General features: G+C 42.7%; 2 protein-coding genes across 11 annotated transcripts; both read right to left on the bottom strand.

Moving 5' to 3' along the window:
* Positions 1-45,497: 45,497 nt before the first annotated feature.
* Positions 45,498-132,521, bottom strand: LOC134563423 (alpha-synuclein-like). 10 transcript variants are annotated; one of them, XM_063421337.1, is made up of 8 exons: positions 132,382-132,517; positions 131,417-131,516; positions 130,769-130,914; positions 122,714-122,755; positions 120,396-120,455; positions 110,273-110,418; positions 47,077-47,166; positions 45,498-46,113 (listed from the first exon to the last, which is right to left on the bottom strand). In XM_063421337.1, exons 3-8 carry the CDS (start codon positions 130,887-130,889, stop codon positions 46,081-46,083), a joined length of 492 nt encoding a protein of 163 aa, XP_063277407.1. In that variant the 5' UTR covers positions 130,890-130,914; positions 131,417-131,516; positions 132,382-132,517; the 3' UTR covers positions 45,498-46,080. The 10 variants fall into 10 exon arrangements, 9 of the variants coding, with proteins under 9 accessions (XP_063277407.1, XP_063277406.1, XP_063277405.1 ...); XM_063421336.1 differs by lacking the exon at positions 132,382-132,517 and adding an exon at positions 132,158-132,293; XM_063421335.1 differs by lacking the exon at positions 131,417-131,516 and having other exon boundaries at positions 132,382-132,521.
* A 690-nt stretch (positions 132,522-133,211) lies between these two features.
* LOC134563469 (protein NYNRIN-like) lies at positions 133,212-138,023 on the bottom strand. The gene is made up of 2 exons (XM_063421388.1): positions 135,619-138,023; positions 133,212-133,859 (listed from the first exon to the last, which is right to left on the bottom strand). The coding sequence occupies exons 1-2, from the start codon at positions 137,962-137,964 to the stop codon at positions 133,857-133,859; spliced, it is 2,349 nt and encodes a 782-aa protein (XP_063277458.1). The 5' UTR covers positions 137,965-138,023; the 3' UTR covers positions 133,212-133,856.
* Positions 138,024-144,179: the final 6,156 nt, after the last annotated feature.

Here is a 144,179-nt window from a genome sequence, read left to right as displayed (position 1 = left end):
AACCTTGAGGTTTTTCCCTGAGGGTAAAGAGGTGACTCTGCACTCCAGTGGCAGACCGCTTACCGCTCTGCCTTCTGCTAGTTGACCAGAGAGAACTCCCAGCTGTTCCTATGGGAACAAGGACTCGGCATCTACTGTTTGCAGTGGAATGATGAACTGGGACAGCACCTGCTCCTTTGGAAAACTCCAATCGGACTCTGCAATCCTGCTGATGACTTTAATAATGAGCTGATCACTTTAATAAAGAGCTGAATAATAATAAAGGCATATGCCCTGTTCTTTTCAATTGGGGCCTTGTCCGGGATAGCCACGCCCACAAAGGACCACCCCCGAAGAGGACGATCATCTGCTTCGAGGGATCCTTGGGAATCGCTGGCTACCCCAAGACCATGGGATCAGCGTGGGACCAAGAAACGCAGAAGAACGCCGGATGGGTGAGATAAATCCGTGGCGGAAGTGGGAGGCTCTGAGAGCCAACGGGTTCTGTCACGGCTAGCCCAGAGCAGTGACAGGCGCCATAGGGGGGTCAGTCTGCGAGCAACGCAGGCAGTACTGACTCCTGTGAGTTCTTCGCCTAGCAGAGGCCGTGTGAGCGATGGAGACTGGACAGGCAGTGGAAGGAAAGGAGGAAACAAATTCCAGACGAACAGAGGGTTTATTACAAACACCTCTCCAGCCCGGGACTGTTCGGGGGGAGGGGGGTGCAGGGGGTTTTTGTCCGAGGGAGTCGGAGGGGGGGGCAAAGGGGGTGGTCAGCCGCTGCCAGCCAACCAGGGCAGGTTGCTAAGGGATCCGGGGGTAGGGGAACATATTTTGGGCTAATCAGGAGAGAGTGGGAGGGATTTTACAAAGGCGGGAGAAATGACAGGCAGCTAACCGTGTGCTGCATAACAGGTGCAGGAGTCATGTGAGTTAAACAAAGGAACAATCGGGGGTGGGGTACAGAGAATCCAACGAGTACAAAATTATACAAAGCATAACTGATTAAATTAACACACTGCCACATCTCCCCATTTTCTTTTTACTAAAAGGAACGAAACTGAGGGGGGTCTGGCAGATGCTCAGAGTCTAGGTAACATTTGGCGAATCAAGGTTGTTGGGTTGGCCACTAATCGTCTGCGAGGCTTTCACCGTCACCTTCTTCCTCAAGCTCCCTCTCAAACTCCTTCAACTCGTCTTCAGGAGCCGTGGCCTTGGCGACCCGAGCAGCAGCCAGAGAGGGGGCAGATGTGGAACTTAAAACTAACTTAATTAACAATCTCCTGATTAGTCCGAAAGCAAGACAAACAATTAAAATAATAAACAAAATCAACACATATGTTTTTAAAATGGACCCGGCCCATCCAGATAAACCCCAACCTTTAAAAATGTTGCTCATCCAATCACCTGTCTCTCTTTTGATGTCACTGATCATATCTTGCATCTGTGCAATGAGTTTTCGAGTGCTCTCAGCTCGAGTCGACAGATTAAAACAACATAGACCCTCAAACTCCTCATATGTGTGATCGTGGAGAAGTATGATGTAGTCTATGGCTGCCCGATTTTGGAGGGAAGCTTGCCTCATTATTTCCTCGTCCTGCAGGAGGTTGAATAGGGTTCTGGAGGTTAAATTTGCTTGTTTCGCCACGCAACATTTTAAATGTCCCAATTCCCCCACGGCCTTAGCAATGGAGACCCATGGGGCAAAATTCGTGATTGCAACCTCTTTAGTTTTGTTCCAATGAATAATTTCCGAGTTGCAATCCGGGTCTAATTTTCTAAGGTCTCTTTTGGAAACTGCCAATCTATGTGCACCACTTTGTGTCTTTTGCTTTTCTTTCCAATCTGTAATTTGCATCTTGTTGGGTGTGAACAGCCCTACTTTCCCTAGGGTGCACGGACCTCCAGAAAGACGAGAGGGGATACCTGCCCAAGCCCGATCTCTGCAGATCAGAAGGACTCCCTCGGGTAACCTTTTGGGGTGGTTGTGAATTTGAGGGGGAAGAACTCCCTTGGCCAACTTCTTGCACCACGAGTGGGCTCTGTCTAGCACCTTAGATTGAAAAACATGCTTGGTGCAGTTGTCTAAAGCGTCAGCCGAATTGGTAAGACGAATGCAGGCGGGAGCTGTAGCTGCTCCGAGGAGCCGCAGCTCTCGGGGTTCCTCCTTCATATTTGGCAGGGAAAGCACAAAATTCCTCCAGCCAATAAAAGGATTAAACTGGGGGGTCTTACTGATGCAGTGGGCACAATGGAGAAGTCTTTCAGGCATTTCCCACTGTTTAAAGGGAATCCCCATGAGGCATGTGGACATCGGGTCTGAGGCTGATGCTTGATTGAGACAGATGTGATCCTGTCCCATAGATTCTGAGAGCAGAGCCCACACGTTGGCTCGCGGCTGTGGGACGGTCCAAGCTTGGGTGAATATTAGCAGCTTGGTCAGAAAGAGCATGGTCGGGAGGCTTAGCATCTTGGGTCCGGGTCTGAAAATCAAAACTGGGGGGCAAAAGATTATTAATTTGGGTCACAAAAATAGGTAAAGGACAGGTCATGGTCCCATTCCCACAGGATGGGAAGAGAGGGTCTGGAGGAGACTCGCCTTCGACGGCGGAATGCCGCCGAAGCCACCTGCGGGACGCTGTCGTCACGCTCCCTCTTCCTTTTAATGAATGGTTTTACCCACTTGGCAGGTATCCATTTGATCCCGGTAGGCGTGAGGACACAGGCGTACCCACGCCCCCACGTCACCAGGTCAAATGGACCCTCCACTTTCCCTGACTCAGGCGATCTCACCAGCACCGGGGGCTTGGGATCGAACTGCCACTCCTTATTGCACCCAAAGTGTGTGGTAATGGGCGAATTGGGACTTTCGAAGGAACAATTTAGAAAATTGATGACATAAAGGGCTCGGGCCAATCTGATTGCCGGCGGTTCCACCTTTAACACCTGTTGCTGTTGTTTAAGGACCCTCTTGATCTCTTGGTGGGTCCTCTCTACGATTGCTTGGCCTGTGGGGGAGTGGGGGATGCCTGTTTTGTACTCCACTCCCCATTGCTGCAGGAAGCCAGCAAATTCCTTGGACTTGTACGCCGGGCCGTTGTCTGTTTTGATCCCCTTGGGGATGCCCATGAATGAGAAGGCCTGAACAAAATGTTGGATAGCATGTTGGGCCCTCTCGCCTGCGTGCGCAGAGGCATAGACAGCGCCGGAGAAGGTATCGACGGAGACGTGAACGTACTTCAGTCTCCCAAAGGATGGAATGTGGGTGACATCCGTCTGCCAGAGTTCACAGCTCTCCAACCCTCGAGGGTTGACTCCGGCATGCAGGGCAGGCACAGCGTGGGACTGGCAGGAAGGACATGAGCCAACAATCGCCTTAGCTTGTTGACGTGTGAGGTTAAAACGTCTAACTAAGCTAGGCGCGTTCTGATGGAACAGCTGATGGCTGAGCTTGGCCTGCTCAAAAACGTCAGGCAACGGGGCTATCGCTACAGGGGCAGCAAGAGCGTCAGCCCTCCTGTTACCCTCAGCAATAAACCCCGGCAAATCGGTATGCGACCTGGTATGCATCACATAAAACGGTTGCTCTCGGTGGGAGACAAGTTTGACTAATTTCGAGAGCTGCTCATACAGAGCTGTGTTGGACACCTCTTGTAAAATTGCCTGATCTGCTCTAGATACCACTCCCGCTATGTATGCGGAGTCGGTTACAATATTGAGAGGTCCAGGGAATCTCTCAAGTGCCCTGACGACAGCGGCCAACTCGGCTATTTGAGGTGAACCCTCAACCACTTTAATATCTGCCTCCCACTGCCGAGTTTCAGGGTCCTCCCAAGTCGTTACTGACTTGTGAGAACTCCCAGACGCGTCTGTAAAAACTGTCAGCGCATCGAGAGGTCTCCTGCTCTGGACACTCCTTAAAGCAAATTTAAATGTTACGTCAGAATTAAATAATTTGTGGGCCAGCCGATGAATTGAAATTTGGCCTGTAAAGGAATCTAGAGCGAATTGAAGTGCTTCATTTTCTTGAAGCAGGTGCTCCAGCATGGGTTTGGTCATTTGGCCCATTGACAATCCAATTGGCATGTGAATACATTCAAAGTCGCATCCTGCCAAATCTTTCATCCGCGTTCTTGCTTTGCGGATGAGCTCAGCCATAAGCTCTTGTGGCCGTGTCATTCTTTTGGGCCGATGGTGGCTGAGAAAGACCCACTCTATAATAAGAAGAGGGTCCTTTCTGCCTTGGCCCTTGGTGTTCTGTGCTGATGTTTTTGCACTCGTGTCCCATTGAAAAATGATCCCATGTAGATGTGGCAGCTTACCCAGAATGATGAACCGAAAGGGAAGCCCGGGATCGCATCTGTGTGCCTGTCGCAATGTCATTGCCTGATGGACCTTCTCCAATGCTGCTTTTGCCTCTGCGGTAAGTACCCTAGGGGAACTGAGCTCCCCTCCCCCTTTCAATAAATTGAAAAGAGGGGCTAGATCCTCGGTGGTCAGACCTAGCCAGGGTCTTACCCAATTCAAGGCACCGCAAAGTTGATGGGCGTCCGCAAGGGTACAAACATTGGTCCAAATTTCCAATTTTTGAGGCACAATGGTCCTCTTACCAATCTCCAGGCCCAGGTACTTCCAGGGTGGCATCCTTTGGATCTTATCTTTTTGCAGCTCGAACCCTGCAGCAACTAACGAATTGGTTACAAGGTCAAGCGCTCGCGTAAGTTCATCTTTGGTCGGCGCGCAAACGAGGATGTCATCCATATAGTGGTGGATGACAACCCCCTCCTTGGCTGCGCGCACAGGGGACAGCAAGGAAGAGACGTACTGCTGACACATCACTGGGGAGGCCTTCATCCCTTGCAAGAGCACCTTCCAGTGGTACCTCTTCCTTGGGGCCGCTCAGTTGATGGAAGGAACCGAGAAGGCGAAACGCGGGGCATCGTCCGGGTGTAGAGGAATTTGGAAAAAGCAATCTTTTATGTCAATCACAGCCAGATTCCAATTTCGCGGCAGCATGGTTGGGGAAGGTATCCCAGGTTGGAGAGACCCCATATCTTCAATTACCTCGTTAATTTGGCAGAGGTCGTGGAGGAGGCGCCATCGTTTTTTGTCACTCTTTCAAATGACAAAGACGGGCGAGTTCCATGGAGAATTGGTCTCCACGATGTGACCTTTAGCTAATTGCTCCTCCACAAGCTCCTCAAGCGCCTGTAATTTCTCTTTTGTTAGCGGCCACTGCTCAACCCAGACTGGTTTATCTGTCCTCCAATTCAGTTTCAGGGTCGGGCGCTTCTCAGCAGCTGCTGCCTGAAAATTTTGCGAGGGGTCGGGAATTTCAATTGTGACCCCCCACTGGGCCATGAGGTCTCTTCCAAGCAGGGGTTCCTTGTAATCTAAAACAAAAGGACGGATGGCAGCCAATTGTCCTTTTGGCCCCGTAATATTTACCACGCTTATTGACTGTTTTGCGGATTGGAACCCTCCTACACCCCGGATCTGTCCGTCCACGTCCTCCAGGGCCCAATGTGACGGCCATTCCACGGTCGGAATATTCGTAACATCTGCTCCTTTGTCAAAAAGAAGATCTTTATCTACTGACTCATCTCCCACAGTGAGCGTACATCGCACCAAGTGCTTACGGGTGGAAATGTGATGTACAGCGTTTACAGTAAAGGTAAAATGTTCTGGGTCACCATATGGAATTGCTTGTGCGATGACCTGACCCTCGGGTAAAAATGTGGGCAGATGAGTACAGCGCAGCCAGAGAATGAGGGCCTTGGGGTTGTTGTGAAGTGTCCCCGGGACTACCTCAATCTCCTGCGGAGTATATTTGCAATCACCGACGACGATGAACTTACCTTCACCGTTCATTGGCCACTGATGTAACTTCCTTGGGTCTATGGTGACGAAATGAAAGTCCCTATCCGTCAGGTACAATGGTCTGGTGAGATGCAACCTGTAGGGTTGAAAAAAGGAAGACGCAGTGAGAATAGGTTTTGCTATATCATGTTCAGGTGATGTCAAGTCTGGAGTAAATTGTCCATCCAATTGACCCCCTTTGGAGTTCCCTGCCCGGTCCACCCGATTGGGGTCGTCACGCTGGGTGGACCCGCGCTCCCCTTTCAGTTTTTTTGTTGTGCCTGGGAAGGCACCGGCGTTCCCGGAGGTGTATTTTGAGTCCGCTGTAGTGAAGGTTTCTTAGGGCAGTTGGCAGTCCAGTGTCCTTCCTCTTTACAGAAGAAGCAGCGACCAGGGCGGTTGCCGAAGGAGGGTCGCCGCTGAGGCAGATGATGTCGAGGCTGTTGGGATGATTCTGCAGCATGCACAGCCTTGGGCGGAAAGGTTGCCTGGGAGGGTGGTGGTGGGTTCCTCCGGGCAAGGAAGGGCACCTTCATCTGGCACACCTGGAGCATGGACTGGAGAGTGCGGGGCGGATCTAGGGGAAGACTCAAAATTGCCTGTTTACACAGGTCGTTAGCATTAACGAAAACAAGCTCCCCTATAATACCTTCCCATGCACTCTCTGTCTTAACCTGAACTTCCGCTGCTCTGGTGAGCCGCTCTGCAAAGGCAACAAAAGATTCAGAAGGTCCCTGCCTAATGATGGTATAGGGTGGTGATGGTGCGTCTGGCTGCAAGCAAAAGAAAGCCTTGCAGGCTATATCTTTTACAATTGAAAGGACTGCCGAGGGTATTAGGGCTGCCTGGGACTCAGGGGAAACATAGGAACCTTCACCAGCAAGCAACTCAAGGGAAAGGGGATTGCCCTGTTCATCGATGGCTGGAAAGGGCAACTGAGGCATTGCTTCTCGCAGGGCCTGTTTGAATGCTGCGTCCCAGAGCATAAACTCTGTGCCATTCATTAAGCAAGAGAAAAGCTGCCGGAGGTCTGCTGGAACAACATGGACACCTGCGAGATCAGCAGTGAGGAGGCCACGGAAGTAGGGACTCTCCCTGCCATATTCCTTGTGCGCCTTGCATAAATCCCGAATGATGCTTTGGGAAAAAGCATGCCAATTGGGTTTTGGTGTGTCACCACCACGTGTCCTGCGGTAGGTGACAGGCGCAGCAGAGAGAGTGACCTCCGGTTCACCCTCGCTCATTTCTTCTGGCTCCCAACTGTGGGAACCGGAAATGAGGGCGTGGAAAAATTGCTGGCGGGGAGAGGGACTCGGCCCGGCCTCAGGGGCGTGTTGATGGGCAGGGTGAGTGGGCGGGACCTTTGGGGAGGAGGGAGGGGTCTGGGGAGGGGCTATGGGAGGGACTGGGGGAGGAGCTGAGGGAAGGAAGGGGTTGGAGGAAAGAAAAGGGTTCAGGGGATGGGGGAAGGGTGGCGGCCACGTGGAGGAGTGGGCGCCATTAAGTGGGTCACCGCCGCCATTTGGTGGCCGGTGTGACGCATATAAATTAAACTGAACCTTGGGTTTGCAATTCGGGGAAGTAGGGGGAAGGAAAGGTCCTCAATCAGCTTGGCCAGAGCTTTCCAAGGGGTCCCCAGCAGTCTGTCCCAGGCTACTGAGGCTCGGGGGCCGGGAATTTTTCGGAGAGCCTGGGCTAGCGACTCCCTGAGTCGCTGCTCTCTTCAAAATTCCCCTTCTCGGGGCAGAGGGACTGGGAGTGGGTTGAAGGGAAACGGGGGCTAGCTGGGTTTCTAGAGAGCTTTTCTGCACTCCCTTTTTCGTCACTGCCGTCTTTAATTGCAAAATTAAAAAAGCTCATTTCTGTGTGTTCTTTTCTCCGGCATTGCCTAACTGTAACAGTTTTTTTTCCACCAGCTCCCAAAACCGGGAGGTGTGTACCATCGGCGGGGATGCCGTCGGGTAGTGCAGGAAAACCCATCTGACCAGCTTTTTTAAACAATCCTTAGAGAACTTAACCTTATTAGCTTCTAACAACGCAACGCAACTGTAAAACACTCCTTTCTGGGAAGCCGACAGAGAAGCACCCATTCTGCCTGCGTAATTTCTGGAGCTAGCGAACGAAAAGCGCAACGAAAAAACCCCGCCGCCGCGCATCTTTTAAAACCGATGTACCACGGGCCCGACCGCCGCTGCAAAAAGCCAGCGCACGCGGCGAAACCGAAACTGGCTGGCCGGCGAAAAACCGCACCTGCCGGCAGCTCCGTGCGAGCCCGCGCTCGCACACAAAATAAAAAGCCTTAAATCAACCGAGGGAACGGAAAACCGCCAGGGGGGATGAACCCGGGGCAGGGGGCCGAAAAACCCGATCCCCGGGGGTCGTGCGACGTCAGCCTGGGGGGGCTGTCCCCCACAGGCTGCCACAAGGGGAACGCCGTCCCCACTAACCCGCCCCACGGTCTAGGGCGGTCTGCTTACTTATGAAACCCTGGCGTGGGTGCTCCAAAGCTGCTCCAGAAAATCCACTGCCGGAGAGGGACCGTCTTCGGGACGCGGCGGAGACGGCTGCCCCCCTCTTTCCCGGGGAGCGCTCCTTCGCGGAGGGCGCTCGAACCCGGGGCGGTGTGACGTCCACGGATTATTTCAGGTGGGCTCAGCTCCTCGCTGAGATGCACCAATCCTTCCCGTGGGGTCCGTAAAGGCGCTGAAAGCCCCCTTTTAGGGCCGCACGGTGGGCACCGCAACGCTGTCGATGTGCTCTCTGAGAGCCGACGGGCTCTGTCACGGCTAGCCCAGAGCAGCGACAGGCACCATAGGGGGGTCAGTCTGCGAGCAACGCAGGCAGTACTGACTCCTGTGAGTTCTTTGCCTTGCAGAGGCCGTGTGAGCGATGGAGATTTGACAGGCAGTGGAAGGAAAGGAGGAAACAAATTCCAGACGAACAGAGGGTTTATTACAAACACCTCTCCAGCCCGGGACTGTTCGGGGGGAGGGGGGTGCAGGGGGTTTTTGTCCGAGGGAGTCGGAGGGGGGGGCAAAGGGGGTGGTCAGCCGCTGCTAGCCAACCAGGGCAGGTTGCTAAGGGATCCGGGGGTAGGGGAACATATTTTGGGCTAATCAGGAGAGAGTGGGAGGGATTTTACAAAGGCGGGAGAAATGACAGGCAGCTAACCGTGTGCCGCATTACAGGTGCAGGAGTCATGTGAGTTAAACAAAGGAACAATCGGGAGTGGGGTACAGAGAATCCAACGAGTACAAAATTATACAAAGCATAACTGATTAAATTAACACACTGCCACAGGAGGCGAGTGAATGGGTGCTTGAGTGAGATGAGGGCCGGCAGCTCGGACCCCCAGAGCGCAAGTGGACCCCCTAGTATCACGTTTCCGGTCTCCCGAGAGGGTGCCGGCCAAAAATGGAGGAAAGCGAATGGCGTAGAAGAGTGACTGAGGCGCCTCCTTGAGGGAGGGCCCCTTTGAGAGTGCAAAGGTTCTTGAGGTGTGAGGTAAGATCCTCGGCAGGGCAGCACGCCCCAAAAAGAAGGTGAGAAGAGATCCCCAGCAGGGCAGGTGAGAGGTCCCTGGCAGGGCAGGATGCCCCGACAGTCAGGCAAGGAAGATCCCTGATAGGGCAAGTGGGAAGTCCCTGGCAGGATAGGGCATGATGTCCCAGCAGGCAGGCGGAGGTGTCCCCGAGAGAGTTTAACCATATCCCGGCAGGCAAGTCAGATATCATTAGCAAGCAGGAAAGCAGGCATGAATGTGAGCAAACAGACAAGAAAGCAGACAGGCAAGCAAGAAGGCAAGCAAGACTGATAAGCAAAAAAAGGCAGGCAAAAAGAGCATCCAGATAAACAAAAAGGGAGGCAAAGGAGGCTTGGCTGGAGTTCAGGTGTGAGGATCGGCAGGACGTTCGACCTCACCCTGACAGGGAGTTCAAGCCTCCTAAGCCTAGTGAAGTTAGAGTTCAAACAAGACTCAGCAGGGGTCCAAGCCTAGAAAGCCTAGCAAGAAGTTTAGACTTAAGTCAAAAAGTAAGAGAGAGATACCCTTAGCAGAAAACAACGGGTGTGAATCATAGTAGTAAGTGTCATAGACAAGAGAGAGTTTTAAAAGAGACAGAAGTAAACGTGTCAAGAGTGGGGTGCCAAGAAATTAGATTCTGACCATTTAAAATTCAGGGGAGAGATTCAGAATGTTTAGTTGTGAGAGATCAGACAAGCTTTAGTTATCTTACAGTTTAGATTGCCCATCAGAATATTCCAGTTCAGATTGAGGCACTGTTAGGGTACTTGGTTTTTCCTTTTATTTTAAGGCCTTATAACTGAGATGATGTTATAGTAAACACGCAGACCCCTCCAAAAAGACAGTAAAGAAGATTCTCCCTATCATCCCCCTGGAGCAATTGTCAGACCAATAAGATCCTTAAAAGACCACGAAGAGTTCAGAGAAAGTTAAGATGATACATTATAGTAAAAGAATATAACTGAGATTAAAATTACAAAGAGAGTAGCTGTTGCCCTGGTTTTTCTGAGATTTTTTAAAGCCTTCTACTTATTTATAAGATGGAGTCAGTTCTTTAGTTACTGTACAATATTAAGGGTCAATTTTTCACTTTCTCACACTTTGGAACATAAAGAACCTTTCTTGTTTTTGTTCACTGTCCTTTGCTTACATATTTATAGCCTGAAAATAATGTTGGTTGACAGCTGGTCTGGCCAGTGGGGTGAAGGGGAAGTAACCCCAGAAGCCAATCCACTACCAGACCCACAAAATTATAAAATGAAAAGAAATAAACAGGCTGGGTCCCTTTTCTGGGGAGCAGCTTTTCACTGCAGACCTCTGCCTCCGTGTTGTTGTTTTTGCGTTCCGGTCAACAACTGGTGACCCCGTCTGTGTGAGAAGATGTTTGCTGAGATCCTTCCTTTCCCTCCCTCCCTGTTGTGCGGTGTTTTTAGGTAAATTGCTTTGCACTGCGCCGGTGCCAGTGTCTACTTCTGTGCTAGTATGCAGGACTCCCTGGTGTTGGAGGTTTGGGGGGATTTGTTGGAGCGGAAACACTCGGGTGTCTCAGCAGGAGCTTCAGCGGTTGTACGAGTGGGGCAGAGGGCATGGATTCTTTCCCACGCTAGATGAGGCGCTCCGTCGGGAGGCGTGGTCCCTCCTGGGAGAATGCCTCATGGAAGTGCTCGAAAAGGAATATGATGTGGGATGTGGAAGTAGCACGCCTTTTGGTGCAATGGAAGCTGTTTGAGGGGGCTGCGTTGAGATCAACCCCTCCCAGCTCGCAGAGCTCGCGGGCTGTTTTCCCCATCCCAAAAGGGGACGGGGGGCTGGAGGAGGGCGGGGTCATTCTGTCAGACCCGGAAGTATTGTCTGAGCCCGAACTTCAGCTCCCCAGGGAGGAAACCCCCACCCCTCCCTCTCCGGTCGCTGCGCCAGGGGGTCTTTCTCCCCTGGGCTCCGGTGTGGATCTCCGGGGGGTGGGGCACGCCCCGGGCTCCTCGGAGCTGCTCGGGCAGCAGGGGGGCGGGGCCCTGGCAAGCCCGGGGCCGGTCCCGCCTGTCCCTGCGCCAGGGCGCCGCTGGAGCGTGACGGAGGAGCCCCTCCTCCATGCCTTTCTGGCGCTGGAGGGGGACGGCGACCCGGGGGCGCGGCCTCCACTGTTCTTTCACCGGGATTCAATCACAGTGTGGTGTCCATGCTGTGTGTGAAAAACGTGAAATGATTAATTCATGTTCTTATGGTAAATTGGAAAATTATGAAACTGTATAAATTTATATCAGGTAAAAGTCTATGTTTTAGGAGACCTTGCAGCAGATGGTGAAACTAACAACCCTGAAAGGCAGGCACCTCCATTCAGAAAGGAACAAAAGACTTCTCTGGGAGAGCCTGCAGCCTTCTCAAGTACCGGGGGGAGACCTATCAAGATAAGGTGGCATCAGCAACTCACACCTTGCTTGCCACCTTCACAGATCCTCAAGCAACATCATCCTTATCTCGATCATTCATCAACTATAAGGACCTATAGAAATTGGACATTAACATTTGAACTAAGAAAAGAACTCTTTTCTGCTTGGCCGGGGAAACTCCTGAATTTGTATAGCTAGTCAGGAAACAATGGGAAATATGGGGAAATATTGCCGAGGGCAGAATAAAGTGTATAAAAACCAAGCCCCGAACCGGGCAAATTTGTGAACCGTTGGGGGACATAGCAGACTGCCAGGCCCTGTATCTCGCGGTTCACCCTTGGCATTTTCCCGGGAAAACTCTGTCAAGTTTCTCTGCTGTTGGTGGGTTTTCGAAATTCTGTGATTTGATCTTTATTAATAGACCAAATTATTATTTTAATTGGAATATCGTATTGGCATTTATAACACTGTGGCACGCCCACTACGTACCCGGTGAAGCTGGCTGGAGCGGCGCAGCCCGCTCCAACGTCCGGGCTGGCCCCGGGGGGTGGTGCGTTGGCCACTTCTGCGCCCGCCCCGCCTGTTGAGGGCGCGCAGGGCGTGGACGCCACCGGAGGCGGGGTCCCGGTCGGTTTTTCGCTGGACCCCGCCTAGGCGGGCGGGCGGGCAGCCCCGCTGCGCGCAGGGACAGCTGTGCCTGCTGTGGGTGTCCGCCCTCCCGCTGGGACGCTTCTGGGGGCGGTCCCAGACCCTTCTCTCCCCGCGCCAGCCGTGGCAGCGGCCGGCTCTGCCGGGTTGCCGGCGGCAGGTGGGACCGCCCCGGCGGCGGCCGAGCTGCTGCTGCCGTCTCCGCCCGAATCGATCCCGGGCGGTCAGGCTTTGCCGGGATGCGTGCGTGCCGCGGAGCCCTTTGAGCGGTCCCCGGCGGCCGGTGCCGCGGCGTTGCAGGCGGGCTCCAGCCCCGCTGGGGCTGGGGCGGCCCCGGCGTCAGCGGCTGGACCCGCTGCCCCTCCCTTTCCCGCTGCGAGCGCCGGGGTGTTTACGTTCAGCGCTAGCGGGGACACGGCCGGGATGCGGCCGGTCTTTGACAGGAGTAAAGGGCCCCGCACTGTTGGTTCTTCCTCCACAGCCTGGTGGACACTTCCCCCCTGTCAGGTGACAATATGCCCGAGAGACCGCGAGCGGTTTGGGGGGGAAGTGAGAGCTAAGGCCGAACGAATGGGTGATTGTGCTGGTGCACAACACTCATTGGGGGTTAAAGATGTGTACTCCAGCCCTGTTGGTATTGCTGCTGATGCTGCTGCTGGACCTGCAGTGTCTGGTGTTCAGCCAGTCCCTAGCCGAGTGCCTGCCTCTAACCCTGTGGGACCCACAGGGCAGGATATGGCAGGTTCTGCTGCTTCATCCGGGGGTCTTCAGGCCTTCCCTGTCCTTCAGGGTGTTACTCATAACACCTATCAACCCTTGCCTTGGCAGGCCTTGGCAGAGCTGCGTGATGCAGTCGGGAAGTATGGTTTGGGGTTGGCCGAGGTGATGCAGATCCTCCGGTTTTTCAACTCAAATCTTTTAATACCGTTTGACTTAAGAACTCTAGCTCGGACCCTCTTTCCACCAGCTGAGTATGACTTCTTTGAGTACAAGTGGACTCAGCTGGCGGTCAGAGCGGTGGAACAGAAGACAACACTGGATCCGGCCGATCCTAGGTGTACAGTTAATACTGATATGCTACTGGGAACAGGCAATTATGCCAGGGCCGACGGGCAGGTTGGTTTTCAGCCCTTGGTCCAGGAGCAGTGCCAGGAAACAGGCATGGCAGCCCTGGTCCAGACCATACAGCTGGCTACTCCACAGGAGTCCTTTGTAACGATCATCCAGGGAGTTGATGAGCCCTTTCTCCGCTTTGTGGGAAGGCTGACTGCTGCTGTTGAAAAGCAGGTGAGTGATCCTGTGGCTAGGAAGCTCATGCTTCAGTTGCTTGCTCGAAGCAACTGCAATGCTGTTTGCAGGGGGATCATTGAAGCGCTTCCTGGAGATCCACCAGTGTCACAGATGGTTGAGGCCTGTGCGAGGGTGACTCCTCCCAGCCACAAGATGGTTGCTGTGGCTACAGCTGTACAGCCAGCTGTGCCTACCGTCGTCCAACCGACGGTAGCTACGGCGGCCCAACCAGCTGTGGCTACAGCCATGCAGCCGGCTGTGGCTGCTGCTGTACAGCCCACCTGGATCATTCCCCAGGGTGTGCAGTGGCAGCAAAGGGGTGCTCGGGCCAGGGGGAAACAAGGCAGAAAGTCCCAGAAGCCTACGGCTCTCTTGTTCTTTTGTGCACGATGTGGAAGGTTGAATCACGCTGCGGACACGTGTAAGGCAACAGTGCACGTGAATGGTCATTCGTTGATCGGTTCGCGAAACGTGACACGGAGAGTGAAGGCGGGGTGCGTGCCGACACAAATGCCTCTGCCTCAGCCCAAACTGATGGAGGTCTGCTCAGCAGGCTTGCAGCCAGCACCCGTGGTTCAGCAGGTGTTGATGTCTGCACAGCCGAATCTGTCGTGATTGATTCGGACAAAATACACAAAGTTGCCCTGCATGCCTTTGGTGCCTTGGGTGGTGGCATGAATGCCTTCCTGATGGGGAGGTCTATTGGCGATTGATGAGAGACGGGAAGACTGATTCGGTGATCAGAATTCGATTTTACTCAGGTTTCTCAAAAGCTTATATGCTATTTCAAACAGGTTAATAATTTCTACTGCAATAATCAGGTTAAAAATCACACAGAAAACTCATGCATTTTACAATAATTCTTTCCTTGCAGAAGTTGATTGAATCTTCTCTCTTCCCTTAAGCAGGTGTAATCCCATCTCCTGTAATTTTCACAGTTCTGTTTGTTCCTGCCATGGCATCTTGGTTATCAAACTAGCTATGCTAATCAAGTCTGTTTGACTCTCTGTCTTGTGTATTCCCAGACAGACCCAACAGGACCACCTGCCACCTCTTCTACGTAGACAGCAATTAAGAGACCAGGAGACCTAAAATTAACCCTCAAGAAAAGACCGAAGCAGTATCTACTAAGAGAACGCCCAGTAGGAGACTGTAAATTGATGCGGGCAGGTATTGTCCTGGTTTAGGGCAAATTTGGGAGGAAACTTTTGAATAGGGTCCCTCTGGAAAGCAAACCTAAAAGGCCCCTCCCCCCAGCAAGTCTGGGAAAAGAACTTCTTTGGAGAAAAGTGGAAAAAAACTATTTATTTAACAAAAAATTGCCCACAAGCATAAAGAATGAATAATATGAAACAATAAAACTTCTCACTGCTCTGAACAGAGATGGTAAACCTGAGAAAATCCTTGCCATGGGTGGCTCAGCTCACTCAGTTCTTTATCAGTCTCAGTCCCTCCGGAGGTTCAGGCCCGGTGGGCCGCAGGTGCGAGCTCTTGGTGCTTCTCTGGGGTTTTCAGTCTGGAGCAGATTCAAAGAGTCTTAAGAAAAAGGAAAAAAAACAGTCCAGGGAACTTCTCTGGAACAAACTTGGCGCTTCTTCGTTCCTTGCTTTGCTCTCAGAGCCAGTCTTAAAGGCACAGAACTCATTATACAGCACAAACAGAACAGACGATTGGGGATACAAGCATCATAAAGTCACCCTAGGACAGGGAGAGAGGGATTGGTAACATCACTCTCATATCAAAATGTTTACAAGAAAGAGTTAATATAATTTAAAGAAAATGAATCCAAGAAGACATTGCTTTCATTGTTAATCCCTGAGCAGGAGCTAAAAGGCTGGAATAAACAGAAGGACATAAATATTCTGCCTATGTTTTAACTTGCTTGCTAAATGTTTGCTTACCAACATCGTGGGATACAAAAGGGGTTTTAGGCTGGGGTAATTTTTCTCCCATTTCATTATTCATATTAGTTTAATTGGACATCTGGCTGTAATATAATTGTATTAATCTTAGTTAAGACATTTGCAATTTGTAATACTTTGATGTAACTTAATTGGTTAAATTCACTAGATAGTATGTGTACTTTAAGCTGAACATGGAAAGGAGGGGAAAAGAGAAAACATTGGACTTACATGGGTGAAGAGAAAAATCACCAGACAGATAATTTCTAGGGAAAATTAAGGAACCTTAATATGACACTGTTCTTGTGAACAAAGGCAAATACTGCAGACAAAGAAAATTATGAGTTTGAGAAAGCAAGCTCTTGGTTGGGAAAAAAAAGATAAGAAATTCAGTTTTCAATGGAATGAATAACACTAAACTGCTGCAAGCTTGTCGCTAGGAAAAAAAACCAGCAAGTGTGTTTAATTAAAAATGCTGCTTTTTCATGTAAGAACGTGCAGTCTGGGCTGTGTCAACATGCTTGCTGCCTGCCTAATCTGAGTATAAAAAGAGCTGGTAGAAGTGAGATAAAGTGCAAGCCAAGGCATTGGTTTGGTTATTTGGATTTTTTTCTTCTTTTCTTTTTTATTTTCTTTTTTTATTGTCATGCTACCTCATGGATTTTTTTTTTCATTCACAGGCATTAAGCAGCCTCACCCTCTTTCTGAGATCCATATTAAATTGGATCATTCAGTTGGGAACGGTAAAACACCAGAAGATGGATCTAGATGACAAAGGAAGCAAAGACATCCCTCTTGAATAGTGAGATATGTTGGACCCAAAAAGTTTTGGAGTGCTCTTGGCCAAAGACCTATGAACTTTTTCAATTTATTGAAGAATACAAAGGAGGGTTTGTGGAGGGGATATAATAACTCAGGCTCTCACATACAGCAGATACACTGAATACACTGAATGTTTTCCTGATCTGCAGAGGAAGTAAATTTCTATGTCATGTCCAAGACTTACTAACCTTTAAAACCATTTGTAGGAAAACAGAACATGACCTGAATGTCCTTGCAAATGTTGGAATGGTCTCTGATGAATGTCGGCTCAGAGTAAGAGGATTCTCACTGTGCAGAGTACACCCAGATGTTGCCCTGGTTTTTCTGAGATTTTTTAAAGCCTTCTACTTATTTATAAGATGGAGTCAGTTCTTTAGTTACTGTACAATATTAAGGGTCAGTTTTTCACTTTCTCACACTTTGGAACATAAAGAACCTTTCTTGTTTTTGTTCACTGTCCTTTGCTTACATATTTATAGCCTGAAAATAATGTTGGTTGACAGCTGGTCTGGCCAGTGGAGTGAAGGGGTAGTAATCCCAGAAGCCAATCCACTACCAGACCCACAAAAATTATAAAAGGAAAAGAAATAAACAGGCTGGGTCCCTTTTTCTGGGGAGCAGCTTTTCACTGCAGACCTCTGCCTCTGTGTTGTTGTTTTTGCGTTCCGGTCAACACCCAAACATGGTATCAGTCAGACTAGGGGAAAAAAAATGAAACAAAGGAGGATTAAATTCCAGAACCTAAACACACGCGTCTAGCATATTCTGAAAAACCTTCTCATCACTTGGGAATTATCCAAGAAACCTGAAGAGTATAAGAATCAGTCAAGCTCTATTCATTAAGTACCTTTTTAATTTCTCTAGTTGGTACATTTCCATGCCAATGAGGCTACAAACAGTTTTCAAGTTATAGTTACTGCTAGGAAATAAAGATTTTGATTGTTTGCAAATTATAGCATCCATGTTCTGAAAATTTCAGATTATAATTTTAGTACTATGATCTAGTTTGTTTTCTGCATGTACCTGTTTGTTAGGAATAAAAAAACTAAAGTAAAAAATCGTATTAATACAAGTACGAGAGACTTCAATTCTCAAATGCAATTACAGTGACTCAAAGCTGAAAACCTGGAGCAGAACAAATTAAATGGTCTAAGTACTAATGCTTTTTCACCTTCTATACAAAAAACAACAAAAAAGAGAGAAGAGTTGAGGGAATAAGTTTTGAAACCCCTGCTCAGTCTCCAATGAGCCACAGTCAGGAGCAGCCCAATTTCACCAGAGCCCAGAGACTTCCAGTGGCAGCAGAATCAATAGGCAGTGTAAAGCCATGTATACAATAATGTCAAATCTAAGAATAAGATAGTAATCTTTCTGGTGACCAAAAGACAGAGAAAACTGCTAAAATGCATATCTATTCATCTGCAAAAATATCCTCAATTTAAAACAAACAGAACCCTTTTTCCTTTCCCCCTGCAAATTAAGGCAGCTATTGCTGACCCTACAGTGTCCCTGATTTTTTTCCCTGACAATATTTTATTCCTGGCAACTTCTGCCAAAGAACTACTGAAGAAAACAATATAAAATTTTGGCCATACAAAAAAATGACAGAATCAAGTGTGTAGCTGACAAAGAGTTTAATTTCCTTTCGGCTCCTAAACAGAATGCAGTGAACTTTCTCCAGCAGATATAGTTTTAAACAAATAAACAAACATACATCTATTGTTTGACCATCAAGCAAGTGTTAATTTATATCCATTTTCAGAAGCCAGAAATCATCTGATGTCTTTAAGATTCCTGTGAGTAGTGTAAAAACTTACACCTGGGGATACCACAAAGAACAGAAACTGGAAAAAATATTTTATACATGAATTCTGACATGCAAATTTAGTGAATTTTCCCATCCCAAAATTCAAAAAGAAAAAGGAAGATGACCTAGGGAAATTAAGTTAACATCAGTCCCAAGCAAATTAATGGGGAAATTAATACAAGACTCAACTGATAGCCAGTGAAAGATATAATTAATGCCATCAACACAGTTTTATCAAAAACATCCTTAGGGATCTATGGTTTGTTTAATGGATAAAACTACAGGTATGTAATGTAGTATAGTATACATAGACCTTGCTGAAGTGCTCAGTTAATCTTTCCAGTGTGTTCTGCTAAAAACTAGCTCAAATAAATAGATTTGATAAGTTATCAGACTGGAAGGCAAATTTATTGAACAACCGTAATTGAAATCACATTGTTTCTAGAGAATTTTTTTTGCATTGAAGTAAATTAGATCTGATACATCTCAGTAGTTTTCATTAGTGATCCAGAAGTATTTTTAAAAACTTTGTTGATCTGATTTTCAGATTATAAAGACGAATAGAATGAAAATATTAAGACAGACAAGCAGCCATAGAAAATAATCTGAGAGGGATGAAATTTTCATTTTGACAGATTTCAGTGCAAAGCCCTGTATTTAAACACACAGATTACAGAACAAGGTTAGAAGATGACAATATCCATCTTGGAACAGCAACTAAAGGAAAATATTCAACAATATTGAATATGCCACAATATTCAGAAATCCCACTCTGAAGTCCCTGTGTCATGGTATAACAGAAAAGCAAGTCCTGCAGTGTTGCCATGAATTTCCCTAGTTTGCTGAGCATTCATACTAAAGCAGAAGTGTGCAGCTTCTCACACTCCTTACTATAAACACTGGCCATGTTTTGCTAACTGTCTTTTATTGTTTACATATTTCTAGGTGGGAAGAGAAAGGTGATTGACAGTTGGCTTGACCAATGTGGATTGAGAGGTGGAATTCCATCCTCCAATCCACAGGCCCCATAGGAAATGTACAAAACTGAGTTTTGTAAATAAACTCGGGCTCTCACTCTCCTGCCTGCTGCTCTGTTGAACCCAGACCTCTGTCTCTGAGTGTCCTTATCTAGCTAGGCTCACGGTGATACTGCAGCAGACTTCAAGGGACTGAACACCTTATTACATGCTGCTCCAGTGCTTCATAAACACAGAACAAAAGGCAGCATGCCTTATCCCCAGAAATTAAATAGCACAGATGCAAGAAATGCAAATTTACTGACAAGCAGAAACAAGCATTCACATATTCCTGTATCAATCACATGTATCTGCTACAGATGCCAATTAAAATAGCAAAACAGGCAATAAATCAAGCATCACATGGGGAAAAGGGTAAGCATGACAGTCTAAACCCTGCTACATTTCTCAAGGTGAGCAAGACAAGATAAACTGTGCAGACACAAAGGTCCCTGAAACAAAGCCCAGCGCTGGAGCCAGCTGAGGCTGTGTGATTCATGGCATTAATGATCCTGGCTTCTGAGAAAGTCTGGGATCATGTGCATAAGCAGCAATAGCCAGGTGGACAAGGATCAACTCTGACGGAAAGAGCAGCATGTTTCACAGATGGAAATGATGAACGCTGAGAAGAGGTTCATGGACTAAATGCATTTATATTAACCTGCACTGCACTGCTTTTTATTTCTGCACCTCCAATCCCTTGGCTAATCTCTCCTTGGCAAAGTTTCCCTGTGTTGTTCTCCAGGGGAAGGTGCAGGAGCCAGCCCTGATCCTGACTGTTGGATTATACCTTTTTCTGACCCAGAGATAGGGTAACTGAGAGGGGTTTTAAAAACTTTTATTTTATTTTCAGTCTCATGTGAAGGGTGAGAGTACAGATGTTATAATTTATGCCATCACAATCAGAAGCCAAACTATTTCCTAATTACAATACAATTATAAGCGTTTCTTGGCCTATCAGCTTTTGCCACACAATGCTGTTAATGCCTTAAAGCCAATAATCTAAAATTACCCCTCGTGGGTCCTACTACAATGCATCTTTCATAGTTCTATTTCTCTAAAGCATCTAGTCTATTTGCAAGGCCATCTGTGGGAATACACAAGACAGAGAGTCAAACAGACTCGATTAGCATAGCTGGTTTGATAACCAAGATGCCATGGCAGGAACAAACAGAACTGTGAAAATTACAGAGGATGGGATTAAACCTGCTTACGGGAAGAGAGAAGATTCAATCAACTTCTGCAAGGAAAGAATTATTGTAAAATGCATGAGTTTTCTGTGTGATTTTTAACCTGATTATTGTAGTAGAAATTATTAACCTGTCTGAAATAGTATATAAGCTTCTGGGAAACCTGAGTAAAATCGAATTCTGATCACCAAATCAGTCTTCTCATCTCTCAATCAATCGCCAATAGCCATCATTTGAAACTTGTTTCCAGTTCCATTTCTCTCAACAATATCTGTCTTATTTCATGGAATTTTTAACTCACCATTTTTTATCTCAAAGTTTGCATTGAAACATGATATTAGAAATTAGAGGATATTAATCATAGAAATTAGAAAAAGTTCATTAAAAGAGTAAGCATTCAGATGATGCATTGCTGCTCTTAGAAGTAGAAAAACAGAAGTATGTAGGAATGCAAGGATGCTTGATAAGAAGGAGAATGCTTAACCAAAGCAGGAGACAAGCATGCAAGTTAATCCAAGATACTAAGATAACAGGCACCTTGCACTCCCAGGGACAGATAGAACTGACCTTACAGCTTGAACTATGACCAGAGCATCAGTGAGCATGCACAAGGTGGCAGGGTCAAAAGTTCATCTCGAGAGGAGTTGAGAGGAAGACTTCTTCATCCCTGAGACCCCCAGAGACCACCACCAGAGACAACTACACAGGCACAAAAGACTGATGAGCTAATTAGCATACAAAGCAGAGAGGGGGGGAGCCAAAGGATGAATATGCATGAGGGTATTCTGAAACTCAATACATATGTAACATTCCAGAGGATAAAAGAAAAACGTAAAGTGAGCGAGGCACGCGTGCCTTTGAGAATTATCTCACATCGCGCCCAGAGCTGAATAAACCTCATACCTACTTTAAAACTCGCTCTGCTCCCGAGTTTTAGAGTCTTTTCTGCATGTCAGCATACAGATACATACTGTGTGAGCCTTCTGTCAGGCTTTGAGAATTCTCTACAAATCCATTTCCCACATTTTCCCCTCTTGAAGAGAAAAAAGAATTTTCTGCAAATCCATTTCCCACACCTGACTAAACAGCATCTTAGCAAAACTACAACGGGAATCTTCAAGGTGAGCTCTCAGCCACTAGCTCCAGTCCCAGCCCTGGCCATAAGTCAGAGCAATCTAGGCTTGTAACCCGTGAAATCCAATTAGGATCACCAAGGGACCACTGAGCAGCAGAGATTTAACATCTGTATGAGACACTTCCCCATCCCTCTCTTACTCATCCTCCTCTCCTTGGAGTCCTACACTAGTAAGGTGTCTTGGTTTGAAAGACAGGTATCTGCTAGGAAGGGGCAGGACCTCCCTAGAGATGGAGAATTCAAATCCCCTCCCTCCAAATTATTCTAATTTAGAAAATTAAAGGGGCTTTCAGGCAGAGGTATGGGGATAGGAATAACAGTTCTTTACTAGTATATATTGATGGTGGAGGGTTAAAAATATAATTTCTGTATAAGTTAACTACGGGGTTAAGTTGAGGTATGTGTGGGGGGAGGAAAGTAGAGAACGTACAACTGGAACTTGACGCAGCTCGGCTTTGGAACAAGCATCAGCTTCTGCAACCAGCTCCATGCTATTGTAATGACCGAATCAAGTGTGACTGCAACCCAGGGGATAATTGAGAAGCATTGTTTTAACCAAATCAAGTGTGGATCAGGGTAGAAGCGTAGGTATGATTTAAGATAGTAACTAAGGAATAGGATAATCAGTATCTAGGGGTGGAGGTTAGTTAACATGTGTATAATTTAAGCTATAAAAATCACAAATCGACTCTGTATTCTTGGGCACAAGATTTGGGCACTGTATGCCCCTGTGTCCCCGCGCGTTTGAATAAAGAACCGCATATGATCGCCTTCGTGTGGTTATATGTTTTCCTATGCTAACAGTATGACAAAACAAACAAACAACAACAACTACAGCATTAATAATAAACAGAACCAGGAACCTTGAGGGCTTTCTTTCACAAAAGCCCGGGGGCAGTTTGATCTCAGTGCCCCTGCAGGACTCCGAGAGGCCAAGCTGGAAGGGAGGAAAGTCCTGGGCCGGTGGATGAGATGAGGAGCTCTGCGCTGGTAGCTGGAGCGGCAGGGTTGTCCCAGCAGAGCTGGGCGGTGCAGGGCTACAGAGTAGCAGGAAAACCTCAAAGCTCCAAAGAAGCAGTGGAGGTGGGGGGAGAGCCAGAGAAAGCGAGCTCACGATTCCTGGGTACACAAGCAGATGACAGTAGATTTCCCAGGACGAGACAGAGTGATGGCCGTGAACTCTTCCTGCAGCAGTGAGTGGCAGCTTGACTGTCCTCCTCGATGCCGAAAGCAAGAGAGTAACTGCCCCCCCCCAGCTCTGTCTTTTACCTTCCCCAAAGCTCGAGTTATCTCTCCCCTCTGAGGGGAGCTCCTGGAGACTCAAAAACAATTGGTGTAGCCTTGTGCTGCCATGTCCTTCCACTACTCCCTTTGTTCTGGTTAAGCACTATCGTTAAGCCTTCTTAGCAACTTATGGGAAAAAAATCTAAGTGAAAAAGAGGCAAATCTAACCCCCAAAATAAGGGTATGCTGGCAGTGCTCCAAAGGCAACCTTGATGAACATAAAGGACAAGCAAAGGGATCAGGCATGAATATATTTTGCTATTTCAGGAATCCTGCCTGAGGGGTGGAAGACAGCAATGGCCTCTTCCACAGACAAACTTCACTGTGCAGATTTGCCTACAGCACAGGAAAAGATTGGGAAAGCTTCTGTTTCTGGAACACCTAGCAGAGTTTTGATCAAAAAAACTCAAATTTTGGTCCACGGTTCTTTGCTAATGCAACAATTCCTGTTGTGCCATGCATACCAGTGGGAGTTTGTAGCCTCTATATACAAGTTGGAGAACAGAAAAAAAATACTTTTGCCACCTTATTTTACTCAAAAATTCACCAAACGATAAGAGGCCAGCAAAATCTTTACCTTGGAAAGCAAGAATATTTGCAAATTTTTGTTTAATATCTATACTCTTCTGTTTCACAAAGACCCAAGTTGTTTCCTACTTCAGGCACACAGAATACATTCTGTAGACAGTAGAAGAAAGCTGCTGTATTGTAAATAGAGTGCCAAAAATTGCCTTCCAAACACCTAGCTCTAGACTTAATTGTTGTCAGTGAAGTCAGCAGGGCAGCACTGTCAGGTTTGTCTGGAATAATGTTTGAAGGTGCCTTACGCAATCTTCCCCTGTTGGTGACAGCCATTTAGAGGAGGGGTGATGCTGTCCATGCTCATTTCTTGGCACAAAAAAAGTGTTATAAATGCCAATACGATATTCCAATTAAAATAATAATTTGGTTTATTAATAACGATCGAATTACAGAATTTTGATAAACCCACCAACAGCGGAGACACTTGACAGTCTTTTCCCGGGAAAATGCCAAGGGTGAACCGTGAGATACAGAACCTGGCAGTCTGCTATGTCCCCCAACGGTTCACAAATTTGCTCGGTTCGGGGCTTGGTTTTTATACACTTTATTCTGCCCTCGGCAATATTTCCCCATATTTCCCTTTGTTTCCCGACTAGCTATACAAATTCAAGAGTTTCCCTGACCAGGCTGAAAAGAGTTCTTTTCTCAGTTCATATGTTAATGTCCAATTTCTATAGATCCTTATGGTTGATGAATGATCTAGAGTTCTTGATGGTCTGTGAGGGTGTCAACCAAAGTGTGGATCGCTGGGCCACCTTATCTTGATGAGTCTCCTCCCGGTACTCGAGAAGGCTGCCAGTTTTCCCGGAAATCCTTTGTTCCTTTCTGAATGGTGGTGCCTGCTTTTTCAGGGTTGTTAGTTTCACCATCTGCTACAAGGTCTCCTAAAAATAGACTTTTACCTAATACAAATTTATACAATTTTATAGTTTTCCAATTTACCATAAGAACATGAATTAATCATTTCATATTTTTCACACAAAGGAAGTGCAAAGGCACTGTGTCCTCCTGAAGAGAGCTGAACCCTGAGCTCTTTGGTTCCAGATCTCTGCCTCAGAACACCTCATCCCTTCTCTATACATACCATTACATATGATTCAGTGAGAGCCTCATATGTGATAAGTTAAGGACAGCAACCAGTGATATAGATACCTGTCACTTAGATCTCACAATACCTGGACTTCTAAGCAGATGACAGATAAGAAGATATTAGTACTGATGTCAGATTTTCCTCCTCCACTAGAATTAACGAGGTTCACTGACACCAGCCCAGCGCCAAATCCAGGCCTATGCCAGAGCTGAAATATCAAGTGGGTTTGAGGACTTTCCATAAATGTTGCATCACGTATTTTTCTCAGTCTGAAGTACGAGAAGCCTTAACCAGGCAACAATTACCCAGAGTGCCAGTGTCTGCTGTAGGCAGAGAGCAGGAATGCCTTTCAGCAGGCAGATGACCACCACCTCCAAGGGAGGCATCACCAAGCTCTGCAACACTTCCCTTTCCTCAGACACACTGAGCATCCAGCTTCCCAGGAGAGACATAACCTTGAGCTCCTAAAGAAAAGCTCTGCAGCTTTGTTTACACCTGACATTTAATATATTACATAAAATCTACTGATTTTATTTATTTCATTTATGTTTTCATATTTTATTTATTTCATTCAATAAATGAAACCAGGTGATCATTCAGCTTCTTGAACATTTCCCTTTACCGTGCACACAGACTGGTACAACTCATTCCTTCCTTTTCCAAGTGTTACAAGGCAACGGCACGTGGTAACACAGATTCGCCTTCAAATACTATGAAAAATAAACACCTGCCATTACCTGATCCCTGGTAGTGTAGCACCTGGCTCCTCAAAAGAGCTCTCTAAAGTAAACAAAAGCAATAAGCAAATTTAAGTATCACTCACCAGTACAATAACCCAAAGGAGCAATTACAAAGTATTTGGGGCATGAAATGTGTATTTATGACTGTACAACACCTAACACAAGAGAATTATGAAACCTGGTTAGGCTGAAACCCTTAGACACTGCCACCCAACAATTAATAACCATATTAGCACTAAGAATCAAAACACAAGCTGACCACATTGCTATGGATATATCAGAATATGGCAAATACGCCCTCCTGAAGAGCAGCCAATAACTGGGAATGGCAGAAAGGAAATGAGCCTAAAAATAATTACTAAAATAAATAGAATTTCTTTAAAAATGAAAGTAAGAAAGCCTTACTTAGTCAGGCATCAGGAAACACAGGTGCATTACTATTTGTACTGATCTTTACCTCCAATAACATTTCCAACAGCATAGTTACAAAAAGGATGGGAAGAAGAAAAATGAAGCAAACAAACAGAAGGTAGATAAATACAGTTATTCATCTAAAATCTTTTAAAAGCACAAGCTGTCTTATAAGAAGCAATGTCACATCCTTTCCTGGTTTGAAAAGGAAAGCTCTACTACAATATATCAAGATAAACAATTTAAGTGCCAGAAGACGACAAAAGTGCTATTCTTCATTGAGAATTTATACACCAGCCAATGCAGGGATACATCTAGAAGAGAAAGATCCTCTTTGGAATTCCTCTTATCTCCACATTCCCATCTGGTAACTTCTAATCAGAGCATGTATCCCTGAGCCTGAGTCTGCATTTCTCTTATCCCTAAGGGAGGGCAGCATCTTACCCCAGGTCCCAAGTTATTCCAAACTCTGTGTTTGATTCCAGCTCATGGAGGCACTCGAGGTGGTAACTGAGAGTAGTCATAGTCATAGTGCCTTTCTGGATCAGAGAAGGAGCAACTTAAACAATTTGTGGATAAACTTAATAGAAGGGCGATGAAGAGGCCTAGGAAATGACAGTGCTTGTTCAGGAAAGCAATGAGCAAGAGGGGACAGAAATGCTTTTGCTTTCCTTTCCCCATAAAGCAGTCCATCTCCTGAGAAGTTTGCTTTCATCTGCTGACAGAAACTTGCATCCACAATTTCTCATAGGATCACCTTCCTTGAGGTTCTGCTGTGCTCATACCTAAGAGATCTCTTCTGGTTTGTGTTTGTGCTATTTCATTCTCACAGCTTCTGGAAATTTCCTCACATGTACTGGGAGTTATTCCCCAGCAGACATGATTATTTTTCACACACAAAACATTCTGGAGATTTTGAAGGCATTTATTTTTTTGTGCTCCTATGTTCTTGTGCTGATTTTTCCTCAAAGTTGGGGCTGAGAATATCATTCTGTCATGTTTGTGGTGGAAAAACCTGACATAAAGGAACAAGGACATTACTCTGTTATCTAAATCCTAGGCAGTATACTGCCTTTTGAAATACTGATCTATCACTGCTTGAAGACACTCTTCTGAGCTGGATTCCCACTTCAGCATGAGGAAGCAGGGAAGACATTTCCCTGCCTTGAAGCACACATTTTCGGCACAGGTATCCCCACTCAAAGCAGTGGATTCAAAAACTCCACTCCTCCTGGATTGCCCTGGTCAACACCAGATGACACAGAACACACACAGAGCAGAGGAGCAGGCTGGTCATACAGAGATTTAAAGGGTAGGGGGCAGGAAAATACACACAAAAAGAGTATTGATATACCAACTCCTCACCTTGCCCTGGGTAGAAGACTACTGCACACAGACAAGAGCTGTGCAAGCCCTCATGTGAGCAGTTTGGTTTTAAAAACAGATGCCTAATAAATTACATACATCTCTATTCACATCCCAGTAACAATTTGTACTTTTCTTTGCCCATGGACAGTACACAAAATTAGATTAATAATAATTTAAATGCCAGAGGTTATGGAAAACTTTCAGTAGAATAAAGCCTTATATAGCACAGGAGACACAGATTTATGGGCAGAAAAGTTTTCTACAACAGGTAGGGGAAAAAAACAGATTATTAAAAGTAACTTTTCGTTTTTCGTTTAAAGACATCATCAATAAAATCAGTTCTTTGCCTTGATGCAAGTTCCCATAGAGGCAGACTCCATCACTTCACATTGGGCTTGGAGTTGTGTCTGAAGCACTAAAAGAAGATTGAAGACTTACCTGGAGTAAAATAAACAAATTGAAGTACAAAGCCCGTGGGTATCTAAGTGCTGTCAGTTCCTTTGAAAAATGTTATGCTATATTAGTAGAGTGGCAGGCAGGTCTGCTTCTCATTTCATTGCTCTGAATTGTCTAAGTTTTTAAGGGTCATTGACCAGGAATATTTTTCACCCAGGACCAAAAAAGAAGTACCCATGGGTGGTGATTATTGAGCACAGAACAAGATATCATTCTTTGGTTCACAGAAAAATTCAAGGACTTCCAAAAAACCTGAAGCTGAGCATCATGTAGAAACTGCTGATAAATGACTGGATCTTAATTAGAAAAAGCAAAAAGCCAACAGTGAAATATATATTTTTAAAAAGAAAAGAAAGGAAAAGAATGATAACCGATGCTACTGTTCTCCATATTTCAACTGATTCAAGTTTTCTCTTATGAAAAAACAACACTAGAGAAAAACAGATTTAGAAAGAAAAAATACCAGCAACCAAGACAGAACATCACATCAGCTAAAGAGGCAAGCAGAAGCACAATGCCAGTGCTTTGAACAGCAGTCTACTCCACAGAGGCTGTCTGGAAAGCTGATTTACCATTTATACTTTATAGGCAGTGTTCCAATAACTGGTCTAATCACATAATTCTTTTTTCTAATATTTTCAGGAAGCCACACAGGTTGGAAATGTAATACAGTGTCTGCTAGCTTGTGAAAGGGCTGTAAACGTGAGCAGAAAGGATAGAAGGCATTTGTTTCCAACTTTTCTAAACTGAATTCCAGCCCAGGCATTGTTGGAAATTAGACACAATACTAAGAAATCTGTATTGCATTGACAAGGCATTAACCAGAATGGAGTTCTTACACTGAACTGGAACCCAGTTTGGACCTGAGACATCAAATGCTTTATCAGCAAATTTTCAGTTGTGAAGCATTAAAAGGCAAATTTTTATTGCAACTCTCCATCCCTCTGCATCTGCTCAAGATAGAAACAAACTTGTTCACTGAAACTGGAAATAATGATAAAAATGTATAAAGGTGGACGAGAACAACAGTGCACCCATAAACAGCATCTTTCTTCAGAAGTGAGACATAAAAAGCTGGGGAAGAAATAATGGGTTTTATGGAGGCAATGAGAAAACAGATAATTAAAACCAAAACTAAAACTGTTTACCATTATGATGCCCGTATAATAGCTTCCCTAGAGGAAAATAAAGGAACTGCATCTGAATATACATGTACTGGGGAAGGAAGTTCTCTTGGCACCAGAAATAAGTGACAAATCTTTTGTGTTTGGCTGGTTTTTTATTTTAAATTCAAATGAGCACCACAGAGACTTGGCCTCAGCTTCTGTAATGCTAGAAACATTCTGGTGCCACTGGCCTCCAGCTAATGAAGGACACCCAGCAGAGGCAGGATCATTGTCACCTTGCTGCCCCAGCAGCTTCTCTCTGCCTGTGCTCCCCAATATCCAAGTAAGATGGTATGCTTGTTTCTGTAGAGAGGGACACATTTGCCCTGTTCAGCTAAGACAGTAGATGTAGCAATTAATTTCACTTGTATTAATCCTTTCCTACAAGTGCTTATAAGCAAAAACATTTCCTGGCTCATGCAGCAATGTTCTGGTCACCCTGCACTTCTCCAGCTGTCCCACCACCCAAGCTCCAATGCTCATTACCCACCACAAAACATCCCCTCCAGTCATGTAACTATGTGGTGCAGACATCAAGCTGTTTTGAAAGCTAAAAATGCAAATAACTACCAACAGTTATACCCTTCTTCCTGCCCATTAGGAATATTTCTCCTATTTCCCATTCTCACGTGTTTTTAGCTGCAGTCAAAAAACACTTTTCAGGAATAATACCACATCATAGCCAAAGTTCTGGCAGATAGAATCCATTCCCTGGTCTTGTAGGCAGTGATGGACAGAACTGTACCTGTTTCTCCATCTCTCCAGAAACTCTTCCAGTAGGAGAGATGCAGGCAACCTCACCTAACACCCTGCCACCTCCTAGTGCAAGACAGAAAGGTAGCTGAAAGCATAGACTGCACATATAGCTACTGCTGTAGGGATAGCAAAGATCCCATTTCAAGGCTAATCTAAGAACCCTTCCCTGTGCATGGAAGTCTGCCAGGGCTTTAAGAACAGGGAGCAACTGTGTGCCAAAGGCCCATTTCAGAGTACACATAACCGTGCATGCCAGGGTGTAAAGATTGCTTCCTCTTCTTTTGCACTCTGCTACTGTTAATAATGCAGCTAAATTTAAAATACTGTGCACCCAAGGTCTCTGGTGGGAAGCAAAGCCTTTGCAGATGAAACAGCTTAAGCCAAGAGCTTCCTTTCCTGCAAGCCCTGTCTGAACCACCAGCTGTGTCTGCCAGAGCAAGCCTTGCCTTCATTCTATCTCTAGACAATAAGGTCAGGCTGGCAACAAGACAGTTTTCTTGGAACAAGAATTTTTTAAAAGAAACAAACACAAAAACCAGCCCATTAATAGCTCCATGTAAGCTAGTGGGGCTTTAAAACCAAGAATTTCAGCTCTGTCTCCAAGTTGCCCACAACTTCATGCCGGGGCCCACCCCTGCTGCTTCTTCACCGCCCCTTCTCTGAACTCACTGAACACATACTGTGCAGCAGATGTGTGGAGCTTCCTTCCCTCCCACCTTCCAGCCACCAAAGCCCTTAAGTCAAGTCTCTGCTGAAAACGGTCTCAGTGACTCTGTCATGCGCTTGACCTTTTCTGTTGTGCTCATTTCTGTACCAGTTTGTACCACTGAAATGAAATGCCCCAAATATACTTTCTGTAGGATCTTTACTAGGCTCCATCTTTGCCCCTTTCCTTGCTCTCTCCATGATAAAACTGATGAGCAGATCCCTGGAGGTCCCACCTGCCTACAGCACCTTTACTGAACTGTTCTCTCACCTGGGGAAAGAAATACACCACTTTTATCCTCTGAGAAACAAGACTGACTATAATTCTGGTGCACAGTTGAGAAGTCTGTAATCCTATTTATTATTTGCAATAGAAGTCTGCAAGACAACCAAATATTTAAGCTTTTGTGTGCTAATTAGAGCAGGCTGGCAGACATTTTATGAAGTCTTCTTCACAATTTTGACCAAATGCTTAGCAAAGAATATTAAACAACAAACATCATCATCATCATCAACCACACAAACAAACAAAATCTCAAGTCCAACAAACACAAAAAAGACTGCATCAGATTCTGCAGACTCCTTAAGAAGCACTTCTTATGAATTCAGCAATGCAGGTTAAGCTACATATTCAAAACAATCTAAAGTTGATGCAAAATGCAACAAAAGCTCTTTCCCTCTGCTAAGGGCACCTATAAAACAGTTTATCTGTTTGATAAACTCAGTTTTGCACTCAGTTTTTCTGATGGCATCAGAGAAGACAACAACATCAGAGGAGCCTACCTCCTCCAGACAAACCACTAAAGCTAGCAGATGAGCACTATATTTAAGCAGAACCCATTCTTCTCTCTTGGAAGGATTTGCTTAAGTTTCTCAATATTCTGTCTACATCTGTATGCACAGAATTGAGCATTTACCACTTTCCTGGGCTGATTTTCTTTCTCTTTAAAGAATAATGCAGGGCTGAGAGAGAGTCAGAGTATTATGCAGCCCTTGTCACTGTCAGTATTATTTCACACTGTTTTCTTAGCAACTTCTGCTGAGATTCATAAACTGCCTGCACATAAGGATTACTAATGAAGTTTAGTCTCATTCTTCAGCCCCCCTGCAGCCCACAGTGCAAAATATAGCTGTACTTTTGATTTAGGAGACTAACTAAATATGCAAGATATTTATCATTTATCTATGGAGAAGGCAGTAGTTTCTACAGGAGGATTCCTGCCTTTTGCCCCTTTGCTCAGCTCTGTATCAAGACAGAGGGACTATTCTGTGGCCAGGGAGATAATCAAGGCTTCTAATCACAGAATTTCAGAATGGGAAAGGTTGGAAAGGAGCATTGGTGGGGTCTTCTGGTCCAACTTACCTGCTTAAGCAGTGTCCCCTGGAGCAAATTGCACAGGAATGCATCCAGGTAGTTCTTGAATGTCTCCAGGGATGGAGAGTCCACAACCTCCCAGGGCAATCTGTTCTAGTGCAGGGTCACCCATACAGCAAATCAGAGCCTTCAGTCCCAAGGAAAGTATTAGCAGGTTTCAATACCCTACTCTTTAGGAAGACTGCCCACCATTAAGAGGCAAAGGATGATTGATATAGTATTTATAGTATGAATCTGGGAGTAAACGTGCACCTTAAAGTGCTGCCTTCACCTAAATTTCGTATCTTGGTGCTGAGCAAATGCCCTAAAGTCCAATAAAACTGATGATGACAGATCTCTTGGAAAAACTTGGCTAACACAAATAGCCTTTCACCAATCAGGTAGTTATCCCTTCCAGGCTGTATTTTATAGTCCCAAAATACTTAGTGTTAATATTCATCCTATATTAACAATATCATAGCATCATAAGAAAAGTCATGCTACATTTTGACACATTTAACAATTTTCAGGTTAAGGATCTTTTTCAAAAGCCTTTGCAGGTAAGAAGAGACAGAAAGTTTCAAGATAGGAAATATTTGTCTGTTCATCAAATATTTGTCTGTGCAGCCTCTGTGAAGAGCACATCTGGAACAGAGAGAGGAAGAAAAGTCCTGCAGAAAAGTAAGTCTCTAATAAATTGGTTCCATGTCAGGATCTGTTAGCAGTGTGACTCATTCTGTGCTTGTTTCTACTGTAACAAATTATTGCTTTTCCAGGTTTGAATTTTCTCACTCGCTGTTTTGCTACAGCACTGCATGAAATAACCCTGCACTGAGCACCCCACTGCAGGAGTGCCACATGCAGTTTATCATTAGCAATATAATTTTGGCAAAGAATGGATAAGGGTGGTAGTGCAAGGCATGAATAAAGCAATATTAAACAAATAAACAACGTGCAGCAGCAGGTGGATTCAAAACAAATGGCAGGCCATAGTTACAGTAGGCCTATTTTACACTCAGGAATCAGCTTGAGTCCTGCCTCAGTTTGTCAATGTTACTGCCATCAAGCAGCCATTTATTTTCCTATTTCTAAACATGGTAGTGGCCACAGTTGTTCTGAGAGGGCAGATCCAGATTTTCAAACAAACAGAGCATGCCTACCAGCATGTAAGGGCAGAGAAGGCAGTCTCACTCCCTGTTCTCCCTTTCCTCACAACAGACCTTCTCTTCAGCATTTGTTATTCTTGCTCAGATTCACTACCATCCTCTCTGCATGTCTCCTCTGTTTTAGCCTTTGTATGGTTGGTGCAAAACCTAAAAAGCATTCCCTAGAAGCTCCACCAGAATATTTGAAGTATCAGTGAATTCTGGACTTTCCTCAAACACCCAAGATTGCCTTGAGCTCCAGTGTGGGTAAGAAGAGAAATTGAGAGTACACAAGCAGACATAAAAAATAAAGGAGGCTTCTGGTGGGAAAAGGACAGACTGGAAGACGTCCCTTGCTGGGCATTTCTATACTGTTTCCAGAGATTGGAGGAAAAAGGACTGGCTTCACTCCCACACCTTCCTTGAGGACTTGCCACTGGGTTTTTAAGTTGCTGAAAGAATAAATTAAAAACTCAATTAAAAATGCATATCAAAAGCATTCCCCACCAAAAAAAGCACATATCCCTCGTCTCCTGTAAAACGACTGTTGAGGTAGTCCAAGGTGCATGTGACAGGGAAGAGGTTTCTGAAAGTCAGAGTTGATGCAAGAAATACAAATTCACTAAGATGAGATGAGATATATCTGGTACACAGTTAAATGATTTGTTTTAGCACAGCTGAAACAGAACATAGCTCTTTTCTTCTATTCTAGTAGATGCTTCCCTCTGTGTTACAGACTACAAGTGACAAAAGGATAATGACTCCTAGTCAATAGTAATTTAAAAATCAAGAGCAGTCTCCATGGTGTGAGTGCCCAGAAAGTAACAGGCAGGCTGCAAAGACAAGAATCTGCTCCCAAATAAAAGGAAAATCCAAGAAAATCTTCCTAATCATGTTCATTGCACTGACTTCTGTCCTAACATCTCTGAAACTAAACACCTGTGAGGTCAGATTTTTAAAAGTGTTTAGAAAAAACTGCTATTTAAATACAGAGGTGAAGGATTTTAGGTGTTAGCAGAGTAACCCTGACTCCTGGAAAAATGCTCAAACAAAAGGTTGTATCTATCTGTATCCTGATATTTGTATTTCTGCATGTCCACCAGCACATGACCTAAAGGCTTGACCTGGAAACTCCCTAGGCTTCATCAGTCTGTTCAGCTGCACAAGACACTTCAGGCTGTATCTGCACATGTGCCAAAGGAAGGAGAAAATGGTAGAACAGGATCAGCAGTCAAGCAAAGATGAGCAGGCACTGTGATTCAGATGTATTCACTGCCTTGCCTCACTTGGAATCAATTTTACACCATTTCGTCACTAGAGTAGCTGGAATATAAACAGCATACTATCATCTGGTGAATCAATTGTTCAAAGGTCTCAGCTCTAAACAGACTGAATGCTCCTCAGCTCCTTGTCTGACAGCCTGAATGGCAAATTTCATTTTCAAAAACAAAAGAAAAAACCAGGCATGTTAGTGCTACAAATCAGATGAGAGGGTTTTGGTGGTTCTTTTCAGCCATTTTTAATAAGAATCCATTTGAAAACAGAACATAAATGATGACATATGAATAAAAGTCTTGGCAGGGCTTTTAAAGTATATTCAGATATGGCCCCAAAAGGTGATGATGGTTTTCGAGATACCCCAACAGCAAGATTAGACTCAGCATCTGGGGGGGTCATTCATCTAAAATAATAGTTGTGATAAATCTACAAATCACCAGAATTTGCTGGGGAAGGGAGATCTTGTGGTGGCATCCTAACAAAGTGAGGAGCATGCTGAGTGCTGGCTAATCTCAATACTGATGTTTTTTTACTGCCAACAGTACTCTTCAGTTTTCCCACCCTTTCATCAGCAAATGCAAGAACATTGCATTGGAGGGTCAGAATGCAACCCCCAGCAGGTCAGTCTACAAGCCAGTGTTTTCTTCCAATTGATTCTGAAAAACAATTTCCCTCACCCCCAAGCATACGTGATTGGTGGCAAATAGGGGACTGCTGCCATTTAAAACAAAAGTATTTCACAAACTTTCACTGCAATGTTGTTTATTTGCATGGCACTGGGAATGGGCCAGATGTTCTAAAAAGCCACAAAAACTCACCTCCCTTTCAGCTTTGTAAATAGCAGTTAATGCATTTACATTCTTTGTCAGGTTTGTTTCTTCAGCCTGGTATTTTAGATCCCCTTGGTCCAATCATGTCTAGGGCCTGATGGTGCTCTCCTAATGCCAGCAAAAAATAATAACTGAAGCCCCTGGGATTTCTGAAACTACTGAGAGGTGAAACAGGCTGTCAACCTGTCCAGAGTATTTACAATCTCATAAAACCCACAAAAATGACACCAGGAAGCTGGCTGATAAACTGTACATGACAGTCACAAACACTCATCTTCCTACAATCAGCATCATTAAAAATGGCACTGAAAATACAACACTAGGTGAAAGCCAACAGGAAAATGATAGGTCCCTCTGTGCTTCAGCAAGCTTTTCTCAAGTGATAGGTGAAGCCTTGCATACCCACAAAAATTGTAGCAAGTTACTTTTAAAGGTAAATCTGATAAGCATCAGCAAAGAGAGAGGCAGAAATCTGAAGCCTAAAAGCAGAAATGTGAAGCAGGAGGAGGAAATTACTTATTTTAAGATTTTTGAGTAGCAAAGTATTATACACAGTGGGATTCAAAAGCAACAGCAAGATGACTCCTCTTCTGGAAAAGGAAATCAGATTGACAAGTTTGGAAACAAACTACTTGGATTTCAATGAGCAGATTAATTAAATCTGGCCTCTGAGGTCTGGCTGACTTTTAATTGTCCCTATAGTTGAACATGGATATTGCTCCTCTGGTGCATGTTCACACTTGGTTCTCACCTGGACCATTTATTCCAAGGTTCCCTCTTGGCTCTGCAAACCCAATCTCACTACATTGTGACATGTAACTAAAATCACTGACACAGAAAAATGCCTATGGAGAAGGCATTGCAGTGCTGGTTTCCATCCTCTATATAGCTCTACTTCCCTTCAGACAGCTGTCATGGGTTGGCACTAGCCAGATGCTAATGCACCCATGAGTGTATGTTTTTCCTAATGAGCTACTGTGGGATGTGATCAAGAAAAGAGCAGAGCAGGCCTAAAACTTGAAAACAGAAAAAAAAAACTTTATTAAACTACATAAGAACAGAAATAGAAAAGAAAAGAAAAAAACCCCAAAAACCTTAAACACACAAAAAAACCACCAGAAATGAAAACTTCTCAGAACATTTCTTCTCCTCCTCCAATTTCCACCCCTTACACGTTACCCTCCATAGACCAAACCCTTGGGTTTTAAATCAAACAATCACCACTCAAAAAAACTAATCTTCAGTTCAGCAAGGGAGAGAAGAGTTTCTCGCACCACAGACTGCACCCCAGAAAACACAGGTCTACCCCTTATGTGTTTCTATGTCACCCATGGCACCACCCGGAGAAGTCTGCCATAGTGACACTCCCTTTTCTATGTCCAGTGCTCTCACCACTGTCCATAGGCTAAAGCTGCATATAGGGCTCTTTGAAAGATGCTTGCATGCTGAGCTCTCCCCATCTTTCCCCTAGGGCCGAGGGTTTCCAAGAACAGAGATTTCTTCTCTGTTTGCTCTACTCTTACAGTGTCAGTCACTGCAGCAAAGTCGAGCTGGTTGTATCCACCCAAATGCAGTTTATGTTCAAAGAGACTCAAGTTCAGTCTATGGCTAACATTATGCAAGAAAAGTCCAGCCTAAAAACTACTCCTCTTCATCACTGCCCATTTGAAGATTCTCTTCATCTTCCTTTGTCATCTCAATCCCAGGCTGTCTCTCTCTCTCTCCTTACAAACTACTAGCCATGAGAATCAATGTCTAGAAAAGTTTTCTTCTGCCAAGAAAGAGTTAACAGTTCCTGGCTCCTGGCAGGGTTGCAGACTCGGCACATCTTTACACAGCCGGGAACTTTTCTTCCCCCCCACCCCCCACCCACCCCCTCTTTCCTCACTGCCAGCTGCCGCCAATATCTAAAGCTCTGAAGCAGCAGTCTCTCTCCTGCGGGGGGGAACAAAGACAGAGGGCACCTCCACAGTCCTCCACCCTTTCATCTTGAAGAAGCCCCACATAGCCTTTCTCCTCCCCTCCCCCACCCAGCCCCATGAGCTGGGGGGGAAGGGGAGAGATGTGTGCTCACCTCGCCACCGGAAACAAAAAAAGAGACAGTCCCTCTGAAGTAATTGCTTTTAACTCCTTGTGTTCTCAGAAGCGTGTCCAAACCTCACAGTGGCCACTCCAGATGCCAGCATAAAACCTGACCACTGATTGGTTTGCCCACAACTTCTTAGAAAACTCACTCCCCTTCAACCACGACAACAGCCAAGACTCCTACTTAATATCCAGTAATGTGCCCAGAAAAATGAATATGCTCATAACCATCTAGTTTTGAAATAATATAAATGGGAAAGAAAACCAAAAGTAGAGCAGACTTCCTTTTTAAAAATCAGCACATATCCATTGTACTAACCCTGCACTTTCCGTACAATATGTCTCCAAACAGATTCCACTGGGAATCAGGGATGTGCAAGGTTGTGACCTGATAGTCAACACATCTTGGGCTCTGTAACTGAACACTATAAGATCAGCAGAAAGACAAGGATAAAAGTTAACAGAGAAAATAGACTATTCTTTGGCAAGAGTGTTCTGGAAATAGTGTGAGTGAAATTCTTCCTGAACCCTATAGGAAAAGTCTTGGAAGGATGCACTCCAACTCCTGACCCTCGGGCACAGTACCAGAGCTCAGACTGGACTATTGCTGCCCCAATCAACAAGTTCAGAGCTGAAGAGAGCAAGTCACAGCTCTCCTCTAGCCCAGGTGTCATTGGAGTACAAACCCCAGTCTTGGGGCCAGCACATAGCTGTGGCATGATCCCAAGCCAGGGAAGATAGAAAAACAATTATCTTCAGGTACCTTGGCTGCAAACTGATGTTCTGCAAATCAATGACATTCATGTGAATATTCATGTTCCAGTTTATTTAATGAAAAAAAAAAAGAGAATTGTTTGCATTTCACATCTAACAGACCCCATTCCTTGCTTTCAATTTAAATTAAGAAGTTGGAGGAAAAGACCTGCTGTTGCTCTTTTCCACCACAGAATGATAAGTGAGATAATTAAAAAAACCCCACCACTTTTTGGTAATGTTTCCTTTTAAAAAACATCAGCCATCTATAAATAGCATGGCTTGGTCATTTTAACAGAAATAGCTGCACGACAACAGGGAAACCTGCAAACTCATTATTTTACACTTTCTAGTTCAGTTGTCTTGATCTTGTCCTGTATTTCTTAAAGAGAGCCATTTGGCCCTGGTAAAAGACATAAAAAGTGTGACGGAAGAAGACAGAGGGAAAGAAACATCGAACTGTGGCAGCTAGCTACAAATTAATTTCCAGTTCCTTATCTTCTTATGCTGTATTATGTCCACATTAATAAATGAAGTTAGAGTAGCTTCAGAATTAGCATTAATAACACCTCTCAGATCTGCAAGCACTTTGCAAGAACAGCTATTTCTGATTTACAGTTGGGGTCATAAGTTCAGTTGAGGTGATTTCCCTACCACAACATCATAAGCAAATAGCAGAATTTGAATTAAAATCTGCCTCTATATCTTACATCACCGAAGGATGCCTTTGTTGTCCCAGTGTTGTGGGATCTACACTTGCCCGTTGATTTAGGTGTCTGATTGTAACCCTTCATGTCCATCCCAAACACAAAAAGCTGAAGGCACAACTCTATATTGGCTGCACTGCTTCTGCAGGTACTAAAGAAACAGCAAAGCAATACTTCCCACTTACCTCTAGAAAGCATCTGCTTTTTGCAACATTGCAGCCACACACTCGTCTTCCTTTTCTTCCCTTTTCAGTTTCTGAGATAAAGTAAATCCCACTTGAATCCCAGCATCTTCTCTGGAATTTACCTGTCAGCCAGGTGGAGGTGGAGCTGGTTCAGACACTAAGATGGAGATGGAGCTGGTAACACACAGATAAGATACATAATTTGAAACAATGCAAAATTCTTTGATGTTGGGTAAACTCAAACTTTTTTTGTGACAGTACCTGGGCTTTGTCTAATGAGAAGCCTGGCAGGAATTTAGGCACCAATTTACAAAGGGTTGAAGTAGCCCACAGGGACTGAGAGCTGAACTCTGCTCCAACACCACTCATACCATTTTTCTTAAGATTTCAAAAGGGTCTCCAGAGGCAACACACTTGACTGTTCTTCTGACCTCCAGTTTAACACTATTATCCTTTTACTTAAGTTTCCGTAATATTTGAGGTCCTGTCGAACAAGGGAATGAACAGTCATAGAAGAGGCAATGACCTTTCCAGCAACCTTGTGACATGTAAGACAAGAAAAAGTGATTAAAGAGAGAAAACAGATGGGCAATTTATCAACATATTAAATGCAGTTTCTCCCCAAAAGCTCTCCTCTCTTCACCAGTTCTTGCCTTTTGGATCCTGAGGGAGTGAGCACTTTTGCTCTCATTTCTAGACTGACTTGCATTAGTCAGCTAACATCCTCCCAGAGCTGCCTTGCCATCAAGCTGCTCCAGAGCAGAGCTGCTCTGCTAACACCCACCTGTTCCACTGTATGGCCAAACTCAGGATAATTCCCTTTATTTAAGCAGGATAGCTTATCTCCTTATGAGAGAGAGGCAGACTACCATGATTTAACATGATTGCATGATGGTCTACCCCGATAGGAAGAACTTGTTGGCAGTCACACAGGAGCCAATGTCCCACTGGCACTTGGGTTCAGAAAACCCATGCTGTTCTTAGGAGTAGAAGGTTTGCCAGAAAATTCAGTGTGTCACTAGGAAATGCCAGGGTTTCTGGGTAGGATGCTGTTATTGTCATGCTCAGTTAAGTGGAACCGGCACTGTGACATGCGCTTCAGAAAGAGCACTAAGCACAATGTGGGGGAGAAAAAATGTGAATCTCAACTGATGGAGCTGTATCATCAAGAACACCTAGTCCAGAGGTGTAGTAGCAACAGTGCATCTTCATTACATGAACAAATAATGTCAGTAGCGCTGCACTGTAGGTACGATAAGCCACATATGGATTTATAGAGTTATGTGGTTATACCTGCAAAACTCTGCTAAATCAGGTTTGGGCTGTTGGTTGTGAGGCTTGAATTTGGCAGCTTTCAAGTATGTTACCTAGTATTTATATTAAAAGCCTTAAAAATGGATTCCTTGAATTTGGGATAATCCCCCACCCTTGAAGACAATTATTAAAATAGTATCAGTTACAGTATCTAATGATAGTGCCTACATGTACTGAACAACAATTAACAGCAAGGAAAGACTCACCTGTGTGTGAAATGCAGAGTACAGGAGAGCTGTCGCTCTATTGCACAGCAACTGCCTTTGCACAGACTGTAACAGACTGGAATCATCACTGTATTTGAATTTGTTGAGCTTTCATAAAACTGAGAATGAAAATCGAAGGCTTTCAAAAGTCCATTTATTTGACACCTTAGAACACCCAGTTATTCAAATAAGAATCACTCTCTTGCTGCAAATCTGTGCCAGAAAGGAACTTGATTTTGAAATGAGGGAGCTGAATAAATAGATGGAATTTTGTTTCAAGGGTTTTGTCAGAGATGCCATCACCTTCCTCTGCCAAGAAAAGTTGACACTTATTTAGTGGACTGGGATCAGATTTAATTTCTTTTTGGCCTTATTATGTATTGCTTGTAAATCGTTGTTTATAGTCTCACCATTAACATGCTCTCCTATTTTACTCAACAGCACTGTTATGTCTTCTTGCTAAGGCTGCTCCTTTTGAGATTTTTCTGGTTTTGGGAAGTAGGCAGTGCAGCCATTTCAGCAGGATGCTATCTTAACAACTACTAACATTAGATGACCATCCTTGTTATTTCTGCAAGGATTCATGGAATTTTACAACTGAAACTCCCATGAATAAAATGCCTGGCCAAACAACTGAGAATACAATCCTAAGGTCATTGTGCAGCTTCCTCTTCTGTTCAGGAGACTGACAAAATCAGATTTCATACTTTGTTTTTTATTTATTAATCTGGTACACTCCTCGGTCAACTGCTTTTGTTTTACTGGTACAGAGGATTTCAGAAAAAGAGAAAAGGAAACAGCATAAAAAGCCATGTCTCCTCAAACAGCACAGGAATTCTGACTCGTGGAGAGTGAAGCATCCCAGTTCTGAATTTACCTGGCTCCTCGAGATGCCAGTCCCTGGAAGCGTTGTAAAGCCATAGACTATTTTCTATCATTAGCCTCTGACACCAGAAGCAGTGCCTGGGGGAGGGAGGCAGGATGAATGCCAGCCAATTCTCAGCAAGGCTCTCATGCCTGTTTTTTTTTTTCTCCAGCCTCCTCAGCTGTCCTTGAACAGCCCGTGCCTCCCCACCTCAGTGCCTTTGGGCACTGCCTTGCCATGTCTTTGGCTACAGCAGGAATGGAGCACAGCAAGGAGGAGACAAACTGTCCTCTTTTCAGAGGGAGGATCAAAGACTAAAAACCCCAGCTCTCCAGGCATGCTTACAGCCTCATCACAATGTACCAGACACAATGGCCGGAGTAAAATTTTGCAATAAAATAGACACTCAGCAATGGGTACAGGGTAATATTTGAGCCTCTGAAGATGTAGCAGATTTAATGGAGATAAAGAAACCAGTGCAACAGGGGTGAATAGAAAGGAAAAGTTGAGGTATCCCAACAGTTGCCTTTTCATAAAACATTATTCTAGTTAAAACCCACATTAATCATCAGAAGCACATTGGTGCTTTGGCTTCCTGTGAAGAGTTCTCCCATGCTGCAGCTGAAAAATGCACACTTGTAATCTCAGACATTCACCTTCTCTGCAGAAATGTACCCTGTAGATGTATCAGTTGCCAGTAGACACTGACCTATGCAGAGATGTGAATATTAGTGGAAAATTATGAAACCACACTTTAATGCATCCACTGGAGGAAGCATTTGTGAAAGCATTTATTCCAACATGGGAGAAATCTCATCTGACCTAGTTTCCTATTCTGTTTGTTACCTCCTGGCTGTCTCATCTGAGGTTCCACCTGCTGTTTCTCCATCTGCCAGTCTTTTTTATATCAGAGGAACCTTCTGAGTTACATGTTAAATGTCAGGTGGGCTGGAGAAAAGTTGTTTATGTCTGCATTTAAACAGATGATATTTCCATTAAAAGTGCCTCATGGAGACACTAAAGGCCAAGATGTCATTTGCATTTGTAACTCATGGGCAGGCCTGCTTGTGTAAAAACTCATGCTTTTCTTTCAGACCTTCATACATCCAAGCAAGAATGACCATACCCTGTGAAGTTCATTGTTAATGTCTTTTCTAGTAATATTGAAAGTCTTAAATTAGGGGTCAAAAAGTTACCAGGTAATTTAGTTGAAGTCACTGGAAACCAAAACCACTACCAGGTAATTTAGTTGAAGTCACTGGAAACCAAAACCACTAACAGGGAACTATCTGTTTTCTCTCACCTCCTAAGCCATTTCAGAGCAGAACACAAAGAGTTAGTTTGGATTAATGTGTGAATAAACATCAATTACCTTAAAGAGTAATTAAGGTTGCAATACTTAAGGGCAACTACCCCATTCAAATCCAGCATTTGAGGTATATTTTGCCAGCATATAAGACCACAGCTATGCTGAAAAAGCCTGGTAAGGACTAAACTGTGGGATTATTAAGATATCTATCTTTGCTTTTCTGCTACTTTTGCTATTCATAGATTTTTTGCAAAAAACTTCCTTTAATTTCAGCAAGTTAGGGATCAGGGAGCATCACCTCCATCACATATCATCTGCCTGACAAAAAAAGTACTGTATAGCTAGTGCCTCAGGAAACTCTAGAATCAAGGGTTTCAGCAGCTATTTTCTCCCAAAAAGCACACAGAAAAGAACTGGAAACTCACTATGCCAGTGCAGACTGCCACACGTATGAGAAGATCAAATGCAAACTGGAGCTATAGCTGTCCTAACACACCCATGTGAAGCCAGCAGGAATCTTTTCACAGATTTCAGTGAACTTTGGATCAAATCTTAGGGGCAATTAAGTAGCCCTATTTTGCATATTAAGATTTCATGAATATGTGTAGGCAGACATTCTGTACCTGTCTTTCACTGCTCCTGGAATAATTTCAGACATTAAATGGACAGCTGTGAAACTTCCAGTCTCCCAGTTCTTGGAGGCAGAGGTCTCTACTTTGAGTTTGCTGCAGCTGTTTGACCCACCGTCCATGTCTGATTCTTCCACATGAGAATCCCTGGGCCTAGACTGTCCATGCTATGAAAACCAGGATGAATAAAATCTGTGCTTCCTGTAGAGATACAGGCATGTTACTTTTCTTTGAGTTTAAAAATTGCAATTTACCTTAATTTGCCTACAACTGTCTTGAGGGAATGAAGGAAAGTCTTGGTGGGGAGAGGAAACACTTGAAATTCATTATATCAAAGTCATATAACACAAGTATTAACACTATGACTTACAGTAATAAAAACATTATTACAATGTGTTTAATTAGGAACCATTACAAGACCAATTAAAGTTGTCAAAATAGAACAAAAAAAAGCAACATGTGTTTTTCCCCTGGAGGAGTACGATATGGTGAGGCTCATCATTATTAACTCTTAATTAGACAACAGAAGATCGCTTTTGCTTTGAGTTAAAATCCAAGCTCTTAGAAAAAAAGAGCTCCGAGTTATATTCCTCTGGCAGACATTGTTTAAAAAAAAATCAGCACACCAGCAGAAGTATTTTTAATACAGAGAGTAGACACTTCAAAAAATCTGAATTCAACAGTATCTGTTTAGTTCAGCTTTAGCACTCAACACAGTTCTGACATTTGCAACCTGCATGCCAGTATACATCTCACTGCAAAATATTAGATACAATGGCATTTAGTTTACCTGGAAAGGATGGTCAGGCAGCCCTTAAAGGAATCTAATTAAAATGCAGCTTGTTACCAGAGCAGGGCATCACACTATGCTGCCATAGTAACCAGGGTCCCATGGACTTTTGGGGCCATCTAAGGGCATGCTTGCACAAGGCACACAAGAACCAAACTGATCACCTTTGGTACATTTTAAATGACCTAAAAACTCGGAATGATTTGCTGATATTACCAATGAAAGAAATTAATTAACTCTTACATGTTCAGACAACAGACCAGTCTCAGGAACAAACTTATTCTTATTACTGTTCTTTATGATATAACACTCCCCCACAGCTTATTTGCGAAGAGCATGACTTATTTGCAATATGTAAACAATCAGTTTAAATTGATTCCCTAATAAAGAAACAATAGAGAAATCAAGACCTGTGGGCTGTGGAATTAAAGATGAGCAACAGAAATACATATTCTATTTAAACTGCTGTTTCCAGTGCTATTTTCTGAAGTACCAGGCACAAGACTTATCTCAGTTGTTGCTTTTGGTGGATGATTCCCTCCTGCCATACTGAGGGGAAGAAGAAAAAAACCACACCATACCACTGGGCTTTTCTTCCCAAATCCTTCTCCTAGAACAGAAAGATCCCCAAACAACATAAAGATATATATAAAAGCAGTATCTTACATTGTACCCTGTCCAGATATAATTTTCCAGGAATGCAATCAATAGATTTGTCACTGAGTCATTCATTTTTCACAGTAAAGATGTCCAGGTCAAGAAATTCTTTTGACACATCACCTGTGAAGGAGACTGCAAACTGTTGGTGGGTTGCTACAGATTACCATGGAAGATTTCTGAAAAAAAGCACAGGACTTTGGATTCCATTAAGCAATTAAACTAATGATGAAAACACCTGAAAGTTGTTTGAAATGATCATGGGGATTTTTCATTGCTTTGAAGGAGAAAAAAAAAAAAAAAGCTCCATAGGAATTCTTCTGAAATAAATCAAAGTCCTGAGAAATATGGGAGTAGGGAAATTGGAGCACTAAGCATCATGAAACCAGCATGTTCATGTGACTTTGGCTCACAGTACTACATCATCAGCTCCCACTGTCCACAGATGGAATGTGCACACAGTTGGAAAGATCTATTTCATGTTGGGCATGATAGTACCAGGAAGGGTGCAGAAAGCCAGAAAGGAGCTCAGTTCAAGAACAAGTTGGAGAGTTCATCCTCCATGGGTCTGTGTCTCTTTTTGAGCATACCAGTAACATGCATTATGTGGTTGTGCCTACATTTCCCTACTTTCAAAACCAGACAATATTTACCTGTTACTCAGAACACTGAAAAGAGTAGCTGCAAGTCAAGTTCAAACTCCTACTCAAGACTAGAGAACCTTAAACCCAATACCACTTCAGAGTAGAGGTACACTTGATCCAAAACAACAAATAATAAAATGTGATAGAAGTAAAACTGCCTCACATTTAAACCTTTATACAATATGGAAAATATCCAGGCAGCACATGTCTAAACATAGACAGTAGCCTGTACTTCTGCCAAACGAGACTTTATACAAGACAAATACATTGCAACTAAGCCATCACTGTATATCCCAGCACTTTAACAACCTTGGAACAGTAATTCTTCAAAGGGCCTCATGATTTCCTGATAATCTGCTGCAGCCCATTATTAATGGCTTCATTCACTTTCAGGTTGTCCTTACAACAGCAAGTTTATTAGCCCTACAAACGAATCTGTCAGCAAAGCTGCACCCAGCTGCAGGAGCAGCTCTGATTTTCTCATTCTTCACCATGTTTTTTGTACAGACTGGGCTTACATTTTCTGATTTTGCTCCTCCAGTTCCTTCAAAAGAAGCAACACAGCTTGAATGCTTCAACAAGGGCTTTTGAAAGGGAAAGGTATTGTTAGAAATCATCACTAATTAAGAAATTCATTTTTAATGGGTTATGTTTTATTTGCTTCAGTTGAACACTTATTTACAGACACAAGTTAATAAAACATCACAAAACAATAAAATTTCAACAGCTAATATTTATAGGTGCATATTTCATGCTCAATTACTTTTTTATATGTATAATACATACACAGTTATATAAAACTCACAATTAGTCATCTCTGCACAGAAAGAATAGTCATAGGAAACAAATAAAAACTGTATTATAAACAATATCAAATTGCTGACAGCCTATCAATAAAACATGAACAGAATTAGAAATAAGCAGTAGACACTTGGGTGTTTTTACTTAATATTATCTTTTTTAACTTTTAAACTTGAAGCCACAATATCCACAGCACAACAATGACCCTTGCCAACCGGCTTTAATTTCAGCAGGAGGGAAATGCTGAAACAGGGTGGATGCAGTCACAGATACTCCAATCATTGCTGATGGAAGACTTCAAAATACACCGTAAAAACTGTAAAAAAATTTAACAACTGGGCACATTGGAACTCAGCACTTGTACAGGATGGGACGCCTTTAGTAGATTTCAGGTGACAGGAAGGAACGGACTCTCATGCTTCAGGTTCATAGTCTTGATACTTTTCCTATTGAAGGAGAGCAGAAATCAACACTACTGGAATTCTAGATAAAGACATCCTATTTTCTCTATTTATTCTACTCCTGGTGGATTCAATGCCCAAATATTACGGATTCTCATGTGACCAGGATATGAAATGTATTTGGATTTTGTCACATTTTCCAGATACTGTACCTTACAAGTCATGGTACTTAGAGGAGAATTAGAATTTTACAGTGATTAACACATCATTCAGCTGATGCTGCCAGGAACCCCTGAGGCCATTAATGACAATTCACTTGGAGAGGAAGGAGGACTACCTCTGGGCTGAACAGCACATCAGGTGCTGCAGATCCTCATATGAGTCAATAAATCATTTAAGGGAATGTTTAACTATGGCCACATGAGCAGCATCCATAATTTCAGTGATATTCAAGATGTTGCACTCAAGTTTTTTATTGGATCATGGCCTAAATTTTTATATCTCTCATTTTCAGTCTTATCATCTGCACTACCATAAAACCTCTAGTCCAACTACTAGTGCATCATGCCAGACATTAAAGTAATATTTTAGATAACTCATTCATAAAAACCAACAAAATAATTTACTCCCATAATTGCATTAAATTAAGATCATGCATCACAAAGCATGGTGCATCGGTGAGTGGCCAAGCTATTAGCACAGTCTATGAAGATGCAGTTTGTCCTGCATTCCCTATTAAACATACAAAAAAGGATTCCTCAAAACCCAGGCACATGCTTTGAAACACTCAAAATATTTTCCCATTTAACTTCCTTACTATCAAAAAAGCAAATTATTTTCTGATTCCCAGTACTATACCTCTGGTGGATCTTGGCCAAAGAGACCATGTTTCTGCTGTGCCCTTGCAGCTCCCAGCATCAGCTTGGGCCAGGCTCGTGTAACTCGAGCATGCAGCCTCCTCCTGTGCCCTTCTCTTATGTACATTCACAGCAAACACAACAGATTTACCTCTGGAGGCATTTCATAAGCCTCATTCTCAGGATCCACAGGAAGACCTGTATTATTCACCATTCCCTCCTGCAGGAAACCTTCTTCATTCTACATTTAAAAAAGTGAAATAAAAGTGACAGTGACTGCTTGCCTCATTTCCACCAAAGTGTGAGTTTCCCCCCATGAGTGCTAACTTCTTGGCCCGTCCTTTGGTTGTGGGATGTTGCCAGGGGTCATGGAGAGTGAGGGGACATTACAGTTGCAGAGATCTCCATGTTTCACAGGGGCATTCATGGGAATAACAACTATCATCTTTTTGAATAACTGAGACCTCATTTTTCTCTTGCCATGGGCAGGCCAAGAAGTCAATCTGAATAAAAGAACAGTCCTACCATCAACTTGCTGAATATCTTTGGAAAATATTTTAATCCCACAGAAATGCTTTGGTCCAGTCACAAAGCAAACCAAAATAAGGGTTTTCTGTGCATTAAGAAACCGATCTGGGAAACAAAGTCCCACAGAAATGGTTCAAGTATCACATTATCACATTAAGTTATCACATTAATTCACATTTTAACTGCTTTGGGGAACACAGTGACAGGTATGCAAAAGTGCCTGTAAAAACAGGCCAATACCAAGAAGCACAAATTAAACAGTAATTCAATTATTTATTTTTTAATGCTATAGACACATTCATCCTCTCATAAACCATTGTTTATTTTAAAGTTTTAGTCTTTTCACAACACATTGCAAAAAGGGGGAAACATGCTGATTTTTTTCTTCCGTTTTAGAACCTAACTGTATTGGAAAATGCTTTTTTTCCTTTAATGGGTCATACCTTTACATGCTTTCTTACTTTATGCACCAGTAGTGCACGGAGTAACATGTCAACCAGCATGTTACTCTAAGCACTACTGGTATATGATATTTGATATGGTACCTTTTACGCAGCTTCTTGCATTTTTTTCTTTATTATAGGAGCACTTCTATTTTATACAGCAATTTTAGTAAGAGACTCTTGTAATTAACAAGATGGCAATGGTGTGAGGCAAACATGTTGAATAAGATTATTAAAGGAAGATTATTATTCTCCTAGAACTACCGATACTCTGTACCATATGAAACAAACACAAAGGAAAAAACCTACAACATTTCAATTGGGCCAATCTTTTTTGTAGTAGTTACTCCAAAGTTCACAGAGAAGAAACATGAGTTCAGCCAGAGCAGAGGCTGCTGGAGATCATCCTGAACTGTAAGAAAACCAATATGAAAACAGGTAGAGCGTCTCAATGGATCTGCTGTGACCGTGCTGATTTATATATTACGGGTGTTGATCTAGACAGAAATGCACTAAAAACCAATTACAGACACTCAGGAAGACATGCATTTTAAAAATCCCACCTGCAGGCTGCTAAAGTAGACAGAAATACAAAATTAAGCAAATCATAAACGAGACTAATGAGATAATTCTTCAAAATCTACAAATTATAAGATAGTGGTGCTAAATTAAATTTAGGATTCAGACAAAATGAAGATAAGAGAAGCTAAACTTGAAATTCACCTCTGAAAGCTTAACACAAAATAAAATATAAAATGCAAAAGAGGTGGCACTAAACCCTCTTTTCCTTCACACAGTTCTTATTGTGCTTCTCCATGTGCCACATATTGGTTTCCTCTGTGGTTTAACCAGGTGACTTTAGTCATAACCCTCTGTTCCTCACTTTCTGCATCACCCCAAGCACAAACTGTGACTTCATCTACCAGATACCAATCCTGTTCTTCTTTGGATCAGTCACCTTTCTGATACACATGTAGGTACACATATTTTTCATCATCATCATCGAAATTTATGATGTGCAGAATTTACATCTATAATATAGATTCTTCTCTTCAGCTCTTATTTCAGACTTTAAAAGCTCCAGTATGAAGAGATATCTGGTCCTATTACTTCTCAGTGGGGGTAGATATGCTTTTTCCTTTGGAGGTAAGCAGCACAGCTGGTGTGGAATCTGTTCTGCCAAGTTCCCTCCATGCATGCACCTGCTCTGAGTCAACACCCTGAGCTGCTCTGTGGCATAGACAACGTGGACAAATTCCAAAAAGCCAAAGGACACCGATGAATAAGGTTGCAAGTACGTTTATTAAGTTACACAATAGGCACCTGTGTCTTCCAGAATTGCCAAAAATTTGGAATGTTCAACATGAAAGGTAATTTTGCAGGCTTGAAATTATGAGAAAAACTAGGCCAAATTACATTTCTGCCTCATCTTATTAAAACACTTGAGCTTCTCAGGTTACTTTATTTCAGTATTTAGTTACCTTAGCTTCTAAACAAATTTTTAATAGTATTTATACCTGTTTACTTGTATGAAAAGTAGCATCAATCCCTACGAGATTTGACTGAAATAGCCAAACAGAATGCGCAATGCAAATTTTACAGCTATTACCGTCCCGTTGATCTAACAGACCAGCTCTAAGGACCTAAAGCTCCTGTTGCATGCTCTCCTGCTTAATCCAAAATATAATTTAATTTCTGCTTCCCCCAATCATTAAGGAACAGCTTCAGCTAACAATCAGTTCATCAAGTAAAACTGTGCCCAAAATCAGGCTTGAGGGTGCACAAGAAAGCATGCATGCAGCTTAATGTTACCTGTAGTAGGAAAACAGATGGCAAATGAAACTGCCAGGACCATTATCAACGACAAGCAAAAACACTTCCCAGATGAATTTCAAATAAGAGCTTCAAAGTTTATATGCTTTTTTTTTTTGCCTTTTTTTTTTTTTTTTTTTTTTTTTTTGTTAGGAACCTCTGCAATGGATCTGGACTGTCCATCAGGATTACGGAGACACAAGGCCTAAAAGACTGAATTTATCATCTTTCTAAGTCCCTTCAGCAAGTTCAGGACAGAGATTTCTCTACAGCTTCAAATAAAACAATCAGCTTCAAATAAAACAATCAGCAGCACTAGAAAAATACATTAACCACAACACCACTATTTTTTTCAAAGAAAGTAAATCATAAGCCACAACAAACCTCCAAGGGAACTCCTTTCCTTGGGAAGGTTTATCACCTTTGCCCAGCTGCAAACAGCAACACAAACACTACCTCTCTCATGTTGATGTCACTGCAGTTTAGATGAAGATGACATTACTCAAGGTCATCTGTTACATAAAAATGCATAGCAAAGGTGCTCACCTCATTTTAAATGATGGCATGCTCTGCTTCTGATGTACAGTCCCCCCCAAAGTAAGGGCATCACAAAGGTAAACCACCACTCCCAGTAACACAGAGCCATCTAAGGTACACTTTAAACCATAATTTACCTTCTTTAAAACAAAGAAATGCAATTTTACATTGTCATGATCAGAAATTCCATATCCTAATTCAGTTATGGAAGAGGAAAACCACCCAAAAGACCAATTCTTGTCTTAGTATGAAAGACATATTTTTCTCTAGAAGCTGCAACCTCTCTCAACCACACTGAAGGACATTTCCAGAGGGAAAGATATTTTTATATTAGTGTCGTGGTTACGGGGGGAAGTGAATTTTTCCAGGGAGACATGGGCAGGCCAATCACTGATCAGCTTTTCTGCTGGCACCTGGATTAGTCACTCGGAAGTTTGGACATGCCTCTGAGGACACAAAGAGTTAAAAGCAGGACTCCAGGGGGGTTCAGCCTCTTTTGGGTTCCAGTTTCAGCAGCAGAAACATCTCCTCTCCCCTGCTCAGATCTGAGCTGAGTGGGGGAGGGGGAAGCCACGTGGCTGAGCTCAGGACAACCACACGGTAGAACTGAAGTAAGCTGGGGCCCCGGGGGGGGGGGGGGGGGGGGGAGAAGAGAATGGACAAGACTCTGGAACTGAGCTGCCCCATCCAGGATAGAGGAGTGGAAAACTGTGGAAGTGCCTTCCGTGTGTGCTCACCACCCCCCCCCCTCCGGGAGAAGGTGCCCAGCCATGTGGGAGTTGCTGAGCCTGGGAGTGCCTGAGCCTGCAGCCCTGCCGAAAGCTAGAGACTCTTAACCCTTGCTTGGCAGAAAGAAACTTTTCTTAGACATTGATTCTCATGACTAGTGGTTTCAGAGGAGAGAGGGAAGCGGCCTGAGACCGAGATGATAAAGCACAATTGGGAGGAACCCGATGGGCAAAGAATAAGAAGAGTAGCTTTCTGAGCTAGACTTTTCTTGCATAATGTTAGCCATAGACTGAACTTAAGTCTCTTTTGAACATAAACTGCATTTTAGAGTAGATGTAGCCAGCTCAACTTGCTGCAGTGGACTGAACAAAGAAGAAAGGGAGAGGGTATGGTAGTGCTCTCTGCCCTCAGAAAAGAAACCCTCGGCCCCAAGGAGAAAAATAGGGAGAGCTCAGCATGCAAGCATCCTTAAAAGAGCCCTGTATGCAGCTTCAGCCTATAGACAGCAGTGAGAGCGCTAGACATAGAAAAAAGAGAGTGTCACCCTAGCAAACTTCTCCAGGCGGTGCCACGGGTGACATAGAAACACATAAAGGGTAGACCCGTGTTTTTCTGAAGAACAGTCTGTAGTGCGAGAGAAACTCCTCTCTCCCTTGCTGAATTAAAGATTAGGGTTTTTTTGAGTAGTGATTGTTTGATTTAAAACCCAAAAGTTTAGTCTATAGAGAGTGATGTGTGGAAAGTAGAAACTAAGAAGAGAAAAAATGTTCTGAGAAGTTTTTATTTCTGTCTCTGTTCTTATGTAATGTAATAAAGTTTTGAGGTTTTTTTGTTTTCAAGATTTAAGCCTTCTCTGCTCTGTTCCTGATCACATCCCACAATAGTTGTTAGAAAAAAACCATATATTCATAAGTACATTAACATCTAGCCAGTGCTAACCCATGACAATTAGTGATGCCTTAGGGCTGGGTTTTCTGTTTTGTTTGATAGCATTGAGTGGTGCTGGGATCTCTTCACGGGGTGGGGGTGATGGGGGTAGGGCAGTCTTGTCCTGGTGGGGAATTCAAGGACACTGTCTCCAAACTCCAGGCCCCAGCATAAACAACGTGGAAGAGAAGGGCAAGCAGGGAGGATGGTGTTCTGTGATTTGGGGTTGTTGATTGGACAGTGGGTTGTTATATGCAAATGAATGGAATCTTGTAAAAGGGGTAAGATCTCGGGACAAGCCCCTTTTGTCTCCATCTTGGAAACATCTGGGCTAGGCCACTTCTGTGGCTCTGGAGACACCAGGGCATAGTGTTGAATAAATACTCACTTTGTTCCTTTCACTCTGTCTAGCCTCTGTTTCAGCCTGTCAAGGCATCATTAGAACATCTGAAAAGCTCAACTAAAGCTTCTCAGAGATGAAGTCAGTTTTTAACTGGGGAGCATGAACTCTTGCTGGGAAAACACTTTCAAAAGGGAAAATTACAACTCACTTAATGAACAAGGTGTTAGAAGAATGGTAAAGTGAAGACTTCTGCTTGTCCCCTAAGGATTCCCTTTGGAAAAATGAATTACCACCTATATATCAGTTTGAAGCATGGTCACTCTGGGTAAGTCTTGTATTTTGACTCCAGAGAGTCTTGTGCCCTCAGACCCCATGTTACGGGAAAAATGCTTTTGCAATATCCCAAGCAGAGTTGACTCAGCATTAACAGGAGTGTCACTTTGGGCTATCGGCACTTCTGCTTGCCTTGGTAAAGGCATGTGCCTATCAGACCTGCACAAAGCCCACGTGCTACCAGACCACCTGGCAAGACCACCCACACTTTTCCCAGGAATACATTACTCCAGAAGTTGACAGGGTTACACAGTGTATACCCTCTTTTCCATGAGGTTCTCTCATTTTGTTTTCTCTCAAGCAACTTGTGTCCTTTTATAAACAAAGAGGAGATGTGGTGTCCCATCATTGTGAAGTGACACTTTTGCATGACCCTGGGCACCAGTTCTGACTCAAAGAACAGGTATGAATATAACTGGTATACAAGAGCATGAAGCAAAACTGCTGCGATGGCTCCAAAATGTTCATTTCTCTTTTTACTATGGGAATGGGTCCTGCTTAGCTCTGTGCATAACAGTGTGAAATGACCCATTTTTGCAATAAAATAGTAATCAAACTAATTAAAAACTTGTCCTGAAGACCTGGCCCTGTTAAAATACAGAATATTTGACAACACTTCAGGACTACTCCTTTTACCACGTAAATGTCACCAAATAGGTTTTTCTTATTTCAGTGTTTTTGGTGAAAATTGCACCCCATTCTTTTCCTTTACTCTTTCCCACCTCATAACACTCTTGGTGGAAGGGAAGAGACTGTTTAAGATCCCCTTGGTGGACTGTTAATGAAAAACAGATCAAGTGTTCCACTCCTGGTACTGCTCCTATGTCAGCACCACGTAGTGAAAGGGTCACCTTTGGGAGTGTGCATTCTGTCCTCTTGGTGACGTGTTGGTGTTGTAATGCCAAGTTATTGCCATCAGAAAAAAGGTAATTTATCCCAAGTCAGAGACAAGAGCAACTTCAAAAGGAAGCATTATAATTGTAATTTAGTGGCTGATCTAAACACTATAATTTACTATCTCCCTGGTTAGTAATACATTTTTTTCTCTCCATTATGAACACTGATGGAGTCTCAGTCGTGCATAATTCTCATGATCACTGGAGACTAATTCCTTTTGGAGTGATTCCACATCCTGAGATAAATAAACCAGGCTACGAAACTCTGCTCTTAAAACATTTATACTAGCAAGAGGCAATAACCCTGGAAAGCCACAAACCACAGAGGTCCCAAGTAACATCCAGAAATTGCCCACCTTGAGCGGGTTGCTCAGGGCCACTCCTGATCGGGTTTTAACCATTCCCACAGACAGAAACTCCACAACCTCACTGCATAACCTCACCCAGTGTTCAATTAAACACACAGTGAAAAACTCTTTTTTCTGCATTTAAGTGGAGTTTCCTGCATTTCATTTAGTGCCCACTGCTTCCTGCAATTTCACTGGGCACCACTGAAGAGTCTGGTTCAATCTCCTCTACCTCCACCCCTACCAGGTGTTTATACTCATTGATAAACTCCCCCTCCCAAAACTCACACTCATGTTGTTTCATAGTTGCTGGTTTTCTGTCTGTTCTTGGGACCTCTATGGAATTTCCCACGCAGATATTGTGGGAGGACCTTTTCTCTAGTTGAAAGCCCTACTGCCCACAATAAATAAGGTGAGGCTTGCCTTAAACACCTAAAAGATTAATGTAACCTGAGAAGTCAGTTAATTTCAATAAAACAGATCATTATTAAAACTCAATGAGTACTGGTCACTCTACATCACTTGCCAGTCTGTTATTTAGTGTTTTATAATGTAAAGCTGTGAACCAATTAAATTTGATTAAATTAAATCTGTGTAAATTAATCAAAACTCTGAATCAAAAAAGCTATGAACCAAGACAAGAGGCATTATGGAAAAAGCAGTGAAGAAGAATAGGGAAAAAGCTGGTTTACAAGGTAATCTTCTGTTAAGTCCTTTGAGACCTCAACAAAATGTTCCATGCAAAGCAATTTTAACATAGTCCAATTTGTTCTACGTACACACCAGCTGGTACCTTTGGGAGCTCAAAATAAGAAAACACATGTCTAAAAGCATGATTACCTTGAAAAATTATCACATACTGATAGAGTAATGCCTGCCTGACAGCCATGGGCATGTACATCTTTTCAGGCCCAGATGTTAATTCTAGCCCAGTATTAGTGAATTATTGGATTTGGTGTTGTTACAGTCTGGATAATTGCACTAGCAATCTGTCTTTATTTATTTAGGGATAAAATTGTTTATCAAGCCCTTACAACTGGTAACTCCATGTCCCTACAGCTTAACTAAGCCCATTTCATTTTGGTATTACCCATCTTGTGAGAGCTTTTGTCAGGAGCTGTCAGTCATTATATGGTGGAGCTTAAAGTAAAATTTGGGGATACCTTTTTTGTACCCCCAGTGTAGCTGTTATTGTCCCTGTGCAAATTTGCCTCCTGCTACATGATGAATAACAATTTGCTGTGCTTATGGGCTTAAAATTCTCCTTTGAAAAGAAAATAATTTGCACTCTTTCTTCTCCAAAATATACCCTACCTCAGTACTGTACTGAAGTGAAAAAATAACTGTCTTCCACATTTGGTAACTCATTTCTTACAGATATTTTGACCTTAAAACCCAACTTATCTGGATGGGAGAGAAACTCTTGAACAAAGAATGCAACAAGAGGCAAAACAAAGATATGCTAAAATGGCCTCGATTCATTTACTTTCCTAGTCCTGAGATATTTTATTTATGGAACTGACTGAGTTATACAGTTATAACTGAGTTGCCAGGTCAACTTGGGATGCTTTAAAGCTCCTGCTCACTCATTGCAACAGCCAGTGCCTCCAAGACTCAGCGGTAAATTATAGAGATACAGAGAGATATCTTTGCACTAGCTAGAAATAAACTGTTTTAATTATCCCTAAGCTGAACACATAAGTGAAGAAAATGATGAGAAAGCATTACGTGAGAAAGAAACTAGCTGTTCCAGTGCACAACTCATTTAAAGTACCAATAATGAAATGAGATTGTCTCCCTCCTTCTCCTCAAATGGAGAGCTGAAATGAAGAAGAGACATTTAATTAAACAAATAAATATCTGCATTAGCACAATTCCAACAAAAGGCTAAAATAGTGCCTGCAAGTTCTACAGGCTGAATTCTGATTTGCATTCTTATGCCTTTCAGTTGGCAATGACAAAAGTGAAAAGGAAAACAACTGAGGCTTACAGAGGAATGAAGTCTGTGATGGACCTGTAACCACAGGTCCCATCTTGGTGTCTACAAATAGCCGGAAAAAATTTCTGTTTACAACAATTTACAAACTGCTGTAAATGCCTTGAAAAACAAATTTCAGTACAACATAGATTGTGTATATTTTTTTCTTTCCTTCCTTTAAAATTCCCCAGTATTACTTGTACAGATGAGATGCCTTCAGAGTACAACAGGAACATTTCTGTGAGAAATCAAATTTGCTGAAACTCAGATTCATGTTTGCATTAATCAGGCTGGTAAAGTTCCTAATTAGAGCTGCTGGAATGTCTCTATTTGCTGATAAATGAGGATTACGTGGAGAACCTGCTCATTGCACAGGCCAGTCCAGAAGTTTATATGAGTTTTACAGCAATGGACATGTGCATCAATTCCAGGTGACTTAAAGTAAGAGGCTGCCTAGCAGCTGAGTCAGTGTGACATCAGCAATGCATGTGAACGCATCCAGGACACACAGCCCTTTCAGCTTCATCCTTTTCTGCTTCCCAAATCCATGGTGACATTGAAGATTCCAGAGGTCGAGAAAGAAAAATCCAGAGCACATAATTTGGAAAGACTGAAGTTATTTCTAATTGCAATACAGTAGGAGTGATGCTAACTAGACGTTACATCAGAGATGTGGCCCAGATCTGCCTCTCTTTCCATTCTCCTGGACAAGGCAATAACAATATTTTAGAATAATAGATCTGCTCAAACAGTATCTGTTACTATATGCAACAAACATCCACTATCAACTTCGTGATTTACACTCTCAAAAGTGAAATTTCAGACTGCAGTTCCACAGAAATCTTCACTCAAATAATACCACTAATTCCAATAAGGATTTGGAAGAAGGGTCAAGGACTGCACTGAACTGTTTGCTCGACCTTATGCAGTAAGAAGGAACAATAAACAGCCTGAGCTTATTTCTACTGTTTTTACTACATAACTCAGACACCTTGACAAAACTGAGTAAGTGACTGAAATAAATAACATGCACCTCCATAGGAAAATGTGTGAGTGTCACCTAGGTACTCACCAAATCCAAGATGATGGGCAAACAGTGCACAGAAAAGAAGTACAAAACCAAAGAGTAACATAAGCCAAAAATGTCACCTTAGTGCAAAAAAAAAAAAAAGGAAGCCATTCTCTCATGTATTAAAAAGGCCTATCCCTGGGGGGCCTTCTCCTGAGTACAGAATTCAGTCTACACAATGCACTCATCTGGGGATGTTGAGAGATCCCAAAGAAGAACAGCAGGAATGATCACATCCTAGAACAGAGAAGAAAATGAAGGAATCTGTCAGATGCTATGTCTGTCAGGAGCTCCATGGGATTAGCTAAACCCATCTGTCCCTTTCTGTAATGGAGGATTCTCCATTCTGTGTGAACCCATTACCAAGAATGATCTCCAAGGATGATATCTGAACATTATCTTCATTAAATAAACTAGAACATAACACATGACCTTGACAGATCACATTAACTAGAAGAATGGTACATGTCAGCTTGGAGGTCAGCATAGAAATGAGCAATATTGGTCAGACTTGGCTCTACTAAGTCAGTAAAGATGTTTTTAAATAGCGTGGTCTCAGCCAGAATTGCAATGTTAATTTACCATACTTTATTTAAAACAGTTTGAATATCATAATCACATTTCAATGTTAAGTACATTTTTAGTACAGATAAACTCCAGAAGTTGTTGTATAGACTCCATGAGCCTTCTTAGTCTCTAAGAAAAAATTAAAGGAGAAAAATTAATTTCCTCTTAAAGAATTCTCCAGTTACACAAACAGTTGATTCAATGCTGTATTATCTAAAACAGCAACCTCTAAACCATAGCTATTTCTCCTACTCTTAGAACAAGTTCTCTACACAGAACTGCAGGCCCAGCCACCCTTTGGCATTATGAACAGTACGAGTTTCCACTCACATGGCCCCAGAGAGAGCACACGTTCCAGCTTTGTACCCTATGTCCTGTGACTGGAGTCACAAAGCACTGAAGTAACTCCACTCACTCCCAAGGAAGTTCTTAAAGAAAGGGGAAGATTCTCTCTTCATGTAGTAGAGAGGACAGGTTTTGCTTCCTTTCGCTTTTCCCTGGAGTATGAGCAGACAAGCTAATGCAATCAGCACTGACTCATTTGCTTGTACTCTCCAGCACACTGAGCTGTGGGCTCACAGGTGATCTAGTGGCAGGATGTCACCTTCAAAGGCTGGAATTGATTGACAGGACATGTTATGAATGGTCACCCTTCAGTTATTATCAGTGAATATCTCTCTAAAGCATTCCTTCAATTCCAACCTATTGCAGCACTTTACCTAGCTGGGGAATTTTAAAAGATATTTCTTCTACAGTGTAAACCAGCACTTGCAACAATTATTTGAACTATAAAAGGTTTCAGGAGTGTTTCCTGCAATTGTGATCTATTCAGCAGCAGAACAAACACTACAGAAGACTAGAGAGACAGCCTGCATTTTAAAATATATACTCCTGAAGTGTCACTCTTCATCTAGAAGCAAGTACACAACTATTCAGAGCTTTCACTTGAATTGGGAAAGGTTACTTCACAGTTCAGTGGCACAAAACACAAACATCACGAACATCTCTTCAGCTTATTCTTCTCCCATAGAAGAAATAACTCCTTTTAACTAAGTGCAAAGAATTTCTTAATAAAGTTTACTTAGTAAGGTGTAGTCCACAAGGAGACTCTTAAAAGACTAGTACCTAAATATACAATAACGGAGTATTTGTGTTGTCTTTCCCTCCTCCCCCAGCACTGCTATTGTTATCTTAGCTTTTCACTTTTGGCTTAGATGCAAGAAAGCAGCAGACTGAAGTCTGCTATCCTCTACACTGCATGAGAGTGGATTTCAAAGCAACAGTTTCCCAGGCCAAATTCTGCTCTATCTTTGTCAGTACAAGCCTGGTGTAGCCCTCCCGCTCACTAAGCGATTTCCATACTTACACCTGTATGTCTAAGAGCAGCCTGGGTTTATGACCCCCTTTTCAGACACCTGCTTCTATCCCAAAAGGGATGGACACCAGAAAAACCTTCACTACTACTTCACAAATAAGAAGTCAGAAAGAGTGTAAGTTTGGATGGCCTTTGAGGAGTCACCCAAGTTGCACCTCTGTTTTAAGCAGGTTCAGCTTTCCCCAAATCATTCCCAACAAGTGGGAAAAGCCACTTAAAAGCCTTAAAGTGCCTTAAACAAAGGTTTGATACTGGAAAAAACATTACCCTGACTCATTTCAGTCTTCTCTGGGCTAACCCAGCTGTTTCTGTCCATACAACACAGTGAGGAAAAACCTGTGGAGCATCCACTACCCTGTACCTGTGGTGCTCATTAATGAGAGCTGCAGACAAGTTACCTCTTGCTAGAGTTGGGATGTGGCCACTTGGTGTTTAGAACAGAGTGAAGTGGGGCAGAGATGCTGCTCACCATGTTGCAGAGAAGGAAAAGGAGGGCAAGCCCCAGTGGTGCCAAAAGTCCAAAAACTACCTGAACCAGTGTGAACTGATGATGATCTCAGCCATAGATGAAGCTTCAAAAGAGAACTGTAGCTGCACTGTTTTTACCAGAAGGAGCCTTCTATTAATAAACTCTGTTAAACCATTTGACATTAAAATGCAGAGCTGCTTTTAAAGGATCAAAGCATTGAATGTTAGTTATTAGAATTGTTAAAATGACACTGTCCCTCTGGTCCTTTCTTATTATTAATCACAGCAGCTCCCCAAACTTCACCAGGTAAGCAGGGGCTGCCCCTGGAATGCATTTAAGTCACAGTGAAGTTATCACCATAAACTGCTGAAGTTCACAGGAAGCAGTCAGTCCCATGGCCACTAGGAACAAAATGGGATTTGAGAGAGGGGATTCTACTCATACTCCAGCCCTCACTGCATTTATATTTAAGCATACCAGAGAAAAAAATGATGTATACACATCACAGAGGTAGCGCACAAAAAAAAAGTAGTTGAGGTATGTTGTTATGGATTTCAGACAGCACAGAAGTAACAACATGACTCTCCATGATGGTAAAAATGAGAGCAAACTTTATTCTTCTAAATTCTACTTTTATAGAGTAGTTTGGTACAAAGAACGTGATTGGTTATTCGGCGCCTACACCCTTTTGTAAACATTTCTTTCCAGTAAACATGCTGGAAAAACACCACCTGCAGATGGTTTCTCACTTCCCAAAGTTTGTTTGAATTCCTCCTTTAGATTTCTCAGGCTAACATGAGAAAGTTGCTCACTTGCCTTTCACACAGACACTGACAGAGCCTGAAGCCTAAATTCAGACCAATGTCAGGCCCAGAGAGGTAAAAGAATTTCTTCTGTTCACAACATCCAGAATAGCAGGTAAAGCCACAATTCTGCCACAAAGTTTTGAGTGAAATACTGCTTAGTAATTGCACTCATTACACCAACTTCTTTGGGGATAAACAGGAAAAAGCAAACCACTTCTCTTCAAATGCATGGCATAACAGTCAGCTACATGTGATTTATGGAAGCTCAGATGAAGCTGAGGAAGAATAATTTCATGTATGTCACGTCAGTGAGATTGATTACCAACAAAGCTTATTCTGTGAGAGACAAGAATGCTCAGTTAAAACACAGGAGTGAGAGAACACATGTATCAAATTAATTACAGTTGATACAGTTCTTTCTCCTACAAGCAACATTTGCAGTTCCTGAACAACAACACACTGCCTGAAGCAATACAGCATTTCCTCCATCATAGTGAGAACCTAAATGCTGCTCTTCTGTATTTTCAGAACTGAGGATGAAACAGACTTACTGAAGCATGGAGTCATCCTCCAAAGATGTGTACTTATATGACTCCCTGTAGTTTGAAAATAACACAAAAACCTATCTACTACCAGCCATAAAGATGTTTCTGTACACATGCTGCCTGATGAACATTTGGATAAGAACCAGAGTCAGATCTTGAGAATCACTCATGCAGATCTGAACACAACTGACTTGAAAGACTGCCACAGCTGGATGCCCAAGTGTTTCTAAACGCTCAAGCAGTATCAGTTAGGCACTCAGCTGGTTAGTTTACAGGCAAATGCCATTTTAGAAATGAAGCATACTAGAAAATACTTCTATGGAATACAAGGATAAGAGTAAACGTACTTTGACATGAACAAACTAAATAAAATTCAGCATTATGCTCTATCATCTTATAATAACGGCCTCCAAATAATTTTGTTTCAGTTATCGGATAGGTACATGTGCATCCCCTCAATAGAGGTATTGCAATGGCTCTCATTAAAGTATGATAATTTTTGTAGTTGTTTAGCATAAAGCCAAATGATGTGTTCACTGTTCCATAACAAGCATTGTTCAACAAGCAGATTCAATGAGGAAACATAGCAGTGCAAAAAGGAGTGATTTCTCTTACACCTGTGTAACATTTCTGATACAAGCAAACAACGAACCAATTGGTCCTTGTTCTCTGGTTTAGTTGCTCATCTGCCTGGAATTATCCAAGAAAGGCTGTAGCACTGGAAAAAGCAACAGTTCACTGCTCTAATGTTATTGACCTCTTTCCCATACCTGTAACATTTCAAACAAATATGCAAAGTGTGGATGCTTAGTAGGCTACATTTACCTAAAGTCACTTCTGCCTGGACCATCTAGCACCCTCAAAAAGCTGTTTACAGAAGAACCAGTGCCTCAAATATTCAGAAGCATTTTTCTGAATAGATTATTACAGAAAAGAAGTTCAACGCATTCTTTGCAACAACAACAAATGTAAACCATATTGTGTGGCTGCATGGCACTTATTTGCCAGCTGGACTTAAACCATGACAAATATGTAAGCAATCTGATAAGAGAAGCTTAAAATAGCATTACTACTGAAAGCTTAAAAGCTGATCTACTTCAACTTGAATTATTTTTAAACATTTAAATTAATTGTAAATTTATTAAATACATTCATTTGATTCAGCAAAAGATTTTCAAGCATGCACTTCAGCAAGCAGTTTGTTCCACAGAAGTCAAAGCTTTTACACAGGTTTAATACTAGCAGAACACTGTAGCGAATCAAGAATGACCTTCAGAAATCAAAGTGTTTCAAGTGCCAAAAATCAAACTACTTAATATGGTAAGGTAGGACGTCTTGGAAATTTGATGCAAACCACTTTCATCCAGTGAGACAGACTCAGCATGTATCTGTTGCCGGAGATCAGCCAGAGTCAAGACAGCACTCAATATGAGTTAAAGATCTTGCTCATTTATTCAGCTATTTGGCTCACATTTATACTGTGCTAAGCATATCATGCACCTAACTCTGAACATCATTGTTTAAACCATAGTGTTCACGCGACCTTGCAGTATACGTAACTGGCTTAGAAGCTCTGTCCACACGGCTGGATGCTGTAAGCCTTCCCCAACTTATGGTCAACGCATCCTGTCTAGCATCCTGTTATGGCTATTGCTCCAAACTTTACTTCATCCTTATCCCATCTAAAGAACAGTTCAAGGACGTTTCAGCTTCTACTCATCCTTTAGGCTAAAAGCAGGATTGTGCACATGTCCCTGCTTTTCCAGCCATGCATCCACATGTATCCATCTGTAATCTCCCAGATTAAATCAATGACAAGTGAGCTCTTTTACTGTACCCTCACTGCAATAGGAGCATTAGGATTCAGATCTAAAGAGACAGTATCCAAACAAAATGTGTTCGTAACACCAGTTCCAACAACCCCTTGGAAACCAAGATTTAAGTCAAAGCAAACTCAGGAGACAACATTCTCCCAATGACTCTTCACTGCAGGAACAGAATCCCTTAAGCACTTTTTTTTTTACTGCTGCTTATTATCCTGTGCAGAGGAAAAATGCTCTAGTGCTTTGTGTTGTGTGGGTGATGCTCCCATTTCCCAGCTGAGTTTGGTTCAACATTTATAGAAGGCATAAAGTAGTCTGAATTGGCTTCTATCAGTAAAATGACTCAGTGATCACTGTGCAAGTGGGAGGACTTCAAGCATTTGACATTGCTTCTCACATTCTTGCTGTTACAAATGCAAATGTTGGGGAATTTAAACTCGTTCCTATCTTGTCATTTTAAAATCCTAAGGGACCTTTGATCATTCAGTGGCCTGTTAAATATTTAGCAGTCAGGAAGAAAAGATTTTTTTTTCCTTCTGTGAAGGTGTAAGTGGTTTCAAATCTAATACTGCTTCCTTTATGTGAATACAATGTATCACCATTTGCCCACCATTTTCCTCAGAGGAGAAAAAAACCCCCTTCAATTAAAAATTGATCTGCCTACTAAACTAATGAAAAAAGAAGACAGAAGTAATATAAATAGACAGAAGATAGGGCTGTGAACTCCACAAACTATGTAATCTGCATGCACAGAGCACACGTACATCTTGGGGGCTTAAAAAATAAATTTTAATTACTCTGTCCTCCTTCAGAGCTGATTGCCTTGCAAATATTGGCTGGGGACATGCTCAACTTGCAGAAGGCAGCACTGCCACTACCCTGTTCAGAGGTGCAGGGCTTTGGTCCTGAGGGCACCAATACCCCTACTGCACTTGAACCTGTTAATCCCACTGAAGCACGTGTGATTGTTTTCATCGTAATATTCATCACACTCCATGAGGAGATGTCTCCCTAACCAGGGAGCACTGAGCTGTAACCAGCCCTGTTGCTCTGGCTCAACTCTGCCAGCAGCCTGAGGAGAGATGGCTCCTGCAGCCTCCCACACAAACGCTCTCCTGTGCTCGTTAGCATGCCTGTTATATTAATGACTCATCTTCATCGCAAAGCACCAGCTCAGACTCCTCATTAATCACCTTAAGTGTGCTGGCTTCTGCAGTTTGCTCAGAGTAACCCACTAATTTAGGCTTCAGCATTACAAATATGGAGAAGGAGTTTGTGGGTCAGGCCCCACCCTTCAGCAAGGACATTGTAACTTCACAGAAAACATCTTACGGTAAGAATCTGCTTTTTCTAACCTAGTGTTGAGTAATTCCTAGATATTTTTTATGAGCCAAAGTAACTGCTTTCAAAATGTGATCCTTAAATTGCATTGGTAGCCAGCAGGTCACTGCTAGTGCATTCCCAGTGATAGGCTCAGACAGAGAACTAGCCCTGTACCACAGCCCAGTCCACCTCTTCTGTAGAAAAAACATTGACTAGCTTGTTCATCGGTATGAAAAACCTAGAGCAAAAAACAAATGCACTGTACTGCAAATTGATTTTTTCCTCCAGAGAAAGAGAAAAAAATTCTCTCTAAATATTCTGAAAAAGTGTTATGAGAATGAGAAAGCCATTGAGAAGAGCTGCAGGTTGTGATGAGGAAACATGGACTTTTCATGGTCCATGGGCACTTTCTCTTGTATTCCAGCCATTATTAGATTACATTCACAGCTCCTTCTTTACATCTCTTTGGATTTCAATTACTGTTTCTTAATTATTTCTGTAATAAGTTCATTTTTCTCCATTTTACAGATGACCTTTTTTAACACTAACTACAAAGTAATATGGCTTCCTACTCTACCTTAAAATGGGTTTTGCACAAATAAACACCAGAGCAAAGTGCACTGTTAGCAAAAACGAACAGCCTATAACTGATGTAAATTTATGTCCACTCACCAGTTAGCCCATCAATTTCTTCTCTTATAAAATGTCAAAGCACCTGTCAATTATGCAGACAGTGTGTGAGAGAGGAGACTAAAAGAACAACTCTCCCTTCTAACTTGCCACACCATTCAATGGGTGAACCATTTGATAGAGAGGTTAGAGCATAGACACAGTAGATATGGATCAGAAACTTGACAGATATGTAAGCAATACACCAAGGTTGTACCACTCCTTGACACATCACTTTCTTAAAATACACACTAGATACCACATATGGAGTATCCATCTAGAACCATGCATTTGGCAGGTGTATATCAGAGCAGTTGCACTGACTTTAGACCCCATGATTGAGCACTTATCTATCCCAATAGACTGCTTATCTACCAAGACTATTTGTATTATTGGAGCACCAATTCCCAGATAGCTGGTTAACTTCAGTTCATGAGATGGGCTTTGTTCAAGCCAAAAGCACACATCTTCATATACAGCTCTCTCCACAAAGGAAGGGGACAGCTTTTTCCCTGACTGGGACTGCCACATTGAAACTACAAAACCCTGTAACACCACTAAGACTGAATGTAGCAGACTATGTGGATAACTCCCCAGCATTTGTATCTTGAAAACACTACTCAATTTCCTTCCACGGGACAAGTGTCTGCCGCTACCCTAAAGGAAGCATTCATTCCTTCCTTTGCCTGCCTAAAATAAATACCTTTCTGGCACAGAAAAAAATCTACTTTTAGACATGCTACATATGAGCAATACATTTTGCTGTAAGACAGACCTGAGCTCATGGCAGCAAGGGGCAGCCCACAGCTGACAACACTCATAGATCAGCTGAGCTCATGTCACAGGCAGCATTGCTTTCCTTCCTGAAATACATTTTGTTTCCCCTTCTGCTTTAGATTCTTTTTTCTTTTTGGTTTTGCACTTCAGGATTACTAACTGCAAACCCAGCAGCCACATGTTGCTGCTCCTCAAAATCCCAACTCCTCTGGTGAATGGCCCTTCAGTAAGGACCTCACCATCCTCATCTCGCTGATTTTCACCTTGGGTAAGAGCAGTCCAAGCCCAGTCAGCACTGACCTGCATAAGGAAAGGTCTCCCGTTACACAGGAAACTGTCCTGGCTCAAGGGGCCAGACTTCTGAAGTCTTCTGAAGTTAAGCTTCTCTCCTTTACATCCCCAAAGGACTACCTGCCTTGCTCCAATCCCTGCTCATTGCTGGATGGCTGTCAGTGCAATTCCAGAATGCTAACCCAGTAGCTAAAAACTGCTAAAACTGACCAAGTCTGTAACACCACTCAGCACTCCAGCTTGGGCAACACTGATGCTGTGGCTTCATCACATCGACTCTACATTTTACTTGACTCAAAGACTTGAAGTCTTAGTAAACCATCCAGTAGCTGTTAAAGTGTCCCAGCACAGTAAGAGTATTTATGAAAATACTGAAGGAGCTTTCCTGTTCAAATAAAGCAACTTTTTATTTCCTTCCATAATACATTGCTTTAGTCAGGGCAATCTGACACTGTCCAAAAGCCCATATTTAATCAAGAGCAGTTAAAAGTTGTTTTTCTACATGGGAACTAAAAGTAACTAATTTCAGCTGCTGAGCTTGTGAAGGACACTTCCCTGTCCAACACTCTTACACCACCTGAGCTGGGACTGAGGCCCCCTTCATATCTACACCCCCCACACCCACACAGAACAGTTTTCCTCACTGGCTGGACCCCAGGATTCCCACACAGCATGGTCGCAGATGTCTCAAATTTTTAAGTACCTCAATCATGGTATAATAACAAAATTACAGCTCAAGCTGGTGCCTCTGAGGAGGGACTCAGAACAAAGGAGCCCTTGGGCTTTTATACCCTCACAGTCTAAGGGCAGGAAGGTCTGGAATCACCTCCTGCTGTGTCCCTGAGTGTCTGGTCCCCTGGCTGGGCCACAGGTGCCAGAGCCCTCTGTTCTACAAAGGGTCAGCACTTCATGGCCTCTTGCTTGGGGCTCTGGCTCCTGCCCCCCGAAGCTGAACCCATAACTCAACTCTACTGCAGGCACAGCCTGAGCTACTGCACCAAATACACACCTGCCAAAATGCTGAGTGAACTTACTCTGCAGAAATTCCAGACTAAGTCTCCACTGGAAAGTTTTGCTGTACTTGTGGTACATACTGGGAGCATGAAACCAGTTCATCTTTATTGATATGTCTATACCCACACCAATTCTTGCAATGTAGTTCTTCCACCAGTATAGCATATTCTGAAAAACTTTCTCTCTTTTTTTTTTTTTTTTTTTTTTTTTTTTTTTTTTTTTTTTTTTTTACTATAAAAGCTTTGTTGACATTTGGGATGAAGTTCCTCAGAGAGCTCTACCAATATCTGCCTACCTTCTAAATATAATCTTTCTTCAGACATCTATCACATCCTCCCATGACACACACAGAATCTGTTCAAGCTTTTTGTACAGTCAGTGACAGATTTAACTCTGCATTTGCCACATTGGGAAGTAGTATAGAAACACCAGCACTTCTCTGACAACATTTCTGTCCTTTCCCATCAACTATTAGACTGTGTATCTACTTGTTGTCTCCCAATGCCACACGACTCCCAAGAAAGAGCCTATTTTGAAGTTTGTAAAGTGCATAAGCAAAAAAAAGGCCCTCTGATGCTTGTTCGTTACAAATTGCACAGCAGAAACCAGCTCCTAGTCCCTTCCCTGGATAACCTCTCTATTTCCCAGACTGCTTCTTGACACTCACTTGGAAGTGTGATGTGCTTTGCACTGCTACAAAGCAAAATCATCCCAGAGGACTGCCATGGGTTTGAAGTCCAGGGCATGCCATGTTGCCTTGTGATTTCTGTTTTCTTTGGGAAGCCTTGGAGAGAAAAGTCAGACATAAAATGCTCACTGCTGATACAAAGCAGTGCCTTCCAAGCACAAATGTCTGCTCACGTGCAGAAGCACTCTAGGTACCAGATGTGACCATAAAAGCATCTCTTGCTTTGAAAATATTATGATTATTCTCACTTTTTCTTTTTGGTAAGAGAAGGAAAAGGTTTAAATTCAGGTAATGTTCTTCAAAGGACTGCATTAGAAATGCAAAGATAAGCAAAGCACTCAAAAAAACATGAAACACCATCTGCTCTCTTTTATCTTCTAATGTCTATCAGCATCAACAGTGTTGCCAACATTACTCACCCTCCTCATGATATTGGGTGTTTTTCTTATGCTCTCATAATCAATATTATACAATAGCAGTTTATTTAAAATAAACGAAAAAAAAATCCAATACACTTGATGCCTGAGAAAACTGGTGCAAGTCAGCAGCTCAGAAAAGCAGAAAAGTTAGAACTATTTAGATAGCATTTAACTGCTAAAATTTGTTATGCTATTAAGTGTAGTCCAGGAGCTACCTTTCAGAGTATCTCAGCTTCCACAGAGGTACCAAAGGGATAGCCACACTTAAGACGCAGGGTAGCATACTGAATCTCTCAAAAATCTGCTTTTAACTATGAACACAGAATATCCAAAAAATCCTGTTGCAAACCACATTTTTACAGAGGCATAGCTCATGACAAAGAAGTCAAATAAACTCTGTGCTTTTGGAAGCCAGGCAATACTCAAACACCAAGCCCCATATTGATTACAGTTTCATTATCTCCTCATGGGAACATCCTGGAGAACAAGTGCAGCCTTTGCCTCTCTTGCCAACTTTACATTATCAGGATTACATCTTACTCAGCTGCTTCACACAGCTTTTATTTTTATATAAAGTGAAGAAAGCTTTTGCTATTCTGAAACACTAAATATGTCATTACCCACTGCCTGCTGAGACCAGGGTGCAGCTCATGACAAGTGCAGTAGGCACTGGAGAGGCACCAGCACACCTTGGCTGGTAGGTGGAGCAGAGAAGCCCGGGAAATGCTGCTCACAGGTGTTTTTCAATGACTCAGCACAGCTGAGCTAGGACCCAAATGATTTGGGTCCCTTTGTATGTAGCCAGCAGCTGGGAAACAATTATGCCCTGCTCGCTCTCTCCCCATTACATCCCTAGCACAGGTGCCAAACAAAACCTCAGCCTCATCCTTTGCATTTAGTAAGATCCAAAGTCTTTAACCTCATCGTGTTGCTCCTCCTGTTTGAACTGGAAAGTAGGGGCTGCACTATGTGAAAGCGTTTGCATGTTACAGCCTGCATCTCTGCAGGAGGCTCTGTGACTCATGTCTGACTCATGCGAGACCTGTACCACCAACAGCATCTATCACAGCCAGAAAACAGAGTACTTGCCCTCAGGTTAGGAGCTATTTTAGTGCCATGTGTGTTAAGGAAGAAATATGCACAAGCCAAGGTAGCTGGCACAAGGAGACTTGAAGGAAGATGATGCTGCCCTGATCCCTACAACCCTCACTCAGCCCAAGCACTGGGGCTTCCACGAGGAAGATGAAACTGACAACAGCCACCACCTGAGCTTAATTTAACCACAGCACCCTCCCTGGCATCCAAAGCCCTCACAGGACTTTTTGCACATACACACTTGAGTTCATATACCTACACAGAAGAATGAACCTAAGCACACACTTGGTCCTTCAAATAATCAAGACCTGGTCTTTCTGGCACTGTGATTTGTGCAACACATTTTTCAAAATTTCATGTCTTTTCCTATCTATATTTTCCAATATGAAACAGCAAAGTTAGTAATTTTCTTACTGCTACAGCTTCCCCCCTGTCTCCACCAAGAGAGGGGGGAAAACCAGGATTTCAGAACATTGGAATGTTTCTTACAAAGTCACCTCCCTCTCTCCTTTCAGCCTCAATAAAGCAAAGGCATTTCTCCCCCACATTTAAAACCACAGAGCTCATTAAATACTTAATGAGTTTTGTGCTTTCCTGCTGCACAAGCAGCAAGCCTCAGTCTATTTTACAAGTCACAACTTTTTTGTTGTCATTTCTAATACACAGTTTTGTGCACAGAGGTTTCCTGAGAGCCATGTGGACCAAGACACGTTTCTTCACAGTAAGAAACACAGAAATTGGTAGAACAGCAGCACTAAAATTAAAACATTTATTTGATATATCAAACAAAACTTACAGCACCAAACCCTTATTCCTTATTATATTACACTAGATTAAGAAAGCACAGGCAAAATGCGTAAAATATTGTGGAAACAGTAAATTTGAAATCTTATAGGATATATTATATTTAGCAATATAATTTAACTGCACAGTAAAGCAGAACTGCTTAAGCACTGGACATGTATATCATTACAGTTTATCCACTGCAAGTAACTGCCAGTAGAGACAAGAAATTCTAAGTTGCTTGTAGGCAATTCTTTTGGATGAATTATCAGAGGGTAGTTGAATATTCAAAACAAGACACATTTTAGAAACCTATTTCTCAAAGAATATCCTCTTCAGTTAGTCCTTCCAGAAAACCAGGCCAAATTTTTAATTGTGTATCTGTCAGTGCAGATCATCTAAATCAATCATTTAAATTATGCTCAGTTTTTAGATATTAGTTTTAAGAATGAGAAGATGAGAAGACAGAGGAGCAATCATGAGATGATCTGCTTGGTTGATCTCTGGCAGATACTGCCAGTAGAGCTGTTAGGGGGAAGCAGACAGACATTCACACATGCAGGAGTCCATCTTTTTAATCTACTGCAAATCAAATCAAATGACCACCTGGGCAGCATTCAACAACTGCCATCAACAGTAGTCACCAATACATGTCTAGAAGGCGTCTTTGAACTAATTAGTCAGCTTCCAAACTGCAACTTTCCAAGCTTTCCAACAAGAAAACAAACATCTCTTAAATTGTCACTTTTTAAAGTTTATATTTTACCTGATCAAAACCATTTAGAGCTAACATACTTGGCTCAGATCCAGAGTCAGTGCCATAACTGCCAAAAACTTAGTTTTGGATCGAGCTGTCATCCGTGCCATAAGCTTAACAGTCTTGGATGCTTTGAAATGATAATAAAAAGCAAAATATGATGCTGCTAGCCTTAACACAAGGTGTCTGCATCATATGAACTGCTCTAGCATTACCAGAATTCTTAACTTGAATGTTAGTGCAGGTGAAGGCAGGTAGGAAACAGTAGTGATATTGGGAAGTATCACAATTTCAGGAAGCATACAGTAGCTGAAGAAAAGGCCAGTGGCAGCATCTTTCTCCACATCCCCAATCCTTCAATTACCCTGTGCTGAACCATGGGGAAATCACAGTCTTGGTCCTAGGAGGGAGAGGATATGTGGTAGACAGTGAGGAGGAGCAGAGGAAGTGGTTTTTAAGCATAACCATGTAAGCAGAGTCAACAAATCACCAGCAAATAGCTACAGAAGTACTGCGAGAAAAAACAAGAATGAGTCCCTGCCACAGGCAAAAAAGTATGGTCTTATCTCTTTGCAGTAACTTTTCCTGATTGGAAAAGTCAAGCTAAGTGTCTTGTCTGCAAAGTGGGAATAATTAGGGTTCCTACACAGCCATTTCCTAGCAACACCATACAAAGAGGAAAAGTAGCTGCTTCTTCTATCAATTGCAAAATAATATTATTTTAGAAGAAATTTACATCCACAAATTTACAGTTTTATACTTTTTTCCTTTCTTAAAACAATGATGTACTTAAATATAGAAAATAATTCTATGCTATTTGGGATCTAATAATTTGGCATAAAATCAAAGAACACATGTAAACAAAATGCTTAAATAGCACAGGAAATGTTTATTCTCTTAAGATCTTACTGGGTTAAATCAATATGAAAAAATGAATGAAATAGCAAAAGGTATCATTACCCATCCAAGAACCATGGTATAATGAAAGGAAAAGTCTCACATTAGGTTTGCTGAAACTATTAGTCCTTGGTTTTGATTGCTTTGTTTCTCTAGAGATTCTGATGGGAAATATGTGAATGAAGTGAGGAAAGGGATCTCTCAACTACTCAAAACCATAAAGAAATATATAAAAGCAAAACCCCAAAGCTAGTAAGACAGCTTCACATCTTACATTCAATCGCTCTTCCCATCACTTCCACGTAATGCTTCAATTTTTCATTTTTTCCTAACATTACCATTATGCTACCTATGAGCCCCAGTTATTGGGGGACTCCACTTAATCACATTCTGGCCAATAGATTACTCAGCACAAAATATCCAGGCCTAACCTGTCTTGCACAGGAATGATTTTTGGGAAGAGTGGTGCTCAAGCTCTTTCATGGAGTTAAAGTGAGATCAAACAAAAGTCTATACACCTCAGTCAGTCACATCCATGAATTTCAGCCTTCTGAATGCTTTACTACACACTGTACTGATGTTCACCTCTGCAGAAATCTTCCCCTTGCTTACAATGGCATGCCAAGATCATATTTTACACAGATAAGGCAGAAACATCCTACCAGCTCTGCAGGTAGGGAAACAGACTGATTAGATTGTCAGTGACTAAATGCAAAGCTGCAGCTCATTTCTGATAGACCAGAACTGTTCCTCCTACTTCTCCAGCAGCCTCCATCCATGGATCTAAATTTCAAAGCTCAAAGTGCATCCAAGGCATTTTAAGTTCCTGAGTTAAAAATTAATTTTGCCTAGCAACATGCCCTTAAGTTATCTTAGTTTTATGGAAGTTGTTTCAGTGATGCTTTTTGTCACAGAGGCAGCTTGGGCTCAGTATCAGCCATTTCATTTACAACCAGTACTGAAAGAGCCTGGAAAAAGCTTTACTTGATCCATCCAACCTTGAATTTTCTTCCCTGCTTCCTGCACTAATCCTTAACTGAGTATCACTGTCCCCATTTCCCCCCAGAACAACAATTCAAAGAAATTGCTTGGGTTTTTTTACAGTACAACACAATATATTAATTTCTGATTTTCTCTTGACATCTGTGAGGATGCACAGAGCTTGCTATGGGGTCACCAGCTGCAAATGTCACCTCCCATATTTTTGTGGAGCTTCTCTTGACCACGTGCTTGTCTGCCATCAAGCAATTTATCCTGCATTATTCCCAGTGTCTCTGCTTATTTCCCAGGATAGAACATCTAATTGTTAATGATCACATGTCCAAAATTCACCAGCTTCATAACTACACTCCAGCTCATCTAAAGATGCTTTGACAAAGCCTTCACGTATTCTGTCTTCCCCAGTTTCACCATATGGAAAATTGTCCTTTGAACACATTATCGTCTCTGAAGAAAACCCTCCTGGCATGTGCTTTACACACACACAGCTCCCTCCCTGTCATTAGCAGAGAAAAGGGACATAAATCCTATGTAGAGAACAAAGTCTTCCTCATTTAAACAAGTTTCCAGTGGGAGCCATTTGCAACTTTGTGTACTACCCAAATAATGTGGTTCAGGATGAATATTCCTTTTTTTATTTTTTTTTTGGCCAAAACTCCTATTGTTCCTGAAGAAAAAGGAAGCCTTTAATTGTTTTTCAGCCACATTCTCTGCATTGGATACCCTGCCAGATCTTTGCTGATCAATTTATATGCTGACGCTGCTTTTATTTTATTTTTTTTTTTTTGCCTGTTAAACTAATGGGGTTTTTTACTATTTTCATGTGATGTTCTTTGGAAAATTGCAGATTGTTTTCACAGTTATGCAGCTCCCATCATCACCTTAGCCACAAGTTTTGTACCTCTGTTTTGACCACATCCCCTCATTACTAAATGTAGTTTATGAACTCTGATATTCATTCATCTCCCATGCTTTCAACCAGAGAAAAATAGCCCACTAAATGCTTGCAGGAACTACACTATCCATCATTCCTTCTGTAATCCCTGACACTTCTGTTCATTGTCCTTCGTAGAAGAAGAAAAATTAGGGTGGAGAGCATGCAGTATATCAGTGGCTTCTCTTTTGCTGAAACTACAATGTGGGTTTATTTTCTGTTCCTGCAGGATGTGGAGTTGGGTCCTCAAGGCGCAGCTAAGCATATCACCTGTGAGTTGCATGTTCCTCCTTGGGACATTTGGTGGCCATGCCACAGAAGCAAAGCTCTAGGGCCAGGCTTCACTAGGCAGCTGATGCTGAGTTCAAATTCTTCACAGTAGGATGATGCTGGCTGAACATGCAGTCCCAGGTTTTAGTGGTGCAGTGATTTCTTCATCAGTTTCCAGCAGGAGTCATAACTCATCACTAGGATGTTCACAGAAGAGATTTTTGACACACATTGTGGCCATTTTTTATTTCCCTGCTACTCCCATTCTAAATCTCAGTTTGTCTTGATTCTTTTTGAGTCAGATTCCTTAAGAGTTTCTCAGGTCATTAAAAAAAAATTACCAAGAACCCTAATAAAACTTGCAGAATTATGTATCAAATTGTATTTTAACAGGGAATAACTTAATTGAAACATAAAAGATGCTGAACTCTAAGCAATTGCAAAGGAAATTAAGTCAACATAGTGAAAAGCTCACCTCCTCAACTTCCACAATCACAATCATTCCTTTTGCCCTAGTGGCTACAGCTAGAGCCTTTAGAAAAATCTCAATTTTTCATGCTCCTTGCTTTTAGTGACTCTGTGGTGGTGAAACCATTAGTATTTAAAACTGAAGGGTTTGGCTAAGAAGTTCATCTTACCTAAAAGGACATTCCTTTTGACTAAAAGCTAACAGTACGTGATGGTTTCCAACTCTCCACTTGGGAATTTGGGTAATACCAGAGAGGGGTAGATGCCATCTCAGTGCTCTCTCACTAGGGCCACAGTAAATAAGGTTTCTGTCTGACTCACCCTCATTTGTACTTGCACTGTTACGCAATTGGAGTCCCTGGGGCCCTGACAACTCTGTACCACATTTGTTTTGAACTCAACAAAATCCCATCTTTCTCAGAGGCCCAAACAAATGAAACCAGTGACCTTATTTCATTTCCTTTTCCCCAAAGGAGCATTAATTTCAGCGCTGTGTCGTAGATGGCAGAACAGTACATCTTACAAATTAGGCAGTGAGAAACAGCATTCCCAACATCACATTGCATAACTCAAGACACTGAGATTTACTATGTTATTCATGAGCCTTAACATACTGTACCCATCTATTCACAGAGCACTGAATCCTCCTTTTTAGAAAAGGCTCCTACATGTCCCATGCTAACAAAGATGACATTTATGAGTTTTACCATCAGTCTTTTTTCTCCTCAATTAATTTTGTCATGGTAGGAGTATGTCACTTATTTATGGCATGCATTTGGGTGGAGTGTGGGGTTTTAATCACCAACTGGAGGAATTTTTGTTGTTGGACATTTTGGCCAAAGCTGTGTTCATTTAAGAGTGGTTCAGAATTAGTAACACTGACAAGTCCCACTGGAAGCACTTTAGAAATACCTATTTTAGGATAAGTAATCTCAGATTAGACACCCTGAAGTTAGAATCCTAATTATGGGTCACTCAACAATTGCCCTGGAGAGTGACCTAATTTTTAATGCTGAAATATCATATATTTTATTGCTGCTGAGAGGGAAACAAAGTAATTAGTTGGTACTTTTTAACAGGACAACCAGCAATTTAAGTTTCTTTTACTGGGAAATAGTCTAAATTGTAGTTATCTGCGATAAATGATGTGAGATAATTTGTGTTTATAAAGTATGTATAATATAAATCAAGTTATGCCTTTTGGAAAAAACAGTAAAATCATACAAGTCGGGGGGGGGGGGGGGGGGTGTAAACGGATTCGGGAACAACCTTGCCGGAACTGGGGAACGACTGGATTTACAAAAGAAAAGGAGAGAAGATCCAAGGAAGATGGGTTCTCACCAGAGATGAGATTGCAAACGACCCAACCATTACCACCAAGATGGGCCTTGCTGAGCCGGGGACACGCATCTCAATATGCGATTCCCAGAAGTCCTACCTAATATTCATCTCCCCAGGAAGGACTATTCAACGGACCAAACGGCAAAGATGAATCCCCATGAATATGAAGGAAAGCTGATTCAACCAACCAAGCGGCAAGGATGGACCCCCATGAATATGAAGGAAAACTGAAAGGACAAAGAAAGCATGAAGTAATGCTCTGTCCCGCTAAAAGAACTGTATAAAAACTGGGCTCACGGAACCGAAAACGTGAACAGGGGAAGCTGCAGTGCGATAGAGGCCGTACTTAAGGTTCACCCACTGCCGATCCCAGGACTCGACACTGATTCTTTGATTGTTAGCTTACCTGTGTGAAAAATGCATATTATATGGCTCTACGCAGATATTTATTATATGTATTATGCTAGGTTGGAAAGTTATGCTGTATTAACATTTCAATAATATAGTAAATGTAGTAGTGTAATTAAAGTCAAGCTTTAGTGGTTAAAATAGAAACTATGCAAGTGAGATATTCTTTTTTAGCTCAAGAAAAGGAGAAGATAATCAAGAAATTCTTCGCACAGAGATAACAATTACAGAGACCCCTAAATTTTCCAGTGGAGAAGAATTTATGTCTCTCCTTATCAACAGAAACGAACCTCTTCAAGCCTGACTTAGACTCAAAGGCGCCTGGGGATTAACAGAAAGTTTTTGACAAGTACCAGGCGAATTTCTTGTTTTAAATAAAATATGCATAATCATGAGGTTACTCCTCTTAAGGGGTAAATTTTCTTTTAACGGGGTTCTTTTCCCAGCTCACTATGGTCCAGAAAGAGGTACCCAGCCCGGGCTGTAATTCTTTGCTGGTATTGTCTCATTAATTGTCCTAACTCTAATTGTTTAACCTTTATTACTATATTTGTATTATTATTTTTATAACCATTTTATTTTTATTAAACTTTTATAAATTCTAAAAACAAGCGTTTGGCGTTTATTACAATATGGTAGCAGAGGATGGTTATTAATACCTCGCTGTGGGTTCTGTAGGAGAATTAGAGTGAGAAGACGCGTCCTGCCTTGATTAGGAAGTCTTGCTCTGTTCCCCTGGTGTGACCACAGAGAAGCAGATAAAGATCCGGGGACAAAAAAGAGACAATAAAGCAAAGAAAAGGGAGAGAATTCCCTAAACTGCAGTAATTAGCTCCTAAAATTAACGTGTACACGAAGAACAAAGACCCAAGGACAAAGGAGCGGTGAGTAATTGCTTGGATTGGGGGGGTTGGGGTGGACGAAGCGGGGGAAATGAGTGTGTGTGTGTAAGAGAGAGAGGCGGGCTGGTAATCCCAGACCTGCTAAGTGAGTGCGGAGTTTCCCACGCTGCGGTACCATCTTTTCGCGAGAAAAACGGCCAGTACGGAGACGAAGCGAGTGAGAACAAAAGAGTGAGAGAACCCCCCGGGGAAAAGTGGGATTGGGTCTCCGGGAAGGAGTGGGACCTCTTGGAGAGAGGAAGCCAAGGACTTTCCTGGCATAATCCATTGGGAAAAAAAAGAAGGTAAAATATGTTGAAAGGATTGATTAGAAACCTGCTGGATTGAGGAATTTAATATTCCAAGAGCACCCAGGGTTTATTACCTGCTGGATTGAGGAAATTAATATTCCAAGAGCATCCAGGGTTAAGTTAAAATCTGCAGAATTGAGGATATGCCCAAGAGAATCTGGGGTTGGGAACAATATAGGTGGACTGAGGGATATCCAAGAAAACAGGGACTGGCCAGTGACACCTAAAAGTGTAATAGATGTGTTGAAAAATAAAAGGTACCTTGTTGTTGTGGTTGTTTTGTTGTGTGTGAGATTGAGTGAAAAATAAAGTGGAGTGAATGTGGACGAATGAAAGTATAGGCAATGTAGATTGTTTTATTTTAAGCTTTATTATAGTTCCTCAGAGGAAGTGTATTGTATTGAAAGGTAGTGTGAGAAAAAGGAGGGGTTTTTTTGGAAAATATAGTCGAAGGAAAAGTGGTATTTGGGTGGTGAAAGGAAAGTGAAAAACAGAGGCAGGGGGTTAAATAGATAAAATCTTGAAAAATGGGACAGAAATCCAGTAAGGAGAATATAGGAAAGAAAAAAAGGAGTAAGAAATTATCAACAGAGATACCCCAAGATAGTCCCCTGGGAGTTATGTTAGCCAACTGGGAAAAAAAACCTTGTACAAGAAAAAAGGACAAAGTAAAGATGATACAATTTTGTATGCTTGAATGGCCAACAAAGGAAATAAGATCTGATCATGTTTATTGGCCTAGATATGGTTCCTTTGAAAGATGGATTTGTCAGGCTCTAAATATGTTTGCAAACTCAAAGGAACTGTTTAATCCAGAAGAAAGAGAATATGTCACATGTTGGACAGCGGATTTTAGGAAAATAAAAATCTTTAAGGTATCAGAAATCCCTGAAACAAAACAAGAAAAGAAAAAAGGCAAAGAGAAGGAAGGGGAGCAAGAGAAAAAGAGAGCAAAAGAAAAAGAATGGGATCCTTTGCAAGTTTTACCCCCCCCCCCTTTCAAGACACGCCTGCATTGCCGGTAGCCCCAACGCCAGTTCTGGGTCCTGGCGAGCTGCTTCCTTCAGCCCCACTGGCCCCGGTGTCAGTGCCTGTCCCAGTCCCAGCGCTTACCGCGGGTCCTGGCTTGTCGTTTGTTCCTGCCCCGGTTTCCGTCCCAGGCGCAAGTCCGTTGTTCGTGGCGGCAGCCCCGTCGGTTCCCCCCCCATTGTCCGCGGCGGCGGCACTGCTGGTTCCCCCCTGCTGCCCAGCTGGTCTGTGGCTGGTTCGCTGGCTGCGCCTGGCGGGTTCCCGTCGGTCCCGGCCGTCCCGTCTCTGACAGCTTCTCCCGCAGCAGCTTTTTTGGCCCCATCCCCAGCAGTTTTTCCAGTCCCAGCTGCGCTGAGCGCTGCCGCCGCTGCCTTGCCTTTGTTAGGAGCGGGTGGTACCGCTGCCATGAACCACATGGAGGCTGACCGCGCGGCAGTTTGGCCACCCCCGGAAATGCTTCCCCCTTCAGCAGTTCTGGCAGCAAACCCTGCCCATGCTCCGCCTCTGGAGAACCAAGTCTCGGTGGTATGTCCTCCAGACATCTCACTTCCGGTCCGAAGCCCCAGGCCCTTGGAAACCGCAGCTACAGTTCAAAAGAACCCCTTGTCCCTAGAAGATGCTCCTTATAAAAATACTAGAAGTGCAGTTAAGAGACAACTTTCTCCTGACTATTCCTCACTACATGAAAACAAAACTACAGAAAAAGAATGGGAAAAAAAATTGGTCTACATCCACTGAGAGAAGTCCCGATGGGAGGAGGTGGGACTGGATTTGTGAATGCTCCCCTGACTTCTTCTGAGGTCAGGAATTTTAAAAAGGAAATCAAAGGGATTTTGGAAGACCCCATAGGCACAGCTGAACAACTTGACCACTTTCTAGGTCCAAACATTTATACCTGGGAAGAAATGCAGTCTATAATGAGAATACTATTTTCTCAGGAACAAAGGGAAGTGGTTAGAACTGCAGGAATAAAAGTCTGGAACAGGGAACACACACAGGGGCCCCCTGGAGAAGACATAATGCCGACAGAACCCCCGGAGTGGGGTCAAAATAAAGAGGAAGGGAGAAAACATATGGATGATTATCGCAATACATTAATCAAGGGAATAAAAGAGGCAGCGCCGCGAGGGCAAAATGCTAAAAAGGCTTTTGCAGCACAGCAGGGGAAAGAAGAGACCCCAACCGAATGGTTAGACAGGCTTAGGAGAAATATAAAACAATATTTCGGAACAGATCCTGAAACTGAAGTGGGGAAAGCTTTGTTGAGAATTAACTTTGTTACAAATGCTTGGCGAGACTTTAGAAAGAAATTAGAAAAAAATGAGGATTAGCTTGGTAAACCATTAGATGACTTATTGAAGGAAGCTCAGGAAGTCTATGTCCGGAAAGATGAAGAAAAAACTAAACTAGAGGAAAAAATTATGGCAGTCACCATGAGAAAACCACATTGGGAGGTCGGGAATTAGCTCTTAGACCATTTCAAAGTATCCAAATAGATTTTACTGAGCTTCCTCAAGTTCAAAGATGGAAGTATTTCCTAGTGATAAAAGACCATTTAACTCATTGGGTGGAAGCAGTTCCCACTGCCAAGGCTACAGCTAACATGGTAAGGAAAACTCTTTTGGAACAAATTATTCCAAGATATGGAATGGTTAATAGGATAGACTCGGACAGAAAAACACATTTTATGTCAAAAGTGTTACAACAATTAATTCAAGCTTTGGGGATAAAATGGGAGTTACACACCCCATGGCACCCACAAAGTTCGGGCCGAGTAGATAGGATGAACCAGACTTTAAAAAGAACTTTAACTAAATTAATAGTTGAAACCCGAACGTCATGGGTACAGTGCTTACCTTTAGCATTACTGAGAATCCGAACACAACCCAGGTAAGACCTGGGAGTGTCACCTTATGAAATGATGTTTGGGTTACTGTTTCTGACCACCCAACATGAAAACGCTACCTATGAGGTAGGGGAAAGGAGTGTTAAAGGATATATTAACACAATTGCAAAAACTCTTGAAAATTTGAGGCTAAAAGGAATAATCCCTCAAACCACACCTTTAGACTTTAAAATCCATAATATTCACCCAGGGGAGTGGGTGTTAGTAAAAACATGGAAAGAACAATCTTTAACTCCACAATGGGAAGGTCCTTTTCAGGTATTGCTGACGACCGAGGCTGCGATCCGGACCAGGGAACGAGGGTGGATCCACGCCAGCAGAATAAAAGGACCTGTGGAAAAGCCTAAGGAGTGGATGATATCATCGGAACCGGGTGATACAAAGTTAACTCTTAAGTGGGAATGAGTAGTAATGAACTGGGAAGGCCCAAATGATCCAAGGAACATACGCAGGATCACACCTGACTGGGAAGTCAGACCGAGTTTACATCAGTGGTTTCAAATACCGCCTGGACAAACTTTGAGGCACCTCCGGTACCCTCCCTGGAGGGGAATACTGCCACCGCAGACAGGAGGATCGGGACTGTTTCGGACAGAAAACCCCTCTATTTTGGCCTTAGCCTGTGATTTATACAAAGAGGAGGGTGAATTACAACCTCAGTCAGTGCTACGCAATATACCCTGTTTGATTCACCCAAATACTGGACATGCTAGTTGGGTTAAATGTAAATGTTTGAGCTGTGGAAAAAAAATTGGTATTGTAGTTCACACAAGCGACGCTCTCGTTGCAGAAGTGTCAAGTACCAACTGGATCCCTGATCCAAGTAGAACTTGAAGCAACTGAAATAATAACTTTGTTTTGTCGATGGGAATTATTAGTGCCTGTTGAATGGGAAATAGCTGAGGAACAGTGGGAAACCATCGTTAAGGAGTGTCAAAAACGATTTGCCTGGAAATTAGCTAAGAGAAAGTGACAAGAGAAATGAGGGCAAGACCAGATTGGCCTCTATAATCGCCACCAAGAAGATCACATACACCTGCTGTGGGTTGCAACCCCATAGGCATGGGAGGTGGGAGTATAAGCCATACTGGACCTCTCCTTTTTCTGTCACTCATTTTCTCTCTCTTCCCTTTTGGGATAGTGACAAGGCCATGCTACAGGTGTTATCGGAAACTGTATATGGAAAGACACCGAGGCTCCTTCTATATTTCTCACACTCATGTCAACAGTCACTGTTATAACCCTTCCAAATTAGGAAACTGCATGCACAATGGGAAAAAGTACTGGATTGCAGAAAACTTAGGGGGAAGTGAATGCCCAAAAGGGGAGAAATGGATGTGCTTCACATACGCTATTGGAAATAAAGCACAGGATTTGGTAAAAGAGCAATTGATAAACAAAAAGGCTAGGCCAGCACCACCACCTAAACCTGTACCAATTTCACTTGATAGTTTGTATACAAAATTGGAACGTCACTTAGAAAAAGAAATAGATATTTCACAGATGGCTAAAAATCAGTTTGTGGAATTGGGAGAAAGAATAAGTAAGGAACTTAACCAATTGTTGGGTCTGTGGAGGGGCTTTGATGTCAGAAGAATGGCCATGGAAAAGCAGCAGCTTAGGCCCAATTGAGCTCCTTAAGTGGAACCAGACAAGTGTAAGGGGACAAAACCAACCAGAGGGATGGATTTTGAGTTCAGTAGTCATAGGGGAAGAATGTCTTTGGCGCAATGGGAAAAAGTTCCTTCATGAAGTAGGAAAAACTCTCTGTAAAAGATATAAGGTTAGTAATGGAACCTCTGTATGGTGGGTTCCAGAAGAACCTACCGTGCATTGGACCCAGGAAAAAGTAAAAAAAGGAAATTGTAAGTATAATAATAAAATCAGACTTTTTCAGTGTAATGATACAGGGAAAAATCCTTACGTTGGCATCCCAGAGATTTCTAAATTTTGGGAGAATATAGATGAGCAAAAATTGGATTATTGGAAAGCTCCAGATAGCTTATTCTGGATACGTGGAAAAAGGGCATACCCAAAACTCTCCTCTCAGTGGAAAGGGAGCTGTACTCTGGGAGTCATACAGCCAGGATTTTTTATTTTGCCAGGGCCTGAAGGGGATCACTTAGGGATACCAGTTTATGAGGATCTAAAAAGAAACAAGAGAGACTTAATTGGGAGATTCCAAAAATGGGGAGACGAGGAATGGCCCCCTGAACTTATACTGGAAACATATGGGCCAGCCACCTGGGCACAAGATGGAAGTTCGGGATATCGAACTCCCATTTATATGTTAAATCGTATTATAAGACTTCAAGCAGCCGTAGAGATAATAACAAACAAAACTGGTCGGGCAAAGGAATTAATACCAAGACAACAAACCCAAATCAGAGCAGCTGTGTATCAGAATAGGTTGGCTTTGGATTGTCTATTAGCTGAAGAAGGGGGTGTTTGTGGAAAATTCAATACATTGGACTGTTGTTTAAAAATAGATGATAACGGGGATGCTGTCCTGGATATAGTCAATGATATCAGAAAAATCGCCCATGTACCAGTTCAAAGGTGGGAACCAATGCTAAATACTAGCTGGTGGGATAATGTGTTGGGAATAGAATGGTGAAAAAAACTAGGCTTCTTCCTCTTATGTGCTACAGCTGGTCTAATATTCCTTCCTTGTTTGATCCCTTGTTTCATTTGACTCATCACTAGTGTACTTCAAGGTATGCAATTAGTGGCCATGGATCAAAAACTGGATACAACAAAAACGGTGCAAAGGATTATGGTATTAAAGAAACAAAATAAAATAGAAGACCCCTTCCAGGAAGCTAGATTGATTTATGAGGAAAATGAACAAAAATTGGAGGCTGAAAAGCAATAAATATTGCTCGAGCCAAAGTAACTATAAATAGAAAGAGGGAGGATTGTGAAAAATGCATATTATATGGCTCTACGCAGATATTTATTATATGTATTATGCTAGGTTGGAAACTTATGCTGTATTAACATTTTAGTAATATAGTAAATGTAGTAGTGATAGTGGAGAGTTAAAATAATTTCTGTTTAAGCTAACTGCGGGTAGTTGGGGGAAGGTAGAAGACGCACAATCTTAATTTGACATAGCCTGGCTTTGGAACAAATGTCAGCTTCTGCAACTAGCTTCATACTATTGTTTTAAGTATGACTCCAGCCCAGGAGATAATTGAGAAGCATTGTTTTAACCAAATCAAGTAGAACCCAGGGTAAAGCGTAGGTATGATTTAAGATAGTAACTAAGAAATAGGATAACCACTATCTAGGAGTGGAGGTTAGTTGACATATGTATCATTTGAAACTATAAAAATCACAAATCGACTCTGTATTCTTGGGCACAAGATTTGGGCACTGTATGCCCCTGTGCCCCACGCGTGCTCAAATAAAGAACCGCATATGATCGCCTTTGTGTGGTTATATGTTTTCCCACGCTAACAGTAGTGTAATTAAAATCAAGCTTTAGTGGTTAAAATAGAAACTATGCGTGTGAGATATTCTTTTTTTTAGCTCAAGAAAAGGAGATAATCAAGAAATTCTTCGCACAGAGATAACAATTACAGAGACCCCTAAATTTTCCAGTGGAGAAGAATTTATGTCTCTCCTTATCAACAGAAACGAACCTCTTCAAGCCTGACTTAGACTCAAAGGCGCCTGGGGATTAACAGAAAGTTTTTGACAAGTACCAGGCGAATTTCTTGTTTTAAATAAAATATGCATAATCATGAGGTTACTCCTCTTAAGGGGTAAATTTTCTTTTAACGGGGTCCTTTTCCCAGCTCACTATGGTCCAGAAAGAGGTACCCAGCCCGGGCTGTAATTCTTTGCTGGTATTGTCTCATTAATTGTCCTAACTCTAATTGTTTAACCTTTATTACTATATTTGCATTATTATTTTTATAACCATTTTATTTTTATTAAACTTTTATAAATTTTAAAAACAAGCGATTGGCATTTATTACACTTGAAATTCTGTCCATTTATTTTTCTACAATTAATAAAATCATTTATTAATTTGAAATTGTCTCAGCATTTATTACATTATCTGCAAATAAATCTTCACTGAATTGCTTCTCCTCTGCCAAAAATAGGCCCCCATTGCACAGTAAGCAGAGGCTGATGGGAGAGAACTACATCACTAAAAAGCTAAAATGTGTGTTATTCTACTTTCTCATGCAAACACTGCTTCTTTTTCACAGCCTTTGAGTAAGAGCATCACATTTGAAAGAAACCTTCACCCAAGTTGCTTTGGAAGAAGGAGTAAAATAACTAGTACAAGCCTACACGAACAAAAAAAAAATATATCCCAAGCCCCTAGAAGTGAAATCCCTGAAGACTTTCTGAAAATCTGATTATCCTCTGACTAAATATTCTATCCAATACTTCACCAGATCTTTAGGTGGTCCACTGATGAAAGTCAAGTGACAACCACTCACATTTCATGAGCAAAAAGTCAATAGTCTGGGTGGGGATTTGAGAATGGCACCAGAGGCACTAAAGTTTCTCTCACAGAGAAAATCAGTAACTCTCGCACTGACTGCAACGGCCAACAACTACACACAGCTGAAAATCCTGCTCCTAGATGGAAACAGAAGCACAGGCAATAAAACACCAGAGCAAATCTTGCCCAGCAAGACTGCTTCTTTTGCACAGAATCATAAAATCAGTCAATTAAGGGTGCACAGTTAAATTATTCTAGTTAGATTTTACCTAGGCAGCTGGTGTTGTACCTCAAAAATCTTAATTTAAAAATTAATTCAAATTGATTTGAAAAAACACCAAAGCCTTTTGAATTTAAGCTGTAAAGAAAGAATAACAAATGACAGTGTTTCAGTGTGAAGGAAGGTGTCTCATCAGTTACTAAAAGGATTTTTAAAAAATATCTTCCTTAAAAGATCTGTGATAGAAAAGACAGCATACTAGTCACAGATTTAGAAGTGGTAATGAAGTGGAAGAAATTCTGATTACTGGCAGCAGAACAGGAACACAAAAATCTAAAATCTGAATCTCAAATATTAAACTCTCAGAATTTATCCCAGAAATAATTTGTTCACAATCTTAAAGCCTCACTTTAAAAACTCCCACACAACTATTTGTAGCAGGAAATCTTAAAAACATGAGCCAAGCGTAACTTTTAGATGTGTAAAATCCCCAAAATATTCAAATGACAGCTCAGAGATGCCACATCTCCATTTCTGGCTGTTAGGTCAGAAAACTAAGAAGAAGAGTTTAAAGGTCAACAAAATTAACTAACTCATTAAGTTTTGCTACACAACTATCATTCAGCTAAAGCTCATAATACCCACAACTTGAAGACGCTGTCTTTACAATGCTTATTTTAAAAAGTATCCATGAGAAGCTGCAGTCACACTAAGCCATTACAAAATATTTCAGAACACTCATGCAAACACAACTCTTGTAACCATTTCAACAGCATTCATCATTCCTTTTATTTACATTCTATTATCATATGAGAAGCCACAGCAAATATGCACACAGTAATGTATTTGCACAGTTCCTTCAAAAAAGGCTTTGTGAGCTTGGAAGACGTTCTGTCCAAGAGCAAGAACATTCCATGCAATCAGTGACCAAATGCACAGTGCAAATAAACTTGCAAATAGCAGACAGAGCAACTGATAGGCTGAAACAGCCAAATAATTTTGAATAATGGGGAAATTAATGGAAATTGAAATCTGTTCACACATTTATGGACACAACAGCTAAAATTTCTGCACAACAAAGTTTTGAAGTATTAGAAAACACTACAGGAAAAAGATGGCTACCAGGACCAAGACTAGATTATCCTTCCCACCCCCCACCACACCCCCCCCCCAGTTTCTTATAATCATTCAGTCTAAGATAAGAACAGCACAGCTCTACTGGATGAGCAAGTTACATAAAAAGCTAGGATTTCCCCTTTCCCATTTTATTGCAAGGTGCATATTTTTCAAGACATGCAAATAGAAACTCAGTGAATGTCAAAAAATACCAGGATGAAGATCATCTCAAGAGCTCAGATTTGATATTTCTTTGATCATCAACTTGACCTTTGCCTGCTAAACAGCACAGAGATAAGCAATGATAGATCAGCTGTCTTCACAGATGTCGTGGTTGCGGGGGGAGGTGAATTTTTCCAGGGAGATGTGGGCAGGCCAATCAGTAATCAGCTTTTCTGCTGGCACCTGGATTGGTCACTCGGAGGTTTAGACACGCCTCTGAGGACACAAAGAGTTAAAAGCAGGACTCTAAGTGGGTTCAGTCTCTTTTAGATTCTGGTTTCAGCAGGGAAACATCTCCTCTCCCCTGCTCAGCTCTGGGCTGAGTGGGGGAGGAGAGCCACGTGGTGGAACTGAAGTAAGCTAAAGCTCCGGGAGGAGAAGAGAGTAGACAAGACTAGAACTGAGCTGCCCCGTCCAGGATGGAGGGGTGAAAAACTGTGGAAGTACCTTCTGTGTGTGCTCACCCCCCTCCCCCCCAAACTCCGGGAGAAAATGCCCAGCCACGTGGGAGTTGCCGAGCCTGGGAGGGCCTGAGCCCGCACCCTGCTGGGAGCCAGAAACTGTTAACCCTTGCTTGGCAGAAAGAAACTTTTCTTAGACATTGATTCTCATGACTGGTGGTTTCAAAGGAGAGAGGGAAGCAGCCTGAGACCGAGATGACAAAAAGAGATGAGAAAAAAACCAGATGGGCAAAGATTGAAGAGGAGTGGCTTTTGAGCTAGACTTTTCTTGCATAATGTTAGTCATAGACTGAACTTAAGTCTCTTTTGAACATAAACTGCATTTTAAGTAGATACAGCTGCCCCTGCTTTTGCTACAGTGACTGGCACTTGAAGAGTGGAGCGAGCAGAGAAGAGAAGGGGAGGGTGAGGTGGCGCCCTCTGCCCTCAGGGGAGACCTGCTCTCGGAACCTCGGCCCCTGAGTAAAAAGGGAGAGAGCTCGGCATGCAAGTATCCTTAAAAGAGCCCTGTATGCAGTTTCAGACTATGGACAGCGGTGAGAGCGCTGGACATAAGAAAAAGAGAGTGTCACCCTGGCAGACTTCTCCAGGCGGTGCCAGGGGTGACATGGAAACACATAAGGGGTAGACCCGTGTTTTCTGAAGAACAGTCTGTAGTGCGAGAGAGACTCCTCTCTCCCTTGCTGAATTGAAGATTGGTGTTTTTTTAAGTGGTGATTGTTTAATCTAAAACCCAAAGGTTTGGTCTGTGAAGAGTAATGTGTGAGGGGTAGAAACTGAGAGAAGAAATGTTCTGAGAAGTTTTTATTTCTGTCTCTGTGTGTGTTTAAGAGTTTTTCTGTCTCTGTTCTTATGTAATGTAATAAAGTTTTAGTGGTTTTTTTTTGTTTTCAAGATTTAAACCTGCTCTGCTCTGTTCCTGATCACATCCCACAGTAGTTGTTAAGGAAAAAACATATTCATAGGTGCATTAACATCTGGCCGGTGCCAACCCATGACAACAGATGAAAACTAAAGGACTTCAAATACAGCCACCAGTGCCACAATAAAAATGGATTTAAATAACTGCTCGACAGGTTGAGAGGTACCACAGGGAAACACAGCACTTGTCATACAATGGTTCTGACCTCTCTGGTTAGGAAGTCCCTTAATTGAAAATCCCTCCAGGCAAGGGAAGAGTGAGACCATGCCCTGCACATCCTGCATCTTTGAGACGAGATTTGCATGCCACACCAATGTTTATACCTCTTCTTAGGTTCTTATATCCAAGACGTTCATAAACAAAAGAACTAAGACATCTAATGCCTATTTTTTCCTTCCAAAAATCAGCAAAACAATAACACCATAAGAAACTTCAAACATTTCAGCAATGGTTGTATTTTCAAGAAGCACAATGAACAACTTAAATCTACATTGCAAATCTGGCCCAATGCTGAACACTTAAGCAGCAATACCAAAAGATGCAGCTCTGAGTCTGAACAACTCAACTCCGTGTCACATCTGAATTTCATGCTGCTCGGTGTAGCTCCCCCTTGCCTCGTACTATAAGCTTTTAAATAAAAATGTTGTTCAAAGAGATGCTACCAAACTTTGTTTTCCTGTTACTATAAAAAACTTTATTCTAAGAAAACTGAAGACAGTCATCACCCAACTAAAAATTTAATTAGTTTAAATTTAAGAGGATCAGCAATTCATCCGGGTTGGGCTGTGCCTGACTAGACAGATGGCATTAAGATTTCTTTCAGTGTTCAGAAACTGTAGAAAGCACAGTTTTAAAAATGCTTTAGGAGTGCTGGTGTGTATTAACCAGTAAATAGTTGCAGGTGAAGCCCCAGAGCATGTTCCATATAACCATTTAAACACTACCTGTAGTTGCCTAAATCAATGCTGTGGTAGGGAACCTGTGCTACATGTCCATGTTTGGCAGACAGTTGACCAATTCAGGTTCATACCTCTGACATCAACACTACTAATAGGACTAATCAATGCAGCTCATATTCTTCTACTTCTTGAACAGCAAGAGAAATCCAAGCTTACTGCCTTGTATTTCCAACAGAGTAGAAGCACCTATTCTGAAGACTAAAAGTGACATTTATTTTTAAGTTCCTTGAAATAATCCCCATGCTTTTCAGAGTGTAAGGACTAATGATTTTTGTCAGTTTGGATGTTTCAGGATCCTGTTCTAGTGAGACACACTTCTGTCACTTTTTTTTTTCCTGGATGAAATACGAGTAAATCCCAACACAACAAAGCTTGTGCAGCTGCAAAGCCTTGAGAGGTATATTCCACTCCATCCATTCAAACTACACTCTCTTGGATACAGTGTGACTTCAGACAACCACTACAGGAGTCCTCACCCAAAGACTACTAAAATATATATCGTGTTCTACTTACAGTTCACACTGCGTGTGAGGAAAGCACCGTAGCTGCTTAGAGGACGACCCCTGTGACTCAGAAACACAAGTTTTGTGGGTCTGGTCCATGCTTACAAGTACAGAAAGAAAAGTATTGACACAGCAGCTTCAGACCAACACCAGTCTGCATGTGTTCCTCTTCAGTGCAATCCACCAAGGCACAAGGCATCCTCCTCCCCAGCCATGCAAGAGGTGCAGTGATTTACTTTCCACAAGGATTGGACCCAGAGGTAATTAGTTAATGCTGAGAGACTGACTAGGACTCATGGGCTCACCATCTTCTAAAATGGAGTAGGGTCATGCAAATACAGTTCTTTCTACAGCACCTATGTCTATCATGTCTGGACAGATGCCTGCTCAGGTAGTCTGAATACGTACTTTTTAACTGTATCTTTAAATATTAACTGGCACTGAACACTTAATTCAGTTTCCTAACTCTTTTCTCAAACAGAAATTGACATTCATATGTGGCACTTGACCCAATCCTGTCCAAATAATGTGATGCGGAAGGAAGAGATTGTTGAGAAAAACGCACACAGAATGGCACTGCTATCACATCTCATGGTACTGCATGTGTGTTCTGGTAGGAAACACTTCAAATACAGCCCAACTACTAAGATGAGACTTAAATCACAAGGAGGATAGAATTAGTAGATGCACTAGAAGGCATGGTAAAAACAAGCAAGGCAAAATTCTTTCCTTGAAATTAAAAATGTTATTACTTTGGTGCAAAGTTTTACACATCTGTCTTGGTTTGGAAAGACAGGTATCTGTCAGGGAAAACTGGAGTTTCCCTTGGAATGGAGAATGTAAAACCCTCTCCCTCCAAATTATTACAATTTTGCAATTAGGAGCTTTCAGGCAAAAATATGGGAATAGGAGTAACAGTTCTTTACTAGGAATATTAAAAATGCAAATGCAGTAATACAAAAAAACAAGCAAGCAAACAAACAAGTCCTAGAAAACCCTGACAGAGTCAGGAATATGACCTGCCACCCTGTCGGCCAGGGTGTTGGAAGCAGTCCAAATAAGTCCTACTGGAGTGACAGATGTGGTTCTGTTGGAGTAGAGATGATCCTGTAGTGGTGGTGAGATGAGTCTGGTCTTCCTCTGAGAATCCAGTAGAAAAGAGGATGCTTGGTGTTCCTACATCTCAGTTTTTATCTTGATAGGAACAGCTGGCTCCACCCTCCCCCCCCCCCCACCCTGTAGAGCATCTCACAATGGCATGATGTAACTGGAGGGTGGACAGTGGTGGAAGAGATAAGAAACACTGCTCCACCTGGTTTTAACAGCTGGCCTATTATCAGAAGGCATCCGCCCCCCTCACCCCTGGAGTTACAAGAGATAAAGGAAAAAAAAATATCCCCAACTGGTTTCAACAGATGAAATAGAATACACTTTTTTTTTGGTTACATAACCCAAGACAACATCTCACAGATCTTTTAAGAGCTGCATGTCTACTCTGAAATGCCCCCCTCTTGTAAACACGTCTCCATCCTTGATTACCAGTAATAAGACTGAAAAAAAAAAATCAAATAATTCAAACTCCATAGGAACCACAAAATGCCCTCTGTTCCATTTCCACTTAAACACCTTTTTTCCAGTGATGGACATGGAAAAGCACTAGAAGACAGACTATTCTACCATTCTGGCTTCATTAAGTAACTGAAAACTCAAAAGCCACCAGCCTTGTGATCACTATCTCATTTCAAATCAAACTCCCATCACCTCACAGTAATTGTCTGCTTCTCTGACAGTATGAAGTCTGTAATAGCTTACTGTATTTCAGAGTCTAAGGTAATGAAGAACCAAACTGCTTGGCTTGGGAAAGGTGTAAGAGAAAGCAGTAAAAAAACCCAAAAAACAGGACAGTTCTAAATTATTACTACTTACCTCAGAGTTAATATAGTGATCTTTCAGAAGGGAAAATGAGTTAAAAGGCAGTATATGCCATCACAATAGACTAAATGCAAATAGATACAATAGAACTTCAGGAAAGCAAACAGATGACAGTCTGGATGATCTGTCCAAGAGCATAGCTAACATCTGTGTTATTTTTTTAATCACAAAGCACTTTTGTGAAATGCTTGACTGATCATTATTTTATATATTCACAGATGAAGAAGCAGTTTCCCTGACAAGAAGATCATGCTGTCTGGCATTTCTACTTTTTACTAATATCCCAATTATGTTACTACTGATGACCAAGAAATAGAATAAAGTATTCAGTAAGAAATATGGCCATGCACCAAATTATCTCAGATTATCAGATGTTCAGTCTACACAGTCTTGAAAAACAAAACTATTTATATGGCATAATGAAGTACTCCAAGATCAGAACAATTTTGAATAAAAGGCAAAATAGAAATCAAACACCAAGTAAATGGAAGAAGTTTTCTGTTGAGTAGGTTTGACTGACAAGATCATCCTTACTTGCTGTCAAAGAGTGACAGTCTATGCTGAGGTGGCTGAACAAGTAGTGAAATAAAAACTTACTGTCAAAAGAAGTAAGAAAATTTAACTGCCACCAGCCATCACTGTACCAGACTTACCCTCTTGTTCTTAGTCAATTCTAGTTGCTTTCAAGCCTTGACAATCTAGATCTATCACGTTGATCAAGAGTACAAGACAGAACTCACAGCTGACAGGCTCATAATAGCCCTTCTTCATGCAGCAGATATATCAAATGGGAACAAGGGATGAATTTAACAGACCCTAACACCATTTTGCATGGTAAGACTATGATGTTATTTGCTGCTCAGTACTTTTGTGGATATTATCCACCCAGTGCTTGATGCTACTGGAAGAGGAGCTGCCCAGATGACTGATGTTGACTCCCACAATGGAGAAGACAACACTCCAGATGCTATGGAAGAACAACACAAGGAACAATGAAGAACAAAACATTTTCATGTCACATTTAAAGCCAGAAAAAGTACACATCCCATTTATTTCCACCCTCCAGAGACTTATTTAATCATTACTCAATAACGCCTGGTGGCAAAACTCTCAGGGTTTTGGTTTCTTGTTTTGTCAAGGACAATTACTATAATTTTTCTCTCATATACAAGTTCACCAGATGATGGCTGAGATTATTAACAAGAATTTGAACACTGCAGCATGCACTGCTCCAACAGTAAAAGATAAGCAGAAACAAGGCACAACTGTTCAAATACAGAGTTCAAAAAAGCCCAGATATGGAAACATCCCAAGGGCTGACTTACTGAAACTATGATCTCCTTTTAGCTAGTACACTTAGAGACCTGACTGAGAAAGCCTACTGTTCATCAGAACAACTACAGAATTACGTACTAGCATTGTTAAAATATCCTATAGTTCCACATAACCAGTTCTGTAGATGTGTATGTTATTTTACCTTATCAATACGCCTATTCTCTTCTGATTGTTTTTTCTGCAATCACCTGTCAAACCTTCCTGCATTCCTGAGCAGCCCCAGTGGCTGCAGTTCTGTTCATCTGCTCACCAAAGCACTGTTAGCTGGCTAAAGAACAGCAGTCTTACCTTTGATGCACTTTTAGTTTTAACATCAACATACTAAAGCACTTAAGCCTGTTTAGCACTTCTGAACAAAGACAATCACAAGAATCATGCACTCAAGCATGAGCAAGTTTTGACAGTGAATGATTCTCATGCATATCCCAAGTCTTTCCAGGGCCAGTCCACAGAGCATGCAGGTGTTGCACTCCTGGCCTTTGATTTTTGGAACTGAAGCCATCTGCTTCTTGAGAGAGACATATCAAGTCATCAGCCAAAACAGGAGTTTCTTGGTTCATCTCCCTCACTCCTTGCATAGCTTGAATCCTACTAGTAGCCCTTCAAAGCTTCTGTTAGCTACTCATCCAAAACAAGTGTGGGAAGGAACTTCATGCAATGCCTCATTTGTGAAGAAGATAGCTCCTTTTAGTCAAAGATAACTTGTATTTCTGCACTTCTTTGCCCCCCCTTCTCAAATCAGTCTCATACTGGCCACACAGAGAATGACACTTGGTGAAAGCACAGTGTGTTCTAACAAAGAGCAACCAACAGCTAACTGGGTGTTTTGAAAAACAAGCCACAATGTCTGGAGATGAGCTAGCCAAATTCCTGCCTCTCCTCCAGAAGAGGTTTAAAAAAACCCATACAATCCAATGCATCTCAGATATCACATTTAGAAATTACGTGATGGTCTTACAATACGGGACATAACAGATGAGATACTGCAACACAAAAGCTCTTCATAAATATGCTACATCCAGTAGCTTGAAATACAGTAATGATTTTAACAGCTACATTGAAATGTTTTTTGCAAATAGTCGACAGTTCACGTCAAAACAAAAAAAAACCCAAACTATTTCAAGTTTTCTTCCTTCTGAAAAATGTTTGGTAAATGCTATGACAGGTTTGTTCCTCTCCTTGAATGCCAGATACGTTCCACTAAATGTAAAGAAAACCCTAAAAGTCTACATGAGCTCTTACTTCTCCTGGATCATTGCTATATCTTAATAAAGATGTATCTAGCCAAGCTACATACTCAATTTCTCCTGCACAGCTGCTGTGGATAAAAGTCTTGTACCTGTTCACCCATAGACAAGCAAGGTAGCCTTCAATAGATTTACAAAAATGAAGCTGAGCATTAGGGTAATAAAAAGCCTACCTTGACTTGCAAATTGATGATTTGTAAGAAAAGCAGGAAAGCACATTGGTGCTGATCTCCCACCAGTCTACCTGGCAGATCAGGGCAGGAAGTGCCCATAACAAACACTCTGCATAAATTCTTTATATTTTGTTGAAACAGTCGGCATTTCCTAAGTTCAATACCACTCCCAGCGATGGACAGTCCCTCCCTTTGCCATCCTGGCAAAGGGGATGTAATTCGTGTTTTGGTGTATATAAAATGTAAATATGTTTTGTAAAATGAAATGCACAAGCAGGTCGGGCATGAAGCCGACTAATTTCAGGACGGGCAACACCTAAAAGCCGCAAATCCTGGAAAGACAATGCCCCTGTCGGGAAATCAGGAAGCACACTATTAACACCAGAATAAAGGGTAAACCAAGATTGGAATCAGTCCTCTGGGGCAGTGGAACTGTGAAGTGCCCAGCCATCGCGGGAGATACGAATCGAGAGAATTTCTTCCATTCAGGATTTCACCTCCCATTCATTCACTGGAGGGACGAACTAAATATTCATCTTTCCTTGGGAGCCCCATTCATCAGACCAGACGGCAGAAATGAATATGAAGAAACAGACCCAAAGACAAAGAACTGTGGGGAAATACTCTGCCGCCGGCAAAATAAACTGTATAAAAAGGGGACCCCTAAAAGGGCCAATTCATGAACGGGGGGAGTTACGGTGCGATAGAGGCCATAGCTGAGGTTCATCCAATGCCGATCCCGGGCATCGACACTGAACTTCCAATTGCTGGCTTGCCCAAATTTTATGTCCTGTAATTCTTTAATTAATAAAATTCTATTTTATTAATTGGAATTGGCTTGGCATTTATAACAGGGAGATTGGCGTCTATCAATACACAGTAACAAGTCATCGTTACTTCCACAGGACTGCTGCAGAGATCATGGCAAAGGAGCAAGGAAGATAATGGCAGGGGGTTGGAAGCAGACTGTCTAAGGTTCCTTCCAACCCAAGTCATTCCATAATTTTCTGATATGATGTACTGGGCTGATGAAATAGCTGGTCAAACACTCTGCACCCAATGGAAACCAAAAGGATAGAGCTCCTCTACAGGACACCAGAGTGCTTCTAGGACAGCTGGACCTAAGGCCCAGATTTTATCAGGTTATGGACTTCACTGGACAGATTTTAACTCACTAGAAAATTTAGAAGGTATTCTAATTTTATTTTGAACATGGATAATCAATAAACACAAAACACATGGTTGTAGATTTTTCTTAAACTTAATAATCTTTGAAAATTCCTTTTGCCCTTCTTTTGTGCATATAAACCCATTCAAACTCAAGATCCTCAGAATCCGATAAGTTTCTTTCTCCTTGGGGCAAGGGGTACTAATTAGTGAGCTAGTGAGATGTCAGCATACAACCTAGGAACATTTGGGTGGATGTGATGGTTTGCGCAGAGCTCAAAATATGCCTCAGGCACTGAGGGGTGGAACATGAAAGCAGAAGTGGACAACATGATGGATCCTGTACAGATCCTTTCAGATAATTTGAAATCTTAGCTGAATCTATGTCCCTGTAAAACAATCACTCAAATGCCCTGCTTTTCAAAACTAGTCCAATTTTAGGTGCTGTGATAGATATTCAAAAGCAGTCAGCACTTAAAAAGCTCTGCTACAAATAAGTTTCCTGGCAATTATCAAAGGGATCAACATTAGGACAAATGCAGGGCACTTATAAAAAATGATCTAAAATGCAATTTCTTCTTCCCAAGGGATTCATGTTTATTATCAATGTTAGACAAAGTTGGAATCCATTGCACATCCCATATCACAGTTTGAGCCCTTTTTCTGTGTTCCCAGAAGCAGAAAGAGATTTCTGGGGAGCGAGTTCTGTGCTAGCATCCCATACTCCAAGGACACATGATTAGAGGTTGCCTCATGATGCTTGAATGTAAGGGGAATCAAGAACTACCTTCTATCATATATAGCCACTCTTTTCTCCTCCCATTCATTCCCTATTCATCAAATATCCCCTATCCAGTCTTTCCATCCTTCTTGAACCCAGCTCATCCCCACCATTGGCTTTGATTCCACAAATAGACCTTTGCTAACTAGAGGATGCAGAGAAAGGGTGGGTTTACCATCTGTCCCAGTCAAATCAGTTACTGTTTTCTTAGGCCAACTTTAAATCCAAGATAAACAGAGAAAACCTGAAAAAACTGAATGTCCTTAAGTCTCTGTGGAACACATTAACCTGACACCTTGACCAGCTATGACATTCCATTTTATTTCAAGTACAACCAATAGGTCTCCACATTCTCTTTATGTAGCCTGCATACCAGGATGAACTCTCCAGTCTGATTCTCTTTCAGGAGGCCTGCAAAGGCTTCCCTTCCCATAATGTACCACACAAAATCTAGAGTCATAGAGCTGAGCTAAGGAACACAGAAGCTGGGAAAAAAAGAAAAAACAAATCCATCACTACTCAACTGTCAGCAAGATGTTTACATTACTCCAAATAGATTCCAAAGCAAGGTCTAAGCTTTGCTTTTTAAAGTGGTTTCATTACTTCTCCCAGCCTCCCCTATTTTTCAGTTTGGACAACAAGTTGGCATTTACAGCAGTCCAACCAGCCGCATTATAAAGCATACATCCAAAATTTAGCTCAGGGAAAAATCTACAGAGACAGCTAAGACTTAAAAACTCCATCTCGTAGATGGTGTGTAGGAGGTGGAAAGAGGCACTGCTAAATCCGTTACCTTTCCTGTGAATGATGAGCACACCATCCCTTCCAAAAATAGACTACAGAGGAAATATTATGGTGGTGACTGTGAAAAAGCAAGCTCACTACTCTGGCTCAGACATCAGGTCAGCTGTATGTGAACATATGACCTCCTTCAAAGCTACCGGAATAGTTATTACTTAGTTTTTTGTTTAAAAAGTAAACACATGGAATCTATTGAAAATAACGATGCTTTAAAAAAATGTACCCTCATTTCAAGAAGCTGTTTCATAAATTCAACACTAATGAAAGGTAAGAACTGACAAGGCTCCTAGTGAAAGCTTTCATCTTCTACCTGTTGGTCTGACAACCCTGCACTGCATTCTATCACAACAGCCATCAGTAATCCCTCCCGCCTTCACCTTTTAAACCTTTGCTATGCAAATATATGCATAAAGCCTGTGTCCATGTTGTGGACAAGGAAGAGAGTTTAGCTGCTAAATGCATTGGTCCAGCATCATCAAATACAACAAATGCACTTCATAAAAATTCTAAGACCACGGTAGGGATGAGAAGGGAGGAAATCTTTCTTCCATCTGAAGATCTGTGCGAAGTCAGTGACTTCACTCTTGACCTGTTAGAATAACTTTCTCCAGAGAGGGAAATTAATTCAGCCTACAGCTCTATTTGATCTCTGACCTTTCTCTATAAAACAGTTTGCATACAGTGTCTGAACTTGGTCGGTTATATCTTGAGGGATTTGTAAGATGATCTGCTGCATGCACAAAATTAAAAATGACCCAGCCATTAAAACCGATGCTGCTCGGAATCTGAACAGAATCATTTGTTTAGATCAATCATATGTAGTATTAGCTAAGTCACACAGGGGTTAAACAAGCATCTCTGAGTGCAGTTCTTACATGGCTAAGATATGCTGGTTGTTAAGTAATGAACTGAAGTGTTTGATGCCACCAGAGTAATGTTATTATTTTTAATTGACATAAGTATATTCATTAGGCAAAGTATAAGTGTTTCATGCACACATTATCATCTTAAACTGCATTATAGACATAAATTCTACCAAAATGTCCGGCAACTGCATACACACTTACAATTAAACCACACATTTCAATACCTTTAAAGGATGAACTTATTACAAATTATTAGCTTAATAATTAAGAACACTTCAAATTAGAAGCAATCAGATGCTCACAGTGAGTTCTCAACACCAGAGATGCTAACAGGTTTTACAGCTTCTAGCATCCTTCCTGAAGACTCACACAAAATCAAGAGAACCCATGAGTCTTAGAAGTGCTCTGTCACCCAGCTCAATTGCCCTTGTCATTTCCTTCCCCAAGTACATTTTGCATTGCAAGCTGTAAAATAATTTTCTTTGGATGTGATAGCTTGTTTCAACCACTGCTTCTTGCCTTCTTCATTCTGAATGGATATTCCCTGTTAGAAATATTCTCTCTAAGGATAAGTAGAGATTTCTCGTGACTGACACACAACCTGACACCTTAATTGAATTTTGAACACCACTCCAGGGCAATGTATGTTCATTTAGACCACAATGAACCCTTTGGGTCTTAAAACCATCAGAGAGAATTAGAAAAAAAAATCTACATATCTTTCTTACAAATAGGAGCACATGAAGAAAACTACACTACACAATTAAAAGGTATAGCAGAGGTCAGCCAAAGAAGTCCAGAGCCTTTGCTTCATATCCCACAGCTCCTGAGAAGAAATACGTGTGGCTGACACAATACTGGTAGGGTATCAGCTGCTCTAGATGATGCCCCTTCTACACAGGATGGAGTGGGAGGTGGGACAGATAGATTAGGCTGCTTCCAAGGCACAAATCCTGTTTTATGTGGTTCTGAAGGAGAGGCAATTACAGACAGCTCCTCTTTCTGTTCATAGCTAACCCACCAAGTAGGGTAAAAGTAGTTCTTTACTGGCTGTGTCTCCTCATCTTGAGCTTGATTTTGACTTTTCTGACCCAAGCCTGGCAAACCTCCAGGGCATGTGCTAATAAAGCACAAGGAAATAGCTCTGAAAGCTAACACCAAAAGCTTGGAGGGCAATCAATATGTCCAATACACTTCAGAAACAGGCTTTCTGCCTGCTTCAGTCTTGCAAAAAGCATGTTTCTTTGAAGGACAACTTTAGCATCTTACACCTCCAGTTTCCTCACAGGGAATATTTTGCATTAGATAAGCCACCGGCAAAAAAGATATTTGCAATCTAAATGTTCCAATGCATTTCTGAGACATTCAATGTAGCTTTGTCCAGTAACAAATTCCAGTGTCCACATATGTCATGGAAACTTTTGAAACACTCTGAGACAAGTACTTAAAAACTGAAAAATTACTATCAATTATTCTTATCTAACAAACAAATTAACACAGCTGAAATCAGGTGAGAGAGTTTAATAACAGTTTACTGTAGAAAAGATGGATCATCTCTTCTCTTTCATTATGACTTAACAGTTTTTAAAAAGTCCCAGACATCTGCATGCTATGTCCAAGCTTTTATCTTTTACTGCACAGATTCTTTAGGAAGTTCTATCAGTGGCTAACATAGCCACAAAAATGGTGTATATCATATGACAGCAATATTTGCTAATCTTCACCAGTATTCTGATATAAACTTCCTTTCTTCTGATAATAACAACAGCATTGCCAGTAATTCGGTAGTCTCAAAGCATCCCACCTTACTTCTTTCATCCTCCCTCTCAACCTACAGGATTTCTTTGGGAGGGAGATGACATTGGATTCACATTCTGAAAATACAGATTAATCTCTGTCTCCACAGAGAGGTATTTACTCCACATTTCAGTTCTTGAAGGTCATACAGCCCTCATCATCCCATCAATCTAAGACCCCAATTTGCTACTCATGCCTATTAAACATCCCGCTGCAGTGCTTTGCTGAATAGACTGGCAGACAAACACACGTTTTGGTGCTTTGCCAAAGTGTCATTTCAGCACCATAAACTTTCACTGCTAGCTAAAAAAACCTACCAGCTGCACTACTTGGCTTTTACAACATCAGCAACCAGCTACCATCACAAATCCTCTGGAGACAATGACTTCCAGATAGGCACAGAATGAATCACATTTAAGCTTCTTACCTTCCAAGTCTTACACACTCCTTGGCCAGCAGAGGAAAGGAGCACTGAAATGTGGCAGAAGATGCTAAGGAGACACTTACAGCAACCTGCTAGTATTTGGAAGCTTGTAAAACCCTTACCTCAAGTTGCATAAAACCACCACTTTACAATCTGCCCAGCTATCCTGGGTTACACGAAACTATTTCCCATCTGAAATTGCTCAATCTTTAATGCAAAGTGCACAAGAACAGGAATAGTTGGCACAAATATATATCATCCCCAAATGAACTTAAAAGTATTCCTCTCACCAAGCAGCACCTTCCTGAATATTTAGCATAGGATTGGCAACTATTTAGAACAGAAAAAAAAATCTGAGTACTGCATAGATGGATGCATAGAAGAGACTAGGACACTGTGAAATGGAACTGGTTCCATAGTTAGCCTGAGAGAATTCCATAATGCAGTGGTCATACCTACACATGGGAGATCAACACAGAAAGCTGAAATGTGCTGTGGGGGCATACTAGGTAAGTTACACAAAAACAGGAGATGGAGGATATAGGAGGTAGAAGGGACAACAGAGTAAAGAAGAGGGAGGAAACCGAGCAGACTGCAGACAAGCAAACCCTTATAATAAATGCAAAAGGCAGACTCCTGGTAAAGGATGGGGAATGTCTTTTGCTTCTCCCTCATAAATTAAAGAAAAACTAAAAATTATGTTCTACTATTTGTAGATATTACAAATATTAACTCATCAGCCTGACATGAAAAATTCCTAGTGGAGAATGTGTTTACCCTTCTATCAGCTGGCAAACAATTCTTCTTAGAGAACAAGGGAGACAGGCATATTCAGTTTAAGATAGGGGTACTTAATTCCTCCAGTCAAAGATAAATCTGAGGCTAAGCAATTGCTAGAAAACAAAGAATATGATGCCACCCAAAAGCACCTCAACTCAACCTCTCCACAGGTAATTAGGAATATATTATAGTCAGAAGTAGTGAAGGCAGCAGGTAGACCCTGAACATCAGTCTGCACTAAAATGCTCTCACAGCATGGAAGCCATTAGGAAGCCAGGAAAACTCACAAGACCTTTATATTACACTGACATTTGCTCCTGAATTAATGAAGAGCAATAACCTCCAGGATATTTTGATAACACCTTACAAGTTTTCCTTCCTCAAGTTCTGCTTAAGTCACAGATATCAATGCATGGAAATACTTTGATAGAGAGAACATGGTTGTTATAAATGCCAGGACAATTTATTTCCAAATTCAATAATTTGGTTCATTAAAAATTCAAATCACAAATTTTGGAATCAAATCACATAATTTTAAGCAACAAAAAAAACCCCCCCACAAACAGCGATACCTACTTGACAGAGTTTCTCCCGGGAGAAATAGCCAAGGGTGACCCTTAGACACAGAGCCTGGCAGTCTGGTCTCTAGCTGGGTACATGAAATCGCCCGCTTAAGGGCTCAGCTTAAATAGGCTTTATTTCCCCTTCGGCAGCACTCTTCCCATTGTTTCTGCTAAGCACCGGCAATTAAGAGTGTTTACATTAAGCCCTGAAAAAGTCCCTCGGTCCATATTCAAATGCTAATGACCAGAGTAAGTCCTTGCTTTGAGGTAGTCAGGGTGTAGGTTGGCGATGTTAATTGTCTTCTTCTGACAGCGTTTGCGCCTTGTCTTTTTCACCTTCTATTTCTGAACCGGGAAGATCAGGAGAGGTGCTCCACGGGAATCTGTGAGGCACGCGGGTGGAGCACGTACAAATCTATCATACATTTATACAATATATTACAGTTTCCAGTTTATAAATATCTATAGAACATGAATTAAATAACCCTATTTTTCACAATGGTCTTCCTTCAAATACTACTATTTTGCCTTCTGAGAAAAAATATGGCAACGTGCTCCACAGCAGGAAAAGTATTTTCTCTGTCAACTGGGAGGTCAAGCATAAGTTGCTATTCAAAATTCTACCAGCACTTCAACATACACAAAAACTCTAGCACTTCTATGTAGAGTCACCCATCTTCCACCTTCTGTTTTTTTCCCCCCAAGTATTGTTATTTTCTGTGCATATTAATTTCTATATTGCCCAGTCCAATTTTAAATATTTCAAACAGTGGTGTTCAAAGTGACATAAAATTAATCTAATCACATCCAGAAGTGCTACCAAAATGTGCACATACCTACCAAGAAGGAAGTGACAGGTAAGAAAATCTTACAAATAAAAAGAAAGGTGGAAGAAAAACATTGTATTGCCTTGCTGGCTTTGTGACTTCTGTACCCTTCCTATTAATCAGAATATTTTCTGGGGGCATCATTGGCATATTCCATCAAATAAAATTTCCTGTAAACATTGGAGTCTGCTTCAAACACTGTTCTTTACTGTGCCATTAGTCAGTATCAACATATACTAAACTACATATGGGAGGCTTGCCCATGTGGAAACACCAAGAGAAAACAACTGCATTAATGAAACTGCATTAAGTGGTCTCAACTACAACTGTAATGTGTTTCCAAAATAAATTCAAACCACTAAATCAAAGCCACTTGCATTCCAACACTCAGAATCATACTGGATTGCAACAAAATTTCATGGGCCTACTGACATTCATACCTCTGTACAACCTAGATGAGTCATGAAATTTCCCATCAAAAAAATACACGTGCTGTCATGAGGAGATTGGACTATGTACATAAAGCAGATTCAAGACTTTAATATCACCTGCCTATGGGTGCCTTACAATTCATAATAAATCAGAGTTGGCTGTTCCTAGAATATGGATTAGTGTCATAGAATGAATTTGTTACAGATATTTTAGTACAACACACCATCATTAATTCTGAGATCAGTAAGAAAAGCTCTACCAAAATAAATCAGTCCAGCTACACTACAATCAAAGTGGTATGTCAGCTCACTGACAGTTTCACTTCCTTCAAGAATTCAAAGAAACAACTAACAAAGGCTTTCTCTTAAGATGGTCTTCTGTCAATCAGCTCCTCAGCAGTGTGGATCCCCTAATGGGAAATCTATCCCGCATTCTTCTACTCTCAATCAATCTACAGACATTAAAAAAGGAAACACTGCTAATAGCTGCTAAATATCCTCTTTGTTTTGCAGCAGTCACTCATACATCATGCATAGATCGAGAATAAAACAATAAGGGAAAAAGAAAACCCACCCCAGACTATATGCTCTACACATTATGATTCAAAAAGAAATTTGAGAGCAAGTGTTGTCTGACTGATGTTCAGCTGTGGCTATCTGAGCAGGCCTTCTCCTATAAATCACTTGAACTACTTTGGTTTCCTTGAGGAAGATGGACTGCATGCTAGTTATCTCACCAGAAACCACACTATGCAAGCTCGCAGGGCCAGGCTGATGGGGCACTGAGCAACCTGGTCTAGGGGAAGGTGTCCCTGCTTGTGGCAGGGGGTTTGAAGCTAGGTGATGTTAAAAGTCCCTTCCAACCCAAATCATTTTGTACTTCCAAATCAGTGCTGTAACTGCACCTACACACCAGCCAGGAGTGTCACATCAGAACAATGGAGAGGCCCACCCTGAACAACCAGAAATCCCATCTCTGTGCACTGCACAAAATAAACTGGCACTGCTTGCCTCAGGCGTAAAGGACTAGACCTATGATGGCCTGACAGGCCTGCTGGGGATCTAGATTAATTAATATATTTAATCAAATGTATCCATTCTCTACTGCGACTTTTATTAAAGCTATAAAGTGTAAGAAGTACTTGAGGAGGGAAATTAGATGCTGTACCCCTAAAGCCTGCTTGATCTGCAGTATCTACAGAAAATATTTAACTCCAGAAGTTAATTGGGTGGAGAGTATTTCGGTATTTGGCACATTAAAATCTTATTGAAGTTTCCTTGCTTAAATCAAGGCTTGATGTTTTGCTCATACTAAACACTCTGGGAGATATGCTTGTTCCAACTAAAGAACAACAGTTTAAGTCTCATGCAACTTGCACTTACCATCCTGGTTTTCATTGGGGTCTATTAGCCTTTTGGGACACATCTGGCAAATGGCAAAAAAAATGGAATGCCAAGGTGAAAAAACTCCCTAATTCCCTTTCTGAACAAGGAAATTGGACATCTCTGCTCCACAGCTTTTCCTTTGTGTTTTTAGCCAAGCTTTTCAAAATTAATTTACTAACCTATAGACTAGAAAGATGGGGAATGGTGATTCTTCAATAAGCCAAGCATCCTGTACAGTTTACTGAACATTAAGATGGTCAGAGAACCAGGAGATCTTCATATTCTATCAAAATACATGGTTCCACCTACACCCAAATTCTGCAATGATTAGACCTACTTCTAGAATCTTATTTACAACAAAAAAATACATTAAAAGTAATTTTAAAAGTTTCAGGAATTTTCCATGTGGCATGTCAGTATTATGGCACTGTAGTAAAGAAAATGCACTAAATAGATCTCGAAAAGATAAAGAGACAAAACAAGAAAATGCCTGTTGAAGCTTTTAATTACCAAGCTAGGCATTTTTATTGTATACAGGTAACAAGGAGAGCACTAAAGCAGTGTTGGGGACTTTAATGTTGGTATTCAAACTTTGGGAACTGATACCCAAGATAACTTCAGTAGAAGTCAAATATCATCCCTAAGTTATTTCTGCGTAAGATTTCTACAGAAGGGTTTCTAAACTGATCTCTGTTTCTAAAAATCAAAGTGCAAAACCTCAAGATTTCATACTCAGCTTTTTTGTTTTTTAAAACTACAGATGGTAATCAAAACTTCTTTGGGAACACACAGGAATCTCAGTTTGCAACAAGACAAATCAGAAATCTCTGAAAGAAGTGGCATCACTTATACTTAAGAAATTGGTGCTTAATAAAGCAAAAAAGCATCCTTCCTTCTGCCACTGAAAGACAAATTTTCAGACACTCAGAGGGTTTGCATTCCTTCTACTAGTAAGACTTCCCAAATGAACAAGTAACAGATGACTCAAGTGCACTGTGATGATTGGTGTCTTAATGAAAACTGAGTTGCTCTCACCAAAATTAAAAGCTGTTTCATCATGTATTTAGTCTCAGCAATGCACTATGTCTTCATGGAGCTTCCCTGTAACAAGGATCAAAAAGCCTTCTACGTATTCTTATATTTGATTATGGTGATTCCTCAAAGTGGATTCATTCACCCTGGCTCCGAACAAAGTATAATGTCTGTGGAAAATTTTGGTGGTTCACTGATGGAGGAGGTACAACTGACACCAAAGAAGGCTTCAAACATCAGCATCTTGTTATCTAGAAGTCTTTCATACCTTTACTATGTAGCCTCCCATGGGCAGCTCCATGCAGCTCTGGCTCTTTCTCTCCTTCTTCTCTCTTCCTTCTGCAGTTCCAGCTCTCTCCTTCCTGTCCCTAGCACAGCCACCTAACCCTTTCTGTCCCTTGCAGGACCTCCTGTCCCTTCCTCCTCACAGCATGGCCAGCAGACTCCAACTGACTCCAACCAGCTAACTCACCCTTTTATCACATCCATAGCTGTGAGGGCAAGGCTGTTCCCACTCTTTGGTAATGAACACAGCTGCAATATATCAGGGGCAAGACTGCCTTCAGCACCATCTCTGTCTTCCCACAGTTCACAAGATTAGCTGTTCTAGAAAAGAAAAGTAAGTACAGCAAGAATACCTGTGGGTTCCACTGCACTGAATGTTTGTGCTATGACCCTCTTTGAATTCTAAGGAGTGCCAGGAAATGCAGGGAGTGGGAAGGGGAGATACAGAAAACTTGCCATTGCTTTTACTCTTCTATATTAATTTTCACATAAAATGCAATTAGCAAGGGCTTCTGGTTAATTCATATTTTCTATAGAAGAAAACACCTAATGCCTAAATTGTCAGTCTTGACATATAGAGACTTTTTCACTGAAAGCTTCATAATTAAACCAATGAGTTGTATTACATGCTCAGGAAGTTTATCACCTACCTGTTACCTGCTACTGTAATTTTGTGTTTTCAATGCTATTTACTGCAAATGTATTAAATTAAGAGACACTAGGAAAAAAAAAATATTTTGCACACAGAGATACCAAACATGATTCGTACAGAACCCAAAAATCTTAAGGACAAGACCTGTCTGCCTATTTACTTTAGTAAAATCTACAGCACATAAAATCCATATCATAGGGTACTCAAAGAACCTTTACATTTCAGCTTGACTGGGAATTTTGGTGCTAGAACAATAAAAATAAAATTACTCAGCATGGAAATCATAGAATTTGGCAACTGCTTATTCTTGACATGCCAGGGAACCAAATGACATGGATTCAGTGAGGTTAAGAACTTCAATTTGTTAATTACCTATCTGAAAACAATAAACTTTGTAATCCATATTTTGTTTTCACACAATATTATACAGTAGATACTCACTTGCTGGTACACCCCCTCCATTTTGTATCCATACATTCAGGCTGACTTGCAAATTCAACATTCATGTTCATCTCTGCATTAAATGCAGCTATCAATAATTTTTACTTTTTAAGAACTCATTTAGAAGACACAGTGTACACAGAAATAAAACACAGAGGCACACAATAAATGTTTTGTCATTCAGTAAAATACTGCTTGCAGTACATTAGCCCTTTTATAATTAATTTGAGCATACTAACCACCACTACCCTGGCTGTATTTAGCAGTGAGCTTCTGCCAAAGCAGAACTCAACCAGGCAGCTTCAGATGGGTACTCTCAAGTCATCCCTGTCTCTCACTGTGTCAGCTGTCACTCCACACTGCCTGCTTACACCAGCTGCAGGGCAGGTGGGTGACAGTGGGGTGTCACAGCAGCCCTCCAGCCTGGCCTCACTTGGTTGCTTAAGCTTGTGCTTCATGCTCCAAAGCATGCCAGTTTTTACGGCTGCACGAGGCCAGCTTGGAGAAACTTCTCAAGAAAGAATTTTACCAAGAATTTGCTAAGTATTTCCTTTGCATAAGTATCATTGTATCCACAGGTTTAAAAAAAAAAAAAAAAAAAAAAAAAAAAAAAAAAAAAAAAAGTGGTTTTAATTAGTTGAAAGTCAAAACCAAACTTCCATCATGACACAACAAAAATGCCAGTCACCACACAAAGCTGCAGGCTTTCACACAGGCAAGCAGCCTTAACACACAACCTTACAGAGATAAATGACACAAAGTTACATTGATACTTTGAATGCCTGTGTCGTAGTTGAAGAGGAGTGAGTTTTCCAGGAAGTTGTAGGCAAACCAATCAGTAGTCAGGTTTTATGCTAGCACCTGGAGTAGCTACTGTGAGGTTTAGACACACCTCTGAGAACACAAGGAGTTAAAAGCAAGGACTTCAGAAGGACTGTCTCTCTTTTTGTTTCTGGTGGCAAAGTGAGCACACATCTCTCCCCTTCCCCCCCAGCTCATGGAGCTGGGTGGGGGAGGGGAGGAGAAAGGCCATGTGGGGCCTCTTCAAGATAGAAGAGTGGAAGACTGTGGAGGTGCCCTCCATCCCCATTCCCCCCCCCCAGGAGAGAGACTGCCGTGCCGGCAGCGAAAAATGAGCGAAGAGCGGGGGGGGGGACAAGAAAAGTTCCCGGCTGTGTAAAGATGTGCGAGTCCGCAACCCTGCTGGGAGCCAGGAACTGTTAACTTTCTTGGCAGAAGAAAACTTTTCTAGACATGGATTCTCATGGCTGGTGGTTTGTAAGAAGAGAGAGAGAGAGAGACAGCCTGAGATGACAAAAGAAGATGAAGAGAATCTCAAATGGGCAGTGATGAAGAGGAGTGGCTTTTGGACTGGACTTTTCTTGCATAATGTTAGCCATAGACTGAACTTGAGTCTCTTTGAACATAAACTGCATTTGGGTGAATGCAACCGGCTCGACTTTGCTGCAGTGACTGACACTGTAAGAGTAGAGCGAACAGAGAAGAGAAGAAGAAGGTGTAGTAGTGCCCTCTGCCCTCAGAGAAGATCTCTGTTCCTAGAAACCCTCAGCCCCAGGGGAAAGATAGGGAGAGCTCGGCATGCAAGCATCCTTAAAAGAGCCCTATATGCAGCTTTGGCCCATGGACAGTGGTGAGAGCACTAGACATAACAGAGTGTCACCACGGCAGACTTCTCCAAGTGGTGCCATGAGTGACATAGAAACACATAAAGGGTAGACCTGTGTTTTCTAAGGTGCAGTCTGTAGTGCGAGAGAGACTCCTCTCTCCCTTGCTGAATTGAAGATTAGGTTTTCTTGAGTAGTGATTGTTTAATTTAAAACCCAAGGTTGTAGTCTATGGAGGGTAACATGTAAGGGGTAGAAATTGGGGGAGGAGAAGAAATGTTCTGGGAAGTTTTCATTTCTGTTTTTTTGTGTGTTTAGGGTTTTTTTTTCTTTTCTATTTCTGTTCTTATGTAGTTTAATAAAGTTTTTTTTTTCCTGTTTTCAAGTTTTAAGCCTGCTCTGCTCTGTTCTTGATCACATCCCACAGCAGTTGTTAAGAAAACCATATATTCAGGAGTGCATTAGCATCTAGCCAGTGCCAACCCATGACAGCCTGGTTGGCACCTTCTGTTATCTCAGAAAGGCTCACCCTGCTTCCTTCAAGGGACCTGTGTCCCACTGCTATTCTGGATGCCCACACCTGCCCTACACCTAACTGTCAATTTACCTGGAAAATCCAAACAAAAATCTATCTCATGTGCCTCCGAGCTGCAAAGGACTGCAAATCTGCTAAGTTTTAAAATAACTTTATGTGATTCAGTTTTGATATTAACATTTTCAAAATGGCTACTCATCACTTACAAAACCAGTAAAAGACAGATGCAAGGCAGTCCAGGAGGAGCCACAAATACTCATCAGCTACATGGCAATACTGCGTAGATGACTGAGAATCTCAGTCTAAAAATACTTGTATCAAGCCTCGAATTATTGATTTTACATATCTAAAGAACAAAACACCAGTTCAGAATAATGTTGCTATTAATAGGAATAATATCCATGTACATTATGGATGTTCTTTCATTTCACAGATGTGATTTTATTCTGTTACAGCCATCACAACTTAGACTTAAGCTTTACAATACAGAGAACAGATTTAAATGAAAGTCAGCAGACATTTGTTTTATACTTTAAAATTACAGGGATCTCTCTACAGAAAGAGATAAAAAAGGCATTAGTTATGGTCAATACTAAAGGGGGTAATTGTGCATTTACAGCACTAATGCTTATTATAGTGAGTTTCAAGAGCTGTGAACAGAAAAGGATATTCTGAGCATAAAACTATGCAAGAGCTTTAGCAGAAACGAAGGGCAGAGATTACTGTGACCATGCCATATTCATGTATCCCCTGACAGTTCATTAGAGTGTGTATTTTGCAGATCTTCCCACACAGGTTTTACAAAGGTCCATGACCACATCAAAAGCAACATGTTACTTATAGCTAAATAAAAGAGGACTGAAAAACCCCCCAGAAATATTGACTTCGAAGAGAATAAAACTGCTTGGGGGATGTTCTCAAGACAGTCCGCACAAGTGAAATGAATGCCTACCACAACATAATATCCTTTTTGCTCCCCATAGTAAAGCACCAATAGGATTTGTCAGACAGACAGGACTACACTTCAATAAGGACAAACTCCCATTTTTCAGGACTCAATTTTTACAAATCCTCTGGACCCTAATTGCAAACAAGATACACAAGAGAACTTCATGCTAAATTCCATGACAGCCATATTTTTGTGTAAATACTTGTACTGGTTTGAAAGCAAAACCAGTGACACTCCAAGTCAGAAATACAATTTCATAGAGAGATAACAAACAACAACAAAGGTTAAAATAAAATAAAATAAGATAAATGCAATAGTACAAAGGACCACTGACAGAGTCCAAATGCAAACCTGACACCCTGTTGGTCAGGGTGTTGGAAGCAGTCTGAAGTAAGTCCTCTCAGAGTGACAGTTGTGGCTCCGTTGAAGAAGAGATGATCCTCAAGAAAAGGGTCCAGTCATGCTCTGGGAATCCAGTGGAAACAGGCTAACTTGGTGTTTGGGATTGCTGGTTTTATCCCAGTGGAAAGGCTTTGGCTCCTCCCACTGAGTGGAGCATCTCACAATAGAATGAAGTAATGCTATCAGTCATGAGACACCTTAAATGGCCCAGTCACAGGTGATGTCCCTCGGAGGAGGATGGGTGGAGGAAGAGATAAGAAGGCACTGCCTTATCTGGTGTTATCAGGTGTCCCATTAACAGAAGGCATCTGCCCTCTTTCTATCCTTAGAGTTACAAGAGATAAGGAACATTATCTCCCAACCGACTTCAACAGATGAAAATAGAATACACATTTTTGGTTACATTTCTCAACCCAAGACATTATTAAATACTCTTCCTAATACTATTTTTTGTCTAACTCTTAAATGTTCATTCAGAAAACAGCACAAAAAGACGTATTTGTCTCTTCCGGGTTATTTTTATCTCCAAAAAACCTCTATATGCATTTTGGAAAGCATTGTTTCCATCAGCTGAGGTCACTTTTCACCTAGTATCAATGGAAGAATATTAACTACATTGTATGAATAAAAATATCTACAGTGTTTTATAGGATGACCTAGAGCAAATTTAATCTGAAAACCTGAGGCTATTTGGAGGCATTTTTGATATAGTGTCACTGTATTAATGGAAGACAGTGACTCTCCAGCTAGATCTTGACTTTGGATGCAATGTGACTAACCAGTCAGTGGATTGGTACACAAACCCTCCTCTCTACAACTAGAGAGGATACAACTTGTGATCTCAAACCTGAGATTTGCTGTTTGACCTTTCAGCTCTAGCAGATTGCTTTTCAATCCCAAATTACTGGGAAAAAGTTATATTTCCACAAAACTATACAGCTATCCTACAGCAGCAGCCTCCACTAGAGGCTGCTAAGTTCAGAACCACCACTAGATCACACTTTAAACCATGATCCAAATTAACTAAGACATTTCAAAATAGTCAAGTTCCATGCCTAATCCTACTCAAGTTCCCAGATCCTGCAAGTCACTCAAAATACAAGCTATAAACAGCAGACATCATATTTGCTGATAATTTGGCACAATACAATTCATCCTGCATTCATATGGCTGAGAGAGAGAAAGCACTCCATCTGCCTCTCAGTTCATGAGCCCCTCATTGCTCACTTCTTCACCTGGAAAAGACTGTAAATAAACAAACCTGTTTGGCCAACTGATCCTTCTTCACCAAGCCAGTGGCTGCAGCAATGTTCCCTGCTCCTTCCACTGTCTTCTGCGCCACCACTGTCACTCCTGTCACCACAGCTCCCCCAACATTAGACACCTGCTCTTTGGTCTTCTCAGCCACTGAGGAGAAGCAGAAGACGGAAAAAACACATTATGCCTCTGGGAGCTGTAAGTTTTTCAGATAATTTATCACTGACAGCCAAACATCATGAAAAGCCATAAGCCCATTACATTTTCTGTACCCCAAGTGGATCTTAAGAAATTAAACTATCCATCGGGTAACACTGGAGCAGCAGAGGTAAAAATAAGCCTTAGCTGGGGCTCAATTTCTTTCATGTGAAAGACATCTGACATTTTCATTCATGTCTAACTGCACTCTAGGGAAGAAAAGGCATTATTTAGGCACTCTTATTACATCCATCTCACTGTATAATATAGCCTAGTTTAGAAATGCATGCCAATTAGTCCACCAAACACTTGCTGCATGATACAGGGCATGAAAGACAAGATTTTTTACATCAAACTCAAAAAACATTGATTATTCTTTTTATATTTGTTTTCTAAGATATATTTCATTAAATCACAGATCTATCAATGCTCAACCAAGAATTTCAAACAGAACCTTTTATCTGACTCCCTTGAGATTTTTACCCTAATGCTGATACATAATATACTAATTTATAAAAAGACTGAATGCCAAAGCAAACTGGATTAATAGCTAACTTCCAAGCCCCAGGGAAACAACAACTCATTTAGCCTACATATACATCAGCAGTTACCATTCTGGCTTTCAGAATATCACTGGGGTCTGTCTGCTCGTTCATCCCCAAGGGCTCTTTCTGACAGAAGCTTGAACTACAGTGAAACTGCTCTAAGAAAAGGGATAGAATGACTTCATGCCTTCAAGTTACATACCCAGATTTTTAGCAAAACAGATGTACTCCTCTAAACAAGAGAATGCTCTTCAAAAACATCCATCATATATTTTTTGCCATTCTAACTAATCCTATACTTTCCTTCAGGCTAAATCCCATCCAATCCATAAAATGTATTCATAGCTTTATCTGCATTCTTTATGAGCATGGGATGGATTCTGCTTAAAAGTTAGGCCACCATTTCTGAGTCTTTTTGGGAAGCACATATGAAAATTAGACGTTCTATGGATAAATTACATTTCTTTAATTCCTTACATAAAGAGCATTATATCCATACCACAGGGCAGGCAGTATGCATTAATATGATTGATATTAAATAGCAAAAATTAGGAAAAAGCTAGAAAGCTAAACATGATGACTGATATGCAACTTTTATTAAAGACCCAAATTATAAGTATCTGCTGACTGAAAATGGAGGCAGATAATTTAATGCTCATGCTAGCTAATTTAAAAGGAAAAGTTAGTAACTAATTAAGTATTATCTCTATTATGACCAGGAGCTTTCATTATAGAGTAGAACAACAGACTACACATTGTCTGAAATTAGAAACTGAAAAAGTCTGTTTCAAATATCTCCCACACTATACATGCTAATAATCTAAAAGTTCATGAGAAATGTCATTGTATACATCCACTACTCTACTGCTATGCTTTTTCAGGAGAAAAAAAAAGATAACCAAAGGTGGGTTTTGTGGAAAAGCAAATGTTGCCCTCAGGGAACGTTTGACTTAATGCTAGGAAGTGCAAAAAGACATCTGTTAAGACACCCCATTTGATTATTACCAGCTACAGACCACAAAAAGCTTTGGATTCTATGCATGAAATTTATATAGGAAGCTTTCCACTAGTTCTTGCAAACATATCTTAAGATGTGTGTCCTCATAACAGACTCTATCTTGCAAAGCCTAGTGAGACCTGATTGTGCTTGGAGTTTTTCCAAAATAAATCGAGTAATGTTATGAAACAAACTCTCTATTGTTGCTCCAAATGGCAAAAAGAATTCTAAAAGAATAAAGTAGTACCTTATAAAAATACATTCAAAAATCCAATTTTCTAATAAATATTTAAATTAAATAAAAAATTCCTAAGAGAAGAGGAGTTATGTTTTGGCTACATTTCAGTACTGCTTTTTATTTTTCCTCTGTCTCATTCATTTTCTGGGATAGATCATGGGCTGCATCCAGAGCAGCGTAACCAGCAAGTCAAGGGAGGGGATCCTGTCTCTCTGCTCTGCTCTGGTGAGAGCCTACCTGCAGTGCTGCATCAGCTCTGGGGGCCCAGCAGAGGACAGACCTGGGCTTGATGGAGTGAGTCCAGGGGATGCCACCAAGATGATCAGAGGGATGGAGCACCCCTTCTATGAAGACCGACAGAGAGCTGTTGAGACCCTAATTGTGGCCTTTCAGTACCTACAATCCTACAGGAAAGGTAGAGAGGGACTTTGTACAGGATCATGTTGGGATAGGGCAGAAGTAGATGACTTCAAACTAAAAGAGAATAGGTTTACATATGGAAGAAATTCTTTACTGTGAGGGTGGTGAGGCACTGGCACAGATTGCCCAGAGAAGCAGTGTGGAACCGACATGCAGAATAACACGGCGGAGGCAAGAGGTCTGCCGTGCAGAGCTGCTCCCCAAAAAGAGAGAGCGAGCCTGTTTATTTCTTTCATTTTTATACATTTGTGGGTCTGGTTGTGGAGTGGCTGCTGGGCTTACTACCCCTTCACCCCACTGGCCAGACCAGCTGTCAACCATTATTTTCAGGCTAGAAATACATAAAGACAGTGAACAGAAACAAGAAGGTTTGTTTATGCTCCAAGGCATGAGAACCTGAAAAACTGCTCCTAATATTGTGCAGGAACTGACTCCATGTTATGTACAATGCAGAAGGCTTAGAAAAACTCAGGAAAACCAGGGTGACAAAGCAGTGGATGCCCCATTCCTGGAAGTGCTCAAGACCAGGGGGCCATGAGCAACCTGGTATAGCAGAAGGCATTTCTGCCCATGTACAGGGATTAGAATCAGACAATCTTTAAGGTCTTTTCCCACCCAAACCATTCTATGATTCAGGGTCCTTCCATTCTGTTAATTTTTTTTTGTATGGAAGTGGCACACATTGTTTTGAAAACTCCCCTTTCCAAAAAATTTTGAATACCACAACATGTAAAGGACAGATTCAGTAGGCTTAATGGTGATGAGGGCTCAGTTGGCCTTCAGCAGATTCATCCTTTCTGATAAAATTATAAAGCATGGTTGTACTGTGTTGATTGTCATAGGCACAATTAGTTTCATTATCTCAAGCTCTTAAAGCAACTGCACCTCAAAATATCAAGAAACAGAGTGGAATCGAGTGCACTGTGGATGCTGCAGTATAAACTACCTGATTCTCAATGCCATTATTACACCCACATTTCTTATACTGTTGCCATGAGGTTTTTTCCTGGTTTGCCAAGCGTTCATATTAAAGGAGAAATGTGCAGTTTCTCACGCTCGTGAATATAAACACAGGACGATGTTTTGTAAACACTGCCCTTGTTATGAATTCCTTCTCAAGGAGAAGGGGAGGTTGAATGACAGCCTCCTTGGCCAGTGTGGTGGGGAGGTGGGAATTCCATCCTCCAATCCACAGGCTTCATAGGAAATGTATGAAGGTGGGTTTTTGTAAATAAAGTCGCTTCCTGCCCTGCATGCCCGAAGAACCCAGAACTGTGTCTCCGAGTCTCATCTCTGGTCAGGCCCCGCGGTGACATCTGGCGCCCCCGTGGTCAAGTTGCAAGCTCGTGAGACAAGGAAAAAAGAAGAAAAAAAAAAAAATTTGTCTTCCACAAGCTGCAAAAAAAAACCCCACGATGTTCTCAGAGGAGAAACTTCTGTTGGAACTGTTCCAGTCCCTTCTGATGTCCCGTGACGCTGACGTGACCAGGATTCACGCAAGAGAACTGTATGCTTGGGGAAAAACATATGGAATCTTTTATAGTGCTCAGAAGGCACTTTCAATCTATCCATGAAAAACCCTGAGGAAAAGCCTTTTTTCATCCGTCATGGATGGAGACTCTAAAGCAGGCATTCTCTTAGGGACCTGGGCAACAGTCCTCCTGCTTCTAAAAGAGACTGGGGAAGAATTCGAAACAGACTCTGGGTTTTCGACAGGAAGCAGGACTGGTTCCCCTGCGAGCTCCGTCACTTATGACGATGAATGCTCTGACGCAGGGTTGGAGCCAATGCAGGAGACCCAAACCCCCATGTCGGGGGTTGGGCGTGGCCAGCGTGGTTTTTGGAAGGGCTGCGAGGCTTTTTCGGGTCCCTTTCCCGGGCTGCTGGGCGTGGGGGGAGCGGGTGAGCCGCGGGGGTGGAGTGCTCTGCATCGGGCCCCGCGCCGAGCGTGGGGGGATGGTGGCCGTTGCCGCCGCGCCACCGCTCCGCCCGGCCCCACCCTGTCCCGCGCCGCGCGGGCTCCAGCGGAGGAGCCCTGCCGAGGCGCCCTGTGCGCCGCCTCAGCCCCCCCGCGTGGAGCGGGGGGAGCCGCCAGCCATTGCCGCCGCGCCGTCGGCTGCCGGGCCCCCTTTGCAGCCCGGCCCCTCCCCGCGCGGTCCGCGGGAAGCGGTCTGCGTGCCGCCACCCCCCCCCCGCAGTCCCCGCCGCCGATTTGTTCGGCCTCTGGATCCGCGCCGCCCTCCACGCGGAAACTGGGTGCAGAGGCACCCATCCCCCTCGGCACTGGAGTGGGGACAGAGGAGCCCCCTGCACCTGCGCCGTTGGCGGCTGTGCCTGCAGGGAGCGGCCTGCCCTGCACGGAGCTGCATGTGCTGCGTCACCGCCCCCGCGCGGGCCCCCCGCCCGGCCCGTTCCCGCGCCACCGGCCCGCCCTGTCCCAGCGCCGCGCTGGATGCTCTGCACGGAGCGCGCGGGGCTGCCACTGCCGCCGCCGGCCTGGGCGGCCCCCGCCACAGCTGTGCCACCGCTCGCCACGCCCGCGTGCTCCCCCCGGACAGGGGAGGGCAAACTGAGTGTCAAAGCGGAGGAGCTGTCGCCGGTCCGCGCGGTTGTCACTGCGCCGCCCCCCCTCCCTGCCGCGCGGAGAATGCTGCCCCGCGCTGAGCAGGAGGGGCTGTCGGCTACCGCCGCTGCCGCCACGCCCCCGCTGTCCTCCGCCCGGGCCGTCCCCACGCCGCCTGCAGAGACCAAGCTGGTCACTGCAGCAGCCATCCCGTGCCCCCGCGTCCCCTGCCAGCAGATGCAGGCTGAGCAGGGAGCGGGGGCGGCACCCGTGCTGCCACCATTCCCTCCTGACCGAGCAGGAGCCAAGAGCTCTGGCCCCTGCCCAACACCCCCACGCTCAGAGCGGAGGCTGGGTGAGTCGCTGTCCCCCCCGCCCCAGCCGGGTCGAGCCGGCTGTGGGGGATGAAAAAGAGGCGAAAGTGTTGTTAGAGATACACGCTCGCCCTGCCATGAATTGCGATGTAGGTTCTAGTCCTGCATCCCAGCCTAATCGGGCTGATGAGCTAACGGGGCCGCTGCTTGAATATGCAGCTGTGCCTGAGCCGGTCCAGAGAGCTGTGGGCGTGGTTCCACAGCCTCACAGCCACGATGCCCCATCATGGGCAGTCCCGTTTCCCTTCTTAAGGGACATGGCAAAAAATAATAAAAGTTTCACTGAAGTAACTCAATGGATCAGTGCAGAATTCGAGAATTTGATATTTCCTTATGAAATCAGAGGCTTAGTAGTGGCGTTGCTTGAACCTAATCAGGTTTCTACCTTTGAGGACAATTGGAAACGACTGGCTGCAGAAATGGCTTTCAAAAATAGCCACTTGCCTCAAGATGATCCCTTGTTTGGGGTCGGAGCGAATATGGTTATCCTGATGTGCAGATTGGCTTTCCTCGCACTGTCCTGAATCTGTGCAGATACATAGGTATATCTGCATTGATAAAAACCATGTTATCCTTCTCCCCAAAGCAAGACTTCTCAGATATAGCACAGAAGCCAGGCGAAGCCTTTGGTCATTTTCTAGCGCGTCTGACACATTCTTTAGAGATGCGAGTCAAGGATAACACTTTGAGAATGATATTGCTAGAGCAATTAGCAAGGAGCCACGCTAATTCTGCTTGCCAGAGGCTCCTGGGATCCATTCCTGAGACTTCTAATGTCCTGGAAATGGTCCAGGCCTGTGCGGTTCTGGACACCTCTGTTTCTATGGTGTCTGCCCCGGCTGCTGCTCCACAGCCGTCTGATAAGGGGCTGAATAATGAACATAAGACACAGGCAAATATTCAGGCCAGTGGAAAACAGGAAAAGGAGGCACAGGAAGTGACTCCCTTGTTTTTCTGCGCGCAATGTGGCTGCCCAGACCATACTGCAGAAATATGCAAAGCAGTGGTTCATGAGGCTGAGCCCTTGCCAAGCCTGACAAGTCGGAGGCGAAGAAAGCGCCGAAGACATCAGGGGAACGAAACAGATTCCCAAGCTCTGGAAAAAGAGCAAAATCCTCTGGCTGGTTTGCAACCAGCATCTGAAGTGTAGGAAGTATTGATGTTGCCACATAGCGATGGTCGAATTTTCTTTGGACCTGTGCAGTGGTTCCTACGTCCACATCCTATGTTGCATGCATTCTTTGAGAAAAATTCAATTGCTCAATTTGTGTTTTCTAAGTTTTCTGTCCTCAGGTTCCGGGATCTTTGCCATGAAGGCGGCCTCTGCAAGTCTGCTGAGCTGCCTCAGGTGCACTGGACTGATCCTGTCTGATCCTGAAACCTTGTGCACTCTGTGCCACCCTGTGCCACCCATCAGAGAAGCCTCTTCGAGATCTGATTAACATGGACACAGACTGGTCATCCTCTCCTTTCCTGTATGGCCTCCATAGTGGTTTTGGATCCTGTGGAACTGCCTGTTGCAGGATTGAGTGGAGCAGTGTGATGCTGTTTGAGCCAGCGGACTGTTTATCATGGACTCAGAGGAATTGTTTGCGATGGTTCAGTTTTATGTACTGTAGCCATTGTGACCTTTGTGGGGAAAGTGCATGTTGTTTGGGGTTGTGGTTTTGGGATAGAACTTTTGAGGTTCAGAATTTTGAATTGAGTGATTAATTTTTCTTGGAATGCTCCTGCCTTTGCATCATATTCCCTTTGCATCTTATAAAAATTTAAAAATTTGAGGGTTGTTGGTCAAATTATGTTAGACTATGCTCGAGATATTTTGAGCAGGTTATTGCAAGGGGATTCAGGGTGAAACCCTGCATAGCAAAGGCAGAATCAGACCAACATGTAACCCTCACACTGTCACCAAAATGAAGGTCAGTGAACTTTATACAGGGTTTTTTTTCTTTCTTTTTTCCTGTAACATAATTGTTCATTTTTCTTTTTGTGTTTTCTTTTTTAATATACTTAAAAGGGTGAGATGTTGCCATGAGGTTTTTTCCTGGTTTGCCGAGCGTTCATATTAAAGGAGAAATGTGCAGTTTCTCGCGCTCGTGAATATAAACACAGGACGATGTTTTGTAAACACTGCCCTTGTTATGAATTCCTTCTCAAGGAGAAGGGGAGGTTGAATGACAGCCTCCTTGGCCAGTGTGGTGGGGAGGTGGGAATTCCATCCTCCAATCCACAGGCCTCATAGGAAATGTATAAGAGTGGATTTTGTAAATAAAGTCGCTTCCTGCCCTGCATGCCCGAAGAACCCAGAACTGTGTCTCCGAGTCTCATCTCTGGTCAGGCCCCGCGGTGATACTTATACTGTCTTGTCATGGCAAGTACAACTACCTACCAAGAGCAACTATCCAGCGGCTGCTGTTCCCACTATTACAGTATTTTGGGAAGGCACTGTCTGAAGTACATTTTCTCCTCCCAGAAACACACTGTCCTAGGAAAGGCTTAGTACATACAAACTCAAATGAAAAAGGAAAGAATCAGGCCACTAACACTGTTACTGGCACAGCAACAAGATACTGATAAAAGTAGTAACAAAAGCAGTATACTTAAGACTGCTTTTGTTTCAGACAGCCATTGTTTAACCCCAGCTGGCAACTAAGCACCACACAACTGCTCATTCACTTCTTCCCCCAGCAGGACAGGAAGAGAATTGGAAGGGTAAAAGTAAGAAAACCCATGGGCTAAGTATGCTTCAATTGAAATAAAATAATAATAGTAATAAAAAATTGTAATAAAAAGGAAAAGAACAAAGAAAGAGATAAATCCCACAAATGCAAATGCAAATTAAAACAACTGCTCACCACCAACCAACTGATGCCCAGCCAGTCCCCAAGCAGATGACCCCCACCAACCTTCCCCATGGTTTTACTGCTCAGTATGATGCCATTCAGTGTGGAATATCCTTCTGGTCAACTGGGGTCAGCTGTCCTGGCTGTGTCGTCCCCCAGTTCCTTGTGAACCTCCAGCCTCCTCACTGGTGGGGTAAGTTGAGAGGCAGGAAATGCCTTGATGTGTAATCCCTGCTCAGCAAGAAGTACAACATCCCTATGTTATCAACACTGGTTCCAGCACAAATCCCAAACAGCCCCATACCAGGTACTATGAAGAAAATGACCTCCATTGATGGAGGAAATAGAACTGACACTGAAGAAGGCTTCAAGCACCAGCACGTTATTGTTCTTCAGTACAACTTTATACTATTCATCTTACATGCATTACATCTGTGTGCCCTCTCTACCCTTCTATGATTGGTCAGGTGCACCTCAGCATTCCATGTTTCTTTACCTTCAGTATTGTTCACCTGTCCTACACAATTGTAGCCTATTAGGGATGAAGCTCAGTCACAGCCCCATTCCCAATCACCACAAACTGTGCCTACACTCCATCCCAGCCAAACCCAGCACTCAGACATAACATAAGAAAGCTGACACGGGAGTTACCATGGAAGATCTCTCACACACTGCTTCAGAAATCAGAGCCATGAAGATCAATTCAGCAAACTATATAAATCCCAAAGATTGGCAAAAGCAATCATAGTAAGGAGAGAATCTTCTTTCCTGTCTCTAAGGAATAACTGAACATCAACATCATTACCAGAGTGACTCTGATAATGAGCTCCAGCCAGGTGACCCTCCAGCTCTGAAAACCCCACAACAGGAGAATAAAAAAACAAAAATAGGTTTCCAGTCTCATGTATTCTATTGCTTACACTAAGTAGTAATGGGGAAAGCATTAAGTGTGCACAAACAAATCACTTCAGAGTACAGGGGGTTAATTCCAACTTAAATTTATCTGAATACCAGGTTTCTTAATGATCTTAAGCCATTAAGTCTTTGTTAAATTGATATCTGCTCTGCATCACAGTGTTGAGAACCAGAGTAAATCAGAGTAAATCTGCAGAGCTTTGCTCTGCTATGGCCTGATTACTTCCTTTATCTATGCAGAGACTGCCCATTCCATTAAATGACCCTGGGACTGTGTAAAATGACCACACCAAGTTTAAGTTCTAATACTGTCTGTAGCACTGTGCAAAAAGTATTAGCATTGAAGTTGTCTTTTCACTACTTATTACAGACAACTGGGTAGCATACAGTATCAATGTAAAACCTCTGGAGCAATTCAAAATAATAACTAGTTACTTTCAACCTTGAACAATAAAAGTAGACTCAAGCCACAGAATTTCTCTGAATTAATGAACTTACTCTTATTATATCAAATACACTTTTGGGTAAGTATTTCAAACAGTAAGTTTGTCTTAAGTACTTGAAGAATTCATTTACCAAGTGCCATAAATATGGTGGTTCTTTAATTTATGCAATTTTCTGTAAGATACCTGTTGGAGTTAAAGACCAGGAATACCAATGACTAAGAATGTTAAGAACAACAACGATCAGATAAAAGAATTATGCAAAACACTTGACTATGGTTTACTACTCTCAATATTGTGTCTTCACTCACATGATTGAAGGAATAAGAGCTTTTTTTTTCCCTGACGTATTCACAAATAGTGCTCTATTTAAAATATCAGGAGATAGACTGTAAATATTTCATCATTGATACCATTCATTTCTGGGACATAAGTAAGATAGGTGAATTATGCATTTACAGTCAAAGGCCAGGAGACATTTTAATTAGGAAGGCAAGTCTAAACACAAGCATACACCATAAAAACAATAAGCAAAGCTGCTTTATCATCAGAAGTTCAGAGAAAAGATGACCTGACAAATAACACACTCACCATATTCCTGTGAATCACAGCCTGGAATCCTCATTTCACAGTATCTTGATGTCACTAAACCTGGTACAATCAGGTCACATTTAAAGCAAGAAACACTTCAGTCTAGTAATTCTGGGTTTGGAAATTGACTGAAGAATGCATTTAGGTTTTTTAGCCCTGTAAGATGTGTCATTTCACAGTCATTTCAAAAGCATAGAGGGTTAAATCACAGTTTATTCAAAGATAGCAAAACTATCAAGATTTTGGAGTTCAGACATTAAGAAAAGACTAACTGCAAAACTAAACACTCATTTTGATCTGTGATTCTAGTTGGTATCTGTCTCCAACCTCTCAAAGCATTTTTATTTACATAAAAAAGTGTTTATTTCACCTCAGGTTTCACATGATGTGTTGGAGAGTTAATATCATAAGACCAACACAACTTGTGAACTCCCAGTCATATGAAAAGAGACAAGTAGGTCTTTACAAGTAACTTAAAATGCATTTTTGTCAAATCAACTTTAACAGCATTGATTTAAATGGATTTGATTTCTACGGTAACTTCACTAGCATCTCTGTCTTCATGTTATACCTCAAAGAATCACTACAGTGAATCCAAATCTGTTTTTATCTACCTTCTCTTCTTACCAGAACAACTATTTATAAGCTTGCTATTATTTTTTTATTCTTAAAATGTTTCCAAGCAGTTCCTCTGTTCTTACAGTAGCAAGTCCATACTGTTTCATTTTGGAAGCCGTGATCTCTAGATTTTGCCTGAAGTCTTCTCACTGCCACATTTCAACCTGTTCACTTCCTGTTCACTTTCCATTTTCAGTCAACAGCCAAACTTATCTCAAACAGCTTGAAAGGCCAGAAGGAAGCAAACTGCGGCACCGAATCCATTATTCCCAAGTTTTGGACATTTCACTTTGTGTCACCTGTTTCCTAAAGTGTGTGATGAGCAGCTACTGTTTTGCCTAAAATCAACAGTAACTTCTTCAAATTTTCTATTCACAGGCACAGCACATAACAGATATGTTCCCCTTATGTTTGGCTTTACAGTCTGTTTTGTATCTTCCAGAAGAAAATTTAACGTATTTTCAAACCCGCTAAAAATTCTATTCACCTACTGAAAATTTCCCGCCTAACTAAATATATTGCCATCACATAAAGAGAGGTACAGCATTTGAGATCAGTAGTTTCTTTCAGGATGAGGAAGAGAAGTCCCCCACTGAGCTAGCCCACTAGAATCCCAGTGCTTCAGGATGTTTCATACATGTGCAAATGCCCTTGACTTTGATTTTACCCCATCCCAGCTTGGTGAACATCACCTCTATTAACTTGCTTCCTAGTGTTGTCAGTTGCTGCTCCCACATCTGTCATATTGGATATATCTGTCCCAAATCTCATTCTACTGCAATCTTCTACTGGTCATAGTAATGATCCCTCTGAATAGTTCTCTTAATTGAGGTCTAACAAGCTGGGATTTCAAATCTCATTGCAACAGAGCATGCTCAGCCTGAGGCTAAACTCTGAAGGACTATCCTCAATATTCTGTTCCTTTTGTTACTAGAAATATTCTTGACTGACTTTTCAACCATTTATGTGACTTGTGCATTAAGTATTGATATTTGTTTACCTAGCACTGTTTGCATTGGCTTATATGAGCACAATGATGTACTGATATGTGAGCTGAATGATACACTGGCTGTACACTGAGGAAAAAGAAATTATTTTCTACTCTGTTATTTGTTTCTGAATTTGTTAGGGAAAAAACAACTTAAATTTCTTTACCATGCATTCTCTTCACATCTCCAGAACACTCACATTCTACAGCAGACAATTATACATTTTATTCAATGCCCTGTGGTCAACTAAGGCTTTTCTGCACTCTGTATATATCAAAGACTTCCATTCATTTTGCCCCTTAAAACAAATTATTGGTCACTGGTTTCAGTTCATACCTCAAATGATCCCTGCAAATCAGTTTAAAATGCAAATTTACTCTTTCTTGGTGTAAAAATGCTATTGTGAAGATACGTGCCTGGCATTAAATTCCAAGTTTGAAAGTGCTCTTGCTACTGAAAGATTAGTCAGTTAAAAAAAACATTTTGAAACATTCATAATTGTGACAAATTCAAATCAAAACTCTGAAATTTGTTTCCTTCCTCTAAGTTATTTCCATTCAGTCTTCCCACCCAACCAGATATCTCAATTTTCCTATGCTTTTCCATCTTTCATAAATTGTAGTGCTCTCAAAAAAACATAATTTTTAACAGCTAAATGGCTGGTTAATCCCATGCAGGAAAGAAGCTGAAATCAAGAGATAATTATCTTACCTGTTGTAACACCATGAACAACTCCTTCCTTGGTCCTGGAACCTAAACAAAGAAAAATATTAGGTTGAAAATGCATATTCTTAAGTACTGGTAAAGACTAGATAGATGATAAAGAGGGATTAATATGTAGACTGCATACCATTGCATACAATATTTTCCAAGGTTATTAAAAGAAATTAAAAAGAAATTCAGTTTAAGGGAAGAAGCAAAACCATCAGTAAAGAACAACCACATGGATGAGTATCAACTGTGGAAAGGTGAATAATACTGGAAACATTTCTGCAGTACATACTGACTTCCTTGCCACTTTCTGAATAGCTGTGCTAGGCCTCCCACTGAGACACTAATTTTGAAGATTTTAGAAAAAGCTAAGGTTACAGTTAACAATAGATGTTGCTGATTTAGCTGAAATGAATAGATAAGCTTTGCGGAAATCAGTTAAAAGTTGAAGGATGGTTAAAAGAAATCGGATTTAAGATAAGCTACCCCAGATCTAGTAATTCATTGCTTGTCAATTATGAAAAAAAGAGAAACTAACACAAGACAATTGCAAACCTCCTGTTTTCAGAAACCCATTGAAATAGTCCGGGAAAACATGAAAAAAGGATTCAACCACATCTGCACTGTAAAGGTTGAAAGTTTAGAATGAGGAAGACTCATTTTACTTCCTCCTTTTGGTGATCACTCCTCACAAAAGGACCACCAACCCATTTCAGGGAACAAACTATGCATGCTTAATAGCCTTTTTGTCAATTAGCATACGAAGTGGAGAAGAGGAAGTGACAGGGGTATGAATATGCATTTGTATTTTGTGTGTTCAACATTTTTGTAAATAAAAGGCTTTGTAATTACCTGTGATCTTTGCAGTGTGCATTAGGGAGCGATCCCACACGCTGCCTGGAGTCGCAATAAACACACTTTCTAACTTTAACTGTTAGAGAGTTTTTGTCCGTCACGGCTGGATATCAATATTAGATCGATATTCATATTTTAATAAATTACCACTTAGCACACTCACACAGATGACTCTGCACAGAAACCATGTTAACATCCTAAGGAGGATCATGCATGCATTTATAGAAGCTCTGAGCCACAGTTTCCAGAACATCCTTAAAATTTCATCTTTGCCAGATCTCTGTTCGCAGGGCTTGACAATCACTACTCAACTACAGAAAGGCCTAGAGGTTAAATTCACAGGAAGATTGAAGTGCTAGCCAGATTTAGATATCAACTAGTCCAAAAGAAAAACTTTAGGCAGCAGATAGGATTTCAACATGAAAATGCCCCCCCAGGTCACACCCAAGGTCTGCTGCACCCATTGTCCTTGTTGTCACAGATCACACACAAACTGCAGGAAGCAACCTGGAACCTGTGCTAGACTGAGGCATAACACAAGACCTGTGTAAGCAAGGTAACTCTGTGTTGGGGGTTAGATTTGCTTGCCTTTTTTTTTTTTTTTTTTTTTTTTTTTTTTTTTTTTTTACTTATAGAATTTTTCCCATAAGTTGCTAGGAGACTAACTCCTGAGTACTTGACTAAAACAAAGAAGTGGCCAAAGGAAATTGCAGCACCACGCTACACCTATTGTTTTTGGGTCTCTGGGAGTTTCTCTCAGAGGGGAGAGATAACATGAGTTTTGGGGGAGGTAACAGACAACAGACAGGGCTGGGGGCAGCTTTGCTTTCTTGCTCTGGGCATCGGAGAGAGGACGGCCAGGCTGCTGCTCGCTGTGGGAGGAGTTCGCTGTTACCACCCCGTCCAGTCTTGGAAAATCGACCACCATCTACTCGTGTGCGCCAGAACTCTGAGCTCACCTCCTCCTGCCCTGCTAGAGCTGGGCCGGCCCTGTCCCGCTGCCACTTCTTTGGTGCTGCTTTGAGGCTTTCTGCTACTCTGTAGCCCTGCACTGCCCTGCCCTGCTGGGACATCCCTGCCGCTCCAGCTACCACCAACAGAGCTTATGATACATCTCATCCACCAGCCCAGGATTTTCCACCTCTCCAGCTTGGTGCTCTCGGAGTCCCAAGAGATCAGACTGCCCCGGGCTTTGTGAAGCCAAAGCCCCTCGAGGTTCTTCGTTCTGTTTATTATTAAGGCTGTAGTTGCTATTGTTTGTTTGCCTTGTTAGACACACTAGTAAAGAACTGTTATTCCTACCCCCATACCTCTGCCTGAAAGTCCCTTTAATTTTCTAAAGTATAATAATTTGGAGGGAGGGGATTTGAATTCTCCATTCCAAGGGGGGTCCAGCCCCCTTCCTAGCAGACACCTGTCATTCAAACCAAAACACTCTGACAAACTGATTTCTGCAACACCCATGCAAAAAAAAATGACTTTTCACCATGCTACCTTAAAGGGAACAGTCTCCCGTGTCTTTAAGGGGAAGAGAAACAAACTAGCACAGACTGTGGTTTAAAACATAACTGGGTGTCTTTTTCCCTACCAGCCCTCTACTTGCCCTTGTCAGGTTCCATTATTTGGCTACATTTTAGGGATTAGTATCCATCTGTGAACTGTGATGCTTACCAATGTGCAATTAAGAGAGTTTATGGCTCCTAGTTAATCATCTTACCTTGTCTGCCAGAGATGAGATTATATTTTTCTTACCAACACAGAAATGACCTCATTTGTAATACAATTTTTTTTGCTGTCATTGAGTATTTGAGACATTATAATTTATACCTCTAGCTTTACACCTCTAACATAACAGAAGAAAATACATAAGCAGAAAAGAACTAGAAAAACTAGAACTAGAAAATTCTTTGCAATAATACAATTAAACACAGAAACACAATATAAGCTCATTCATCAATACGTCCCACTTGCTACTAGTGCAAATTTACAGAACTTTAGGCATGTAGTTCTGGCACTATTAGATTGATTACATGATTGAAAAGGCTCTCTTACCCATGAGCAAGAGTAGAATAATAATTCATGATAAATACAAGGGAAAAAAAATACTGCATCAAGTAAAATGAAATGTTCCTTTAGCTAATTATGAGGTTAAACAGCTGAGAAGTCTTTTTCCCTTCTTTATTCCAATTTTATCTTTAAAAAAAGTTTGTTCAATGGTAAATATTTTTCAGTGAGAGAAAGCAATCAGTAGTTTCATTATATGCAAAGTGCTCACGCCTAAAGACTTGTTTTAGGAGTTGGGTTCTCAATTTTGTACCACCATGAGACCTGAAGAAGAAAAGCAAATGATGGAATTCAAGCAGATGATAGTCTTACTGACTTCTAGCAACTAAATACCACTGCAGGCTTACAGTGTGTCTATTGGAATACTTAATAATAAGCACATGCTTTTGAAGGCATTGTTAGACCTGGCCAATATCTCGTCCATGTTGTTGAACTGACTGTTTGCAAGCCACACCATTAAAGACATGGAAACTTGTGAATTAGCAAGTACTCAGTTGCCTAAGGCAAGAAAGATATGGATGGTATGAGAGAACTCCCTGAGGACCTGTGCAATGCACACATCTCCAGAGGGACCTATTCCAAGTCAATTCTTACCTCACTTGCCCAGACATAACACTGCTATAACCACAACTCAAACAGAAATGCTGGTCTCTTTAGTGGAAGACAGACTTCTCTTTAAAAAAGCTCAGCTCACAGACCCATACGGAACAGGGGTATGTATAGCCAGATCCATTAATTGGCAAACAACCAGCTGATTGGTGTTCCAGACCCTACAGCATATGTTAGAGCTCAAAAGTACTTGCCCCACTGCTGCACACTTGCATACAAGTAGCTGTTCCTGCCATTGCAGCTACAACAGCACCTAGAAGCACATTAGGATCTGCCAGAAGAGGCCTACAAATAACAACAGTTGAATTCAGTAGGACGACTTCTGACTGGCCACAATGGAAAGCTGGTTGTCCACATTGTTTCCAGAAGAAACTAGCTGTCTTTCATCCTGGCATTCCTGACATACCAACAATCCTGCTCATTGTACCCTGAATAACAAGGGGAACAGAGGAATCAGACTAGGGATAATATAAAGACCAAGGAACATGACTCTAACCTAAACCAAGAAGCAATAGTAGTACATGGTAATGCTACTTTTCCTAGCTACAGGAGACATCTGTATGAGGAGAGGGAGAACACTAAACAGCATTATTTTTTTTTTTCAATTATAAAAAATACCATAGAGTCTCTTCATGATTTATTATTATTGCTGTCAATGTGCCAGAATGAAGGAGTGTATCAACACTTTGCAAATACACTCATTTCTGGACTATTCGAGAGACCAACTGACTATTCACATTGCTAAGTCAGAGCTAGTTACAGACTGGGAGACATAAACCCAAATTAGAGGAAGGTGCAATCGACTTTTAAGGAAAACACTTGCTTCCACATCCTGAAGCCCATTATTCCACCAGATCAACCTTGAGTCCCTCAACTACTCTGCTGGCTTTTCTACTACCAAAGGAAAATAAGAAACATTATGAAAAGGGAGTGGAGGAATTTGGATGGCTTTGCCAAATAGGTTATGACTGCTCTGCTCTACTCTAAGGCCATGTGCCAGCACAGGGAGTAGTAAACAACTCTGTCAGCCACCCTGCTGCTAATAAACTATTCCTTTGTTCTGTGAGCTTATGACACACCAAAAATGATCAGACTGGAAGCTTCCATTCCTGAGCACTGAACATGCATTCAAGAGTCAACTGAGCAAAAACTTCAGCTCCCTGGAAGCACACACAAAGCTCTGCAGACATCTTGAACACTGCACCACCAAGTGTGTTGACAGAGGTGGTACAACTGACACTGAAGAAGGCTTCAAGCATCAGCACCTTGTTATCTAAGTCTTTCATACCTTTTCTTTGTAGCCTCCTAAGGGCAGCTCCATACAGCTCTCACCCTTTTTCTCTTCTCTTCCTTCTGCAGTTCCACTCTCTCCTTCCTGTCCCTAGCACGGCCACCTAACCCTGTCTGTCCCATGTATGACATCTTACCCTTTCCGTTCCTTGCCCAACCTCCCATCCCTTCCTCCTCACAGCACAGCCAGCAGACTCCAACCACCTAACTCACTCTTTTATCATACCCATAGCTGTGAGGGCAAGGCTGTTCCCACTCTTTGGTAATTAACATAGCTGCAATATATCAGAGGCAAGATTGCCTTCAGCACTATCTGTCCTTCCACAGTGCGTGAGCACATCCTTCTTACTCAGTTCCTGGTTTAAAAGCCAGTGGGGATTAGAGTACTGCCACTTCCTCTCTGTTTCACGCTAACAGCTCTTGAAAGATACAGAAAAGGGAGTTTTAAATTTACAGCACACACAGGCCTGCTGAGCTTCAGTCCTTCTTTCTAAACAATGACCAGGCCATTTTTTGACATCAAGAAAGGTCCTGATGCTGTGCTTGAATGAGTTGAGAGAACCACCAATTTCAGTCGGCCAATTCTGAAGCCCATTGGGAGAGAAATTTAAGGGGAAAAAAAAACCCCAATACTTGAAAGCACTGTAGACTGTATTGAAGGGATCTTGGGTACTTAAAAGGAGGCCAGACAGTGGACTGAGGGAAGAAAGAGACTTCAGCATGGACAGGGGTAAAAACACCCTCCTTATTATTTAATCCTCCAATACACTGTTCTCCTACATAGCTTTAAGTTTCTCCCTTTGCCAAGAGAATTTTTCCTTGTGCCAAAAAAATGCTAAAACCAAAACAAGAATAAAACAATTGCAATGACTACATTTCATCCCAAACAGCAGCTGTTGTTAATAGAACTCTTACCAGGTAGAATTAGGTTATTCTAATAACTTAATTCTACCTGGTAAGAATAACCTAACTGGGTTATTCTAAGAACCAGGTTATAGTCTTTCACATAATAGTTAACACAGAAGCCTGGACAGAAAGGTCCAGATGTTTTCCACATTGACTTAAATTGCACTGATTTCAGTGGGAAACCACATCACCTAGGGGATCTGGACCAAAGACTCTGCATCTTCTTAATTCTCCAGCAGCAATTGGAGGCTGAATGTTATGAAACTGAAAATGATTAACAAATCCCACTCAGCCCAGTGTCATTAGGTTTTTTTGCAAGATGTCAGGCAGCTTTCACAGTATAATCTGGCTGTGAATCTCAAATCTGAAAACCCAGCTACAGAAATTGGGTGTGAGAATCTTCATGAGCTCTAATGAATGGTGCTGCTCCTCTCCTCTGCTTGTAAAGGGGCTCCACCACCTTTTGCACTGCAATTATTAACAGCCTGCAGAACAAAAGATTATCACACTGGCCTTTGCTAATGCTGCACAGGGGAAGAGACACCTTTGCTGTGTGCTTGGGAAGTAGGCAGAGAAACATCCACCTCCTTCTTCCCTATTTGAACTTGTTGAAATGTCCTGCCTGTAAGGGCAAGCACACAACTGGACACAAGCTGCCAGTGCTTCTGGAGACAGCTTCCAACCAAAGGCTATTTTACCTGCATGGCAAACTGTGCACATAGCCCTTGCCTCCTGAAAAGGAGGCACCTGGTGGGAGAAGGATCCTCCACCATTACTACAGTCACATGCACAGGTCCCTATCACAGCTCAGGGCTCTGCTGTCCCCAGTAACTTCTTGAAATTCTTGAAAAAAATAGCAAGCCTGCCCTCCAAAGTTCAACCTCAGCAAAAGAGTCAGGAAATCTGTTGCCTTTGGGAACAGAACTAGGTTCAAATGTTATTGTGGTCTGGAGAACAGGTCAGACACAGATTAATTTAGCATTCAATGCATGTTTCTAATACAAAGAAATCAATGACTCCAGAAGCATGGCCAGCTCTACAACAAAACAAAATAAATAAAAGTCCTACTTCTGGGAAATAATTCCAACATCAAGCATAATATACAGTGGAAGAACATCTATTTTGATATCTTGAAAATGAGCAGATGCTCATTTTAAAATAGATTCATTGTACAATTAATGTTCAAAATGACTGCCATCCCTGTTGGCAAGAGCACTGAGCTTTGCTATGGCTTAAAAGGGAGGGAAGTATATTCCAAATGAGTAGTCCACACTATCTGGAGCAGAAATCATTTCTTACCGACTGGCACTAGCCTGCAACAGTAGAGGGAATCCAAAAAAGGCACTGGAATGCCAGAGACCTCAGTACTCCCACTGAAAAGAAATGCCTCTGGCTTTCAGCTCTGTTTAACTTCTCTGTTGTGTGCACATCTCCCTCGGTACACACAGCACCCATTACAGAACTGACCTGCTACAAAATCAACAGAACAGAAACAACCTACAGAAAAGGGTATCTTTACCCCCTCCATTCTTTTATAAACTAGCTTTATTTGATGAATAAGAGAAATAACCACTTGCTCATATAGTCTTGGCAGATTATTTTTCTGTGAGTTTTTCATGACAGCATTAGCAAGACACTCCTCTAAAGCCCAATACTTGCTAAATGAAGATGACTATCATGCATGAATGTACCAGTCAGGGATTTGAAAAGGATTTTATCCCAGGCTCTACACAAGACTTGTGTGGCCTAGAATAAGACACTAACAACTGCTTTGCTACCTTGGGATCTACCTGTCCTACTTCATTAACTGCAGAGGCTCTTCCTTGAGAAGTCATGGAAAATATCTGTCATGAATTTGCAATAGTAATTACAGAACATGAAAATAATTTCAGAAGATAACTCTTTGCCATATAAAATGTTACTGTCAATGTACCAAGCAGTTGGAATGCCTACTACTCAGCTCCTGAGCTAACCTCTCAAGTGTCTTCTCCTGAAATCCTTTTCAAGCCCCACATACTCTGTAGAATGCTGTGAAGCCACCTTCACCTCCAGCTTTTACATTTTTTCATATTTATTTTTACTATACCGACCATCCCTTTAGCCTTGATCTGGCAAACTTCTTGCATGGAGTGCCAGCCAATGACCTGCACTGTTAGGCACTTGGCTTCAAAGAACGGGAGCTGAGGAAGGCACAGCTTTCCTCTTATTTCTTTTGCAATCCTCTCCTATGAGCAATTACATATTTTTTTGCAGAAGAACAGGTCTGATGAGGATCCAGCTGTGAATGTCTGGGTGCACCAATCAGCAGCATGCTTGCTGCTGCCCACCTACCCACATAGAGGACTCCCTCTTTCGTCTTTCCTGCTGCCTCTGCCACACCCTGCTTGGTTTTTTCTGCTGCTGCTACAACTCCCTCCTTTGCCTTGGAAAGCCCTTTCATGAACACATCCATGGCTGAAGACTCTCTTCACACAGCTCTAGAGAAAAGAAAAAAGACAGTACACACTTTCAGTAAAGTTTTTTCAGCTTTTTATCCCAGAAAGGGGAAAAACATTCTAACTGAATGGAAACACAATTACTTTAAAATTTTATTATTTATATCCCAAATTATATAGCTATATAAGATAGATATCCTATTTCCACAGAATCCTATGGAGAGGTTGCCAATAGTGCAATTCTGATTGGAAGATGGTTCCATTGATATAAGTACCTTCCTTGCCTATCAAGGCATCATTTCTCCCAAAAGACAGTTCTGTTCATGAGCTGAATGCAAGATCTAGCCCTGTGATTTGATGATACTTCACCTCTCATCCAGAGAAAAAAGCCAACTTAAATAAACACCAGCAACTTAAAAAAACAAAGAGACCAACCTGAAAACCAAACCACATAAACCAAAGCCTCTCATAAATAACAAATGTTCACTTGTAAGAAAATGCCATTACAACTCAGGACTGGAAGAAATAAAAAATGCCTCATTACCATTAGTCCAGCATTTCACACACAGTCCACATAATTCTTTTGGAAAGTGAGTTTTCCTGAATGGGTTCCTCGCATGCATCACAACAGAGAAAATATTTTGCTAAAAAGCAAAAGCAAGAACACAGGATTTTAAAAGCACTGCACTAAAGCTACCAAGAGAGTCCTCGGGCAGCAATTCAATCCAGTGCTAGCTACACTGAAACAGTAATTAAAACCCAGAATTAGTGTCCCTTCAACAAATCCATTATCAATAGTCCTTTCTTTTCCTCCACCCACACAAACAGAAGTGCTGCTTGTTCTCTTCTTTACCAGAGGCTGAGTAGGAGGAATGGATGTCTAGGAAGACATCTGGGCTGTCGCAGCTTTTCACTAACTCGTGACAAGCGTGCGAAGAAAGGCAGCGTTTGTGCTCCAGCCAAACTGCCCACAGCACCTGCCGCCCCAGGGATGGCGAAGTGGGGGATGCCTTACACACAGCGCCGAGGGGAGGCAGGACCGGCCCGCGACACCCTCCGGCTCCTCCACCGACAGGGTCCCCGGGCCCGACCCCGGGGCAGCGCCGCGACCACGTGCGGGGGATACCTGGGGACCGCGGGGGCGCATCAAATAACACAGGGACACCTGCAGAAGGAGGAGGGAGGGAGCAGGGCGTTGCGCCCCTATATATGCGTGTGTATATGTACCTATACGTATACAAACATAGACATGCATATAAATACATACACACGGTGAGGCACCTACCGAGGAAAGCAAAGCGGCGCGACCATCTGAGCACCCGCGGACACGCTGTCGGCACACGGCAGACCTGGCGCCCGGCTTCTCCTCCCTCCCCCGTGCCCGAACGAGAACGTTCAACAGGATGCATCTATCTAGCGATCTTTGGCATTACATATATACACCGCTATAATTCTCTGTGCCCGCACACGCGCTCCCCGCCCGAGCGGCCCCGCCCTGCCCGCACTCACCGCCGGGCTCCTCCGCCACAGGAGCGACGCGTTCCGAGCAGGCGAGGGGCGGCGCGGGCTGCAGGTGGGAGCAGAGTGGCCCCTGCTCAGCACATCCCGAGGCGCAGCCCGCCTGCTCTGCTGGCACCACCCCGGCAGCAGCCCCGCAGGCGGCGAGTGCCGGCGAGGGCGGGGGGCGGAGGATGCGCCGCGGGAGGGAGGAGCAGTCTCTCCTGCTCCCTGTTGAGTATGCGCCCCCCGCCCGGGTCCCTGCGCCCACCCTATCACGTCCTTCGTGGCAGGGAGGTAGAGGCGTGATAAACTGGGAACGCCTGTTCCCTGGACGTAGACCAAGAGAGAAGCAAGTGGGAAGAGTAGGCTGGGTGACTTGGTCCCCCAGGACTCCGCAGTCACCACTCCCTCCAAAGGCTGGAGCGTCTCATCTTAGAAGTGTAAGGAAGCTGTTGATGCGGCACACCCGAGTCATTTCACCAAAGCCTTAGAAAGTCTCCCCCAGCTTTTAATCGCTTTTTCATCTACTTAAAATCTTCAACCCTGAATGACTGCAGTTCAGTGTGACTGTTCTCACAAGATGCATGATCCCAGATCATTTTAAGCACGGAGGGTGGTGGTCTTGCAGGTGTAATTTGAGTCTTAACTCTATGGCAGACACACAAGAGTTTTCATCCCAAATGAAGAGCAGTACGGCCAGACTTGCCCAACCCTTACACCTCTGCTGGCATCCTCCACCACACAATCCATCGCCACTGCCACCCAAATCTTAAACTCATGCAGAGAAGTCATTGTCTCCCTGTTAGCGTAGGAAAACATATAACCACACAAAGGCGATCATATGCGGTTCTTTATTTGAGCGCGCGGGACACAGGGGCATGCGATGCCCAAATCTTGTGCCCAAGAATACAGAGTCGATTTGTGATTTTTATAGTTTCAAATTATACATATGTTAACTAACCTCCACCCCTAGATACTGGTTATCCTATTTCTTAGTTACTATCTTAAATCATACCTACGCTTCACCCTGGGTTCTACTTGATTTGGTTAAAACAATGCTTCTCAATTATCTCCTGGGCTGGAGTCATACTTAAAACAATAGTATGAAGCTAGTTGCACAAGCTGATGTTTGTTCCAAAGCCAGGCTACGTCAAATTCAGATTGTGCGTCTTCTACCTTCCCCCCCTCAACTACCCGCGGTTAACTTATACAATTTTAAACCCTCCACTATCATTCCCCCCTTTGAAAGTATTTTCACTCTAATATACTAAGTGTAAATGCTTTCACTTAATACAGTCCATTTGGCTTCAGAGTTTATAGTGGATGTTCATCTTCAAATCCTCTGTTGTCATGGGCTTTGTCCAGGATGTTGTTGCGGATCGAAGGCGCTGGATATGGATTCCATGCCAATGCCTTCATTACGGTCCTGTTCCAAGATGCCTTTTTCTGTATCTCTCTCTTCAGGATTCTGTAAACTAACCAAATTACTAAAAAATATAATTAGTAAAATTATCAGATTTTCAAGGATAGACTTTATCCATGAACTCACATTCCATCCTAATCTTTTAAAGATTTTACCTAACCAGCTGGTAGCTAAATCCTTTTGTGCCTCATGCTGTATTTGTTTTAACTGGCTGATGTCATGTTCTACATCTGCAGTTACATTTGGGATGTGGATGCAGCAATGGTCAATTTGTCCCTTTAAATATCCACACACTCTGTGTTCTTTCAAGAGTAACATATCTAAAGCCAAACGATTTTGCAGAGTCATTTTGGTGGTGGCCTGTAATTGCATGTTGAGTTCCCTAAATCCCTCTTGTGTGATTCTTGCTAATCTATCTACCTGACCTGTGAGTCTATATAGCATTTCTCTATTTCGGTAATTTGCAACGGGACCAAACAAGGATTCTAGGGCCCACCCAATCTTTACTCCACTAGAGGGTTCCTGCCAAGTGTCATCTGGGTTCTTGTCCTCTGAGACATCTCGTTTTGCTTTTATTTGCAAGGGCTCACTGCTCCCATTGAATGGGGATTTCTTCCAAATTGGACATAAAGTGGGAAGGCCCAGGGTGATTTCTCTAACCTCCCCGTCCATATGCAAGTGTGTTCTCCATGTACCATCACTCATTGCCCATACAAACGGTCCTGGACTTCGAATTGTACTCCTGCTACATCCTACTATAATCTTGGAATCTATTTTGCCTTGTTTGTGTTTAATTTTCCTGCAGGCACAACCGATTCGTAAGACTACTGCCAATGGTGACCACTGTTTTATTTCCAGATTATCAGAGGTGCAATCATAGATTTTATTGCATACCCACCAACTTACCTTATTTGCCTCTTTCTGACTGCTAGTACCAGTACTCATCACTGTGGGATCTGTCTCATTTTCAGAGCCTTTCCATTTAATGCACGAGGGTGTGCTTTCCATATATTGGAATTTCTGGAGGATACTCATAGACCATGCACTGTCCCAGGGTTCCAGTCCTTTCCAATCCTTTTCTTCACATTTCCACACCACAACGCTCTCTGTAGCGTTGTCCCTGATCTATTGATAGTGTAGAAACCAACATTCCCATTTTGCAAGGTCTTGGTCCTTAACCCACCACTCTATGATTTGTCCTAATTTGCCATTACTAAGAGTGCAGTCTGATTTTCTCATAGGTTGCATATAGGAACACTCTGTTATCTTCCAGTACTCTTTGACTACTACCCTTGACTCTGGTACTTGTTTACATTTGATTGTTTTGTTCCCTCCTATTTCAGGTAATTTTGACATTATTATTCCCCAGCTTACTGGGTCCCCTGCTGCCTTTGGTATCGGCAGACAGGCCGTTATTCTGCTGGTATTGTGCATTTTGGCAAAGTCTCTGACCAATCCAATCATTACATTCTCAGCCCGAATTTCATTAGAAATTTCTATTATTTGTGTCTTTGCCTGTACCTCTCTCTTCATTCTAGAATGAAGAGTGGTTAGTTGACCCTTCTGTATTCCATATCCCAAAGTAACAGCAATCCCCACTGGTGACATTAGTATCCACGAAATTAACATTACCCACAAGAGGAGCATGAGCACAATTACCGAGACCATTTGAGCAGTTACAGACGTTTTAGCCTCAGCTTTGTCGGTCCTATAGTTTCTACAGCCCACAATTGGACTCCACAAGGGACCTTCTTCACGCTCGTGTAGTGTATCCAGGATTCCACTCAAGCCACTTTGACTGCTGTAAAGGTGGTTAGCAGTACCTGATGGAGACCAGTCCACTTCTCTTTTAGTGGTTCTTCATTCCAGGTTTTGATGTATACTTCATCTCCTGGTTTGATATTGTGGACTGGATTCTCCAGGGCCAGTGGTCTGTTCCACACGAGAACACTTCGAAGGCGAGCTAGAGTTTTCCCAAGGGACAGAACATAATTATACACATCTTGTTTCCCTGTGACATGAACATTTGGATTTGGGTTAGGAGATTCATATGGTTTCCCATACAATATCTCATAAGGACTAACTGACATCCCACTCCTAGGCTTTATCTGAATTCTCCGCAATGCTATTGGTAAAGCCTGTGGCCACTGCAGTTTGGCTTCCTGGCATATGTTACTGATCTGCCCCTTCAGTGTCTGGTTAATTCTCTCTACTTGCCCACTTGACTGGGGTCTCCATGGTGTGTGGAGGTCCCAAGATATTCCCAGTAACTTGCTTACCCCTTGTACCACGGTGGCTATGAAGTGTGGGCCTCTGTCTGATGATATCCCTAGGGGCACCCCAAACCTGGGAATGATCTCCTGTAATAACCACTTAACTGTTTCCTTTGCTTGGTTTGTGCGACAGGGAAGAGCTTCTGGCCATCCAGAAAACGTGTCAACCCCTACTAACAGGTATTTGTATCCCCGAGTTCTTGGCAATTCTGCAAAATCCACTTGCCAATAGTCTCCTGGTTCTATTCCTATCCGAATTCTGCCTAACTGTGACTGTCGTCTAGCTACCGGGTTGTTTTTCAGGCAGATTTCACATTTAGACATTACTGACTTGGCCATTGTTTGCATCCGTACTGAGATTAGGTATTGTCTCAACCACTTTACCAACGCCTCTGCACCCCAGTGACACTCATTATGTTTTACCTGTAAAATTTCTCTCATTACCAAAGGAGGTACCACTATTTGCCCTTGTGCAGTTACATACCACCCTTCTGCGTTCTTCTGTGCCTTCAGCAGTTGTGCTAGTTTGTCGTCTTCTATTGTATATTTTGGCTTAGGAGGCAAATTAAATTGAGAGATATTAAGTCTTGATGGTATCAATGCCATTGTTTTCTGCACCTGAGGGGCTGCCCAATCTGCTCTTCGATTTCCTTCACAAATTTTGGAGTTGCCTGATTGATGTGTTTTGACGTGCATAATTGCTACTTGTTCAGGTTTTTGTACTGCATCTATCAGTTGTAGGACTGCATCTTGATGTTTAATATTTGTACCTTGGGAGGACAGCAGTCCTCTTTCTTTCCATAAAGCTCCATGTACATGCACTGCTCCAAAGGCATATTTGGAGTCAGTCCGTATATTTACTGTCTTCCCCTCACTCAGCTCTAGTGCTCTGGTTAATGCGATTAGTTCTGCCCTTTTTGCAGATGTATTAGGTGGTAGTGCTTTTGCCTCTATTACTACATCAATTGTAGTTACCGCATATCCCGCGTATCTGGTTCCATTTTCCATGAAGCTGCTTCCATCTGTAAAGAGTTCCCACTCTGGTTGCTCTAGGGGGACGTCCTTCAAATCTGTTCTTGCTGAATAGGGGTGCTCGATTACTTCTAGACAGTCATGCTCTAATGGACCTTCCTCAGCTGTGGTACCTAGAAATAGAGCTGGATTCAAGAGGTTAGTTGTATTTAGTGCAACGTCATTCTGCTCAGTCAGGGTTACCTGAAATTTCATCATCCGGCTTGGAGAGAGCCAATGGCCCCCCTTTTGTTCCAGGACCGTAGTTACCATGTGTGGCACATAGACATCTATGTGTCTTCCCATCGTGAGCTTCCTGGCTTCCTGTATCAGCAGCACGGTAGCTGCCACTGCCCACAGACATGAAGGCCATCCTGCACTTACGTTGTCGAGTTGTTTGGAAAAGTAACCCACCGGCCTTTTCCAGCTTCCCAGTCGTTGGGTCAGGACTCCCAGTGCCAGTTGGTGCCTTTCATGCACGTACAGCTGAAAGTCTTTAGACAGATCAGGTAACCCCAAAGCAGGAGCAGTTGTCAGTGCTTCCTTTAACTTCTGGAAGGCCTCTTTCTGTGGTTTGCCCCAGGTGAACAGCTGCCTCTTCTGAGCCTCATACAAGGGTTTTGCAATCAGTTCATAGTCCATGATCCACAGGCGACACCACCCAGTCATTCCGCGGAAGATCCGCAGCTCGTGTAGATTCTGGGGCTCTGGAATAGCACAGATAGCTTGAATACGATTAGTATCCAGTTTTCTCTGCCCTTGAGAGATTTCACATCCCAGGTAAATCACAGTCTGTTGGGCAATCTGTGCCTTTTCTCTGGATACCTTATACCCTCCCATTCCTAATGAATTTAAGATCTCAATGGTTACCTTTATGCAGGTCATTTCTTCCTCTGTTGCAATCAAAATGTCATCTACATACTGGAGTAATAGTTATTGGTCTCTCGGTACTTGCCCTTCTCTGGTCCAGATTTCCAGTTCCTTTGCCAGTTGACTCCCAAATAAGGTGGGTGAGTTCTTGTACCCCATCGGAAGTCGGGACCAGGTGAGCTGGGTTTTTCTTCCATTTTCTCAATGTTCCCACTCAAAGGCAAATAGTTTCCTACTTTCTTGGTCAAGGGGTATGCAGAAGAAGGCATCCTTTAAGCTAATTACAGTAAACCATTTATATATCTCTTTTACGGATGCTAACAATGTATAAGGGTTGGCAACCACTGGATGAATGTCTTTGGTTATTTCATTTATGCCTCTTAAATCCAGTACGAGTCTATACTCACCATTGGTTTTCTTTACCGGGAATATTGGGGTGTTGTATTCTGATTCACATTCCTCTAGAATTTGATATTTTAAGAATTTATCAATAGTCTTTGCTATTCCCTGTCGTGCTTCTGGTTTTATAGGGTATTGTTTGATTCGTACAGCCTTTGCTCCTTCTTTTAACTCTACATGTACCGGTTGTGCTAACTTGGATTTTCCAGGTACATCTGTTTCCCAGACAGAGGGCATTACTGCATCTTCTACTTCCTTAGGAATATTAGAAATTTGTTTTTCTTTTATCATCAAAATCCTTCCTGTCTTAGACTCCGGAATTTTCATTACGAGTTCACCATTCTCAAAAGTAATTACTGCCTCCAGTGCTGCCAGTAGATCACGCCCTAAGAGCGGAGTTGGGCAATCTGGCATATATAAGAATTCATGGGTCAAGATCTTATCTTCAGAGCTCAAATCTAGGGGTTGCAGGAATGGCCGTATCTCCTCCTTCCATGTGGCTCCAATGACTGCTGCTGACTTGTTCCCAACTTGTCCCTCAAGATAATTTAATACAGAATGAGTTGCTCCCGTGTCAGTGAGAAAATCTACGTCTTTTCCTTCTAAATGCAAAGTCACCATGGGCTCTCTTGATCCTGGCTCCCTCTCATGTAAGACCATGACCCTGGCTACACCATCCAACTGAGGCTCAGCACTCTGATTAAACATGCTGTGTAACTGAGGCTGACCATTCTGGCTAAACCGACTCGGACACTCCCTTTTCCAGTGTCCCTTCATTCGACAATATGCACACTGGTTCAGACCTAGCCCCAACGACCAGAACCTCTGCCAAAGCCACCTCTATTACCGCCACGACCTCCTCTACCACATCCTCACCCCTGTGGGATTGCATTTTATGGAAATGGTTTGCTCTAGCTCACCCCTGGAAAATGTATGGTTTATCCCAAGTCTGTATCCTCCCTGCAGTATCAAGTTATCTTTAACCTCACTGGCTGGAGAATGTTACCGCGCCCCTTTGAACCTCTGTGATAAGAATGCTAAGGCAGAAGGCTCTGCCCTCTTTGCCCCTCTACCCCTGGAGGCCTCCGGACGCTCCCCTCTCCTCTCCCCCCTTCCCCCTCTCCCGTTCCCTTCCCCTCTCCCTCAGTGAATAAACTCTCACCTCATCAGCACCCCACTGGCGTCTGAAGTCTCTTTGCCTGCCAGCACGGGAACACCCACGACCCCACAAGGACCTGGGGGTCTCCCGGGGGACCACCCCCGGGAACCCCCCTATAAATTTAAACTAAAACAGATGACGCACCAACGTCGGGCAACAGCACCAACGACCCTGAGACAAGATGGACCATGGTAACTCTGTTTAGGTGCCGTCTCCGGTGCAGCGGCCGTTCCGGGCCATTGCGGCCCAGGGCGGCCCCTCCCGCACCGCGCAGAGACCTCGCGTCCCACCACCGCCGACCACCCCGGTGCGGGCCCGGGTCCCGGCCCCTTAGGGCCCCGGCCCGCCTTGGCGCTGCGCGGGCTGCACAGCCCCGCCGGGTGGCGTGGCGTGGGCAGCTCGGGTCTGCCGCGGCGAGGCTCCGGCGTAAGCCCCGGCGCGGCGGGACCGCTGCTGCGGCGCGTGGCCGCGGGGCGGCCCCGGCCCGCCTCGGATCGGCGGCGCGGGCTGCGCGGCGGCAGGGCAGCCCTGGCCTGGCGCGGGCCCGGGTGCCGGCACGGCGGGGCTCCGGCGGCGGAGCAGCCCCAGCGGCAGAGCGGCCCCGGCCCAGCGAGACAGCGGCGTGGGGCAGTCCCGGCACGAGCTGACACGTGGTCCCGGCCCTGCCAGCACCGGGAGAAGCCACGCAGAGAACAGGTGCCCCTCCCCCCTCCCGGCAACAGCGGCGAAAAGAGCCCTGCACACCGTCGAGCGAGCCCGAGCAGCCAACGCCCCTGGACAGCAGCAAAAAGAACTCAGCGACAGCCATCAGAGAAGGAAAAAGCAGTCTTCACTTGTGCCCAAGCCCCGCACCTTCCAAAACTCAGTTTTGTAAATTGTGTAACCTCCTTCCTCACCCTTACCCCCTCCTCCCCTCGCTGCTCCTTCTCCCTAACCCTATTTCCCTTAAAAAACCTCCAAGAGTTAACCCCTTCCTGCTAAACCCGGCACGGCATGGCTAGTGCCATGTGTGCTGTGACCGCATAGCCACCATGGCCACGTGCCCTCAGTCCCACATTCTGCTTTCCAAGCCCCACAAGGTAAACACTAAGAAACCAAACCCCAAAGCTTAAGTGAATTTGTAATACCAGTTTTACAGCCTTGTATAATTGTTAATGCTACTTTGATTCCCTTTCCCTGTTTTTCTGCCCCTGTCCCTTGCTGTTCTGGCCAAACAGCAGGGTGTCCCAAACCCTCCATTTCCTTCCCATCCCCATGAAGTAGTTTTACAATTATGCCTTTCTAGCTTTTGTGTGTGTTCATATTGCAGATTCCCCTGTTTTCTGTTTTAGAAAGCAGAGGCCTTTTCAGGTCACAAGTGTGGATCCAAGGGAAGCAGTTTTTAGATTGTCTTCTTGTAAGGCGCGATTCAGTGGTAGACTATTGAATCAGTAACGCTTTTTGGGTTTATACTGTCCTCAGTTAGTTCTGAGGGTGATTGATAACCTGATAGAGTGTCTGAGAAAGTATTTGACAGTTTTTCTAGTTTTTTTCTTTTGTTTTTCTTTTGATGACCTAAAACTGGGGGTCTTTTGTTAGGTCTCTGACACTTCTGGTGCAAGTATGGACGAAAAAAATCCCCAATGGGTACATATGGACAAATGTAAACAATTGCATGCAGAGTGTGGGTCCTTTGGTTGAACCAGTTGGAAAGTGCAAGGAATGATTTGGCTCAGATCCATGGGTGAGAATCTGAAGCTGTGTGTGGAGCCCGGGGAACTCCACGTGTTTTCCTGTCCCTAGAGTGGGAGCAGAGGTCAGCGCCTCAGCCTAAACTGGGGGCTGTGGTGGTCTGAAAAGCCAGTTGGAAAAGACTAGACACTATTAGGCCAGTCACGCTGGAAAGGCTCAAACAAATTTGTTAACTTGTTTCAAATCTTGCAATATAAACTCACATAACCCGTTTACTGCAATTACAAGGTCAGAGAAACTGTTCACAGTATAACATAATCCTTACTGCAATTGTATTTGGTTTCATGCTGTAAAACTGTGTAATTAGTGTTTCATTTTTAAATTGTTAATTCACATATGTCATATTTCTCTTCTCACATTTTAAAGAAAAAAAGGGTGACTTGTGGGATTGCATTTTATGGAAATGGTTTGCTCTGGCTCACCCTTGGAAAATGTATGGTTTATCCCAAGTCTGTACCCTCCCTGCAGTATCCTGTATCTGTAACCTCACTGGCTGGAGAATGTTACCGCGCCCCTTTGAACCTCTGTGATAAGAATGCTAAGGCAGAAGGCTCTGCCCTCTTTGCCCCTCTACCCCTGGAGGCCTCCGGACACTCCCCTCTCCTCTCCCCCCTTCCCCCTCTCCCGTTCCCTTCCCCTCTCCCTCAGTGAATAAACCCTCACCTCATCAGCACCCCACTGGCGTCTGAAGTCTCTTTGCCTGCCAGCACGGGAACACCCACGACCCCATAAGGACCCCGGGGGTCTCCGGGGGGGCACTCCCCGGGGACCCCCCATAAATTTAAACTACAACACGCCCCTGTCTCTGTAAAACTGCCAACAGGCTTTGCCCCTGTTTCTTGGCAACTTCTCTGTCCCTGATATTATAAACTTTCCAGGCAACCTCTAGGAGTTTATCCAAGTTTCTTAACTCTTCACATTCCAGTTTTTGTAGCTTTATCCTAATATCTTCCTGTGCTTGACCCAGAAAAAGAAAGGCTAGCTGAGTTCTTCCTTGCTCACTTTTTACCTAAGGATCAGTATATCTTCTAGCTGCTTCCTTGAGTCATTCTAGAAAGGTAGTGGGAGATTCTTTCTTTTCTTGTCGAATTTCATACAACTTAGACCAGTTCATACTCTTAGGTATTGCCTGTTGAACACCGATTGAAATCCACTCCTGATATCTCTTTAGCCTTAGCATACCTACTCCAGATGGGTCATTAGTGTCTCACTCCAGATCTGCAGTGGGAAAATTGTAATCCAGTGTCCCTGCCACCAAACCATTTCGTATGTCTTCTCTAGCTCTTTCTCTCGCTGCCCGAAGTACCATGTCCCTTTCTGTCTCATCCATCAGAGTGTCCAATATCACCTGGATATCTTCCCAATCAGGGTTCTGAGTTTTCATTATCATCTTAACCACACGAGCTACCTTATCTGGGTTTTCTCTATATGTTCCAGCTGATTGTTTCCATATAACTAAATCAGCCGGTGAAAAGGGTACCTTTACAAAGACAGGTCCATTAGTTCCCACCCCTTGCCTTAGTGGTGCAATAATTGTTCTCTTTTTTTTTTTGCCTGATTTTAATATACCCTTTCCTGCCTTAGGCCACTCTGGGGCCAGTTTTCCTCGTGTTCGGTGAGCTACTGGGGCATCTAGCTCAACTGCTTCACTGTCACTACTTTCCATTCTATCTGTCTTCTCTGCATCCCCCCTTTGCTTCCGCCTCACAATCACATCCTGGACAGGCGAATCTGGCAGGGGAGGGTACAGGGGGGCAGACAGGACAGGAGCTGGCAAAGGAGGTGTAGGTGGGAGTGGAGGGTACCCTTGAACCGGTGTTGGAGGAGGAATAAATCTTTCAGCAGGCGTCGGTGGGGGGGCAGGATAGCTTTGAGCAGGTATATGTGGAGAAGGGGGGGGTTCTCTGAGCAGGCGGAGGAGGGGCAGGCACCTGTGCAGGCGGAGGAGGGGCAGGCACAGGCAGAGGAGGATAATTACCTTCAGCAGAGAAAGGTGGGGGGGAAACATATTGTGTTGGCGTGAGCGAGGGGGGTGTAAGAGAATCAGGTGGGGTCAGGGTGAGCGGGATAGAATTCGGTGTCGAGGGGGCTGTGGTGGATGCGGGGGCCATGGGGGCTACTAATAAATCAGGTTCCAGTTCATCTCTTCCTCCCCCCAAAGTTTCACTTAAAACCGCATCCTGCATACAATGCTTATTTTGGGTGCAAGCCAAGCAATTATTATTTTCAATTTTTACTGCTTCCATTTTGCTGCCAACCCACCAAACTGGTTTTTCGAGCAAGCATAGAAATAAATCAAGGTATGGGATTTGTTCCACCATTCCATCTTGTGTACAAAGCGATCTAAGTTGCATAATAACCTTTACATCTAAAGACCTGTTCTGTGGCCACCTCTGGTTTTCAGGCAGAGCATATTTTGGCCAACTCACATTACAATACTCAATCAATTTATCTTTTCGTGATTCCTGACCAAAATTCCCCTCTTTCCAATGTGCCAACAAACAACCCAAAGGAGAAGAACTTGGTATAGAGGCATTATTGCTGCCCAAAACTTCTTTTAACCCTTTTAGTTTCTCCATATTACAGATACATTAAAAACCACAGATGCCAATCCTGCAACGCTTTCACGATGTCTGACAGAGGGCTGCCTAGGCAATACCACCAGGAATTCCTTTTGCCCAACCAAGTGTAGCTTTCGCTGAGTCTTAAGGGCAGGCCCCCAGACCAGAGAATAAAGAACCTTACCTCTCACCAGGGGTCATTGTGAGCGCCGATGGGCTCACCGAGAAATCACCCGGTGCCGGCTGGAGCGTGATCGGGTTGCGGGGTCCTGGCTGCACCCACAAGGTCCCGTCCTGGGTTGCCAAAAATGTTAGTGTAGGAAAACATATAACCACACAAAGGCGATCATATGCGGTTCTTTATTTGAGCGCTCGGGACA

The sequence above is a fragment of the Prinia subflava genome, chromosome W (assembly GCF_021018805.1).
Source record: "Prinia subflava isolate CZ2003 ecotype Zambia chromosome W, Cam_Psub_1.2, whole genome shotgun sequence".
Lineage (NCBI taxonomy): Eukaryota > Metazoa > Chordata > Aves > Passeriformes > Cisticolidae > Prinia > Prinia subflava.
Note: the sequence above shows the minus strand (reverse complement) of the source record. Positions and strands in the feature narration are given on the sequence as shown.

Excerpts from the sequence above, each read along its gene's own strand:
- LOC134563423 (XM_063421334.1), bottom strand. The coding sequence starts at position 132,281 with ATGCATCCTGTTGAACGTTCTCGTTCGGGCACGGGGGAGGGAGGAGAA. Across the intron at positions 122,756-132,157 it reads GCGCCGCTTTGCTTTCCTCG|GTTCCAGGACCAAGGAAGGA; the intron begins GTAGGTGCCTCA and ends TTCTTTGTTTAG. Across the intron at positions 120,456-122,713 it reads TGTTCATGGTGTTACAACAG|GTTTAGTGACATCAAGATAC; the intron begins GTAAGATAATTA and ends TGATTGTACCAG.
- LOC134563469 (XM_063421388.1), bottom strand. The coding sequence starts at position 137,964 with ATGACCTGCATAAAGGTAACCATTGAGATCTTAAATTCATTAGGAATG.